The sequence below is a fragment of the Juglans microcarpa x Juglans regia genome, chromosome 3D (genome assembly GCF_004785595.1).
Source record: "Juglans microcarpa x Juglans regia isolate MS1-56 chromosome 3D, Jm3101_v1.0, whole genome shotgun sequence".
NCBI classification, from domain to species: Eukaryota; Viridiplantae; Streptophyta; class Magnoliopsida; order Fagales; family Juglandaceae; genus Juglans; species Juglans microcarpa x Juglans regia.
Genome location: NC_054598.1, coordinates 14,591,164 through 14,718,159, shown reverse-complemented (window position 1 = coordinate 14,718,159; position 126,996 = coordinate 14,591,164). Strand labels below are relative to the sequence as shown.

Sequence of the window (126,996 nt, the reverse complement as noted above, 5' to 3'; positions counted from 1 at the left end):
TATGGGTCGAAGCCCTTGTATCCACAAACCAGCCGGAGCTAGTGTCTTCAGAGAGATTGCAAGAGCTAGAGAAGGCTTCAGCGAGGTGAGTAGATGGCTCAGTTCGAGCGTAACGTTGCCGACATCGATCAGCATAGTGGCCGTCCATCCTACAGATTTGGCATCACGGAGGACGACGGCGTTGACCAAAGCTAGAGCATCCTTGTTTGCGGCTGGAGGAGCCGCTGCCATGACCATTTGGGCGACCTGGAGGATTGTGAGCAAGGCCACCACGAAGGGAGGAATTGTTGGTGGCTATAAAAGCCGCAGCCGAGGAGGAAGAGCTCTCAAGAGATTTCTGAAAAATCTCAAAACTTTCTGCCTTTGAGGTCAAATGGTTTGGGCCATTTGAGCGGTGGAGAAGCTCGAAAAATCAGGCCCTAGGCCGCGGAGGAACCAATGCACCCTATCAGTGCCATCAACAGGCCGACCAATGGCATGGAGCTAGTCATAAAGTGCCTTGAAGGCATGGGCATATGCGGCAACGGAACGAGTTTCGCATTTCATCAATTGCAGATCATCCTTAAGGCGGAGTTCTCGGGCTTTCGAGCGGTGGCTGAAGGTGTTTTCCATGGCAAGCCACACCTCACGAGCGGTGGAGAGGCCTACAGCTTCAGCCATAGCTTCTTCCGTGAGGGAGGAGAGAAGAAGGCTGAGCAAGCGCTGATCCATGGCCTTCCATGCCAGGTATTTGTTGTTTGGTGTCTGAGAGGTTGGTGGGTTGAATTTGGGTGGTGGCACAATGGTGCCATCAACATGATCGAGCAAATCTTGACTCTCAAGAAGAGGAAGAAGTTGACTCTTCCAGAGAAGGTAGTTGGATGCTGATAGTTTAATGATGACATGTGAATCATGGTGTTGAAGGGAATGAGGGTGGGTGTGGAATCGAAGGCCATTTGGATCGAAGGAGGTTAATCCAGGTATGCTCTTGATACCATGAGAATGTTTGAAATCCACCTTGCTTTATCATGGTGAATTGTATTGCTTTATATAATTGTTACAGAATGTATATAATTAATACAAATTAATGAATTTACAATAAAAAGGAAACAATGTACAAATAAATCTCTCATAATCACGGTAGTCAACTTTGGTATTTATGGGAAGACTTTGATTGATGAGTGATATCCTCAATAATTTTATATTAAAAAAAGTGAAGCAGTCAATCACATCAGTAAAGTACGCAAGAAGTATGTAAAAATAACTATATATACCACAACTCTTTTAGGAAAGGACCAAAGAAAAAAATTGAATAAAATTATTATAAAATTAAAAAAAAATCGGTGGAATATTATTTTTATTTTAAATTTGAAAAAGTTGTATTTTTTTTTTTGAAGTTTGAAAAAAGTTATATTGAATTTTGTGATTGGATAATGATTAGGTAAAAATTAGATAAAAAAAGTTAAAATTTTGAAATTGTAAAATATTTTATGTTTGAGTGATATTTAAGAAGAAAATTAAAAATTTTGATAATTCGTTGTTACCCAAGAAAAGGCCTAAAATGTCCGAACGAGCCCCTAATCTCGTACATGTTATATTAATTACTCGTATAAGTACCCTTTTTAATAGATTTTACTATGAATCCGTATTCTGGAATTATTTAATAATTACTCAAATAAATTTGTAAGTTACAAACTTACAATTCATTAAATGTAGTAAATAGTTGGTTGTGTAGTTCATAATGGCAGAAAGATAGAAGCCGCACAAGAGTAAATGAAGGAAAAAAATAAAATGGGAAATACAAGAATTTGTATATATAATCCGACAAGGCCTATAGAGATTTTGGTGGGAGCAATTCACCATTTAAAGTGTAAACTATAAAAACTCTCTAAATTCTTTCTCACAACTCAAAGAAGAGAAAATAAAGAAGAATACAAAAAAGAAGACTTTTTCTTGTGCATGTACCTAACTTTGTTAAAAAAGTCCATGGTTGATTGTGATATTTCCTTCTCTTTATTAGTGGTGGATTTTTCTAGGTTGTCAGGTCTCTCTTTCTATACAAAGTCAAAAATGGCACTGTCAAATGACACGTTTTTATTTGTAAATTATATATACTCGATAAAACTCGACTCGATTCGGTTAAGGCTCACTCATTTATGTTCAAATCGATCTAAGTCGACTCGTTAGCTCGACTCGATTAAAACCTATTTATATATTGATAAATATATATATATACACTATATATATATATGTATTAGCAGCTAATAATATAAGCATACTACTTTTTATAATTAAATATATAATATGTAATCTAATTAGTTATGTCTAGGTAGTGAATATATTTCATAGGTATATTTTATAATTTGTATAATAATTAGTCAATAAAATTTAATAATTTCATATACTAGTATGTGGGTCCATATAAGAACTAGATATATGTTATCATATTAAGTGTATATATTAATAATATATGTAGGCATATATTGTATTGTTATTTTGGATAAATATCAACTAGTTAGATATTAATTATTTATAATTTTTTTAAAATTTTATAATTCAATAGAAGTTCTATTTGTTAGTTATATAAATTCAATATTAGATTTTTTTATTTAATTTATTAATTATTAAATCTTATTAAAAAAATAAACAATTCAAGTTCGAGCTCGAGCTTGGCTCAACTCGAACTCGTTTGTGGGACGAGTTCGAACTCGAGTTAAGAGTTTAGTTTATCGAGTCGAACTCAAACAAAGAATAAAAAAAAAAAACTCGAATTCAGGCTCGAATTCAAGTATTTAGAGTCAAGTCAAGCTTGGCAAACCAAAGACCGGCTCGACTTGGCTCGATACAGTCCTATATATATATATATAACACATACATATTATAGGGAAAAAAAAAAGATATAGTGTGCGGTGTCATGTATGAGATGCTAACTAGAATTTTTCCTATATAAATTAGAAGTGTTAGATTTATAAACAAAAAAAAAATTACAAACCGATATTGTTTTTATAATATCTCATATCTATTGATTTTAGAAAAATTTGTTTATAAGTTTATCTCACAACATATAAAGTAAGATTGTGTTTGGGTGCTGAGTTAATTTTAGATAATTTCAGTTGATATGTAAATAGTAGCATTTTATAGGTCTTATTGGGACGTGTTTAAATATATAAAATAGGTTGAGATATGTTCAACTTTTTATGATAAATTAAAAAAAGAATACTGCTAGGGTACTGCTCAGTAGCGACCGCTGGCATTGCCCCTAAGCAAAATCCAATTTTTTTTTTCTTTTCTCATTTTCACATTTTTTTAACATCTTTAAACATTTTTTTAAATTATTAATACATTAATAGTCACTTCATTAATCAGTAAGAAAAAAAAATCAAATACATGAACTATCGAAATGAATGGGTAAAATGAGATGGTATACTAACATTATTCTTAACAAAAATAATAATTAATTAATTTGAGATAACTTGAAATAGATTTCGGAACCAATCAAAGCACCAATAATGGAATCAACAAAGTCTGGCCAAAATTTAATTAGAGAATTCACTTTTATAAATTTAACTTGTCATTTTTTAACATCAAATAATAGATACTCAACAAATCTGTCATTATTTTATTAAAATATTGATTTTGATATTTTTATTTATTTTAATTCTAACACTCTTGAACATTTGTTTTAATAGTTTCTAGTATTCTTCTGTAATATTTAATTTTGTTTTAGTTCTCATCCTTGTATGAAAGAAAAATTGAAGCTGACAAGCGTTCTCTGCAGTGATGCTAGGAGTTCACATGGTGCTTACAGAAACGCATCCTGATATGCTCATCTTAAAAAACTCGACAGAGAGGAAGTGAACTGGCTAGATGCATTTTTCGTTAAAAATAATTATTTTTTAGGACTTCATAAAGATGAATTTTTTATGAAAAAATAATATTTGGCTAGCCATAGGAACTGTTGGCAAGTGAAAATAATGAAAGTTAAAATTATTATTTATTTATAATGCCCATGATAAAAAATTATTGTGTAATCTAAATAGTAGGTATGTTTGGATCATCAATTCATCTTAATTTATTATTATAGTTTTTTTAAATTTTAATATAAAATATAATAAATAATTTAATTTTTTCAAATCTTAAAATAATAATAATATTAAAATTAAATATTTTAATAATATTTTATCATTTCAATTTAACATCTAAGCATAATTTAAATTGAGTCTACCGCTAGTACTATTATAATTTTAAGTGATTCCCAAGATAAATTGCTCTCTTTCGTATCGTTGTTTGTGGCCATATTTTTGCAGCGTGTTGCAACGAAAAGCGTTCGCAGTGGACCCACCTGAAGTCAACATCCGAATAAAAGTTAATTTCTAATGTGGGATATTTGTATCTCTTGTTTCTTGTTTTGAAACAGACATATATTTTAAAATACTAAAATATAAACAAACACAAATCTTAAAAAACAAAAGTGTGGTGACCTAAACATTTTCTTTTACTTAAAAAAGGAAAATAAACACAGGAAAAATGAGAGAGATCTTTTGGGCAGGATGAGTAGTCATGTTGTAACCCCCCAATCCCAACATCCCAAAATTACTGAATTAACGAGAGATGAAAAACAATACTTAAACAATAATTAAGTTTTCGAAATATTTGTGCCCATTTTTTTGCACTATTGACCTATGAGGGGCTGCTTTTAGTAGTTCGGTACATATTTGAACTAGGATAATAATAAGTTACTACTCTTTTTGAAGTCTAGAGCATTGATATCCTATATATTATGTCATTTTTTGATTAAAATTTAGCTAGAAAATGTAATTAGGGTAGCTTACATAATTTAGTTCCTATCCACATTGAGTTATACATAAATGTGGATTATTTATAAGATTAGTTTATGGGATACATAGGCTACAGTATCCAATAAATTTATTGGTATAGAGTGGCTCTAACTAGTTTAACTATGTTTTCACCTATTCTGAAGCAGAGATAATTTTACAACATCTTATATATATATATATATATATATATATATAATATTCTCACTAGATGTTTTAAAACATCCATTGCAGCCAGTGCTTTAAGAGATGTGTTGGGTTGCATGTGGAGCATGGTTTGTGAGTAGAAAAGACATAGATAGAAAGTTTGTTCGACTGTCGATTGACCTAGTACTCAAGCGAAACTCAACTCGTGAGTTCACTCAAGGTGCGCTCGACAGTTGGCTCGAGCGAAAATCAGATAGATTGTTAGCTTAAGGTTCGCGTGATGTTGGGCTCGAGCGAAGCACTAATCCTAATATTCACTCGAGCAGCACTCAACGGATTGCTTAAGCAAATGTTCAATTGGTTGTTTACTTAAGGCGTGCTCGACACCCGCTCAAGCGTAGAACCCAATTTTGGTGTTTAGGATTTTTAGTGTTGTTTTCTCTATATATATGTTATCTTTGTTCTCTTGCGTGTACAATTCAGCAGATCAGAGTAAAAAAAGAGAGGCAAAGGTGTGAGAGCATATTGAGAGAGAAAAAGCCCTAAAAAGTGAGAATTGAGATTGTATGAGTAGGGTGGTACTGTTATAACTCACTATGTGTGATTGTAATCTCATCTGGAGTAAAATTCCCTACAGCTTTATGAATGTAGGCACATTGTTGAACCATGTTAATTTGTGTCGTGTGATTGTATGCTAGTGTTTAGTTTTATTTGTTTGTCATCTCTAGTTTCACAACAAATGGCATGAAGAGTCAAGGTTCGAGTCTGGGGGGAGAATGATGGCTAGAGACGAAGGGAAAGCATCTGGGATCAAGAAGTTTGACGACATTGACTTCAAGTACTGGAGGATGCAGATAGAGGACTACCTCTATGGAAAAAGACTCTATCTTCCATTATTGGCAAAGAAGCCGAAGAGCATGGACGATACTAATTGGAACCTGTTAGATTGACATGCTCTAGGGTTTATTCAACTGACACTATCAAGATCGGTTACACACAATGTTATTAAGGAGAGGACCTCGACAAATCTCATGATTGCTCTATCTGGTATATATGAAAAGCCTTCAGCAAATAACAAGGTGCATATGATGAAGAAACTGTTCAATCTGAAGATGTCAGAAGGTATGTCTATGGCCCAACACTTGAATAACTTTAATATGATCACAAATCAATAGTTTTCTATAGAGATTGAGTTTGATGATGAGATCAAAGCGTTTGATTCTATTGGCATCATTTTCAAATAGTTAGGAGGTCATGAGGATGGCGGTGAGTAATTCAGCTGGCAAGATGAAACTTAATTACGATGGCGTACATGACATGATTCTTGCTAAGGAGGTATGCATGAAAGACTTTGGGGAGTTTTCTAGTACGAGTTTGGCCTTGAGTGTTGACGATTGGGGCCGGGGACCTGACAAGTCCAAGAACAGAGGCAAGAGCAGGACAACATCTGGGTAGCTGATCACTTGCTGGAGTTGTGGCAAGCTAGGCCACATTAAGAGAGACTGTCAGAATCAAGAATGTACTGATGATGACTTTGTGAATGCAGTGGCTAAAGAAATACAAGAAGCTATATTTCTTGTAGTGCACAATCTGATTGATAATTGAGTGTTAGATTCAAAAGTTTCGTTTCATAGCACCTAACATCGAGAGATCATGCAGAACTATGTTGCTGGTATTTTGGGAAGATGTACACGGTTGATGCAGAGGTATTGGATGTAGTAGTAGTGGGCGATGTACGCATCACAGTTCCAAATTAGAGCATGTGGACTTTGCAACAAGTCAAACACATTCCAGATCTGAAGAGAAGCCTGATCTCTGTGTGACAGTTCAACGACAAAGGTCATACAATAGCATTTTCTAAAGGAGCGTTGAAGGTCACAAAGGGTGCACTAGTCTTGACACGTGGTAAGAGAGCTAATACTTTGTATTTAACATCAAGGTCTAGTGATATGCAGGAAAATATAAAGGTGTGTCAAAGTAGGCTTGGTCGCCTGAATTAGATGGGGAAGCAAAATGGAGTTAATTTTGTTGTTCCTCATATAAGCTTGAGGAAATCTTCCTAGACCACGGTGCGGAGCAGAGGTGTGAGACATGGGAGTAGAGCTTCTAGTATTCCAGGGATGTCTACACCTACAGTTGATGCTCTCATAGTTGCCAAGAGAACTATACTTCCATGGTGGACACCTACCTTGAACTATATCCTATTGGCAGACGATGGTGAGCCACGAAAGAGCAAGAAAATCTTGCGAGACGGGAGATCTAGCAAGTGGAAGTTGGCTAAGGTTGATAGGGTCGATTTGAGATCAGATATTCCTAGTGCAGTAGAAGTTGTGAGTTGCCCAGTAAATGTGTTAACTAAGGATGATGCACTTGAGAGAGTGAAGTCGGGCTCGACTTCAGTGCATCTTTTAGCTTAAAGATTGGAGCTGTGAGTTGCAGAGGTACTAGGGCTTGTACTGGAAATAGTTGCTGGCATTTGGAAAACCAGTCTTCAAGTGGGAGATTGTTGGGTTGTATGTGGAGCCTGGTTTGTGAGTAGATAAGGCGCAGAAAGAAAGTTCTCTCAACTGTCGCTCGAGCAAAGCTCAACCCATGAGTTCGCTCGAGGTGCGCTCGACAGTGGGCTCGAGTGAAGGTTAGACATATTTTTTGCTCAAGGTTCGTGTGATGTTGGGCTCGAGCGAAGCACTAACCCTAGTATTCACTCGAGCAGCGCTTGACAGACTACTCGATCCAATGTTTGATTGGTTGTTCGCTCAAGGCACGCTCAACACCCACTCGAGCGAAGAGCCCAATTTTGATGTTTAGAATGTTCAGCATCGTTTTCTCTATATATATGTAATATTTGTTCTCTTGTGTGTACCGTTCAATAGATCACAGTAAAAAAAGAGAGACGAATATGTGAGAGTATATTAAGAGAGAGAAAGAGCCCTAGAAAGTGAGAGTTGAGATTGTGTGAGTAGAGTGGTACTCTTGTAACTCACTGTGTGTGATTGTAATTTCCTCTTGAATAAAATTCTTGCAATTTTGTGAATGTCGACACATTGTCAAACTACATTAATTTGTATCATGTGATTGTTTACTTGTTTTATTTCGTTTGTCATCGTTGATTTCACAACAAGATGTTCTACGCTTAAATTATCATAATAACACTTGCAGTTTCCAATTATAGAAAAACTAACAAATCAAACTTCAATTATAAAAAATAATACTTCTACCAAAATCAGTCATTGCAGACAAAAGCATACCTTTGACGGCAAGTGTTAGGGTGACCTCCTACATGCACGGTAAATGGAGAAAAAATCGTACTCTATATATCAAACTTAAGATGCCGCATTTAATTAAATATTACATTTACATAAGAAAGAAAGAAAGATGGGGTTGGAACATGCATTTCCCATGTCCAAACACTCGCAATTGAAAAGAGAAAATAATGGCCTTGGGAAATTGGGATCCACCTGTTGGGATGTCCATGGAACCCAATTGACACTCATGCCTTTACATTTTCCTCTCTCTCTCTCTCTGTCTCTCTCTCTCTTTCTCTCTCACGCAAAGACACAACACAATAACTTATTTATTGATATCTTTTATGTGTTTTCGATCATTGGGAGAGAGCAGATTGGAACTCAACACACTTGCTGTCAATCTTTGTGCTTGTTGCCTTTGGGCCCACTTTTAAGCCTCTCTATATTATTGATGTTGTTCTTGTATATGCCTGCAGAGATCAACCTCAACAAGTTGAGGAGTCACTACCATTTGGTCCACTTTAGCCTTCCTATTTAATTCATTATTAGAGCTGCTTGCTATGGATATTGGATAAGAGTGGTGACTACTTGGCCAACTCCTCCTCCTCCTCACTGTTTGCTAGAATTATTTGCGAGTTTGAATTTAAATATCTTCAGTCTACCTGTCAGTTTGTGGCTCAGAGCTGCCTTAGATCAAATAATATTTTAAGGGTTGGGTATTGAAATGGGGATGGATTGGGGTATAAATCATGCTATTGTTTGTCCATACATGATTCGATCAGAATATGGTTCTTGTGTGCAAGAACACTATCCCCATCTTGTCATTCTAATAAATACATGCATTTCAAAGTGGCTTAGGATCATAAGCAAATATTTAACAAGAATATGTAGGTTTAGGATGAATTTGGAACAAACGACAGATGTGAATATGATAATATATTGAAGCAAGATTTTAATCACTCCAAATTATTCTATTTATTAAGAAGAAATTTTAATAAATAGAATTTCAAATCTGTTCATTTATAAAATTTATCCAAACAAAGAATTTCAAAATGAAAGCATTTCAAATATCTTGATTTAAACATGTCAGCCTAAATACAAATTCGTCAATGCAAACACAACCTATTGGAATTTCAAATATCTTGATTTAAACGTGTTATGTTGTACATTCCTTTTTATTTATTCCTTGGGAATCCCTGCTGCATCTTTATCCCTCTTCTTTCTTAGGCTTGCCCCCATTTCAGAGCATGAGAATCAAAGTCACTTAATCTTATTCATTTATTGCCTAGTGTACATGTGGTTGTTTTAAGTTAATTTACTGTGATGATGATGCTTTTGCTGGGTGTTTGCTCCATCAATCAAGCTCTCCAACCAAAACCAAAAGCTAAAAAGAAAAGCTAGCCCTTCGTACCACTGATTGATTAGAACTCTGACAATGGTATTTTGCTTTGGTTGGTGGTAGGTTTCCTCCAAATTTGTCCGAGGGAAAACTTGGAGGCACATTTAGGGATTTTCCTTTTGTTTTTGCATACTGATATTCTGGAAGGCACTGCAGAGGGTGAGTCCTGAAGAATCTAATGCAAACGCTAATAAAACGAAAATAAGAAACTAAGATCTCAAGATCTGGAGAGAACCTTCGAGAGACTATGAAAAATGAGAGTAATATTGATATTGTATATTTTATGTACAGTAAAATCTATTTATACACTTGTATGCACTAGAAGCTTCCAAGTAACAAATTGAGCTAAGTTGGTTAACAAGTAAGCTATTTACATGTGTATCTAATTACATATCCTAATAAATAAACTCTAACACTCCCCCTCAAGGTGGAGCATGAATATTAAGAATGCCCATCTTACCAAATAATCTATGGAAAACATCACAACCAAGTGGTTTTGTGAAGAGGTCACTAAGCTGATGCTTTGAAGAAACATAAAAGGTCTTGACAATTCTGGCTTGTACTTTCTCTCTCACTAAATGACAATCCAACTCAATGTGCTTTGTTCTTTCATGAAATACAAGATTTGTAGCTATGTATAGATCCGCCTGATTGTCACAATATAGTAAAACAGGTCGTGAATGTGGTAATTTTAGCTCATGAAACAATGGCAACAACTAACTGATTTCACAACAAGTAACTACCATAGCTTGGTATTTAGATTCTGTTGAGCTTTGAGATATTGTGGTTTGTTTTTTGCTTTTCGAAGAAATAAGTGAATCTCCTATAAAAACAATAACCAGTAAGTGATCATTGTGTATCTGGGCATCTTACCCAATCTGAATCACAAAAACTTTTCAAATGAAGCTGTGAAGAGGATTAATAGAACAATCCTTGCCCTGGACTGCCTTTGATATATATCAAAACTCGATAAGCAGCAGCCAAATGGGATTCATGTGGTTTATCCATAAACTGACTCAACCCTTGAGCTGAATAAGACAAATCCGGTCTAGTGATGGTCAAGTACAGTCTCCCAAATAATCTTCTATAAACTATTGGGTCTATGAGTAAAGCTCCATTAGATTGATTAAGCTTTAAATTTTATTCCATGGGAAACTTTATTGGTCGTGCTCCAAGCATGCCAGCATCTTCAATAACATCTAAGGCATACTTCCTTTGGCATATAGAGATTCCTTGTGCAGAATGCGCAACCTCCAAGCCTAAAAAATATTTCAGATTCCCCAAGTCTTTAATCTTGAATTCATCATTAAGCTTTGCCTTCAATCCAGAGATGGTTTTTAAGTCATTTCCAGCCAAGATTGTATCATCAACATATGCTAACATTGCTATAAAATGATCTCCAGAAGACTTGATAAACAAGGTGTAATCTCACATACATTGCTTAAAACCAAGAGAAGTAACAAAGCTGGACAATTTAGCAAACCATTGTCTAGATGTTTGTTTTAAACCATACAAAGACTTGTGTAGCCTACAAACTTTAGACTCTCTCTCTCGAGCAAAACCAGGAGGAATTTGCATGTACTCCTTAGCTAAATCACCATGTAAAAAAGTATTGTTCACATCTAACTAAAACAAAAGCCATTGTTTAATTGCAGCCACAACAAGAAGAACACGAACAGTGGTAAGCTTAGCTATTGGAGAGAAAGTCTCTAGATAATCTAAGCCCTTTTGTTGTGTAAAACCTTTAGCAACAAGTCTTGCCTTATATCTCTCGATTGAACCATCAGCTTTATATTTCACTTTGTAAACTCATTTGTAGCCTATGGCTACTTTACTAGGAGGTAGAGTAGAAAGAGACCATGTGTGATTAGTTTCAAGGGCTTCAATCTCACTAGCCATGGCAGAACGCCAATGTGCATACTTAACAGCTTAAGAAAATGATTGAGGTTCATAATGTGAAGAAATAGAAGTAGTAAAAACTCCATCTAAAGGAGAAAGACGAGTATATGACAAAATAGGAGACAGAGGGTAAAGAGAAGAACCTAAAGTAAAAGAAACATTGTCCAGGGAAGAGACTATATGTGTAGAATAACGCAAGAGATTACAATGAAACTGTTGCAAGTAAGAAGGAGGATGACGAATCCTAGAAGATATTCTAGGTAGATCAGATTCAGGATTAATAGTTGATGGCACATATGTAAAATTAGGTTGAGGAGTAGTCTGAGAAGCAGTACCATTATTCTAGAATGAAAGAGTAATTGTAGGAATTATTCTCATTAAAATTTGTAATATAGGTACAAGACAGTATATATAGATTACATCTGAAGAGAAAAATGAAAGAATAAAGTAGGAAAGAATAAATTAAATGCAAACTTCTAAGGAAACTAAGGGCTTGTTTGTTTTTAGAGATGAGATGAGATGAGTTGAGATTAAAGTTAAAAAGTTGAATAAAATATTGTTAGAATATATTTTTTAATATTATTTTTGTTTTGGAATTTGAAAAAGTTGAATTGTTTATTTTATTTTGTGTGGGGATTTGGAAAAATTGTAATGATGAGGTGAGATGAGATGAGAAGTTTCCTGAAAACAAACGAGGCCTAAATCTCCTAGAATATTCACACAATTACACTCAATATCTTCTAGAATACAACAGAGTTGACTAGGCAGATTTTGGAAACTTTCCAACACTCCCTCTCAAGCTAGTTTGAAGATGTCTTCCATAGCCAGTTGTTGATGAGGTTTTCAAACTATTTCTTAGGTAGACTCTTTGTAAGTATGTCTGCTACTTGCTCAGCTGTAGAAATATAGGGCAAACAGATTACCCCACTATCTATTTTTTTTCCTTGATAAAATGCTTGTCCACCTCCACATGTTTTGTTCTGTCATGAAGAACTAGATTGTGAGCAATAGCTATTGCAGCTTTATTATCACAATACAATTTCATTGGTAATGAACTAGTAACTTTCAACTCTTCTAGTAATCCTTTAATCCACAGTGCTTCATAAATTCCATGAGCAACAACCCTAAACTCAACCTCTGCACTACTCCTTGCCACCACATTTTGTTTCTTGTTGTGCCATGTTACTAAATTTCCTCCAACAAATGTGCAATAGCCAGAAGTTGATCTTCTATCAGTGATACTTCCAACCCAATCTGCATTAGTGTATATTTCAACTTGTAAACTCCCATGACCTCCAAACAATAAGCCTTTACCTGGAGTCCCCTTTAGGTACCTTAGGATTTTGTATACAACATCAAAATGTTCAGGTCCTGGTGAGTGCATAAGCTGGCTTACCACAGTTGTTGCAAAGGCTATGTCAGGTTGTGTGTGAGAGAGATACAAGAGTTTCCCTACCAATCTTTGGTATTGTTCTCTAATAATTACTTCTTCCAGTTTAGCAGGTTGGAGTCATAGATTAGGCTCTATAGGTGTTTCTGCAGCTTTACAACCTAATAAACATGTTTCTCCAAGTAAATCAAGAATGTATTTTTGTTGGGAAACAAATATACCTTTCTTTGACCTTGCAAACTCCATGACAAGAAAATATTTCAACTTACCTAAGTCTTTGATTTCAAACTCCTTAGCAAGAATCTTCTTTAATCTACAAATTTCATTGCTATCATCCCTTGTCAGAATAATATCATCAACATAGACAATGAGTATAGCTGTTTTGCCTCCACCACTGTGTTTATAGAACATAGTGTGGTTAGCTTGACCTTTGCAGTAGCCGTGACTCTTTATTACCTTCCCAAAGCATTCAAACCAAGCTCTAGGAGATTGCTTGAGTCCATATAAAGACTTTCTCAATCTGCACACCTTTCCCTTGCCTTCTTTGCCTTCAAATCTTGGTGGTAGATCCATAAAACTTCCTCCACTAAGTCTCCATTTATGAAGACATTCTTCACATCTAATTGATACAAGGGCCAGTTTGACTGGACTGCTAGGGATAGTAACACACGGATTGAGTTCATCTTGGCTATAAGAGCAAAAGTTTCCTGGTAGTCAATTTCATATGTTTGAGTGAACCCCTTTGCCACAAGTCTTGCTTTGTAGCTCTCTACACTACCATCAACCTTGAATTTGACTGTAAATACCCATTTATAGCCCATAGTCTTCTTCCCCTTTGGTAGATCACCAATTTCCCAAGTGCCATTGGCAATTAGTGCATTCGTCTCTTCTTTAACAGCCAATCTTCCTTCTGGGTGATCCAAGGCTTCTTGAATGCTTCTTGGAATAACGAAGTGAGAAATATTCTATGTAAAGGCCTTATGAGTATTAGAAAGTCTATGATAGGATAGATGTTTGGCAATAGGATGTGTGGAGCAGGTTCTAACTCCTTTCCTATGGGCTATAGGTTAAATCAGCAGAAATGTCTTTAAAAGGAGCAGGAGTGGAAGAGTGACTTGGTTTATTGGAAGGACCAACTTGTAAAGGTGATGACGATTGGCTTTGCTCCGGATGAGAAGAAGGATTTCTATTATTTTGACAATCTCTTCTTCTAGTATAAACACGAAGTTCAGATGAGGTAATATCTGGTAGTATTTCTCCCCTGGTTGTGAATCACTTATGCCTTGTACGGTAGACTAGAAATTCCATTATTTTCACTAGATAAATTTTCTGTTTCCTGACCCTTTAAAGAAGGAGTATGGATGTTCATGTCAATGTCAATGAAAACATTAGAAAAAAGATTAGAAGTTTGCCAGAACTCATCTTCACTTTTCTCTTTCTCCTCCTGAAGATAGTTATGGCTAAAGCAAGACTGTTTTTCAAGGAAAAAAACATCCATACTGATGTGAGTTTTCTTTGTAATAGGGTTAAAGCATTTTTACCCTCTCTTATTAGGAGCATATTCGAGTAAAACACATTTTTCTGCCCTAGGGTCAAGTTTGGACCTAAGATGGGTTGGTATATGAATAAAAACAGTGCACCCAAAAACTTTTAGTTGTAAATATGATGTTACTCAACAAGTAGGGAAAAGCTCCTTTAGGCAGGCTAAAGGAGTGATGTATTTTAAAACACGAGTAAGCATCCTATTAATGAGATAACAGGCAGTCAAAATAGCATCTCCCAATAAATATTTAGGAACATGCATAGAAAACATTAGGGCATATGCAACCTCTAATAAATGATGATTTTTTCTCTCTGCAATACCATTTTGTGGTGGGGGTGTCACAACAAGTAGATTGATGTTGAACACTTTCTGCTAACAAAAAAGTTCCTACATTTGTGACGCCCCGACTCCCATGTACAAAAAATAAGAGAATCGTGACGTCAGGATGATGACAACGCGGTCACGCATTCCAACGATAGTGCCAAGTGTGTGTACATGTAACAGTGTACAATAAACAACGCAGTGGATAATATACATAAGTCTACTAAGTACCAGAATTTTAAATACAAATATTCAAAACAAATCATCTTTAAAAAAAATTATATAGTCATCTCAAATAAAAATATATACAAGTCTTAAACCAGAATACGAGTGACCCCAATCACTTCTCGGGCGGAGCCGACTCCTCAGGCTCACCCTCATCCTCCTCTGCATCAAAATCTGCGACTATAGACGGTACCGCAGGTAAGTATAAACCAAACAACCACGAGATAAAAACATATTAGTGCAACTAACATGTATGCATATGATGAAATATGCTTCAGACCCAAAAATATCATTTTTCCCGAAAATAGATATTTTTCAACACACGCCAAAATTCCATTTTGGCCCAAAAATAATGCTCCGTCATTTTCCTAGAAAATGACCCAAATCAATAACACCTCATTTTCCCAGAAAATGAATCACATAAAATCATTTTATTCAACACACGATATTTTCCCAGAAAACAGACCATTATTCCATTAACCAATGCACCATGATCTCCCATAGGGATCATCCGCACGTCCTGACTTCGTAACAATGCTCAGTTCCGCGCCCAGCGCGTTCGTGGCCGAGCACCCACTACCCAACGAGCGATGTCCAGTTCCGCGTCCAGCGCGTTCGTGGCTAAGCATCCTCTAGCCCCCGCCAGCAGAGAGGCCACAGAGTCGGCACGAGACCATCTCGTCCGATCCTGTTGTCGTCTAGCGACAACTCAGGGGACGTCATTCAGTATATTTCGCTCCCGAGTGACCAGAGGAGCTCCACCGAGATAATATCCCATCTCGGCTTGGGGTCGTAATACACACGCACCCAAAATCCTTTAACACATGAAAATCCAGTTTTCATGAAACACATGAACATGAATGCATGTACACGAAAACCCAGTTTCCTTTACAAACATGATCATGCGTGCAATATGCGATGTACATGAACAAAACCATACCAACAACCAACATTTCACAATACCAACCAAACACATAATCAATCCGACCCCCGAACTCCTCGGACTCAGTCCGGCATGTCCAACCAGGTCCCAATAACATGAGTTAGTGCAAAAATATATTTAAATCACGATAGTTCTTTGGAAAAATACTTACAGTACTATATTATAATTTTCGAAGGATCATAGAGGTGCAAAAGGTGGTGACATAGCAACGTAACAGTGCAAAATGCACTGTGGCCGTGGGTCTCAAATACCCATTTTTGAATGGAGACAAACTAAGATCCGAAATTGATAGGGTAGGGCTTAGTGTGGTCGGTGAAGTTAGTGGTAGTGGTGGTTTGCCGTGAGTGGCGGCGCAAATAATGGTTTTAGGCAAAAAATGTTGAAATCGGAGATGGAGATAAATAGGCTTCACCGGTGACGGATCGGAGCTGGGGTTGGGTCCATTGGGTTACTATGAGGTCGAGGATGAAATGGTGAAGAGTTGGTGGTCGGAGGTGGCGCGACGGCGGCGCTGGAATGAAGAGAAGACCGCGACTTTGGGTGGTTCGTGGAGGCTAACGACGGCGAGATAGGGGCTGGGATTTATGGGGAAGGGTCGCCTGCCTGTGGGGGAGAGGTTGGGCTGGGCGGTGTCGAGCACGGCTACGCGACAGCGGTGGGTTGGGTGAGGAAGACGCGGACGCACGAGGAAGGGAGAAGGAAAGGGACGTCGCGCGCGGGAGAGAGAGCTGGGGGGGAAAAGAAAAAGAAGAAAAAAGAAAGAGGAAAGAGGAAAGAAAAAGAAAAGAGGAAAAAGAAAAGTGGAGAAAAGAAATGAGGTATAATCCTCACATCTTGGGTCACAGAAAATGATCCAACGAAAATGATTTCAAAACAACAAGTTAAATAAAATAATTTAAATGTAATGATAAAATGAAAATAAAATACTTAAATCCAACAATTAATTAATTTAAAAAGAAGAACAATTTAATGCATAACAATAAATAATATTAAGAAAACATATCAAATTTAATTTCCACAATTTAAAGATCATAAAATAAACCATTTAAAATATCCGATAAATTTTAAAACAAGAGAATAAATTTTTGAATTAATAAAAATAATCCTTCAGTAAAAATACACTAAAATACGGGGTGTTACATTCTCTCCCCTTAAAAAAAATTTCGTACTCTAAATTTGTAAAGCCATACATCACGCTAAAACAAGATACGGGATACAACCAGAATACGCTTGAGACAACATACCGTCACCAATGCCCAAAAACGTAAGTAATACTCTCTCAAGTCTACTCCCATAGGGAATTCCATCATACTCGCATTAGACTCCCAATGGCATCTCACGTCCAGTATTCCTAGGGTGGCCATGTTATCAAAAATCTCATTTCCTCAAGAACCTTAATACACATCCAATAAATTCCAATGATTAATAGCTCCATACAATAATCCATGCTAACCTCAATTATCCTATTCCCCGAAGAGATCACCCAAACCATGCCGCTCCCTTCCAGTCTCGATATTAAAAACAAACCAATTGCCAAGAGTTCAGGCCTACTACACTAAATGTTCAAGCCTAACAATAACATTCTCGATCGCATCATCTTCCTGACATAGCGTAACCTTAACCTCACTTTCAACTCAAGCAAATTAAAATACAACTGTAGCAAAATAAATTAAAATACGACAATACAACAAAAATAAAATAGAATAAAACCAAGAATAAAATATCATAAGACAAAATGAAGAAAACAATGAAGCAGTACACAATAAAATAATAGAGACAAATAAAATAGCCTACCATAAAATAACATAGTTAAACAAAATAAAGTAACATAAAATAAAATAAATAAACAAACAAAGTAACACAATAAAATAAAATAAATAAAGCAATTAAAATAATATACTTTAAATTAAATAATTTAACTCACAACTTTAAAAATAAAAACTTCTGGTACTCTACCTAAGGGACATGTGGGTTTAACCAGAGCCGAACTGCTCTGATACCACCTGTGACACCCCGACTCCCATGTATAAAAAATAAGGGAATCGTGACGTTAGGATGATGACAACACGGTCACGCATCCCAACGATAGTGCCGAGTGTGTGTACATGTAACAATGTACAATAAACAACGCAGCGGATAATATACATAAGTCTACTAAGTACCAGAATTTTAAATACAAATATTCAAAACAAATCATTTTTAAAAAAAAGTTATACAGTCATCCCAAATAAAAATATATACAAGTCTCAAACCAGAATACGAGTGATCCCAACCACTCCTCGGGAGGAGCCGACTCCTCAGACTCACCCTCATCCTCCTCTGCATCAAAATCTGCGTTACCATAGAACGGTACCACAGGTAAGTATAAACCAAACAACCACGAGATAAAAACATATTAGTGCAACTAACATGTATGCATATGATGAAATATGCTTCAGATCCAAAAATATCATTTTTCCCGAAAATAGATATTTTTCAACACACGCCAAAATTCCATTTTGGCCCAAAAATAATGCTCCGTCATTTTCCCAAAAAATGACCCAAATCAATAACACCTCATTTTCCCAGAAAATGAATCACATAAAATCCTTTTATTCAACACACGCTATTTTCCCAGAAAACAGTCTATAATTCCATTAACCAATGCACCATGATCTCCCATAGGGATCATCCGCACGTCCTGGTTTCGTAGCAATGCTCAGTTCCACGCCCAGCGCGTTTGTGGCCAAGCACCCACTACCCAACGAGCGATTCCCAGTTCTGCGCCCAGCGCGTTTGTGGCCAAGCATCCTCTAGCCCCCGCCAGCAGAGAGGCCATGGAGTCGGCAAGAGACCATCTCGTCCGATCCCGTTGTCGCCCAGCGACAACCTAGGGGACGTCACTCAGTATATTCCGCTCCCGAGTGACCAGAGGAGCTCGACCGAGATAATACCCCATCTCAGCTTGGGATCGTGATACACACGTACCCAAAATCCTTTAACACATGAAAACCCAGTTTTCATGAAACACATGAACATGAATGCATGTACACGAAAACCCAGTTTCCATTACAAACATGATCATGCGTGCAATATGCCATGTACATGAACAAAACCATACCAACAACCAACATTTCACAATACCAACCAAACACACAACTCTATCCATAATCAATCTGACTCCTGAACCCCTCGGACTCAGTCCGGCATGTCTAACCAGATCACAATAATATGAATTAGTGTAAAAATATATTTAAATCATGATAGTTCTTTGAAAAAATACTTACAGTGCTATATTATAATTTTTGAAGGATCACGGAGGTGCAAAAGGTGGCGACACAGCAACGTAACAATGCAAAATGCACTGTGGCCGTGGGTCTCAAATACCCATTTTTGAATGGAGACAAACTAAGATCCGAAATTGATAGGGTAGGGCTTAGAGAGATCGGTGAAGCTAGTTGTGGTGGTGGTTTGCCGTGGGTGGTGGCGCAAAGGGTGGTTTTAGGCAAAAAATGTTGAAATCAGAGATGGAGATAAATAGGCTTCACCGGTGACGGATTGGAGCTGGGGTTGGGTCCATTGGGTTGCTATGAGGTCGAGGATGAAATGGTGAAGAGTTGGTAGCCGGAGGTGGCGTGACGGCGGCGCTGGAACGAAGAGAAGGCCACGACTTTGGGTGGTTCATGGAGGCTAACGACGGCGAGAAAGAGGTTGAGATTTACGGGGAAGGGTCGCCGGCCGGTGGGGGAGAGGTTGGGCTGGGTGGTGTCGTGCACAGCGGCGCGACGACGGTGGGTTGGGTGAGGAAGACACGGACGCATGGGGAAGGGAGAAGGAAAGGGACGTCGCGCGCTGGAGAGAGAGCTGGGGGGAAAAAGAAAAAGAAGAAAAAAGAAAGAGGAAAGAGGAAAGAAAAATAAAAGAGGAAAAAGAAAAGTGGGGAAAAGAAATGAGGTCTAATCTTTATATCTTGGGTCACAGAAAATGATCCAACGAAAATGATTTCAAAACAACAAGTTAAATAAAATAATTTAAACGTAATGATAAAATGAAAATAAAATAATTAAATCCAACAATCAATTAATTTGAAAAGAAGAACAATTTAATGCATAACAATAAATACTATTAAGAAAACATATCAAATTTAATTTCCAAAATTTAAAGATCATAACATAAACCATTTAAAATATCCGATAAATTTTAAAATAAGAGAATAAATTTTTGAATTAATAAAAATAATCCTTCAGTAAAAATACACTAAAATACGGGGTGTTACAACGTTTGTTAAAGTATTAAGTACCATTATCACTTCTAAGATTACTGATTTGTGTTTGGAACTGATTTTCAACCATATGATAAAAATCCTTGAATAATTTTTCAACTTCAGTTTTATCACTCATCAAATACACCCAACACAACCGTGTATGATCGTCAATAAATGTCACAAACTATTTTTTTTCCAGATGCATTAGTAATTTTTGAAGGACCCCAAACATCACTATTTATTAAATAAAACGGTTTTGAAGCCCAATAACCTTTTGATTAATAAGTGTTCCGATGACTTTTGGATAAATGACAAGTATCACAATGAAGAGAGTTGCAATCAACAATTTTTAAATAAGCTAGGAAACAAATGTTTTAGATAGAGAAAACTAGGATGTCCAAGTCTAAGATGCCAATGCATAATTTGTTCTCATACAGGCATTGAACTAGTATTACTACTACTCAAACCCTGAGCTTGTTTAATGTTGAATAGGGTTTCATCAAAATAATAGAGTCTATCAATCATCCTAGCACTGCCAATCATCCTCCCCAAGAATTGGTCCTGAAATTCACAATGGGAATCAAAGAATATGACACTGCAGTTAGAATCCCGTGAGAGTTTACTAACAGACAACAAATTACAAGCAAGTTTAGGAACATGAAGGATAGATTTTAGTTCAATTTTGTCAGAGATTTGGACAGAACATATTCTTGCAATGGATGAGAAACTTCCATCTGCAATTCTGACTTTTTTATTACCAGGACAAGGGTAATAAGATTGAAAAAATTGTGAAGTACTAATCATATGGTCGGATGCACCAGAATCAATAATCCATGGTGCAAGAGTTAAGCCACAAGAGTAGGTACTAGGGGTATCCGGATGTAGGAGTGGATTTCTATAATTGAAGAAGATGATTCACCTGCTCAGCACTTAGGAAATTAGCCTTTGCTTCATTGGCTCTAGGGGCTATATAATTGCTGCCAGAGGTTCCAGATTTGCTGCTCGTCTAGTTTGCAAGCTTTCCATGGAGTTTCCAGCAAGTCTTTCTAGTGTGGTGTGGTTTATTGCAATAATCACACCATACCCGAGGCTTATCTTCAAACCTCCTTTGGTTAGAATAGGACCGTTGTGCAGAAATATTGGCAGTGGATAGATCTGTGCTAGTAGCATAATAAGGAGTAGGGTTGGCAGCAATAAATGCAAAGTTCTCCACAGTTTCATCCTCCCTTTTTTTTTCATCATGACATTCCGATGACAATCTTCTCTTCGCACCTTAAAAAATTCCTCTCCAAGCGGAGGTAATGGTTATCTCCCTAGAATCCTTCCCCTAACTTCATCAAATTCATCATTAAATCTAGCCAAGAATTTAAAAATTCTGGCATTCTCCACCATCTTCTTATTATCATTGCAATCATCAGAATTTTTCCATTCATAATCATTGAATAAGTCTAAATCCTGCCAATGTCCTTTAAGAACATTGAAATACCTAGTCACACTGCGTTCTCCTTGGTGAGTATTGCTGATTTTCTGCTGTAATTTATATATCTGAGAGTAATTTCCAAGGTCAAAATACATCTGACTAACATTTTCCCAGAGCTCCTTTGTAGTCGAATAACACATGTAGTTGGCACTAATTTCTTCATCCATAGCATTCACAAGCCACGCCATCACCATAGAATTTTCTACATCCCATATAGCATAGGATGAGTCTGTTTTCTCGAGCTTCTTGGTTTCATCGGTTAAGTACCCTATCTTCCCTCTCCCTCGAATATACATCTTGATTGATTGTGACCAGTGTAGGAAGTTTGCCTCATTCAGTAGTATGTTTGTGATTTGGACAGAGTAGGGTTCAGAATGGGTAGGTTTTGGTTTTGGTTCTAGTTTGTTTTTTGATTTGGCGTTTGAAGTATCAGCCATGGTAAAAGGCTTGACAGCAACATAAGAGAAAGGCAAAGATGAAGAAAGAAGAAAACCCAAGATATTAGGGGTTGATTTGAGCCGCCAGAGGGAATAGGGTTTTTAGATGAATTAGAAAAGGAACCTTGCTCTTGATACCATCTAGAATGAGAGAGTAATTTGTAGGAATTATTCTCATTAAAATTCGTAATATAGGTACAAGGCAGTATATATAGATTACAACTGAAGAGAGAAAGGAAAGAATAAAGTAGGAAAGAATAAATTAAATGCTAACTTCTAAGGAAACTAAATCTCCTAGAATATTCACACATTTACACCCAATATCTCCTAGAATACATCAGAGTTGACTAGGCAGATTTTGGAAACTTTCCAACAACTATCATCACAAGAAAGAGGAATAGGGGGAGGAAAAATAGGAGAAGACAAAGGCGAAGAAGGAGAAGGAAGCAAAGCTAAAGAAGAAAAAGGAAAAATATTCTCATGAAAGATAACATCCCAAGAAAGGAAGATTGTATGAGAAGAAAAATCATAAAGCTTGTAAGCTTTGACACCAAAAGGATATCCAAGAAAAACACAAGGTTTAGCTCTTGGATCAAACTTGGAACGAGAATGAGAAATGGTAGTGGCATTGTACAAGCAACCAAAGACACACAAGTGAGTGTATGTAGGAGAAACAAAAAATAGGATTTCATGTGGACATTTGTTAGAGAGAATGGGAGTGAGAATTCGATTTATTAAGTATGTAGTATGTAAGACACAATCACCCCAAAATTGTAAGGGCAAATGAGCTTGAAACCGAAGAGCTCTAGCCACATTTAAAAGATGTTGGTGTTTCCTCTCTACAACACCATTTTGCTGTGGAGTGGTTACACAACTCTTTTAATGACTAATACCATGAGTAGAATAGACATCAGACATAGCAAATTCTGGTCCATTATTAGTTCGAATGATCCGGATTTTAGTATTGAATTGAGTCTCAACAAGATTAAGAAGAGCAAAGAGTAAGACAACAATTGAGTGAACGAATCAATTGACTAGATGATAAAAGATTGAAAGAAAAGCTAGGAACACACAAAACATTAGTAAGAACCAAAGAACTAGACAATTGCATGACACCTTTATGAGTACCAGAGACAAGATTACCATTTGGTAATTTGACGATAGACTTAACAGAGGATGTAATTGTAGTAATGAATGAAACAAAACAAACAAAATGATCAGTAGCTCCGGTGTCAATTATCCACAGAGTGACATGAAATTTGGAAAAGGAAATGAACTAATGTGTTGCAGAGAAAACAGAGTGAACATCAAGAGATGACAGAAACAAAAAATTACCTGAAAGATTCAGCAAGGATTCATGAGAATGAACATCATTATTACTTATAAAGGGATTAGATGATGAAATCTCAGGAAAAGAATGATGTTGTAAGAAGTACAAAAGCTGCTAACACTGCTTCTTCGAAATAGGCAACTGTGGCATATTTTGATATGATTGTGTAGAGACTTGATGAGCTGTAGACCTTGGTTTGTTTGATCTAAAACCAAGTGGATAGCTGTGTACCTTGAAACATTTCTCTATTGTGTGTCTTGCTATACCGCAATGAGTACATAAAGGCCTATCTTTTCTTAAAGATTTACCACCATTCTTAGGAACAAAATATTTTACTAGTAAAGCTGTTGATTCAATATTTGGAGACGAAATAGAAGAAATTTCTCTGTTTTTTTTCTTGAAGCACCGAAGAAAACACTTTATTTATCAGTGGCAATGGATCAATGAGAAGTATTTGACCCCTTACATGTGAAAAGGATTTATTTAGCCCCATTAGAAACTGCATTATATATTCTTGTTGTTGATAATCAACAAGAGTCTTCAAGGCACCACAAGTGCAATTTGGCAAGGGTCTGTAATTTTGGAGTTCATCCCAATAAGCCTTCAGCTTTGTGTAATAAGCACTCACTATAAGATCATCTTGAGAAAGAACTGAAATTCCCTTATGCAATTGGAAAACCCTACGGCCATTACTGTGAGAAAACCTTTCCTTCAAGTCATCCCACATCTCCTTAGCAGTATTCACGTAAATAACACTATTTTCAATCTCTTTGGATAAGGAATTCAGCAGCCAAGATAACAATATGCTATTCCATTATTTCCATGGTCCATAGAGTGGATATGTCGGTAAAACAGGCTAATAGATAGATCCATCTTTAAAACCTATTTTATTCTTAGCATAGAGAGCCATATGAACAGCTCTACTCCAAAAATGGTAATTGTCTCCAACTAAATGTTGATTATCGAGCCCAGATTATCACCATTATGCAAGAAAAATGGACTAGAGGAATCAGCTGATCCAAGAAAAGACAATGAAGAAGAATTCATACCGAATGAGTATAAATCAGAGATCAAGAACAGAAGCAGCAACAAAGTTACCGCTTTGATACATGAAGAATCTAATGCAGACTGCTAGCAAAATGAAAATAAGAAACTAAGATCTCAAGATCTGAAGAGAACCTTCGAGAGACTATGAAAAATAAAAGTAATATTGATATTGTGTATTTTCTATACAGTAAAATCTATTTATACACTTGTATGCACAAGAAGCTTCCAAGTAACAAATTGAGCTATCTAAGTTGGTTAACTACGTAAGCTATGTACATGTGTATCTAATTACACATCATAATAAATAAAGTCTGACAAGTCTAGTGATGTGTTGATGTTGATTTGGTGAGTATATCAACTTTCATATAACATTATTAAGTACATCATCTCACAGCTTCAACAAGTAGAATGTTGAAGAAAAGTAAAAATCCTCTACTTTTTTCATGATGTAGGCCTTGTCGTCCTATCTATTTCAGCATCAATTGGGTTGTCCTCGTGTAGATTGTCAATGACATTGGCCTAAAACTAGATGAGCAAAAGACCTTTAATTCCTTGACTCTGATGTTGTCTGCCTTGTTAGTGAAAAGTGAATAGACAACATAACTTGTGGTTGAAGAAAATGAGCAAGAAAAATGTGGGTACAAATTCAAATATTGGGTGGCAAATTTTAACAGAAAATCTGCACAATTACCCATCAAAATTGACAAGTTACACCCTATACGATTAAATCTATCAGAAAATCTTGTGCAATCAGAAAACAAAACCCTATTTCTAAAATGTCTAAGATACCTTGACTAAAATCTAAGAAGAATAACAAAAATAAATAATATTAACAAAAAAAAAAAAAAAATCTCCCCACACATTGTTGGTAATATTTTCAAAATTATTATATATACTATATCTATTACTAGTATTATTTTTGAAACTTATTTTGGAAGTTATCAAATATTTTAGAAAGATAGGGTTTATAAGGCCCATGCGGTTGGTGGAGGCGCATAGTAACCATCGGACCAAGTCCAACCTTCGTGGGATTTGGTAACAAATGCAATATATATCTATTCGGAACCAAATTCAGCGAAACCGTTCGCATTATTTAGTCATCTATAAATAGACCAGCAGGCGAATAGAAAAATCTTAGAACCCTATTTCAAAATTCTCTCTCTCAAAAAAACTGTTCATTTCTTAGACATTTTCTAACCATTTTCTATCTATGTCTGCCCCACTCTCACAAATTTTCTCAACCTCCGCAATTGCTCTCTCTCTCTCTCTTCTCTCTCTCTCTCTCTCTCTCTCTCTCCCTCTCCCTCTGTGATTTCTTCGCCCAAGCCCTACCCAGCCCCAACGTCTCTCTCTTTCTCGCTCTCTCTCTCTCTTTTTAGGTCAAGCTCTATTGCCCAATTTTACTATTGTGCCATCGCCAGCCAGCACTACAGCCGCCAATCTCCGGGCCTTCCAACCTGTTAAGGAAAGTGAAGTATCAAAAGAATCTGTTGCACCACAAGAGGAAGAAGGCAACGCTAGGACTCATCCACCAGAAGTAGACAGCACTAGGACTCGTAGCAGGACCACAACCATCTCGTAAAAGTCTACAAGAATACAGCAGAGCAATAAGGCATATTCTAATTACAAGGAAAACAAACTAGAGGGATAGGTGGCAAAAGATCCAAGAGCCATGAAATAATAGCTGCAATTTTTCCTATATATACGCACTGTACAGACTTGTTTATACATAACCTTTCAGTAATACAAACAGAGGAATTCTTTTACATCTTTTGTCGAACACCCCATGTGCATGATTACTCACGACTTAATATATAAGGACTTCTAGAGATCTCAACTTGAGACGTTTTGGAAAACTCTTCATGTTGGAGCATTGATAAAGACACAAACAAGCAAGCTTATCTAGGAATCCAATAGAATCATGAACTTCGACTAAATTTTCACTTACACTTAAACAATTTCATTCTCGTCAAGTTCTGTTGAAAAATAACAAATATGTATATTAACCCTGAGGAAGTTTACATCATGAGTTTAAAGAAGGAAATATTGAAAGTAAAAATTATACCTTAAATTGCCCGCTAATCTCCTAGATGCGGCCTCTATATAGTTTGAAATCAAAGAGCTTCTCTCCACTGAAATTGGATGGCAAAGATTGTAAAGGTCAGTTTGACCAATCAAGCACTCTTAATTCATTAGAAAGATAATCAAGTGATCTTCTAGAAAAGTATGCACCATGGCTTTTAAAAAATCTAAGTCTTTTCATCTTTGCAAATGATTTGGGACTCAAGTGTATCATGTCATGATCATTGCCCTCAGGCAGAATCACTTCTATCCCCTCAACATTGTTTGTTCCCTAACGAGACAATTCATAAATTTGCCAGTAATGTCAGATCGTTAAAATATTTGTTTATAAGCACTTATTAAAATTATAATATCAAAACTATAACATCCATTATTATCCAAAAGTATTTAATCACCTTCAAATTTCTCTTTTTTCAAATTTACTTGTCATTATTAACTATTCATTCATATAAGAGAAGGCAATATACTCATGATTAAAAAAACTCATTCTTGTCTTTGAAAAGGGATGATTATATATCTTTAAAGACATTGGATGAAGGACATTTAAGTATGATGATTTAATGATTGCCCTGATTAGTTAAATATATTACTTTAAGTTGGAAATGTAAAGAAGATCACATTATCTATCGATACATATATGATATTTTATTTAATATGTAGTTCTTTACCATTTGTTATGAAAATAAATTCGACACTTTTTATGTAAGTTTCACCAGTAAAATGTGTTCAATTGAAAGAGCTTTAATCTAAGAACTTACTGTATTTTCCTCTAGTATATGGCGAATATCTTTATGAAACCATAATCTACTATGTGCGCCTGGTTCTTTGGATTCCTTTTGGATAATTTCTCTGCCCATGTCTTGTAGCAAGTCGTGCATCCAAATCTCATTCAAACAATTATTAGTGATGAGACACTTGTCTATAAGCTTCGGAATACCATAACTAGGATGGAAATGACAACTCTCAAATATTTTCATGACATCAGCCAAAGGTTCTCCTTCGAAGAAATATGCAATATCAAGAAACATGTCCTTCTCATGTTCTTCTAGTCCATCATAACTTACTTGAAGTACACTCTGAATATTTTTATCGTGTATTTGTTTATATTCATCCAATGCACTTTCCCATTCACGAATGGATTTATCTTTTAGATTTGAACCCAACACTGTTAAAGCTAGTGGAAGACCTTGAGCATATTGCATGACTTGTTCAATGACTTTTGCATAATCATCAAGTCGTTCATCTCGAAAGCATGTAAGCGAAAGAGCTTATGAGCTTCATTGTTTGCCAAAATCTTCAACTCGTATTTTGAATCAACTTTAGAGATATTTAATAAATGTTGATCTCTTGTTGTTACGATGATTCTACTTCCTAGACCAAACCATTTACGATCTCCAGCTAATGTTTCTAGTTGTTTCAACTCATCCACATCATCTAGAATTAGGAGAACCCTTTTAGAGTGAAGTCTAGGGCTAATCACATTGATGTCTCTGTCAAAATCACGAACATCCAAATTTTCTCCCAAGATCTCATATAGAAGTGTATTTTGTAACTGAATCAAACATTTTTCTTGTTTTGAAGTTTCTCTAATGTTTTTCAAGAAACAACTTCCTTCAAATTTATGAGAAATCCTATTATAGATATCTTTTGAAATAGTTGTCTTAGCTACAATATTTTTTTTCCTTTTTTTCTCCATTACAAAATATCATTGGTAGATTACCATGTCAACCTGTCAAAGATATGCTTTATTCTTCCTTATGGTCGTTTCAGACTAGTACATTCTTCATTCATTATATGAATTATTAAATATTTTAACTTTTTTCTTGTTGAATTTGTCCCTCCCTTAATTCTGAAACTTAAAACTAAGAATATCTTTCAGTCTTTATATCTCTAAACAACTTGATGTTTAAAATCTTTGCTTATTCTTTATAGAACCCAAAAATAAACAATTCCCAACTTTTTTCTTAATTATACGTGGGCAAAAGAAAAAAAAAAACGGAGAGAAGATTCCGGTTCGTATTTTTTCATGTTCTTCAGTTCTCTTTTTCCTATAAACTTTATGTGAAATTAATGTGGTAATACCATATTAAATCCCTCAGTAAGAAAATATTTCTAATTTAAGTATAGTATGCATAAAATTCAATGCCGAAAAGACATAAATATAAAATAGTTTTGCATGGCACCGTATCTTCATCAATTTGCATACTCTCATATCCTAGATTTGTAAAACTTTTCCCCATAAACTTCTCTTGAACATCAGATATAAACATATATATATATATAAAAACAGCCCAATAAAAATAGGATAAGGATAGGATTATCACACTACAACAATGTAGTTCTTTTGCTGCGATTTTTTTCTCGGCGATGGTCATCAGTCGGTAAATTAATTGATTATACCTTTGATTTATATTCTACACGTCGACTTGCGGGATCGCAGTCAACCTGCGTTCTTTTGCGGCGAATAATGGTCGCAGCAAATAGGCCAGTAGCAAATACCGTCTAAAAATGTAACGGTTTTTAGAATCGTGGGTTTTTATTTTTTTTTTTTCTTTTTGCTACGAGTCAGTCTCAGCGCAATTGTCTCCAAGTTACAATCGTGTGATGTTGTCGATTATAACCGTGGCAAATAGTTTATTGCAGCGTAAACATTTGTCCACCCATCAGCTCGCCGCAACAAATCATCTGTTTTTCTCGACTTAACTAATCTTGCACGAGGTTTGGATTTTGTTGCAGTAGGTATTAGTCGCCGTTAAAACACCCTGGTAAAAATGATTTCGCGCAAAGAATTGTACCATCGACCTACAAATCGCCGTTATAACTTTTTCTATATATAATATACTGTTTTTGACAGACTTAATACGCGCGTTTTGGCACGGTTGCGCTTGGGTGCCCCGATTCTCTCTAGATCTCTTTCTTGAACAAATTGTTGCCGCCGCTACTGTGACTGTAATCCTGCTGCCATGCCGTCACGTCGTCCCCGGTAAGCTCCTCGTCTGTCTCTCATTTTTTCCACCGTCGCCTTTCCTCGTCTGTCCCAGCTCTCTCCCTCCCCTTATCTCACTAATTAGTGTTGTCGTTGGCTCTCTCTGCGCTAGCTTCCTCCGTGTCGCCGTACTAGCCCAGCATTTCAGAGCGCTGGCCACCTCTTGCGGTAAGCTCTCTTCTTCAACTACGCAAAATGTACTCTATATCGGGTAGAAAATAGCATATATATAGCAAGAAATAGGTATGGATCGAATACTGTGATGAAGTCAGATTAGACTACAATTGAACAATACTAATTGATATCTTTTTGATTCTCTACGAAATTAGAGTAAAGGTATAGACTGAATTTGCTAAATCTCAATTGCTGTCCAATATATTTGTACCTACATGTACTAGAGAAGAAATTCAATATATAAAAACTGACCCAAATTATAAAGTACCTGCTAATTTTGAATAAGAGGTTTTGTCGCCATGAAACAAGTTGGGATGCAAATATTGAGATTCTTTAGATGTTTACTGTCTATGTGTAGAAAATCTGAATGATAGTGCCATTAATTTCTGGTAAATTGATTGTCTTCAAACACTTGGGACATTCTTCCTTTTCAAGAAAATATCGACATGCATTGGAAAACATTGTTTCTGAGGCAAGGCCAAACACGCGACCTTTGGTTTTCTTAGAACAAAATTCTTAAAGTAATTTTTTATTTCTTATCAGAACAACCTTTCCTTAATTAAAGTCCTCAAAATAACTGTTCAAATCATTTTATACTAATTTTGTTTTTTTGCAAAGGAGGAATGATCTCAGTGTTTTACTCATTATTGTTATAATGAGTTTTCTCATTGGCCGAAAATATAATAAATATGCCAAAATCTAGAGCCCTTCTTGTAAATTTGATTTCCGTTTCCGTAAACAACTAAGTTGACAACGGAGTATTTTATATAGTATTTTCCAAAGAAAGATATTGTGTTTCTGTCGTTGTTTAATCTTCCATTTCATAGTTGTTGAATGGGTTAAAGTTAGCTGTATTGCTTAATCCTCTATTAGATATATATATATATATAGTTGTTATTTCATTTGAACTTAGGCCTGTACCTAAATTCAAAGCTATTGGACATAATAGGATGTCACTTTGAAAATCAATTTAAGGTGAATAGCATATTTGAATCTACTGCTTAATCCTCTATTAGATATATATAGTTATAAAGTATTAATCTACTCCAAGAACAGACTCTAACTTTCTTAAAGTCTACTGCCAGAAGTACAAAATTTTGGACCGGCCATAAGCAGAATTTTCTGCTTACCATTACTTATACCACCAAAACAATGAACTGAAAATATCCGAAACATAAAATATTCTCCATATTGCCAGAAATTTATGGTTCTTTGCGCAATGTCATGTTGTTCCTTGTACAAATAGTTTTCTGTATAATTAAGAGCTTTTTTCGGCCAATTATACTCTGTTTCCCTATTTAACAATAAATGCAGTTTTCATGTGTGCAAACTGCAGTAGTGCACAGTTCTATTACGACCAAACTCCATGCATAAATTAAAGTCCACAAGAACGTAAATTAATTTCTTGGCCAAATCATCGTACAACATTCGGCAATGGTATTGAGTAATAGCAATGTTTTTCATGTAGAATGCATATGATACCAACATTTTTTTAAAATGGATATGTAACTTTGTCTGTCAAAGACAGTTACCATTTATCTTACGCTTATGTAGTTTTCTGGACGGGTCCTTGATACCATTTTTTATTCTGACAACTTGGTGTCAAATAGCAGTAGTTTTCCCTCTGAATTTCTTAATTATTTCATTGTTTAAGGTTTCATTGATGACGTATTATAACATAAGGATCAAATGGACAAGAATTGGATGCATGTGCCAAACAGGTTTACATCACCTGAATATAGTGAAGGGATTAATAAACTCCTCACTATGGCAAAAGCCCATGCACCTGGAAGTAGTACCTTCAGATATCCATGTCGGAGATGCCGTAATAACATATTCCTACCGATCAATGAACTCGAAGATCATCTCTTCATGACTGGTATTGATCCAAGTTATACACGTTGGATATTTCATGTGGAGGGTGAAAGCCCGATATATAATTCGGCAAATAGTGGTGAAGATACACATAATGAAAGTGGTGATTTTGTTGATGATATGGATGAGATGATAGAGGACACGCAGGTTGCAACATTCATGGACCATGCATTTGGGGAACATGAACATGGTAGTACTTCCCCGCCAACCGTTAGTGAAGAGCAATCGAAAACTTTTGACCAATTATTTGAGGATGCAAGACGTCCACTTTATCCAAGTTGCGAGAAGTTCTCTAAGCTCTCATTTATAGTCAAGCTGCTTCACATAAAAACTATTGGTGGGTGGACTATCAAGTCATTTAATATGGTGTTACAATTGTTAAAGGCAGCGTTTCCAGATATTGAAATACCTAACTCATACCACGAGGCTCGAGGCTTAGAGCGTTGTTTGGGTTTTAGTTATGTGAAGATGCATGCCTGCCCAAATGACTGCATGCTATTTTGGAAACACGATGCATACAAAGAAGTTTGTTCTAAATGCAATGAGTCAAGGTGGGTGTCAACGAGTGGGAAAAAGGGGAAGATTCCCCAAAAGGTTTTGCGTCACTTTCCTCTAATCCCGAGGCTACAAAGGCTATTTATGTCGAAGAATATAGCAAAAGAGATGAAATGGCATAAAGAACAACGAGTTGATGACCATAGTACTTTAAGACATCCAACTAATTCAAAGATGTGGAGACAATTTGATAAAGACCACAGTTGGTTTGCACAGGATGCTCGCAATGTCAGACTGGGGCTAGCTAGTGATGGGTTCAACCCGTACAATAATATGGCTAAACCTTATAGCATATGGCCAGTGATACTCATGCCATACAACTTGCCCCCTTGGTTATGTATTAAAGATCCATACTTAATGCTATCATTGCTCATTCCTGGACCAAAGGCACCAGGAAATGACATCGATGTTTATTTACAACCTTTAGTCAATGAACTAAAAGAGTTATGGGAGGACGGTGTTGATACCTATGATGCATCAACGTCGGGACAGTTTCGATTACATGCTGCACTATTGTGGACTATTAACGATTTTCCTGCATATGCCAATCTTTCAAGGTGGAGCACAAAGGGAAAGTTGGCTTGCCCATTATGATGAGAATACAGATTCCATGTGGTTGAAACATGGGAAAAAATATTGTTACATGGGTCATTGCCGCTTCTTGCCATCTGGCCACACTTGGAGAAAGAAAAAAGCTGCATTCAATGGAAGTTTTGATCCTCGGTTGCCTCCTCCAGAACTCAATGGACATGATGTACTCCATCAACTACTGCAAGTTGGTAATGTTGAATTTGGCAAAGGTTTGAGAAAGAGAAAACGCAGACCAGATGAATTTAATTGGACTAAACAAAGTATATTCTTCCATTTACCATACTGGTCGACGTTGCCTTTACGATATAATCTCGATGTCATGCACATTGAAAAAAACATTTGCGAAAATGTTTTAGGGACATTGATGGATATTGAAGGAAAAACCAAAGACACTGTTAATGCACGTAAGGACTTGATGGAGCTTGGTTTAAGAAAAGAATTACATCTACAACCTTCAGCTAGTGGGTACTCCGTGTTGCTTGGGTCGTACAAATTAGACAAACACCAAAGGAGACGTTTCTGTGAATAGCTTGCAGCTGTTAAATTTCCAGATGGTTTTGCCTCGAACATTTCTAGATGTGTTTCAGTTGGTGATGGAAAGATATCAGGAATGAAAAGTCATGACTGTCACGTGTTCATGCAAAGCTTACTTCCAGTTGCGATTGGCGGGTTTTTGCGACCTGATATACGGCTTGCATTGACCGAGTTTAGTTCCTTCTTCAAGGTTTTGTGTGCACGAACGTTGACTTTGGAAGTATTGAAGCAACTACAAGCCAACATTGCAATCATCCTCTGTAAGCTTGAAATGATTTTCCCACCTGCCTTCTTTGATATAATGGTACATCTTACCATTCATTTACCCCGCGAGGCTTTCCTTGCTAGGCCAGTTCAATATAGGTGGATGTATCCCTTTGAACGTTATTTGGGAAAATTCAAGAGATATGTCAGAAACAAGGCTCGCCCGGAAGGCTCAATTGTTGAAGCTTATGTTCATGTTGAATGCTTGACCTTTTGTTCCTTGTATATCCATGATATTGAGACGATACATAATCGGGAGGAATGAAACAAGAATATAGATAAGGACACAGAATCTGGTCACTTCCCTATTTTCTCTCAAAAAATACGTCCGTGCAGCTCCCCTACCTCCATTCGATTGGAGTCGGATCTATTTGCAAATGCAAGGTAGTATGTGCTAAATAATTGTGCAGAGATCAGTCAGTACCTAGAGTAAGTCTTTCGTTTTTTCTATTACATACAAATTATAAATATTGTTGAACCTAAACATTTATTAACACCAGTTTACTTTTACTTTTTATGGATTTCTAGTGAGCACTATGTAAAGATGAAAGAAATTTCTCCAGAAACAGCAAACCGTAGCCATCAAAGGGAATTTCAATCTTGGTTTCGCACACGAGTAAGTTCCCTAGCTTTATCTCTATGCCCATGTAATTAGTTATCACAACTATGGTAACTATAGTAATTCTATACTTTTCCATACACGTGTTGAATAGATTCAAGAGTTACGTTCATCAAATCTTGATGATGTCTCTGATGACATCTATGCACTAGCTTGTGGACCAGACCCATGGGTTGGCTCATTTTCTACTTGCATCATGAATGGTACCAGATTTCACATATTGTCTCGTGGTCAACATCGTTGCACCCAAAATAGTAGGGTGGTTGTTCAAGGGGAATGCCAATCTAAGTCAGTCGATTTCTACGGAGTATTGATTGACATATTGCAATTACGATACATGGGTTGGCGTCATGTATATTTGTTTAGATGTGACTGGTTTGATGTCGGTGATGCAAAGAGAGGAATACATGTTGGGGACCACATAACTAGTGTCAACACTTGTCGAAAATGGTATAAGGATGAGCCATTTGCCCTAGCTTGTCAGGCAGCCCAAATGTTTTACCTTCAAGACAATAATAGTAAACGTGGTAATTGGTCCGTTGTGCAAAGGGTGACTAGTAGAAACATGACGAGCAGAATCTGAATTTTGCTGCTTTTCAAGAGAACGAACCATCATACGTGGTTCTAGAACCTGAAAATGATGATAATGGCATTAGTTCTCCATTGCATAGGACTGATGTAGAACCAATCGATGTTGCTGATGATACACTTTTCCAAGACGCGATATCCCTTCCCGATGATGAAGACTTCATTGATGATGAGTTAGATGAAAACGATGATTACCAAAGTGGTAGTAGTGAAGATCTTGTCACGGATAGTGGGACTTCATCGGACGATGGTACACATTGATCCTATAAGTTTACCCACCCTTTGTTTACTTTTTATTATATTCATTTAACATCCTACTTATGAGTTATATATGATGTAATTGCATTTCTTACTTAATCATATTTTCACCTGCATATTCACAGGCTGACTGAGGCTACCTGTGATGTTGGAATAGCTCAAACATGCAAAAGTGGTATCTCTCATAGCATTGCCATTTCTACAAGTTTTATTCTTTTTTTTCAAACTGGTTCTATTATTTATTTACCACATTATATAGTGGGGTGCATGCAGTCATTTTATCAAAACTTAACATGCGTGTGTATTTTAGTTTAGTTACTTAATGAGGACTCACATAGACAGTTAAGTAAAGAAATGATTTGTGCATTTTAGCAATAAATTCCTTCGAATTACACACGCTAGAACATCACCTACGGCTTCCAGTCCATGGCTACTGTAAATTCAAATGCTAACTTTCTTAAGGACCCTATATTACAGCAATAGGATTGGTCTCATTACCAAAACTGATTTCCTGTTTTATATTGCATTTGTTAATTGCCATTTAACATGGTCAGGCCATTCGAACTTTTATTTAATCTATTTTTAACTAACCCGAATAGTAAACTTGATATATTCTTGGCATATGTATTGCAGTGGAGATGATGGATATTTTGTTGAGCTAAGACTAAGATCCTTGAGCTCAAACATGCCTTGTAAATCAAAAGAAGCCTATGGATGAGCAGCATGATGTGTCAAGCGATATGGATGAGCAGCATGTGTTGTTTTTGGGTTTGGTATTGGTTTTGTAGAAAACACTAAGTTCAAACTGGTAGTAGTTGGAAAGACATGATGTTTTAAAACTTGTTTTCAACCCAAACACTTGATTGGTTGAAGATGAGAGAATGTATTCATTTAGAAGTTATTTCATTTTATTTGTAGCTTCTTAATTTGGGTTGAAGTATAAGTTAAGATGTTGAAGATGAGATTATGTATGATGATTTAGAAGTTTATATTGGCAGCTTTCATTTTATTTGTAATGGTTTAATGGGGTTGAAGTGTACTGCTGGAGAGGTTGATCAACCTTTTGTAGCTATGTATTATTAATTGAATTTATTCGCAGCTTTCATTTTATTTGGGGGCCCAACAAATTTGGATTTGGCTAGTAAGTTAAGATATTGAAGATGAGATTATGTATGATGATGTTAAAGTTTATTTTGGCAGCTATAGTAATTTGATTTGTTATGGTTTAATGGGATCTCATCACTTGCTTGAGATCAGGTTGAAGATGAGATATCGTATTATGAATTGAAGTTTTTCGCAGCAACGTAAAAATTAGAAATCTTCTTTATAAACAGAAGGCTTGCTAGGTGGGTTCAATATGTCTTGATATTATATATAATAATATATATAATGAGCAGATGTGCCATGGGGTCATCAGTCGGCTTTTTGATCCTGCCATATATATATATATATATAGCATGTATATATATATAACTTAAACATTTATATATATATATATATATATATACACCTTGTACTCTCGTGGGTTTAAATGTTGTTTGTCTTTTAAGTTGCTGTGTCTTTTTTTTTTTTTTTGGCCTTCTTCTTATAATGAAACCCAACATTAATTTTCTAGTAGGTTATAACCTACTAGTATTTGCAATATATTACTTTTCTAACCTACTAGTGTCCAGATTAGATGTTTGCATAAATTCGGCCCAGCCTGTGTTTTTTGTGTGCACATGATCTGCATAGTAAAGGCATGCATTTAGGAAATTAACTTGCTTAGAGTGGGAAAAAAAAGCAATATATATATATAATAATGACTGGATTTCATAATATTAACCTGAGTTATTGCCCATTTTTCTTACCAGTTTTCTTCCAATATTCTAAATGATTACTCAGGAATATTGAATTCAAATACAATACAATTGAATTTAATAGGCTTTTATTTAGATATCAGTAGAACTGCAGATGTAAATAGGAAGTCCTTTGATTAGAAGAAAAAGAAAAAGAAAAAAAAGGAAGTACTTTAGTGTATAGTCATTTAATATGATTATACAAGATTTGTTTGATGGGTATGTTAATTTAATACATGAATATATGCATGCTACACGTGTTTTAAAAAAGAAACAAGTCCATACAAATTAGCACCTTTGACAAATGATGCATGGTACCAGTACATGACTGCTTTTGTGCCTACATATCTTACAAAAGTTAGCTAATTGTAATGTCCACTACAAAAAGGCATGCATACACGTGTATTCCCCACCACTACCAAGTGTTCTGCCACAAGGCTCTAACAAGGGATTTCTAGACTTGTTACACCAATTAGTACAAATGCCCATGCTGCTGTCAAGTATTGGGGTCAGTATAGTGATCCACTAGATCCCACAGTAACGTACATCACGACCATGCTTTCCCAGATAGAACCAACTGCACCTACGCGGGAGAAGGTTCAAGCTAGGCGGGAATTTCATTGTATTTGACGTAGTGAAAGTCATTAGGAGAAAGAGGCCCTCTTACTTGTAATGCTGAATATTTCTGTTGCATACGGCCTCTTGCTGAACCAGTTCATGATTGCTGAATATTTCTGCTGCAAACCTCTTGCCACACCAGTTGACTGCTGAATAATATTTCTGGTTCATACCTCTTGCTCCTCCATCAGAAATTAGCTCTAAGAGTGTATATTTTCAAGGTTAACCATCCTGTCAAAAGCATCAACTTGGTAGGGTTTTTTATGGTTGAATGGTTTTCTACAACTTCAGATAATACATTTCCAGCAACGTTTATACTAGTAGGATGTTGTTATAGCTTGCTATGGTATACTGTTGTTTATTGTTGTTAAACTATAAACATTTATAGCATTTCCAGCAACGTTTATACTATAGTAAACATTTATTATTAAAGTCCAGGCTGTTGTTAAACTATGGTAAACATTTATTGTTGTTTATAATAGCAACATTTCTAGCAACGTTTATTGTTGTTAAATTATGGTATACTGTTGTTCAACCTCACAACTTAAGTATTAAGAGTTTATATGAGCTTATTGGAGGAATCAAATTATGTGTATGCAGTTATAATGATTCAATCAAAGAGAGGGAGAGGGCGAGGAATAGCTACTGGACCAGGGAGATCACGGGTTTTGCCTCCAACATTTATATACCCACAGCTTGAACCAGCAGCCTGGACTTTGAGGGATGAAACTGCCATGGACTCAGATGGCTCCACTCAACCTCCAGATGAAGTACCTTCATCTTTTCCACCCTGTACTCCTGCAGAGGTTAATACAATAGTTGAGGGTAAGTTTCCATCTTGAACACATCCTATTTCCTATTCATGATAAACACCTTATGATAGGGTTTATACATGGTGGTCTCATTATATGTTTTGCTGGATTAGTACAAAACACTAGTACACGTGGTAGAGGTGTAGTGAAGGGGACAGAGTTTGAGAGGATCAGAAAGTATGGGAAGATACCACTTGAGATAAAAGATGGCAAGATAGGCCCATCATGCAACAACAGAACAATCTACACAACAAGAGTGACGTGGTTCGTGAAGCACTATGCTGAAATGAGGCATGTTAGCTGGAGTGTCGTGGATGAAAAGGAGAAAGAGGAACTTATTGAACGTGTTCGAGTATGGTGATATCCAACTTACTGAACTTATTGATATACATTTTTTCGTACTAGTTGAATAAGTAGTTAAAAAGCTAAATATATATTACCTTGTCAAACAAAATATGCAGTTTTCATGTGCGAAAAATTTAATGGGGATTGAAATATAAACAATGTCTGAATTTTAAAACATAAACTATGAATGTTACAAGCTAATCTACATATATATTAGATTGTAAAACAAAATCTGCCTATGTTGTTAGTACTAATGGTACAATGTTAGCTTCTTGATAATTCTTGCAACTTGCATGAGTAAATTCAGTGTCTCATTAGAAAGACAGTTAACCCAAAATTCATGGGGACTGAACTTTTAACAATGCATTGAATTTTAAAACAGAATCTGAATGTTACAAGCTAATCTAAAAATGCACTGAAGCTTCTAAAACACATATGATGTCTTGCATAATCAATAAAACTAATTCAATGTGTTGCATCAAATCAGTTTGAGTACATGCATTGGGTTTCTAACACAACCAGATTTGATTTAGTTTTCTGTATATTTAATGGCCCATGGGTTTTTTAACACAATGACATTGATCATAGGCTGACTTTGTCTTGAATTGGACCAAGAAAAATCATCGTCGGACAGTCACAAGTCAGCTATCTCGTGCATATAACGCGTTTCATTACAAGCTACACAAAAAATACTTGAGTTATGCATCACATGAGGAGACAGTAGCTAATGGAGGTGCGTTGGTAGAGAAGCCAGTATGGAAGTGGTTATGTAATCGGTAGGCGAGTGATGACTTCAAGGTAAGCATGTGTGGCTGTTTTTCTTCTAGAATTCACATGTCAAAAGGTAATATCAATGGCTATTTAAATAAGAAAAGGATACTGTTATCTATAATATTCCCCATATCCTTAGCAATAAAATAAGTTCCATTAATTGTTGTTGATGGCAATTGACGTATGGTTGAGAAAAGCTGTTAAATTTTCTATTTTATTGCAGAAAATGTCCAACCAAAACAAAGTAAATAGGCGAAAGCAAAGGGTAAACCACACAAGCGAAAGGACTTCGTTTGTTGTACTAATGGAAAGAAAGGTATTGAGATTATATGATGTTCAGGTTGTTACTTTTTATGGAAATTAAATTTTATTTGCCAAACTATGCTAATGTGGTTGGTATGCCTATATGTTGATGTAGAAGGACAAGAATCTAATTGATTTCTAGAAAGATGTGCATTGGTCGAATAAAAAAGGGAGATTTATCACACCAACTACAGAAGATAATTATGTGAGTAGATCCTTGTTTATTCCTAAGTAGCTGGTTGATTCATTATATTTATTAACTGTTTAGTGTATGAAAAGTTCACTTTCTAGTGTTAGCACATAAGTATGGAACTTAGTGGACAAGCTTTATGGTTGTATTATGTTAATGGTTTAAGTTGTTTTGGCCACAGAATCAGATGGTTTAGTTGATGAATGCCAAAGACCCAGACGCTCGCACAGATGAAGCAGTAGCAACCATATTTAGGGAGGTATTGAGACATAGGTCAGGGTATAACAGAGGGCTGGGCCACTCTGTTATGCCCGAATCTACTAAAGTGGGTGGAGTATCAAATGAGGACTATGAACGGGTTGCTGAGGAGAATGAAGCAAATATGAAAAATGCTGAGTATTACCAAAATCGGGTTGAAGAGATTGAAGGTGGTTTCAGGATGATGAGGGAGCATATGCGGGATTATGAGGAACGTGTAAACATGAGAATGTGAAAAGTGGAGATAGAGATAGAGTCTAAGAGAAAGATTCAAACTGTAGTTCCTTAGCCGACATTTCTGCATGCCAGTAGTTACTAATTTTGTATTTTGACCTACATTTTTGCTGCAATTTTGATGAAGGGGTGATTACCATCTAAAGTGACTGTTGTTACATGGGGGTGTTGTCATGTTGATAGAATGCTAAAATGGTACTATTTAAAGTAGTTTGCATTGTTAAAACTGCCATAGATTACTCAATTTGCAGTTTTAACAATGCAAACGGATTTTATTAATGTGGTTGGTACAAAGGGACTTTGCTGGATATTAACAGGATATTGCCTGTTATTTAAAACATCTTGAAACAGAAAATTTGTTTGTAATGTTTTCCAGTTTAATCGTTACTTGGGGTAGTTTTCGGGAGGTTTAACTAGAACAAACCAATATTTACGTACTGCATGCTAAAAGCAATGACTCATATATTGACAGTAAATGGTACTTAATACTATGGGTGGTAGCTAAATTGGGCAGCAAATAAATTTCAGTTATACCCTACTGACTTGTGAAGAGGTTTTTAGGCATACACAAACCTGCTTTTATTTGAGGAATTGTATTATTGTAAGGCATAAAGGGTGACTAGTGCAATAGCAGGATATGGTGAAATATAGATGGAATAATTATGTATGAAAGGCATATATATATATGAACTTACTGTTGTTATATATACATAACAGGGTTCTTGTAAAGGCAAGTTGGAAATTGCAATGATGTTTCTGCATGGCAAGATGGTACTACTACCAAGAAGTACATGGCCATGTGAAGAGTAAGGTAAACAAAATAAATATCCATCAAATTCCATTAAAAAAGGCTTATGAAAAACGACATTCAATCATTGGGATCGAGTATTCTGACATGCATACAGTATATATACTGCATCAGAACAATTGAATTGCTTATCTGAACAATTGCTTATCATATATATACTGCTTATTATTTACTTATAAAAAAATATATATACTGCTTATCAGAGCAATTCATATATATACTGCATCAGTAAATATATGAATTGCTTATCAGAACAATTGATATTAAAACCACACTCATCTCCACGAGGCAATGCAGCTATAATTAATCCACTTTTCCTCAAGAATGGAGCAGTCATTTTGTAGAGTGTTTTAGGCTGCCCAACACACAATAAACAACAAAATTTGTTTCTGTTTGAAAATTGAAAGTACATGGAATATTGAAGAGGTGATTTTAGTAACTTAAAATCTGAACCATTGCTGCATTTTCTGAGATGAGTTTTATGCCATTGTTGTATATTGGAATAGGTGATCAATATTTTACATCCAAGGGCAGTGGTGATTTGGATGTGCATCCCAAGACCCCAAAGAACTTTAAGTTTAAATTTTCCTCTGTACGTGGGGTATGTACATGTACATGTAGAGATATATAGTAGGACTGCTGGCATGTTGAAATAGCAAGTATGGATCAAAATTATGAGATCACTGCTAAACAAAGTTATGGACAATGTTGAATGAAAGAGTAATCTCTAGCTGAGATATTTGACAATCTTGGTTTTTTGGAGAATGTAAACGATTAAAGTCTTCAATTGCAAGCATGTGGTAGAACCTATAATTGCATGGTTGATTAATTTAGTCCTATATATATATATATATGCAATCTCCTCTCTGTGTCTAATATACACACACTGAAATATATATATATATATATATATGTATATGTGGGTGCAAAACCAGATGAGCACCATTTTTGAAGTGGATTATATACATGTGCTTGTGTGTGAAAATTAACCATATATATATTGTGCAAACCCAATGTGAGAAAACAGACATGATTAGTTATAGAGTGTCAAAATTAATAGTTAAAGAAGTGATTGTTAGTAAAATTATATATATTTTTTTAATTTTTTCTAATGATTAAGGATGTTAAAAAAACACTTAAAAGAAAATGATAAAAAAATAAAAAAAATTCAAATAAACTATGAGTAGTAAGTGGATAATAACCCTATCACTACCCATAAAAATACCTTTCCCCTAATACGAATCCAGACAAATTGGCTACTTTTTCTAAAGTTGCCTTCCACTTTGTAAGCTTTACTTTATCAGCCTTGAACTTATATTCAACTCTAGTGAATGCTTCTCCAAAACTTTTTTTTGATGTCGTACATCTGATGGATCTACATCATAAAATAGGGGTAAAACAATTTGTTTCACATCTTCCTTATACTCAAAGATCTTCATTAGCTCATCTAAACACCATCTGGAATCAGAATAGTTCTTAGAGAGTACAATGATAGAAACAATTGATTCATCAATTTTTTTTGAGAAGTTCTGGCGAAATTTCCTCTCCTTTTCGAGATTGTTATCTATGTAAGTGTTGATTCCCCTTTAATGCAAAGCAGCGTATAGATGAGAAATAAAATTTTGGCAAACATCATCACCTCGAAAACTCAAGAATACGTCCTTAGTCCATGGATGGATGGAAGAAGAAGAAGAGGAACAGAGCGAGAAAGAAGATCCAGCTTGTAAGGCCTTAGAAGAACTCATCTTCTTTGTATGGGTATTAATGTTGACGAGAGAGGTGCAATTATATACAGATCAAGTGCCAATTATATAGGACACACCGATGCACATGGCTAGTTGGGCTTCACCAATTTTCCCGACGACGTCAGATACTCTTCGTCTCAATTTAATTCCCCCACACTTTTTTTTTTTTTTTTTTGATAAGAAAATGGAAGCCGCCCCATCAGAAGTCAAAACCCATAAAGAAGCAGCCATTGGTCCACTAGTACCGTTAATCTATTTAGCTAAAAAACACAAAAACAAAATTTTTATTTATTTATTTTTAAGTAAAATTACTATACAAAGAAATTGATCTAGTCGTTCATTCAAGAAGAGAGTTTGAATTTAAAAACATAATCTAATAATTCATTCAATGTAAGATTTGTAGTTTCTAAGTCTGCATAGGGGATTTCAATCAGTGATATTTTTAAATTAAAATAAATTTTTAATAATCAATCTTTAAATTCTTAAAGAAATCTAATTCATTTAATAAATAATAAATGAAAGTTTGGAGGGTGTGGTCCCAAAATTACGATTAATATGCATTATTTAGATCAATGCATTGGTTAATTATATATATATATATATATAACAAAAAATATATTCTAAACCTAGTTTGTTTTAATAGATAAGATGAGATGAAGTAGGTTGAGATAAAAATTGAATAAAATATTGTTAAAATATATATTTTTAATATTATTTTAATTTTAAGATTTGAAAAAGTTAAATTATTTATTTTATTTTGTGTAAGAATTTGAAAAAATTATAATAATTAAATGAGATGAAAATAATTATGAAAACAAACGAGACATAATCTATATGGGTTGCAACATATATGCAAGCTGTGTTTAGATGAAATTTTAATTTTAAATTCCAGCTGATCTGACTATAAATCACCATCCAAGAAACAAATTAATGCATGCTTGATACCAAGTCAAAGCTATTTAATGTGAAAAGGCCATAAATTATTTAATGTTCAAAATCCATGCTTGATACCAAGTCAGCTCAAGCTTCCAATCTACCTTTGGCTCCTCAGTCCTTGATCTCCACTTGTTCTGGAAGTTTCATTGGCATAGCCTAAATTAGGTCTTAAATATCAGATTTCATTGCAAAGTATAAATTTGTATAACCTATATGGCCCATCGTACACAAAGTTGGTGGGGGCCTAAAACAGGGTAATGTAAAAAAAAAAAAAAAATGCACAGAGATGCAAGCTAATTTTGAAAGATGGATACAAAACTTTATTTGTAGTGTCCGAAACCGTGACCAAAATCCCGAATCATATTTCTGATTCTGTGTCACTGTGTGAGGAGAGAGAGATCATTTTTTAATTTCATTTGAAGTAATACTTTCATATTAAACGTTAGATTGTAAAATTATTTTTATTATAAAATAGATCTAACGTATCATATGAAATTAAGTTAGTTTATGAGTTTATTTTTATAACTGCAGCACTTTTCAAATATTTAATGTTGGGCCCGATTGACATTGATGTTGACATTGAGTATTTGGATAGATTAATAATTTGTAAAAGTTCTAAATATACAAATTTTGCATGGAGCTTCTGACCTGTTGTTTGTTTGAGCTCCACTTGTGGATCCAAAATCAAATGTCTCAAAACCACCCTCATTCCAATATACTCATGATTAAAAGAACTCTTTCTTGTCTTTGAAAAGGGATGATTATATATCTTTAAAGACGTTGGATGAAGGACATTTAAGTATGATGATTTAATAATTCCCCTAATTAGTTAAATACATTATTTTAGGTTGGAAATATAAAGTAAGACCACATTATCCATGGACACATATATGATATTTTATTTAATATGCAATTCTTTTCCATTTGTTATGAAAATAAATTCAACACGTTTCATGTAAGTTTCACCAGTAAAAAGTGTTCAATTGAAAGAGCTTTTAATCTAAGAACTTACTGTATTTTCTTCTAGTACATGGTGAATATCTTCATAAGACCATAATCTATTACGTGTGTCTGGTTCTTTGGGTGATTCCTTTCGAACAATTTCTCTGCCCTTGTCTTGTAGCAAGTCGTGCATCCACAATATATTGTAAATAGTAATTGTAATGAGACATTTATCTATAAGCCTTTTGATACCATTCTCCAGAGAGAAACCACAACTGTCTAATATTTTAACGACATGATCCAAGCATTGTCCATTGACAAAAAAGGCAATATTGAGGAAAATCTCCTTCTCATTATCATCCAATCCATTGTAACTTATACAAAGTACTTTTTGAATATTTGCTAGGAATTCGTTTATACTTATCCAATGTACTTCTCCAATAATTTATATTCTGACCCCTTAAATCTGAGCCTAGCACTGTTAAAACTAGTGGAAGGCCCTCAGCATGTTGCATTACTTGCTTCGAAAGTTCCACATAATCTTCAATAGGTTTGTCTTCCTCAAAAGCATGCCAACTAAAGAGCTCAAGAGCTTCATTTTGGTCCAATCTCTTTACTTCATATTTTGAATTAACTTTAGATATATTTAATAAATGTTGATCTCTTGTTGTTATAATGATTCTACTTCCTGAACCAAACTAATCACGAGCTCCAACCAATTTTTCTAGTTGAACCAAGTCATCCATATCATCAAGAATTAGGAGAACTCTTTTAAAGCAAAGTCTATGCCTAATTACATTGATGCCTTTTTCAGTATCATGACATTCCAAACTTATTCCCAAAATCTCATAAAGAAGTGTCTTTTGTAGCTAGATCAGACCTCCTGCTTTTGAAGTTTCTCTAATGTTTTTCAAGAAATAACTTCCTTCAAATTGATAAGAAATCCTGATATAGACCTCTTTTGAAATAGTTGTCTTACCAATTCCACCAATTCCAAATATCCCTACCATGCATATAATATCATTCCTTCACATATTTAAATGTTGATAAATGTTCACATAAATACACACATAAAGATGATTTAGTAACAATATCGTTTTTTTCTTTTTCTCTCCATTACAAAATGACAGTGGTAGATTACTATGTCAAAGATAACCTTTCTTCTTCCTTGTGCTCTTGTCCGACTTACATTTTTCATTTTTCATTCTTTATATGACTTATTAAACATTTTAACTACTTTTTTGTTCCATTCTTGAATTTGTCCCTCCTTTAATTTTGAGAAGATTTCAATTTGTATTTTTTAACATTCTTCTATTCTACTTCTCTTATAAACTTCATGTGAAATTAATGTGGTAGTATGATATTAAATCCCTCAATAAGAAAAAGATTTCTAATTTAAGTATGGTATGCATAAAACTCAATGCCGAAAAAACTAATAAATATCAAATAGTTTTGCATGGCACCATATGATCTTCATAGATTTGCAAACTCTTAGATCTGAGACTTGTCTTGTCTAGGCTGTGTTTGGGTAGCAAGAAGTGTTGTGAATAGTTGTGAGTAGATATTGGTGTGAGTTTGTGGGTCCCATTGAGAGTATTTTCAGTTGTTTGGATGTATGAAATATGTTGAGTTGTTTACTTGAAAAATGTGTGGGTCCCATCAATGATTGATTTTTTTTTCTAATGATGATGATGATGAAATCATGATTTTATTTATATATAATAGTGATAAATATTTTAGTGATTTGATTTTTTTATATATAATAGTGATAAATATTATAGTGATTTTATTTTTTATTTATATATAATAGTGATAAATATTTTAGTATTTTTTTTATATATAATACTGATAAATTGATATGAACCCGTGAGAATGAAATCCCTTGAACCCACAATCAATTTCAAAACTCTCCAAGAAAGCCAAATTCAAGTCAATAGATGGAGAATCTAGACCCAATGAGAACTCGTTTCAAGAACCTATATTATATTAAAATCTAGACCCGTTGAAGAACCCATCTCAAGAACCCAGATTACAAGGAGGAACGTCACAAAGGTTGGTCTTTACCTTTGATAAGTTCAAAAGTTCAATCAAGAACAAGAGGAGATAAACTCAACTTACAATGAATAAATTCATCAAATTTCATAAAATTTCTTAAAATGAGGCAACAAAGTGTATTTAAACCAAAACCTAATTAAAACCCTAACCAAAATAAAACCCCAACTTCCAAAAATACTCCTGAGTGAATAGTGCCACGGCTACAGTACGACGCTACAGTAACTCGACTACAGTACTTTTGAAACCATAGTTCGCTACAATACTTCTTAAAACCCTAGTTTAACAAAATAATAAATTTCTCAACATGCCCTTGAATAGAGCCTCCTTAAATCCTTCTCATAATTAAACCCAATAATTCTAAACTAATAAAATAAGCCATTTAAATGAATTAAACAAGTTGAAACCCTTCAAGAGCCCAAAGCCTTTAAGTCTTGTCGTTGCCCTCTTCCATAGCTTATCAAATGAGTCAAAATTAGATCTTCACTCTTCAAGTCCGTCTTGAGTGTTGGAGTCTTGCTAGCTTTATCCCAAGTGGATTGTGCCAATCCTTGCATTGCCTCCTTGATCTTCTTGGCTCTCGTCCTTGTAATTGACCCACCTGGAACTTGTAAAGAATCTTTAAGACTAGGTCTATCTTGGTGCCCATCATTCCCCCTCTCCTCAAAAGGATTCGACATCGAATCTCCACCTGGATCAATGGGAAAAATGTTAGTAACATTAAAAATAACAGAAACATAATACTTACCAGAAAGATCCACTTTATATGCCTTTTCATTAATTTTCTCAAGAATTTGAAAATGTGTATCCAAGCTAGTCCTGTCATCAACTGGTAAAGGCATTAAATGTAAAGGAGTAAAGGGGTTAAGTCTATAAACAATTCCAAAAGGAGAAAATTGAGTAGTAGCATGAATACTCCAATTATTTGTAAACTCAATGAATGACAAACAATACTCCCACAAATGCTCATAAAACACAACTAAAGTCTTTCTCACACCAAAATGACCACTCTAATTATATGCAAACTCAATAAAAGGTATATGATACTCTCGCAAATGTTCATGCAATGAGTCAATGTATGGCAAATGATACTCCCACAAACATTCATGAAACACACCTAAAGTTTTTCTTGTAGCAAAATGGACACTCCAATTATATGCAAACTCAATGAATGGCAAGCAATACTCCCACAAACGTTCATGCAACACGTTAATCAATGAAAAATGATGCTTCCACAAATGTTCATGCAACACGTCAATGAATGGCAAATGATATTCCCACAAGCGTTCATACAACACATCAATGAATGATAAATAATACTTCCACAAACGTTCATGCAACACGTCATTGAATGGCAAATGATATTCCCACAAATGTTGATGCAACACAATAAAAGTCTTCCTGACACCAAGGTTACCCAACAAACCACCATATCTATCACACACAAGCAACTTACACATAAAACTAGTCGGCATACAAAATCTATTCTCTCTAAAGAAGTATCAATCTAGTTTATAGAACTTACCAAACGATGCTTTCTCACTTGTTCCATACACACTAGCAAAGTCATTATCATTAGCATGCAATTCCTTATCATATTAAAGTCTCAGCAATTTTGCATTTAAAATGAAGACAAGGACATACCTTCTTGCTAAAGCATCAACTACAAAATTTTCCTTACCTTGTGTGTAATTGATTTCATGAGAAAAAGTCTCAATACAGTCCTCCCACTTAGCTTGTATTACAGTCAACGACTTACCTTATCCCTTCAAGTGTGTCAAGGACTCATGTTCTTCAAAGAAAGGTCGGTTAGGAATTGTCACACCTAGCACAAAATCAATGTAGTGCTCTATCTCCCTAATAGGTGGCAATCCACTAAACACACCTCTAGGAAACACGACCTCATATCCCTGCAACAAAAGGACAACAACACTAGGCAAAGATACGTCAAGTTCGTTAGTATGAAGACTTGCCTTAGCATAAAAACTCACTTTTCTCTTTATTTTTCTCTCACTTTCTTCACTCTCTCTTTTCTCTCCACACTCTTTTTCCTTTTCACTCTCTTTTTTCCTTTCACTCTCTTTTTGCTTTTCACTATTTTTTTTTTAATGTCACTCTCTTTTCCTTCATCTCTTTTTGAACTTTCGACCTGACAATTATTTTTCAGCTCATTCTCTTTTTCTCTTGAGGTCTCAACCTCACCCTCATTTTTTTTCTCATTTTTCTCTCTCTCTCTCCTTTTCGACCTCACTGTTTCTTTTTTCTCAATCTCACATTCACTCTTACTTTTTAGCTCAATCTCACTTTCACTATTGCTTTTTAGCTCAATCTCCTTTTCACTTTTTCTTTTTTGATCACACTCATTTTCACTCTTTCTTCTTTGAGCAACCTCACTTTCCAGCTTCAATTGGTCCCAATGGATTTGTGTTGGAGTTAAAGGAGCAAGTTTGATTGTTTTTCTATCATTTTCAAAACTGTACATGTTCCTTAACCCATCATGGATCACCTTCCTATCATACTGCCAGGACTTCCCCAACAAAATATGACCAGCATGCATAGGCACTGTAATGCCCGGGTCTCGCAGGGATCGAAGAGTTACTCTCTGTAACTTAAAACTCACAATTCCTCAATACATTTACAGACTCCAAAAATATAAAGTCATCAGAATACTACAAAAATCTCTTAATAAAATCTGCCGATTCTCAGAAATCCTCTATGAGTAATCCACCATGCTTAAATAATCATCTTACCGATGCTCCATAATCCTGATCCTTAGTTGAACTATTCAAAATCATCTGAAAAATATATGGAGATAAGGGGTGAGCTATCAACAACTTAGTAAGCAGAGGATATATACTAGTGTGTAAATATGAGCATTTTCACAGAGTTCAGAATGCAGAAACAAAACATTTCAGTATCAATATGCAAATCTAAAAAATACATATTATCAGAAAATCAGAGCGACTTTTCAAACATTTTATATTCAGAAACCAACTTTTCATATTCAAAGACTCCTTTGGCACAACATGACTGAACATCTTTATCTTATCATATCATATCAGAGCATCATATCAGAATAGAGACCATGTTTAACCCCCGTGGTAAGGTTGTGCAACCTACGGAAAGCCAAACAGAACATAAATCACCATGTTGACAAAGCGATTGCACTAAGAACAGAAAACCACTATTATATCCCGTGGATGGACAGAGGTCACTATTATCTCCCGTAACAGGGCCAGAGATCACTATTGTATCCCGTGACAGGGCCAGAGGTCACTATTGTATCCCATGAAAGGGCTAGACATCAGAGCAAAACAGAATCAGAATCACCATATCAAAATCAGAATCAAAGTTAGAACAGAATCAGAAGGTCATGCCAAAGGTTTTTTAGAAATCACATTATATCAGAGTACAGAACATCTTTAGAACATAATAGAGTCAGATCACAAAACATAATTTATGCACAAAATTTCATATTCGCTCTCTTTTCCAAAGTTCAGAAACAGAATGTCAAAAATAAGCTCATGTCTACACCAGTCATGCCAGAAAATACCTTATTCTTATACAGAATTTTCATGCATATGTTGAACAAATATCCGAGGCTGTTTTCAGATTTCTTTTCATAACACAACAAGCACATTTTCCAAATAGAACCTCAGTTCATTTTATTTTATGCAAAGTCTAGCATACGAACCCCGCTTACCTGGACTTCTTAGCTTATTCAGAAATTCTCCACAACAATACTGAACAATTGTCACTCGTCACCTATAAAAATTCATGTAACTTAAATAAATCTCTAGTGAACAAATAAATATCATATTACACATGAAGTACCTATTTTAATTCCTCAATACTTAAAATTCTCTTAACTCTAAATATCATCACTTTCTAATTTCATCAATATCCACTTAAACGAATCCATACCGAAGAGAGTAATCGAATAAATATTATGATAAAAGAATAGCAGTGTTTTTAAAATACTAAAGTACCCATAATGTGTTATAGGTTAATAGAATACTATGGCTACTTAAAAATCCCATAAAATAAGGCCAACTTAAAAAAATGAGTACATTTGAAACTAAATAGTTCAAATTAACAATATTATCATTTTTCCTTTATGTATAATAAAAACCAAGCCCAATCATTAAATCACAACCAATTAAACCAAGCCCATAAAAACATAAACCCATTAAACTAAAACCACGAAACTATATATCAGAAAACATCATACTAAGGGGCAAAACTGTAATAAAATCTCAAAAATTTATTCTTCTTCCTACGTAAGGCTTTATGGGTGAAAACTATCCTAGTTTGAAAGCTTACTGTGTGGGAAGGGAGACGTACGGCGGATCCTAGCTCACCAGAGGAAGCTCGCGATAGCGGATTGGGGAGGTACTGGGTGGTCGGCGACGTGAAATAACACTGAGAGAGAGAGAGAGAGAGAGAGAGATGAGACGGAGAGGAGAGTTGAGTTCAGGGATAGCTTACCGAGAGGAGAGTGATGAACTTGGATGAAGTGCAGCGCCCAATGATACTCTCTGCGTGGTGGCGATGATGTGGAAGAGGTTGGCGGCATCGTCGCTTGGTTAGTTTGCGTCAAACAACGGAAAGCAGAAAAGAAATTTGCTCTGTTTTTGGGGACTAAAACAGAGGTTTTCTTCAGTGTTTGTTTGACCGTGGATGAGGCAGGGTGGCTGGGCAGTGGGAGTTGTACCACGATGGCTGAGAAGGGGTGCAACGGTGGTGGTGCAGGGACGGCGCTAAGTGGGGTCGAAATGCAGAGGCAGCGGCGGGGCTACGTGGGGTTCACAATTTGCCAACGGCTGGGCGGTGGGGCTATCACATGGTGACTTGACTTACGGTTTCTGCAAGGGTGCACCCTCCACGGCTGGGTTGTGGAAAGGAGGAGGTTGCATATGGTGGTTTTGAGCCTAGGTGATGGCCGCTTACGGTAGAAGGATGGGCATCGGTTTTTACGCGAAGAAGGAGGTTTGCGTCGAACTAGGAGGGCTGGGTGGTTCTTGCGGCTGGTTGCAGCGATATAGGGCAGTTTTCAATGGTATAAGATGAGAGTGTATCTTTATATGGGTGATAAGTAAACCCTAAAGATTGAAAAGGGAAAGACATGCATGGCAGTGACGTGTGTGGGAAAATAAAATTGGAAAAAAATAAAATAATACTAATTATAGTGCAACCATAGAATTATACATTAAAGGAAATAGTATTTTAAATGCAAATACTAATTAATATTAAGAAAACACATCAAAGTAAATTTCACAACTTAAGAATTATAAAATAAATCCAACGAGAAATCTGATAAATTTTAAAACAAGCAAAACAATATTTAAAATTAATTGAAATAATTTTTCACTAAAAATAAATACACTAAAATACAGGGTATTACAGGCATTACATCACAAAAGACCATATCATGGTATTTCCCAATTGTAAAAGAAACTAGCACTTGCTTATTTACCCTAACCTCTCCACAATCACTCAACCACTTCAACATGTATGGTCTAGGGTGTTTCAAGGTAGGTAAATTCAATTTCTCAACTAAAGTAGTGCTAGCCAAATTAATACAACTCCTCAGATCAATGATCATACTACATACCTTATTGTTGATGTGGCATCTAGTATGAAAAATGTTCTCGCTCTGCTGTTCTGTATCATCTATCTTAATTTGTGTATTGAGTGCACGCCTAGTAATAAGAGAATCACCATACTCTTCTTTCTTATACATATTTTTGACATTAGACTCACATCGCCTCCTATCTCTCATGCCCTGTAGATTTCTAATCACTGCTTCTTGATGATCCATACTATCCCCCACTTCACCCAACACCAAGTTCAACCACTCAAACTATTGTTGCATGGCTTGCAACACAAAGGATGAGTTATCTGCCATCCCCTTTGGTGAAGAGCCACTGGTGAGACATTGTAAAGTGCTGCACAAAAGAATGTTAATTGAAAACTTCACACACTCCCTTACGTGTTTACACTCAAATAATGGCATGTGTTTCACTCTTATTTGGCTTTTTCCCGATAATTGTCTCACACTCTCTTGTCTTTTACCTCAATAATTTTCCCGCTTAAGTTCTTTAAGAACTAGTTGAACTAAATCAAGACAATACAACCTTGTATTATTCCAACTAGTAATATAGATCCAAGAAACAAGAAACAATGAAGGAATAAAATGACACGAGATTCAGGGAATTTATACGAGGGAAATAGTAATTATAAAATAAGATACCAACTACAAAGATGTATTCAGCCTCTTTGATGATAAAACTCATTCAATAAATGTTTTTCTTTATCTTTGTTGTAACTATATAGCAACCTTTGAATATGCTACCATTTCTTTTCTTCTTCCTTTTTTTTTTTTTGAATTTTTTTTTTCTTTTTTTTTTCCTTTTCTTTTTTCCTTTCCTTTGCTTTCTTTTCTTTTCTTTTCCTTTTTCTTCTCCAATTCAATCACAAACAGCAATACTCAATTGTGAAAATCAAGTAATTGAATTCAAGCACACAAGAAAATCAATGGAACGACACTCCAAGCAATTGAAAAACTTAGAGATGCATTAAAACCTAGAATTTTGAAACCCTAGGTGATGCAAATTTCAGCCAAACACTAAACCCTAAGAATTTCGGCAGCCTACTTTTTGTTTCTGCAATTTCTTTTTTTGGCAACCTCAGAACAATGTAGCCCTATAATTAAATTTAAGGATGCAAGAAATTAAAAGATAGAATCAGACCTGGTTGGAAACCTTGCTCTGAATACCAAATGATATGAACCCGCGGGAATAGAATAACTTGAACCCACAATTAATTTGAAAACTCTCCAAGAAAGCCAAATTCAAGTCAATGGATGGAGAATCTAGACCCGATGAGAACTCGTTTCAAGAACCTAGATTATATTAAAATCTAGACCCGTTGAAGAACCCAGATTATAAGGAGGAAAGCCACAAAAGTTGTGATTTACCTTTGATAAGTTTAAAAGTTCAATCAAGAATAAGAAGAGATAAACTCAACTCGCAATGAATAAATTCATCAAATTTATAGAGCTTCATAAAATGAAGCAACAAAGTGTATTTAAACCAAAACCTAATTAAAATCCTAACCAAAATAAAACCCCAACTTCCAAAAATACCCCTGAGTGAATAGTGCAGCAGCTACAGTACGACACTACAGTAACTCAGCTATAGTACTTTGGAAGCCCTAGTTCGCTACAGTACTTCTTAAGACCCTAATTCAACAAAATAATAAATTTTCCAACATGCCCTTGAATAGAGCCCCCCTTAAGTTATTCTCATAATTAAACCCAATAATTCTAAACTAATAAAATAAGTCATTTAAATGAATTAAACAAGTTGAAACCCTTCAAGAGCCCACAGCCTTTAAGTCTTGTCGTTGCCCTCTTCCATAGCATATCAAATGAGTCAAAATTGGATCTTCACCCTTCAAGTCTATCTTGAGTGTTGGAGTCTTGCTAGCTTCATCCCATGTGGATTGTGCCAATCCTTGCATTGCCTCTTTGATCTTCTTGACTTTGGTCCTTGTAATTAACCTACCTGGAACTTGCAAAGAATCTTTAAGACTAGATCCATCTTGGTGCCCATCATTCCCCTTCTCCTCAAAAGGATTCGACCTCGAATCTCCACTTGGTTCAATGGGAAAATGGTTAGTAACATTGAAAATAGCAGAAACATAATACTTACCAAAAAGATCCACTTTATATGCATTTTCATTAATTTTCTCAAGAATTTGAAAATGTCTATCCAAGCTACTCCTGTTATCAACTGGTAAAGGCATTAAATCTAAAAGAGTAAATGGGTTAAGTCTATAAACAATTCCAAAAGGAGAAAATTGAGTAGTAGCATGAATACTCCAATTATTTGTAAACTCAATGAATGACAAACAATACTCCCACAAAAGCTTATGAAACACAACTAAAGTCTTCCTCACACCAAAATGACTACTCCAATTATATGCAAACTCAATAAAAGGCGTACGATACTCCTGCAAACGTTCATGCCCCACGCGCAAGCCAGCCACCATCGATCTCCCCCACGTGCAGCTCTCTCTCTCTCCCCTACGATAACCTAACCGAAATGGGTTTCACCCATTTCTCTCCACTTGCGCTGCCGTACACTGCCACCCAGCCTCACCACCACCACCGGTAACTCCCCCTCACGCTGGCGACCAAGCCAGCCACCACAGATCTCTCCCACACGCAGCTCTCTCTCTCCCCTATGGTAACCCAACCGAAATGGGTTTCACCCATTTCTCTCCACTTACGTTTCCGTATGTGGCCACCCAGGTCACTGCACCTCCACCACCTCACATTGGACTCTTCACTGCTTTGACTGTAATGGGAGAAGGTAACTGAGAGAAAAAGGGAAGGGACTGGGGGAAGTTGTCGGTAGGGTAGAAGAGAGGTATCGGGGAGGGTAGCCGAGAGGAAGGGAGAGAGAGAAAAGGTTGGTGGGTGAAATAATTCTTGTCCATTGTGAAACAGTATTGAGATGCCCATGGGTCTGGAACGAAGATGGTTTCATTGTGTTTGGCATGTGGAGTATTTTCATCCGTCCGAAAATACTTGGAAAGTGTTAAAATATCTTTGCTACCCAAATTGACCCTAAATTTTCCCCATAAACTTCTCCTTAACATCATATTTAAACATATATATATATATATATATATATATATATATAAGTATAGCTCATAGAAGTACTTGTCCCCTAATTTGAGTCTAGACAAATTGGCTACTTTTTCCAAAGCTGCCTCCCACTTTGTGACCTTTACTTCATCCTTGAACTTATATCTAAGTTTGGCTAATGCTTTTCCAAAACTCCATTTTTTATGTCGTACCTCTAATGAATCTACGTCGTATAAGATAGGTAGAATAATTTGTTTTACCGTTTCCTTACACTCAAGGATCTTCAATAGCTCATCTAAACACCATCGGGACTCTGCATACTTCTTAGAGAGTACATTGATAGAAATCATTGATCCTTCAATTTCTTTGAAAAGTTCTGACGAAATTTCCTCTCCTCTTCCGAGATTGTTGTCTATGTAAGTGTTGATTCCCCTTTGATGCAAAGCATGGTATAGATGAGAAATAAAGTTTTGGTGAACATCCTCAACTCTAAAACTCAAGAATACATCATGAGTCCATCTACGAATGGAAGAAGAAAAGAATGAGAGAGAGGAAGAAGCTCCTAATTGAAAGGCCATAGAAGAAGAAGTGTTCATCCTCTGATCTGTATGCGAGATTAGTATTCGCCAAGAGTGTAATAATGTGTCAATACATTTATCTGTTGCCTTTTAATTTTCTGTCTAACATGTTTCTCTTACATGAGTTAATGGATGAGAGACAAGTGGCAAAATCAGGACCCTTGAAGTTAATAAGGCTGAAGTTGCTTTCACGTGAGGTGCCCTTCCCCGAAGCTGCGTATTATGGATTTGATGCCACTAGATCATTACACGTGTTGCATTTGTTTTATCCTATATATTTGTAGCTACCGTGTTGTAAACCCTAGCTTATTCTCATTTGGGCATTCTGTTGTTTGAGAGGTTTCGATACAGAGAGGGAGAACAGAGTGGGGGATCTAGGGTTTGTTAGGGTTTTCACTTGAGTACTTCCTAGTTTCTCTCATGCACCTTAATTCTTTTGAGAAAGCTCTTTGTCGACACCCAAATCTGTTTTAATTATCTTCTTCCAAGTACAAATTTAAATGAAGTTGCATGGGAAGTTTCTTGCTATGCCAACTTGCAATACCATTTACGTGGTTTTGAATTGAATTAGTCCTTCCACGTAAATTAAACAAAGGTCAAAATCAAACACCCATTACGATTATTCTATTGAATCTCTTGTATGAACTTTAGACTTTTGGGATTTCTTGACGTGGGAGCATTGAAGATTTATCACATCAAAGGAAATTAAGGATGTTGGCCCAAAAAATTAAATACGATGCTATAGTAGTACTAGCTATGGCTGATGTCGAAAGAAGCCATTGCTTTTACATCTGATCAGAGGGAAGTTATCCACTAGTGTTACAATAAGTTTCTATATGATGCAATCTAGCGTTGTTAAAAAAGAAAATTCAGCACTCATCTGTGTGCTTAAAATCCTATCAGGCATGTGAATAAGGGAAATAGAAAGGAGGGGCTGCTTAATGCTAATCCTTTTTTTTTTTTTTTTTTGAAAAAAACCTCTCACTCATTCATAGAAATCATTATCTAATTATAAAATTATCTAATTTTAAAGCAAATTTCACTAGCTTATGAGCAATCTCATTGCCCTCTCTGCGAACAAAGTTGATCTTCCAGTGTAGCAGCTCCCTTAGGCTCCTCTTCACATCTTCCACTATCTGACCATACCAAGTCCAGCACTCTACTTCACCTTCAAAGACCACCCTTATGAATCCCATTTCTATGCAAATTTCAACTGTTCTTCTCATAGCAAGGGCTTCAACCACAACTGCTTTGGCATCCATTCTTAAAGGTTCACTATATGCAGCTATTACCTCCCATTCACTGTTTATGATGATAATTCCCAGCCCCGCAGTTCTGTTTTGCTCATCTATTGCCGCATCAAAGTTGGCTTTCAACCAACCTTCTTCAAGCTTCTTCCTCTTTTTTATGGTAGACACTGGACTCCCACCACTTGAACTAACTTTCTTCATCTGCACTACATCTCTGAAATTAACTAGGGATTGTAAAGCCCCTTTAATAACTTGTGAAGGACCGATGAACAGATTTCAAAGACATATTTATTACGTCTATGCCAAATGCCTCTGAAAATGACTGCCATCTCCTCCAATAAACCAAAATTTAGATTCAAACAGAGCATATCCCACAGACTCATAAAATCCTCTGCCATGACACTCCACTTCTGCCACACCACTTTCCTTCTCAGCTCATACATCATTCACAGCTATGCATTGCCATAGGGCATGTAAAATAATCTCACATTCTGACTTGCATATCGGGCAATTATCATTGTTTCCAACTTTCCTCTTATAAAGCAAAGCTTTTGTAGGAAAAGAGTTGGCACATGCATTCCACAAAAAATGTTTAGTGGCCCCTGATATATTCAAGTTCCAGATTTTTTTCCACTTGCCATCCTCTTGCACCCCTCTAGAACCCTCTCCTTCTTCCCTTCTTCTCCTATTTCTTGCCACATGACATGCACTTTTCACATTGAATTTTCCATCTTTGCTATGGTTCCATATCAATTTATCTTCCCCTCCTCTTCTGCTAATAGGCATACGACATATCATATCAGCCTCCTCAGCATTAAAGTGATCTCTAATTAAATTCTCATTCCAAACCTTCAACTCCAGTATAATTAGTTCTGAAACCTTTGTCTCAACCCTAAGTGAAGAAACCAGAGATTGGACACAATATGAAGATGGCTTAGGTAACCACCTTTGTTCCCAAATCTTAATCTTTCTCCCATCACCCACACGCCATATTAGCCCCTCTTTCAGAATCTCTTTTGTTGCAGACACACTCCTCCAAATTAATGATGGAGCATTACCTACCTTTGTTTCCAAAATACTATCACTCCTATAGTATTTGCTACTATACACTCTTGCCACTAGTGATGTGGGGTCATTTAAAAACCTCCAACTATTCTTGGCTAATAAAGCCATATATTAAAGTCTTCCAAATATCGAAAACCCAAACCACCACTGCTTTTAGCCCTTGCCAAACTGTCCCAGCTTTTCCAATGAATCCCCTTTCTATCCTTATTCTTGCTCCACCAACCTTTAGCCAACATATTTGAAATTTCTTGACACAATCTCCTTGGAAGTTTGAAGACATTCATAGTATATGTTGGCACTGCCTATAAAATTGCTTTAATCATAATCTCCTTCCCTACTTTGGACAAGAAACAGTTCTGCCAACTACTAATCTTTCTCCATATTCTATCATTTATATCTCTAAAAGTATTATACTTGGATTTACCCACTAATGGAGGCAAACCCAAATATTTCTCAAAACTGCCATATGCAACAGCTCCTACATCTCTACCAATCATTTCCCTACTCTCATAGCTTGTGTTAGAACTGAAAAAATAGATGTTTTATATCTGTTTAGTTTATGCCCTGATGCATGTTCATACTTCTCTAACAATGTTTTAACATTTTTCCAATCATATATAAGACCTCTGAAAAAAATCACAATCATTTGCAAAAAGCATATGATTGATTCTAGGTCACCCTCTAGCCACTTTAACACCTTTTATCAGTTTATCATTCTTAGCTTTATTAAGTAGTGAACTTAGACCCTCAGCACATAAAATAAATAGATAAGGGAAAGAGGATCCCCTTGTCTAAGTCCACGATTTGGTACACAAATATCTCTTGCTTTTCCATTCACTAAAACAGAATAGCTAACAGTTCTAACACATCTCATGATTCAATCAATCCACCTCAACTCAAACCCTAACTTTCTTAAAACAACTTCTAAATAGTTCCACTCCACCCATTCATAAGCCTTTGACATGTCTAGCTTCAAAGCCATACTCCCTTGTTTACCTTTCTGCTTGGTCTTCAAAGTGTGGAGCACCTCATATGCTACCATTACAGTGTCAGAAATTAATCTTCCTAGGACATTATATATGGTAGCACCTTATTTAGTCTATTAACTATGGCTTTTGATATCAATTTGTAAAAAACAGAACATAAGCTTATAGGTCTAAACTCCTAAACACACTCAAGATTTTTGACCTTAGGTATTAAAGCAATAAATGCATAATTTACTACTTAAGGACTATTTCCATTATTAAGAACATCGAGTGCAGCTTTACATACCTCCTCCTTGATTGTTTTCCAATGCTTTTAATAAAAACCAGCTCCATAACCATCGAGTCTAGGTGTTTTAAAAGGTGACATTTGAGCTAGAGCCTCTTCAATTTCCTCAACAGTGTAGTTCTGCCCCAATTCCTCCTTCATCTGTGAAGTGACTGTCCCTTTAACACAGTTCAAAATAGCCTTTATGTCTCCCACATATGGTGTTATAGTTGAGAATATTCCTTCAAAATATCCCTTAAAAATCTTCTCTATGCCTTCCACTTCTATTTGCAAAACATCATTAGTTTCTCTAATCTGAAGAATTCTAATCATTTTCTTCCTTTCACTTGCACATGCATAAAGTATCTAGTATTCCTATCCCTTTTTTGGTACTAATGAGTCTTAGCTCTTTGCCTCCATTTAAGATCCTCCTGATCTAAAATTCTTCCTATCTCTTCTTTTAAAACTTTTATTTCCCCCACATTCCCTACCCCTTCATTTGACTGCAACTGCCTTAACAATTCATTTTTCTCTTCATTTTCTTCTCCCTCTTATGAAAAGTATGATAGCTCCAATCACTTAGAACCCTGATGCAAAGCTAAAGTCTACTATGTACCCCATCCACCAAATCTGAACAAAGCACGCCCTTTTCCATCCATCTTCCACAACCTTCTCACAATCTGCTTCAAGGGATCAACTTAATTCAAACATAAAATTCCTTTTTTTTTTTTCTTAAAGAACCTACTCTACCCCTTACTTGAATGGAGCATAATAGGGTTAGGATCTGATGTACAAGATGCTAAAGTTTCTACTTTAAAATTTTCATAAATTGAGCCCACTTCACATTTGCTACCACTCGATCTAATCTCTCCTTTGTAAATGACTCATCACAGTGATTGTTACTCCAAGTGAACATACTATCTGATCACCCCATATCAAATAGGTTACACCTATCCAACGCATTTCTAAAACCCTTCATTTGACATTCACTCTTAGCCTTTCCCCCGTACTTCTCCTTTTGAACTAGAATTTCGTTAAAATCCCCTAAAACACACCATAACTTTTTAGGTGGTTTAAAAGATTCTAACAACTCCAACTCTCATGTCTCCTACTAAGTTGGCCATAAAATCCCGTTATAATCCATTTACAGTTGTCTTGTTGGTCTGTTACCCATCCACTAATGTGGTGTTTTTAGTATTTTTTTTATTTTTTATTTTGATAAGTAAACAAATTTTATTAATCAAAGAATTGGCAAAGCCTTATACATTGGTCTAAAACAGAAAAAAATGCCTTAAGCTACGTAGGCACAATATAGACAAGAAAATCATGTAGGTCCATGCCATTGAAATCAACAGCAATAGCCCAAGTACATAGTGTTCTAAAGAAAAAAAACTTTCAGCTCCTCCTGCGATCTCTCATTGTCTTCAAATGTCCTGTCATTCCGTTCCTGCCATATACACCACATAATGCATATAGGGATCAACTTCCATACAGCTTTAATTTGTTGCCTGCCTCTTAGATTGGTCGAGCTGGCCAGCAATGCCACCACTGTCTCCAGCATAACCCACGACAAGTCTAATCTATTGAACACCTCATTCCATAATACCCAACCCTTCGTTTCCTCAAGTTATCGATTGAGAGAATCCTCCCCAACGAAGTTGTCCATACAAAAAATGCTGCTTTGGGAGGTGCCTTATGTCTCCAAAGCCTTCTCCATGGAAACTGAGTTTGGGGTTCTTGTGTGAGAGCCTTGTAAAAAGAGCGAACCAAGAATACCCCTTTACCATCTGGTATCCACCACACTAAATCTTCTTGCTGAGTGCTTGGTAATATAGAGTATAGTAAACTGTCAAAATCTACAAAGCTGCTCATTTCCCAGTCTTGTGCCACTCTACTAAAGCTGATGTTCCAACGGATTTGTTTCCCGGATATCTCCATAACTTCTGCCACTGATACATCTTTAACACTAGCGATATTGAACAGTGAGGGAAATATCCCTTGTAGAGTACTACTACCACACCATATATCTCTCCAAAATTTGATCCTAGAGCCCTTTCCCAGAAGAAATCTAGTATGTCTACTCAAGGCCTCCCAACCTCTTCTAATGTGTTTCTGCAAACTCACTCCATACGCCCACTTACTTCGTTAGTGCACCAACCCCCCCATAAATCTCCATATTTGCTCTCAATCACCAATTTCCACAGGGCTTTTGGTTCCTTATGATATCAACACAACCACTTGCCAAGTAAAGCCCGATTAAAGGTCCTCATACTTCTAATGCCCAAACCACCATTAGAAATAGGGCAGCATATCGTATCCCACTTGACTAGGTGAAACTTGAACTCCTCCCCCATTCCACTCCACAAGAAATCACATTGGATTTTCTCAATTCGAAACACCACACTTGCAGGTAAAGGAAACAAGGATAAAAAATATGTTGGTAAGTTAGATAGAGTACTTTTTATTAACGTCATCCTACCACCTTTTGACAAATACATCCTTTTCCATCCCGCCAGCCTCCGTTCTACTTTCTCAACCATTGTGTCCCATATAGAGGACGCTCTCGAAGGAGCCCCAATGGAAGGCCCAGATAAGTCATGGGGAATGAGGCTATCTTGCACCCCAACGTGTTGGCCAGCTGTCGTAGGTTAAGAATACCTCCAATGGGCACCATCTCTGATTTGTCGAAGTTCACCTTCAAACTGAATACTACTTCCAAACATAGAAGCAAAGCCTTCAGTGCTCGAATTTGATTTTGATCTGCCTCACAAAAGATAAGAGTATCATTTGCAAACAACAAATGAGATATGTTAACGGTTCCCCTCTCATGTGATCCGACTGAAAAACCATCCACAAAACCATTATTAGCCAATGCCGAAATCATCCTACTAAGTGCGTCCATCACAATAACAATCAGCATAGGCGACAACGGATCTCCTTGTCTTAGGCCTCGTGTGCTAGGAAAAAAACCAGTTGGACTGCCATTTATCAACACTGAGAATTTCGCCGTTGATATGCACCAACAGATCCAAGTCCATCACCTCTCCTCAAAGCCGCACCTCCCAAGAAGGTAGACAAGGAACTCCCAGTTAACTTGATCATATGCCTTCCCCATATCTAGCTTGCAGATGATCCCTGTTTTGCCAGCCTTTAACCTACTATCCAAACATTCATTGGCAATAAGAACTGCATCAAGAATCTGTCTCCCTTTTACAAAAGCATTTTGGGGTTTTACAATGATATTCCCCAACACCTCACTTAGACAGTTCGCCAACACTTTGGAAATTATTTTATAAACACCATTCACTAAGCTTATGGGCCGAAACTCCTCAACCTTCATGGCCCCCACCTTTTTTGGTATCAATGCAAGAAAATTGGTGTTAAGGCTTTTCTCGAATTTTCCCACCAAGAAAAGCTCCTCGAACACCCGCATGAGATCTTCTCTTTTCACTTCCCAACAAGTTTGAAAGAAACCCATAGAGAAACCATCAGGCTCCGGTGCCTTGTCTTTAACCATTTTCCTCAATACATCATAAACCTCTGCCTCCTCTAAGGCCCTTTCCATCCGAGATACATCATTCACCTCAATGACGTCAAAAACAAGGCCATCAAGTGGGTCGCCTTCCCTCTTGCTCAGTTAGGAGCTGCTCAAAGAAGCCAACTACATGTTCTTCAATAACCTGCTCTTCCTTGCTTTCAACACCATCAATTTTCAGTAACTCAATGTTGTTGTTTCTCCGATGGGAATTTGCAATTCTATGGAAATATTTGGTACTTCGATCTCCTCCCCTCAACCACAAGGCTCTCGATTTTTGACGCCATGATGTCTTTTCTAGTAAGATAATCCTTTCAAGTTCCGCAGTCAACATTGTCATTTGTGCTAGCTCGTCCTATGTAAGAGACCGCATCTCTCTCAAGCTCCTGGATTTCCATCGCCTTGCTTTTCTTGTGTTCCCTATATCTCCACAAGTCTGTATATTCCAAAGCTTCAGACCTTTTTTTAGCGCCTTCAATTTTCCCACTAGGATGAAGCTAGGGGTACCCTGAAACTGATATGAAGACCACTATTGTCTCACACCCTCTACAAAGCCTTCTGACTTTAGCCACATGTTTTCAAATTTGAAATACCTTCGCTTTCATCAGATACCACACAATCAAGCATGATAGGCCAATGACCCGAGCAAAGACGAGGCATTCGTTTTTGCCATACATTGGGAAAATGGCTTTCCCATTCTAGTGATATTAAGAAACGATCCAAACGAGACCAAGACTGATTGTTTGACCACGTGGCTAAACCCCCTACAAGAGGCAAATCTACCAAATTCAAATCAAATATGCATTCCGAGAACTCATCATTGCTGGCCTTACCCTTCAATTCCCCGAACACTCACTTGGAAATCTTATAACGTTAAAGTCTCCCCCAATACACCAATGGAGTTCCCACCAACTGCATACTCCAACTATTTCTTCCCACAATGTTCTTCTATTGTTATCCAAGTTTGGACCATAGACAACTGCAAAAGCCCACAAAAAATCATCTGATACACTCTTGAAGGAACATGCCACCAAGTAGGACCCTACAAAATCCTCTATTTTCTCCACCACCCGTCTATCCCACACCAACAACATACCCCCCTGAGGCCCCAATGGAAGCCATATACACCCAATCCACGTGAACACAACTCCATAAACTTCGCACAATTTTCCTATCCATCATTTTCATCTTCGTCTCTTGTAAACAAACAATGTCTACCTTCCACTCACGAAGCCGATTTCTTACTAAAAAACATTTATTAGCCTCATTGAGTCCACGGACATTCCACGATACTCTCTTGGGTTTCATTTAGAGAAAGCCAACCCCTTCCCTTTTGACGTACCCCTACTACAGCTACCCTCGTAATTCACAGACCAAGTCAATCTGTTTAGCTCACACTGTTTTTTTGATCCAGCTTTTCTATGACTTTGATGCCCCGCTTCAATGGCTGTAAGTAATTGATCTTCATATCCCTCACACTTCAGTCCCCCAACTTTTTGTAGTTCTTTTACCGTTTGAAATACCCAATCTGAGACATTATAATGCATTGGCATCATGAAGCTCAGAGGGACTAGATCCCCTCCACCAAAAGTCTCTTCCACCATTGAAATATGTCCAAAAATACTCCCAGAAAGTTCAACGTCAGAAAAGTAAGCTTGCTCTTCATTCGAGCCCACCCCCCATCCTCTTCAACCATTTCATCCATCTCAGATTCATCATAAAAGTGTGCAGGTGGGTTTACGAACGTGGGACTTTCACCCACTAAGCTTATCGAAAAACTCTGCCCCTCCGTAAGTGTCGCGGATGCAGATTTGAGCTCGTCGATCATGCTGTGTCCATTCGACATCTTCTGGCCTTCATCGGAGGCCACCACCATCATCTCTGGCATATTCTGGGTTGCCACCGTCACCTTCAGATGACCACCACCATCTCCGGATTGTTTCTGGGAAACCAAAATAGGTTCGTCGGGCTTTTTCTGCAAAACCAGCCGCTGTTGGCTGTCATCGGAGACCCCTACTAACATCACTGGCACCTTTTGAGTTGCCAGCACATTCTCTGTCATCGGCAGCTGCACCCCCACTGACGGCGTGGTGGTTGGAGCGTGGGTTGCACTCCTGCCGCTGGGAAGGTTTCTCGGGCTAGCCTCCCGTGATAAGTTTTGGGCTGGGGCCCATAGTGAGGCCCAACCATTGATCCTGAAGGCCTGGAAGCCTCTAAAGGCCCTGTCCAGCCCAAAGGCTTAAACCTCCTTCCGTGGGGGCCCAACCCATAGTGAGGCTCAGTTCTTTCCACAAACACCGGCCTCTTTCCCTTATCCTCTCCCGCTTCTTTTTCCTTTTTAGTCCCAACATTCATCAACACTTCATCCATTTTTTGCTGTAGGTGCCTCAATTGCCTCTGCGTGTCCATCAGAGCACGCCACACATCTCCTGCTCTTTTGCCATCAGCCTCCCTGCCATAGCCCATGTTACGTACAAACGGAGGGGCTCGATGTAGCTTTCGATCCGTAGGCCTCACATCACCATCTCTACCTCCTTGTACTAGGGGCGGTGCCACCTGCACCAGAGCATCCTTGTATGACCGCGAGCCACCATGGAAACCACCCCTGTTTCTCCTTTCGAGTTCATAGTCCACCAGAGCCTCCCTCAATCTCTTCCATCCCCTCCCTCCTTCACCCTCAGGAATCAACAAGAAACTCATCCTTCCTCCCTCACTATATTCTGCCACCATCATATATCGCCCTCTACTATTCGAGCACGTCTGAGCTACTAAACTTCGGTAGCCTTCCCTAACTGTGGAATAAAACTCCTGCTTTTCCCCATTCAAGCATTCCTCCAGTGCACCTCCAAGCCATTGCACTATCCTTGGTTCCAGCAATAAAGAACTCTCCTATTTCCATGCTTTCTCTGTGATACATAACAAAGTAGCCTCTTGCACAAGACTGAAGAATTTTGACTCTATCACAATCTCTCTTTTGAATCCCATCACAAAAATTAGTGTATCATCATGAAGCACAAGATTTTTTTATTTTTTTTATGAAAGTGTACGGAGAGAAAAAGCTTAGAGAGAGAAAGTGCACTAAAATGGAAAATTATCCAAATAATTTTATTGTTGATAGCTGAATACTTTCTTTTTTTTTTTTATTGAGAGATTGTCTCAAATTGTATCTCCTCTTTCCAAAGCATCAAAAGCCCCCGCTCCCCCCCCCCCCCCACCTTTACCAGTTGCATTAACCACAAAACAACCCCCTAACTTCTTCCTCACAGATTATGTGCTCTACTATTGTTCAGTTTAGTTTCCATTAAGAAAACTAATGTGGGCTTCTTAAACCTTACCATATTGTTAAGGTCTTGAACTGTCTAGGGGTTCCTAAGCCCTCGACAGTTCCAGCTTAAGGTTTTCATTGTTATTGGAAGGGTTGCCTAGCAACCTTTGCCAATACCATATTATGTCTCTTAACAGCATCCTCCTCCCTTCCCATACTTTTATATTTTGGGTCATTTTTCCAATCCCACACTCATCTAACTCACTGCGATTCCTCTTCTCACCCACCCTAACTTGCATCTTAGGAGACTTACTATGGCGCCCTCAACCCCCACGTGTCATTTAGTGGAAGTCGTGACACCGGGATGATGACCACATAGATTACGCACCCCAACGACAAGTGCTCAAAGTGTGTACAACATGCAATATGTGTACAAATATAATAATTGTAGCGAAAAAAGAAAGAGACATTCTTACTAAGTACCAGAAAGTTTTAAACCTTACAACCTAAAAGTTATATCCTCCAAGAGGATTATAAAGTCATCCGACAGGTAATTAAAATAAAGGAAGACAATATAACACGAGGGGAAAACAAATTCCATATCGCAAAAAGTAACCATATCAGAAAGTCATGCCTCCACTGGAGCCAGTCCCTCAGGCTCATACTCAGTCTCTGCATCAAAGTCTACGGTTCCATAAGACGGAACCGTAGGGTGATACATCACAATGAGATAATGAAATCTCAACAAGTAAGCAACCAAACAACATCCATGAGATTAAAACATATTAATACAATCAACACCCACAACCATATGATAAAACATATAGTAACAAGTCCACCCTTTTTCCCAGAAAGACATTTTTTAAACACATACGCCAAAAATTCCATTGGTCCAACTATAACCATTTATTGTAGTGTACACCATGGTCTCCCCTAGGGACCATTCGTACATCTTGGCATCCTTCATCATACCACAGGTAACGACTGTGCGTATGACTACATTACGAGCGATGTCTAGCTCCACGCTCGGTGTGTACCATGACCAAGCATCCACTAGCCCCAGCTAGCAAGGGGCCACAGAGTCGGCACGAGAGCATTACCATATCCTCCGAGCCCATTGTTGCTGAGCGAGAACCCAAGGGACGTCACATAAGTTTATTTCGCTCCCGAGTGATGAAATGAGCTCCACTGAGATAATGCCCTATCTCGGCTTAGGGTCGTGATGCACATGTACCCACAAACATTTTGCAAGACATTAAAACCCAATTTTCAAGTCACACCACTTGGTGAAACACAACACAGTTATATAAATAGCTCATATAGCAATAACATAAGATGCACATATGCATGATAAGCAGTATATTGGATGACATGGCAGATCATTTAACAAACACATACGACCACAACTATCTCAAACATCCACTTTCACAATTCACAAATTCACAATCACAACTACAAGCATTTTTCCCATCCTCCGTTTTTGGCCCAAGGCTTAATTTCATCCCAACTACAATTTAATTCCCAACACTTCACTGGGCCCAAGGCACAGTTCAACCAATCAGACTGCAGAAACACGTTACTGTAATAATATTATTTAAATCTCAAAGTGGTCACATTGGAAGATTACTTACAATGCGTTCAGGATATCTGGATGATTGAGTGTGTGTCGGTCTACGAGTCCCGCGATTTGACAAGTACTCACGTTGCTACGCAGACGACACCAAAACTTTAGCAAATAAATAAATGCAGAGATAAATTAAATTAAACGACACGAGTAGATTGACTCTCCAAGATGACGCCTAACGTGGCAGCATAGCAGCGGTACAAGGTGGTAGTGAATGAAGGGTGGTGCTTGGGGGTGGTTGCGTAGCCTTTAGAAGGAAGCTGGAGACTGAGGCTCCCGACGGTCCTTTGGTGGCGATGTTGGACGGAGCACAATGGCATCTTGCCATGCAGAGTGGATCTGAGAGATAGGGAGAGAGCGTGAGAGGCAAGGGGAAGGATCAGTTGGCCAAGGAGAAGCTAGAAAGGCTAGGGGTGGTCGAGCAAGGTCATGCTGGTGCCCGGGCTACAGGCGGTGGAGGTGTGAGGAGCTGGAGAGGGAGAACCCATGCATGCGAGACCCTTTTCAAGAAAGAGAGAAGAAGGGAGAAAAGGGATGTCGGGGGGCTTCAACAGTGGCTGAAGGGCGGCGCTAGGTTGTGTGAATGAGAGAGAGACATGGTTGAAGACGAAGAGAGAAAACTAGAGAGAGGTTGGGGGGCTATGCGGCTCAAATGAGAAGGGAAGAGAAAGAGATGAAACCCTTAGGGTTTCTTCCCTTCATGTGCCAAAACGGTGTAGTTTAAGGGTGGGGATGGGCTGGACCTCAGTACACGGGCTAGGCTCTACACACTTACACACACATGGCCCAAAACAAATAAACCACCCAAAAACACTACACACAATCCACTACACAACAAAGGCTCAACCAAAATAAAAATTCAAGGTAAAATAAAATAAAATAGAATACACATCAACCATGACAATAATAAAATAAAATAACACAACCATTAATAATAATAATAATAAATAAGAACACATAACACTAGTGATCTCACACTTACCACAGGCTCAAGCCCTTCTCTTCCAATTCCCCACCTTCTGCAACATAGCATCAATCTTACCCACCAATTTATTTTGTTTTCCCTCTTGATAATCACAATTATGTGAACTGCTACTAATCAGTTTGTAAGAAAGGGGCACCCATAGTGGGCACCCCTTCACCTCCTCTTGGGGGTTATGAAGTGGCTCTTAAGCCACTTCATGAGGCTTGATGGATGGCCCTTAATGGCCAGCCAGGGAGTTACACTAGAGAGACTATTTACATAGTCTCTCCTCCTCTTTGGAATAGACACTTGCATCAAGAACGATCTCTCTCAAAATGGTTCTCTCTAGTCACGGCATTTAGGCTGTGGAACGTGTGAGTGTTGCTCTGGTATTACCACGTAGCACACTCCACCATCGATGCAAAGATCGTGGACGAACAACGATGCTGGATAATCCGTGGAACAACCGCACTAGATCCGAGATATTTCCTGTAAGATAATATCGCTTCCGTGACGTATTATGATCTAATATTTCTAACATTGGTATCAGAGCCCATTGGTTGTTCTCGATCTATTTTTGTCGTGCTCGTAGTGATTTCTTTTATAGAATTTTTTTTTTTGTTATGCAAATTTTTTTTCTATGCATGATGATTTGTAACCTTTGTTGCCGATGAGTTGATCGTTACGATGGAAGTGTCGCTGCATAGGCACTGATTGCCACCCACGCAAAGCTAAGCGCAGAGCCTTGCGCGCCCAAAGTGGTGTTGCGCAATCAGCAGTGTTGCGCGACAAGCAGCACCGTAGCAGGTGCTGCGTCACAAGCAGCACAGTGGGTACAACCTACTTGTGGCATTCACCGCGTTGGTGCAATGCTGTCACAGTACAGCGCTTGTAAAACGACTGAAAGTCAGTTTCAGCCATGGAGGATCACAGCCCATCGGCACAGTGTGACAAGCAGCGCAGGTGCAATGGTGCACCCTCTGTTGCGCTGAGCTGCGACACCAGGAAGATGAAAATCCCTGGCCGTGCGCAGAGCTAGGTTCCACTGCATGCAATGCCGCAAACGAGGTCGAAACTGCTTACTGCGTCGAGCACTAGGCGGTGCTTCTGGCCTGTGCAATTCCGCTGCTACCTGTAGAGCATTTTGTTTTGCACCAGGCTAGTACTGAAGAGCTGCCGTGAAGCAGCTTACTCGGTGCAGCGCCGTGGTGCATGTCGGAGCAGAAAGATCTGTTGTGCGATCGGTACGCCAGGGCAGGTGCAGCGGCTCTGCTGTGCGCAGAGTCAAGCACCAGGCTAGTGCAGCACGATTTGCTAGCCAGAGGTGCACGGCGCATCTCGGTGGTGCGGCACAGTGCTGCCCACTTGCACTGTGTACAGCGCGCACCAGGTGCTGCACGCACCAGTGAACTGAGTGACACTGGCAGGGTGGGGCGGCGCTGCCAGGAGGTTCGAAGTAGCCATTAATGGGTGCACGATGAGGATGGCGTCGGTTACAATTTTTTTCCGTTGCATGCACTGTAGGCTGTAACCGTTGAGGAAGATGATGAATAGTAACCGTAGGTTACATTTGAGGAACCAGATGAATTGTTCTATACGGACTTGGGCTATGGGCTTGTTTCATATTTTGTTTTGGGTTGTAGGCAGTAAAACAAATGGGTGTTTATTATTAAATCAAGTTTTTCGGCCCGGCGCATGTATCTTTTTCCAACAAAACAAAAACTTTTTTAGTTTGGGCCATTTCTTAAATACTCCGGCCCGTATCACATCCTATTAAGGGTGCTTGTAGATTTGGGCTGTGAGCCCAGCAGGCACAAGCCTGCTTTGCAGTTGGGCGCCCAAGAAGGTGCGGCCCATTGGCTGTCTAAGAACAATTTTTTTTGACAAAATGCTTGGGTGGTGTTTTGAACCCAAGACCTCACACACAATGGCTATAAGCTCAACCATTGGGCTAGAGCTTATTGTTAGTGTGTATGTTAATTTTAGTTATTTATTCAGCATGTTATTGTGGCATAAAATATTTTTTTTTGAAATATTTTTGCATGTCATTATGGTTATTAAATACATACTTGCCATGATATTATTTTTGTCACATTTGTTTGGCATTTTATTTTACGTTATAAATTGCCTAGATTATTATTTTTGTGAATAATAATTATTTGAATGAAATGTGATGATTATTTTTCATACATGTATTGTGATTGCATGTGATTGTGAGCTTAATTTATCACTTATATTGTTAGACTATTTTTTAGAATTGTCTTCAGTTTTTTAGAATGTGATAAATTAGAGAATTAAGTAGCCCGAGTTTGATTAGTCCATGCTTCTGATTGGCTCAAATGAATTTCTTCGATCAGAGAAGAAATTTTTTTTTTATGTGACTAACTAGGTAGATTGCTTATCCTAGTGGGAGTATGGTTGAGATTAATTTGGAATTAATCTCCTATACGATATAAATTTGCGCAAAAATTAAATTAAAAGTTAATAATTAGACATTGAGGCGCAAGAGATGATTAGGAAGCTTAGCGAATTTTCGATCTTGCGACATGTATTAATTATTTTTGTTCTGACTTAGATTAACGCGGCAAATTTCTTAAATGTGTGTGCAATTAGATGTGCATAGTTTAGTAACTTTGAGATAACCATGAAGAAAGCCTAGAGATTATTTATACGACTTAATCGTCGCATTAATCTCCTCCATGAGCAGTAATTGGAAACGAATAAAGATTATTATGATTGTCAGATAGTCTTAGACCGTCATTATTGTGAAACCTCTAAAAAGTCTAGAATAAAATTGGAAGTGCGCGTGGGACGCATGCACTACAATTTTTTATAGACGTTGATGGGATCAACTGTCCAATAGAGTTAAACCACTATTTTGCCTTTGAATCTTGTGGGTAATAACAAAAGTTGCGCGTTGTTTTTGTAATGCAAAGATTAAATTGCTCCTATATTTGAAGTTGAGTATTCTAATTTTTAAGCAACTTAGATTAACTCACAGATAAGCACATACACTCTCTACTTGCTAGTATGTCTGGCAAGTAAGAATATTAAAATTTGAGTGTGCAAGATTGTTAAGGACATTCTTGATTGACACATTCATTTTTTAAAAGTTTTATCAGTGCACCTTTCTGTGGTATTAGTACTGATAATCTTACTCAAGTTTTTTTCTCTCTAGCGAGAACAAATAGGTTCTTGCAGAAATATGAACTTAGGAGCACCCATTGAGAGTAATACCAAGCACCTTGGAGATTTTCTTGGTAACTGTGGCAAAAGTTTGAACGATTAGGTATGACTTAAATTAAGCCTAAAAATCTTGCTCGTGGTTGCACTGATGCAAGATAGGTTTTAGGTTAAAATAATTTCTCGTAAATTTTTTCTTTTCTCTCCTATAGTGGATTGAAGACTATGAAAATATTGAGTGAGCGAGAAATGAAGATATATTGCTAGTTAGCGACTAAAACGTCACACACTGCATTTTTTGCACAAAGTGATATTTATAGTGCTTTTAATGCGATAATAAAGAAGTCTATACCTAATTTGATTTAAGACTCATTAAGTGGTGTTAGTGAGAATTTTTAAAGGTTTAGAAGTTGGATGGTCACTCATTGACTCAGTGATATTATTTCTCGGGTGGGGAAATGATATATTAAAATATGCCATGTAGGCATAGGATGATGGGTGTGAAGCTTGAGAAATTGAAGATTTTCTCACCAATGAGATCCCTCTCCTTAGTTTAGAAGAGTCAAAGAGAAAAGGCAATATGAGCATTTTCTATGTGAAAGTTCCTATACATGCACGCTAAGGACTTAGATAATAAAAATATTGTTTCATCATATAAATGCGATCCAAAAAATTTTTTTTAAGAAAATATATTTTTCATTAAACTATTTTCAAAATCGCAATCGTATGAGTTATATGATGAGAACAATTATCTCGCAGTTTACTGACTTGCTGAGAATGGTGTTATGGCACAAAGCAGTTGTTACATCACACTTGGGTTGATGTAATATAGGGTTGCGGCCGTAATTCTTATTTGTCGTCCTTAAATCGAGTTCATTCGCTTTTGAGAAAGGCTGAGTGATTATTTTGTGCAAACATGAATTCTATTAAAAATCGAGAGGATCTAAGTTTGATCATTTTTTGGTTGAGTAAAAAAAAATTACTCACATTTTCGGCGAGGGTGGGGAATTGTGGATTTTTTGTAACACTTATTTTTGGAAAGAACGTTTTCATCACGTTTCATTCCACATTACCTTAATCTTAATATTTTCAAAATTCTTTTTTATAAGATCACCGAAAATAGTGTGAGTAAATCAACAGCTAGTGGGAGTATACCTTTGAGTTAAGGTGTACCATTAGTGATAGTGACTCCCAAAGTTATAGAATATAAGGATCCTCTTAAATAGCGTGGTAGCTTTATATCAATATTCTCTCGTCGTTTAGAGACTAGAAGAGAATATTTGTAATATGGCTCCGCTAAAGGTATTGAATTCACATAGTAGGAATCCCAACATAGAATCTTAGATTCGCTTCACTTATATGATCCAACTTGGGGTTGTTGATCTAATTGATAAAGGAAAAGTGGAGTTGATAGAGGTATAGATCCATCTCTTGGCACTAATTGAGTTGCATTTAGATAGCCATTGATCGCATATTTATTGAAACTTTTCTTGAGGGTGTTAAATAGCTGATTCTCATAGGAGAATTAGATGGTTAGCTTTTGTGATGTTTAGGCATGAAGTACTTTGAGCGCATGATTATTGCTAGTACTATTTTGGTACAGAAAGCGAATAAATGCTGCTAGTACTGTTTAATGCGACCTAAACAAACCATCTATTCAAAGATACTCAATGTACCTAGTCGTTTTTTTATTAAACGACCTATTGAATAAAATGAGGTTCTTTGAACGCTAGTGACAATATTAGAAAAGTGTCATCATAAGAGATATTGCGAACTGGTTATCTTAGATAATTAATTGTCGCCTAAAAATAGGTTTTCCATACTACGAGATGATGGACATGGGTTTGTGAAAAGTAGCTCAGGCTTCATGTCTTGTGAGACTGTTTATAAGAAAAACAGTTTCTATAAGCTCTTGTTCAAAATCCATAGACAATTAATGAGACGGAAAATACTAAAAAATCTAGTTTTGCCTATACTGTTTGGTGTTTCCATTATGGTTTGCTCATGGGAGTTAGAGGTTAAGATTTTATTAGAGGGTAAATATGGCTTACTTTGTTAAGTGAGTTTGTGATGCGATTGTCATTAAAAGTAATGACTAGACTATTATGATTGTTTTTGGGGGCAAAGACACTAATCGCTTTACCCTTAATGAAAAATAAATTATGATTATCTCACATGCTTTTGTTGAGTGCAAGAGATTTATATGAAATCTTGAAGTCACAAATTAAGTTTGCTGAATAACATTTGTGGTCACCTTGTAGATTCTTAAAAATCACAGTTAGACTTACTGACTAGAATCTATGGCTTATATTGTGAGTCTGACCTAAATGAGATTCGCGATGAGTCATCGTTGACTTCATGGTTATGCAAAGGACTTTTACATGTAAAAGCTGAGTCTTTTGGCAGGAGCATGTTTTGGAAAGTTACTATACATTAGAATGCGCATGGAGAGAAATGGTCATTAATTACCACTTGAGAGTTGTGGTTTAATAATTTGTTGTTAACCATGTGATTTCTCTATACCTCATGATATTGCTCGTCATGCATATGATACTGATGTGTTCTATGATCATGTGGCGTGATTGGAAGCATTCTTTGGTAAGCACACACATTCACCATAAATTTAAGAGTTATGGTGAAAAATGTATATTGACAGGCTTAGATCGGCTCACTCACACGAGCGATCGCCTTTGGCGCTATAAAGAGATAGCGAGCAAAGATGAGACAATGTGTCACTCAGTACTTGTCCAGAGAGGGATAAGTTGTAAGACACAAAAGATATGTCACCTTAGTGGGAGCTAAGATGAGGTCTAACGACCGTGCATGGTTTCCGACAATCCATGTAGCCTGTGGTTTAGCCAGATGCGAGATCCTCTTTGGCGCTTTGGATAGCGAGCAAATGGAAGGACTCGGGTTAGGCGCTGAGATAGCGACTAGACTAAGATCTGTACGGTGTATTGAGATTAGATATATGCTTTTTCTTCGGAAAGAGAAATCTACCGTAACATGTATTTTATACTACATGTGCTTTTGCGACAAACAGTAAAGGTGAGTGAATGGTTCCCTGCTTCCTCACCGTGTGAGTCCTGTAGGTCATAATTGATGACCTTAATTTATTTATACCCTTAGGAGACCTTTGACTATGTTACGAGGTTGATGTTTTAGTGTCTGCTACTTTGGCATGTTATCTATGGCCATGTATGATGCGGTCTAAAGATGCATTGCTGGGAAAGCGACTAGACTGAAACTAAATGACATGAGCGCGAAGGGAAGACTATTTGGTAACACATCGATAATAGTGTGTACTCATTGCCGGCAAGTTATGCTGCTTCTTGGGAGTTGCGATATAGCTGTGAGTACATCATGTTTTATGGAGATTAAGCGTTGCTTTGAGTCATTTGGACTCGAGAGGGATTATGGATGCTTAGTCTGATGTGACCAAATGAGTCGGGGCATAACGAGACACTTTTAGGGATGTTGCTATGCTGGTCTTCTGTTGGAGAGATTTGGTATAGTGCTCCCATTTTTCTTTTACAGCTGTGCTCGATGCTCGCACTGCCTATTTGCCAGTATGAACAAGATTGAGAACATATTGAGAGATGCAGACCTGGGGTCTTGCCCACTATGTGTGAGTGGGAGATGTAAGAAAGGGGCACCCATAGTGGGCACCCCTTCACCTCCTCTTGGGGGTTATGAAGTGGCTCTTAAGCCACTTCATGAGGCTTGATGGATGGCCCTTAATGGTCAGCCAGGGAGTTACACTAGAGAGGCTATTTACATAGTCTCTCCTCCTGTTTGGAATAGACACTTGCATCAAGAACGATCTCTCTCAAAATGGTTTCCTCTAGTCACGGCATCTAGGCTGTGGAACGTGTGAGTGTTGCTCTGGTATTACCACGTAGCACACTCCACCATCGATGCAAAGATCGTGGACGAACAACGACGCTGGATAATCCGTCGAACAACTGCACTAGATCCAAGATATTTCCTGTAAGATAATATCGCTTCCGCGACGTATTCTGATCTAATATTTCTAACACAGTTTCCCAAGGCCCAATCTGGACAACCCACCAGACTTTGTAGTAACATTGAGCCCTTCAACACAGATTATCTTAAACAGTTCCTGAATAGCCCAACCTATTTCTTTCTGTTTCACACACTTATCTTCCCCCCTCCCCTCAATCTCCAGAATCCCGAAACCCTCTCCCTCAAACTCAATCCTCACAATGTTTTGAAACCCTTTCTCCTCATCCCCATCCCTCAATTTAAAAATTGAAAACTCATAATTTGAATTTCCAACAGAAGATTTCATCTCCTCATTCCCTTTTTTCCTCCCTCAACCACTTTTTTAAAATTTCCTACTACCCTATCTTCCCCAATTTGCCCTTCTTTCCTTCCACCACCCATCGCCGCCATAATAGCCACCTTTTTGGGCCATCGCCCAAGTTCCTCCCTCCCTTCTCTACTTTCCCCCACCCTTCCATTACTACTGACAACGCGTGATCTACTCCCAACATCTACCCTAAGCCATGCTCCATATTGACTCCCCTACTCTTCCCCTTTTTCTTTCTTGATTTTGCACAATTGATAACCATGCAACAACCTACCACATGTGAAGCAAACCCCAGGCAACTTCTCGTATCAAATTGGGATCCAAAGTTTCTAAAGCCTTCATAAGATCAATCTCAACTTTAACACTGAGATATCTTCCCCAACCTATCCCCCTTCATCTACATCAACTTCCTTTGCCTTCCCAATCGTATTCCCAATCCTCAACCCAGTATCTTGGTTCATTTTTGCAAGTGGTGAATTGTGTAATTGCGCCCACATAGACTCATGCTTAAAACACAATTTACCTAGTTGGAACTTGCCCATGAACTTCTGAATGATGAACAAGCCATTGTCAAACAGCCACGGTTTCCCATCTTCAACCTTTTGTTTATCAACATGCATGTTGAACATGATCACAAACAATTTCGTCCCCACCTCCTGAAACACTGCTAGTTTACTCAGCTTCCATATTCTGGACATGGTCGCCGATATGACATTCCTGCTAATGACCCGCTCTGCGCAAATTTTCCCAATTAAGCAAAGCTTGCCCTTCTTCAAAACAGCCTCAGACTCCTGATCGTTCAATTCAATAGTCTCCAATTCTTCCTCAGATAGTTTTATCTACCTCCATAAATCCTCCAATTCATCCATCGTTGAAAGGAAAGCGTACTCCCCCAGACCTAACCCTAATTATGTTTCTCACGCTGTTTTACTCTCAAACATACAAAAAAAGGAACCCGAATTTGACTATAGAACACCACCTTTGTTTGCACCCATGAAGACTCCTAGGAGAGACTAGAAAGGAGACTCCTCAAGGTGATTAATGCTAATCCTTCAGTGAAGGGAACTTGAGTTTACAACAGGATGGAATTTATATAAATATAACTATTCTGCCTGAGTCTTGTTTCTATTTTAGCTTTGCCATTCATGGGGGCTATGATTTGTTTTTTGTTTTTGTTTTTTTTAAATGCTATTTATATTTAAAATTTTATGTGCATAATGTTGGGGTGTATGTGGAGACTAGTTTTGGAGCTAAAAATTGAGAAAAAGAGTGTTTGCTCAACGTGCGCTAGAGTGAAGCCCAACCTGTAAGTTCGCTTGACATGTGCTTGATAGTGGGCTCGAGCGAAACTCAACCCGTGAGTTTGCTCGAGTCCCGTGAGACAGTGAGCTCGAGCCAGACACAAATCCTAGTATTCACTCGAGCCCCACTGAACACCCTACTTGAGCCAATGTTATTTTGGTCATTCGCTCGATGCGCGCTTGACACGTCGCTCGAGCGAAGAACGCAAATTTTGCCAAATCTATATATATGTCATATTTGACTTGTTTTTGTATGACTTTCAGCATGTTTTGATAGAGAACAATTGTCAAGTGAGTGGATATTGTGTGAAAGAGCAAAAAGCCCTAAAGAGTGTGAAAGTGATTGTAATCTCCTCTAGTTAATAAGATTTCTGCAGCTCTGTGAACGTAGACAATTTGCCAAACCAAGTATATTGTGCGTTGTGTGCTTGATTGTGCTTGTTTTTACTTTATTTGTCATCGTTAGTGTGTGTGTTTTGCACAATATTACACAACAGATAATCATATATGTCATCATCTTAGCTATAGAAGTTATGAAGATTTTGAAATTCAAATTAAGATTTTTTTTTTATAAAATAAATGTAGATATTCTGTACGTATAATATTGTATATAAAGTTGTACGTATATATAGCACTATTTTTTTTCTCAGTGCACGTTTGAGATTGTGGTAGAAAATATAGCTTATAACTTTAAGCACTTTTTAAGACTAATACCAGAACTCATTCCACAATGTTTTAATTTAGCTTAGTACGACCATACTTCCCAACTTTAGCTGTGGCCCAGCTGGTTTACCGGCTTGAAGCAGAATTCAGTTGGTTTACCAGCCACATTTGCGTAATTATTCTTAGTGTGTTTATTAGGATTTTTTTTTTTTTTGTAAAAATATGATACTTTTGAATTACAGCTATTACAGCCCGACTCGTAGGTTGATTTTGACATTCTTGAGTTTTGATAATTTTTAATTGAACATTAGAGTCATTTTCTTTGTGTTTTTGAGCAAATGTCTTGTCTTCTTTTTGTTGATTATCTGTTGGAAGTACCCACTAGGATTATTCTAAATTCTATCCGGCGTCAGCATATGTACATCTCTCACATACAAGCTAGCTTGTCACTTTTAAATGTGTGCATGACTTAAATTAAATTCATGGTGATGATATTCGTATAACCGGGACTTAACTTAAATATTTGTGGCTCTCAAATAACTAGTAACAGCTCAATTCATGTATGCCACATTCGGAAAGGGTAATAGAAGACTTCATATATAGCATCTCTGCCCCTAGTTGAATAAATAATAAACTCCCCAGATTCATGATTGGGATCAATGATATTTGAGGCACTTTGGGAATTGGGACGTATTTTTCTTGGCTTCATCTCATCTGAGATCAACATTAACATCACTCCACATTAAGGGTAGCACTGTTCTCATGGATTGATATGCATGATGCACAACTTGTGAACTTTTGGTAACCAAACATTACCTTAACTTTTGAAACCTGTAGAAAAATAATTTTTTTGAGGATTTTTATAAAGAAAATTTTGTATAAATTTACTTTTGCCCCCAAGCCTCCAATTAGTTACCATCTAATTATGCCTTTTAAGAAAGATAATTGTGAATACCATCTGTTTTGAGAAATGCTTTAACCATAAAGAGATTCTACATCTTTTTTTACTTGTAATTATAATTTTCTTTCAACCAATTATTACATCATGCACACATATCAAAACATTTAATTTTTACTCTTTCCTGTTTTTAAATTATATCTGAACTTTTAAAATATGATGCACACGTGTCAAATAGTTATTAGTTCTTATCTGATACTTTTAACAGTTGACTAACATATCAACGAATAAATCATTAATTTGATCAAAGTTGAAAAGATAATTAGGAGTAAGAAGTTCAAAATTAAAATCTAGGGACGAATTTGTCTTAAAGGCAAACCACAACTACTAGTTTACTTTTTAATCCAAATTATGGAACTAAAAAGGAACCAAACTTTTTATTCCTAGACAAGACTTGCACAACTACAAAATCCAAACAAACAACCATTTAACTAATTTTTTGCCTCCCATTTTATTTTCTATAATAATTGTTTTATAATAACCTTGTCAATATCTAAATATGTTTAATTTAATTATATTTTTCAAGTGCAAATTTAATTATTTCTTTTAAAACAAACCTCCAGATCCAACGCCCATTAGGATTATTCTAATTAATTACCTGTACAAATTTTAGACTTTTTGCATTTCCTAGTAGAGGCAAAAATACTACCTGTCTGCAGTTTTTCCCCTTTTTGGCCTTGTGCCTTCCATTCAGAAGCTATGGAAGGTTCTCTGAATGATTTGTACCAGCGCTTGTGGTTGATGGAAGAGGAGAATGCAGAGGTGGTTGTGGAACTAGATAAGTTGGAAAATGTTCTACTGTGTGGGGGAAAGTGTTTGATCCTAAAGCTGTTCGCTGAAAAACATTTCAATAGGGAAATGTTTAAGGCTACGATGAGGAAGGCTTGGAGAGCTACGCACAGGGTCCGATTCAAGGACCTGAATGCCGAGTTATTTTTTGTCGAGTTTGATGACATCTGGGATAAAGAAAGGGTTCTCAGAGAGGGCCCTTGGTCTTTCGATAAGCATCTCATTCTGGTGAAGGAAGTTGAAGGAGGTCAGCAAGCCCATCAGATTTCTTTCTCAAAAGCTCTGTTTTGGATTAGACTACATGACCTTCCATTCATGGCAAGAAATGAGTACGTGGGTCGTCTGATTGGCAACAAAGTTGGTCGGGTAGAGGAGGTTGACCTGGCTAGAGGGCAAATAGCATGGGGTGAGTTTATGAGAGTTTGTGTAGCTATTTACATACTCAAACCTTTACTGCGAGGTACCAAAATAGATATTGGCACTGGTAAATCCTTTTGGGTACGTTTCTCCTATGAGAAGATGCCCAACTTTTGTTATAGATGCGGGCGTCTAGGTCATGTGGATAAGGACTGTCCCCAGGGGGGTAAAACTCCCAATTCTGAAGCTGTAGAACTCCCATATGGTGTTTGGATGAGGGCATTGGGGTCTGGAGATCGGAGTAAGGCCTCTTAAGTTAAATCGGGTCTAGTGAAAAATCACCCAAACCCTGTAATGGAAGGTGAGGATTTGTCGAAACACCAGTCGAACGTCTGGTAGGCGATACTGGTGGAGTAAATAATGGAATGGAAGTGGAGATAGCAACCGCTACGAGTAAAGGAAAGCAGGTGCTGGATATCCAGGTCATAGATTCTGATCCCCATGAGGCTGAATCGATGAAGATTTCCCATAGTCCTACTACTGAGGGGCTCATGGAAGGGCCTTTGAAGTCCCAAAGCCCAATAGGGCCCTCAATAGGTGCAGTAATGGATAGGCGCCAAGAATATGAACCTGGGTCTACAGTAGAACAAGTGCAGCCAGAAGCAGCCCATGCAGTTAATGGGCCTAATGGAATGTCCAGCAGAAAATGGACAAGGATGTCTTCTCTTCTTCAAACAGCTGAGAATCAAAAGGAGGAAAAGGTGTCTCTGGGCATGCGTAAGAGGAAGGTTACTGAAACAGAGAGGGACTGAGAGGCTTCGTCGATAGAGAGCGAGGATAGTGGTGGTTCAACTAATCTATCGGTGGTGGATGGGATCTAGCGCTTCCGTGATCAATGAGAATTATGAGCTGGAATGCCCATGGTCTTGGGAACCCACGGGGCATTCGTACCCTCCGAGATTTGATCAGGAGGGAAGAGCCCGATGTGCTATCTTGCAGGAAACAAGGTTGTCAGTTTGTGAATTTGATCAATGTAAGTTCAAACTAGGTTTCGTAAACTGTTTACCGATTGGTTCTTGTGGTAGAAAGGGGGTTTAGCCTTGTTATGGGGAAAAGACGTGGATTTGTCTATTGTTAATTATTCCAATTTCCATATACATGTTGTTGTTAAAGGTGATTCGTTCTCTTGGTTTTTATCTGGTATTTATGGAAATCCTTAAGTTAGTCTAAGGTTTCATACTTGGGAGTTAATGAGGACTCTGTGTAGTGTGAATGGGGAACCCTGGCTGGTCCTAGGGGACTTCAATGAGGTGTTGTGTCATTATGAAAAAACAGGTGGGAGGCCTCGCCCAGAGAGACAAATTGAGTCTTTTAGGTTAGTGGTTGATGATTGTGGTCTAAGAGATTTGGGCTTCAGATGGGGCCCTTTAACCTAGTGCAATCGTAGGGAAGGGAACCAATGCATTAGTGAAAGACTAGATCGGTGTTTAGCTAACTCTTATTGGTGGGATTTGTTTCCAAATGCCATTGTTACTCATGGCTTGGTAGCATATTCGGATCATGTACCGATTTGGGTAGATTTGGAAGGTGCTATTGAAATCTCTAGAGTCAAAAAACACTTCAAGTTTGAGGCTATGTGGGTGGGTGAGGAAGTGTGTAAAATATTATTAAAGAAAATTGGAAAAGATGTGCTCCACAGTCCAACATGGGTGAGGTGATGAAGGCCATTAAATGTTGTGGAAACCAGTCGACTTCCTGGAATAGACAGTCTTTTGGACATGTGCAGCAGAAGCTTCTAAGAGCAAAACATAATTTTTCTTTGGTTCATGATAGAGGCCATTTAGGGATGGGTAGAGAGGACTATGACACAGCTAGAGATGAGGTGCAAAAATGGCTCGCAAGGGATGAAATAATGTGGCGTCAAAGGTCAAAAGCAGTGTGGTTGAAGGAGGGCGACCAAAACTCTTAAGTATTTCCTTATGAAAGCTCCTCAAAGGAGGAGGAAAAGCAAGCTCATTAAAATTCAGGCTGACTATGGGAATTGGCACGAAGCTCAAGGTCGGGATAGGATAATTCTGGACTACTTCCAGAATTTGTTTTCTTGCTCTAACCCGAGTGGTTCTTTGAATTTTCTGAAGTCTTTATCAGGAAGAGTGAATCCTTTAATGAATGAGGAGCTGGCAAGGGTATACTCTGTGGATGAAGTTAAAAGGGCACTTGACCAGATGAACCCCTCTTCAGCTCCAGGCCTAGATGGCATGTCCCCAATTTTCTTTCATAAGTACTGACATATGGTGGGTGAGTCAGTTACTTCAGCAATTTTGGAGGTGTTAAACTCAAGTTCTTTCTCTGCCTCTCTAAATCACACTTTTATTACTCTTATTCTGAAAACAAAATCCCCTTTAAAAGTCAGTGACTATAGGCCCATTAGCCTCTGCAATGTGATTTATAAATTGATTGCAAAGGTGATTTCTAATAGGTTGAAATCTGTTTTGAATGAGGTTATTGGGGATAGCCAGAGTGCTTTTGTTTCTGGCCGTTTGATAATGTACTAATTGCGTAGTAGTTAGTACATTACCTTAAAAAGAAGAAAAAAATGTAAGAAGGGGTTCATGTCGTTGAAATTAGACATGAGTAAGGTGTATGACAGGGTTGAATGGAGCTTTCTTAAGTCAATAATGGAGACTATGGGATTTCACTAGAACTTCATTAACTTGATTATGTATTGTGTCAACTCTGTCTCTTACTCGATGCTTATTAATGGTGATCCCAAAGGTCCTGTAATCCCTTCCAGAGGTTTGAGGCAAGGGGATCTGCTTTCCCCCTATTTGTTCCTTCTTTGTACCTAAGGAAGTATGATTAAAAGGAGAAATATCTAGTCTGAGAATATGTAGAGGTGCCCTAAACATAAATCATCTGCTCTTTACAGATGATAGTATTATTTTTGGTAAGGCCGAGGTGGGGGAGAACAGAAGAGTGCAGACTATTCTAGACAGATATGAGTCAGTTTCTGGCCAGAAAATCAACAAGGAAAAGATAGTTATGGTCTTCAGTGGTAATGTTTCTTCTGCTGTTAGATCTGAAATGTAGTAGCTTTGGGGAAATAGTGAGATTCAACAATATGAATGTTACCTGGGTCTCCCTCTTATTGTGGGTAGATCGAGGCATAAAGCTTTTCTCTCTATAAAAAAGAAAGTTTGGGGAAAGCTCCAATGTTGGAAAGAAAAGTTACTTTCTCAAGAGGAAAGGAAGTGCTTTTAAAAGCAGTGGCTCTCTCTATACCTTCCTATTCCATGAGCTGTTTTTTGTTACCGTTTTCTTTGTGTGCTGATTTGGAGGGTTTAATGGCAAAGTTTTGGTGGGGACAAAAAGGAGAAGAAAGGAATATCCATTGGGTGAGCTGGTCTCGGATGTGTGAGTCAAAGTCGTGTGGGGGGATGGGGTTTAAAGAACTCAGATTATTTAATTTATACCTTTTGGCTAAACAAGGGTGGAGATTGCTACAAAATGAAAACTCCCTCCTGCTCAGGTTATTTAATTCTAAATATTTTCCTAATTCCTTCTTTTCACAAGCTGGACTAGGAAAGAACCCTTCTTACATTTGGAGGGGAATATGGGAAGCTAAGAAATGGATGCTTAAAGGCTATAGATAGAGGATTGGTGATGGAAGACTAGCAAGAATATGGTCAGATCAGTGGATTCCAGGCATGGGACTCTACTTTCAAAAACCTTAGTTGGTCCAGATACTAATACCATAGATGTTGTTAGTACTCTCTTTGAAGCTTATTCAAGAAGCTAGGATATGCACAAGCTGAGATCTCTCTTCAATAATATGAATTTTGAGCGATGCTCCAAACTCTGAATTTTTTCAAGAAGGCTCAAGTTGAGATCTTTATAGAGCTTAATCTTAGGAATTGCTCAAGCCTCCGTGATCTTCCTAAAATCGAGTGTAAAATGGAATCTTTAAGGACATTGGTTCTAGTTGGCACTATAGCAAAAGAACTACCTTTATCCATCAAGAACCTCGTTGGACTTGAAGAATTTAATCTATGGTACTACAAAAACCATAAGTATCTCCCAATTGCTTCGATCCAGTTGCCAACTAGAAAGGGAGATATCAAATTCAAGTAATTCCTTGATCTGCCTAATGATTCTACAACAATGGAAGACGTGATATCAAATTCAAGCAAAGGGAGAACTGCATTACAAGTATCGAATCTTCAAATTAGTTGTTCCCATTCAAAATCAAATTTCTTTCCACTATATAGTTTATTTACCATGTTTAATTCCTCAGCTAGTTTGCTTCATTTAGATCTATTGTAGACTTAAATTGTTAGCCTTCCCACGAGCATCAAAGGATTCATTAAACTAACTAACCTTGACTTGAGCTTTTGTCGTAAACTTGAAGAAATACTAGAGCTTTCACCAAATATAAGAGATGTGAATGTTATTAGATGCAAGTCACTAGCAAGATTTGGAGAAGTATGAAAAATATTGGAATTCAATGAAAGCCACATCAGAACGCTTGGAATAATTGAATTGAACAACTACGAAAAAATACATGTGAATATATGGAATTATAAAGTGCAAAATCCTTTATTGTGGAAGGTATGTATGTGTGATCTCATGTTTAATAGCATGCATGAATCAAATTGAATTGATGATGATGATGGTACTGATTTAATAGGGAGTCTATGAATATGATGCTACTTTTTTTTTGGAAAATCATATTCCAAACTGGTTATGTTTACGAGTTTTTAAAAGATAATGAAATGGTGAAGGGGCCTGATGATGATGTCGGATGGAGGAAAAAAGAAGAGTGGGTACTAGATATGGAGGGGCAGCACTATTTGGAGGAGATAAGTAGAATTGTATTATATAATGTAATACTTTTTAAGGATTCTTGGATAACCATTTTAGGTTGGGAGAGTGATATTGGTGATGTTAAGATAACTAGTAACAACTCAAATCATGTATGTTGTATTCAAGAAGGGGTACAATTGGTTAATATGTAATGGTACAAAGGGGAAAATTGGACTGGATATCTTGTGTGGGTGAGGCACTCCAATTTACAATCTTTTGACCTCAAGGTTATGGACAATTTGTGAGTTCAATTTTATCCCAATCATCATTATGGGATCGTGCCATTTTATTGAAGTTAAAGATTGAAAGTGGTATACGAGAATGAAATGAGAGAAAAAACTCCTGATCAACATAAATTCAGTTAATGATAACCCCAAGTATATAAGTCGCCCTATTCGTACTGTGTTTTGGTTGGGATATCTTTCATGTGTCTTTTTCGGAAGAATAATTTTATTTGAAAGTCTTTATAAAATCAAATTTTATTTTTGTTCCTCCTCTTTGCATATTATTTTTTTCTGTTATTTTCTAATACCAAAAAAAAAACTTATTATATTGTCAAGACAGTCTTTAAAGCATACCATTCATATCACTTAAATGGTAAAATTTAATTTGTAATGTTCAAATTTTAATTGCACAGTACGAACAAGACGACTTACTTACTTGGGGTTATCATTAATTGAATTTCTGTTGATCAGGAGTTTTTGCTCTCCTTTCATTCTTGTATACCACTTTCGCTCTATAATTTTCATAAAACGACACCATCCCATAATGATGATTAGGATAAAATTGAATTCCCAAATTGTCCAAAACCTTGAGGTCAAAAGATTGTAAATTGGAGTACCCCACCCACACAAGATATCTAGTCCAATTGTCCCCTTTGTATCAATCCATATTAACCAATTGTACCCCTTCTCCCTTCTTGAATACAACATACATGATTTGAGCTGTTATTGGTTATCTTAACATCACCAATATCACTCTCCCAGCCTGAAGTGGTTATCCAAGAATCTTTAAAAAATATTACGACATATAATACAATTTCGCTTATCTCCTCCAAATAGTGTGGCCCCTCCATATCTATTACCCAGTCTTCTTTTTTCCTTGGTCCGACATCATCATCAAGCCCCTTCACCATTTCATTATCTTTTAAAAACTCATAAACATAACTTAACCAGTATGGAATATGATTTTCCAAAAACATAGTAGCATCATATTCATAGACTCCCTATTAAATAAGTACCATCATCATCGTCATCAATTCAATTTGAGTCATGCATGCTATTAAAAATGAGATCACACATACATACTTTCCACAATAAGGGATTTTGCACTTTATCATTCCATATATTCACATGCATTTTGTCACAGCCATTCAATTCAATTATTCCAAGCAATCTGATGTGGCTTCCATTGCATTCCAATATTTTTCATACTTCTCCAAATCTTTATACTGACTTGCATCCCATAACATTCACATCTCTTATATTTGGTGGAAGCTCTGGTACTTCTTGAAGTTTACATCAAAAGCTGAAGTCAAGATCAGTTAGTTTAATGAATCCTTTGATGTTCGTGGGAAGGCTAACAATTTTAACCTGCGATATAGCTAAACGAAGTAAACTAGCCGAGGAATTAAACATGGTAATAAACTATATAGTGGATAGAAATTTGATTCTGAATGGGAATAACTAATTTGAAGATTCGATACTTGTAATGCAGTGCTCCCTTTACTTGACTTTGATATCTCGTCTTCCGTTGTTGTAGAATCATTAGGAAGATCAAGGGATTGCCTATCATCCCTCATCTTCTTTACAATATTTGTACAACCCCCAATACAAAGCCAATGTAAATGTTGCAACTGAATCAAAGCAATTGGAAGACGCATAAGGCTTTGCTGTATCATAGATTTAATTCCTCAAGTCCAACGAGCTTCCCAATGGATAAAGGTAGTTCTTCTACTATAGTGCCAACTAGAACCAATGTCCCTAAAGATTCCATTCTACACTCGATTTCAGGAAGATCACGGAGGCTTAACCAATTCCCAAGATTAAGCTCGCGTAAAGATCTCAACTTGAGACTTCTTGAAAAAAATTGGAGTTTAGATCATCCCTCAAAACTCATATTAGAAAGGTTTTCTAGGGATCTAATGGAATCATGCACCTTAACTAGTCTATGACAAGATTTGACAGTCAATTTCTTCAAATTAGAAGTTCTTGAAAGATCCAAAATTTCTGTTAAGTAACTACAAAACTCAAAAGCCATGGTTGTCAAATTCTCTAAAAGAAAACAAACAAAGTTGAATGGAGTTTACTAAATAATTTAAAGAAAAAAAAAATCTTGTATGATTATAATTGTACGTACCTTGGGCTTGTATCCGTCCCCTAATTCCTTGATGATGCTATCATGCATTCTAAAAAGAATGACATTCTTCCCTTGAAAATTACATGGCAATGACTGTGAAGAATATTTAGACCAATCCAATACCCTTAATTTGTCGGAGAGATGATTAATTGGGTGTAAAAGAAAAACGTGCATTACTATTTATAAAGATTCTAAGGTTGCGTTTGGATATTGAAGTGAGTTGAGTTGAGATAATAAAATATTGTTAGAATATTATTTTTTAATATTATTATTATTTTGGGATTTGAAAATTTTGAATTGTTTATTATATTTTGTGTTGGAATTTGAAAAAATTGTAATAATGAGTTGAGAGGAGTTGAGATGAGTTAATTATCCAAATGAAGCATAAGTCTTTTCATATGTCGAAATGCTTCCAAATGCAAGCTTATCTCCTCATCGTCTTTACGTAAATCTAATAATAAGCCTTCAATTTTGTTTGGGCGCCCCTAATATAAGTGCATGAAGTTACTTAAGATATTTTTATGAAAAATAGTACTCTATACTTATCAATAAATATTATACACTATTTTAAAGCCTGAGAACTTCTTTTGTGACTCTTACCATATCTTCTTCTAACACTTGACAAACATCCTCATGAAACAACAATCTGCTACGTTTGCTAGGTTCTTTGGATGATTTTTCTAGAACAATTTCTCGGCCCATATCTTGTAGCAAGTCATGCATCTAAATGCAATTCAGACATTTGTCTATAAGCCTCTGGATACCTTGAATTGGAAGAAAACCGCAACTACCAAATATTTTCATGACCTTAGCCAAAGGTACTTCTTGGAAGAAAAATGCAATATCAAGGAACCGATCTTTCTCACTATCTTCAAATTATCATAACTTATTAGAAGTACTCTCTGAATATTTCAGTTGGGAATGTTTTTATACTTATCCAATGCGCTTTTTCATTGATTTATACTTTGACCTTTTAGATCCGAACCTAGTACTGTTAAAGCTAGTGGAAGGCCTTGAGCATATTTTGTTACTTGTTTTGAGAGGTCCACATAATTCTTCAATGGTTCTTTTTCCTCAAAAACATACAAGCTAAACATCTGAAGAGCTTCATTATCATCCAAAGTTCTCACCTCATATTTTGAATCAACTTTAGAGTTATCTAGTATATGTTGATCTCTTGTTGTTATGATGACTCTACTTCCTAAACCAAACCAAGCACGATTTCCAGCTAATTTTTCTAGTTGGACTATGTCATCCACATCATCTAGAATTAATAGAATCCTTTTATATTGAAGTCTATGCCAAATTACTCCGACTCCTCTATCAACATCATTAATATCCAATTTTGTTCCTAAGATCTCAGAAAGAAGTGTATTTTGTAGTAGAATCATACCTTCCGCTTGTTTTAAAGTTTCTCTAATATTTTTCAAGACAAAACTTCCTTCAAATTGAGAAGAACTCTAGTTATAAATATTGTTTGAAATAGAAGAACTCTGGTTATAAATATTGTTTGAAATAGTTGTCTTACCAATTCCACCTGTTCCGAATATCCCTACCATGCGTATAATATCATTCCTTTCGATACTTAAATGCTGATAAATGTCTCGTATACGAGATTCTACCCCAATTGGATGTTTGGCAATGCTTAAAGATTTCCGTTTACTATTTTGGGTTCACCCATAAAATGATTGTTTTGATGAATTCTTACTCATCATCCTTATCAATAAAAAACAGAAAAAAATTTAAAGAGTCAGACATTTCACAGATAAATGACATATGAATATGATTTGAGTTAAAGTCTATATTATTTTTCCTTCCTTATATTTGAATATTTTAATATTAGATTGTGCATTTGTTGTGTGACCTTGTGCCATTGTCAACTTACATTTTCATTCTTTTGGATGTATTTAATTATAACAAACTTTTTAATTAATTGTTTTTCCCATTGTCGATTTGTCCCTCCCTTAAATCTGAAATGTATAACTTAAGAGTATTTGTGAGTCTTTATATCGAGAAACAAATTGAAACTAAAAACCACTACTTATTTAAAGCTGGTTTTTTTTTCCTTGTCATCAGTCCAAATCTTATTCTTTATATGACGCAAATAATAAACAATTCCCACCCTTTTTTTAATTATTTTTTTCCAACTCTCATTGAACAGTTAATTGATGGACAAAAATAATAATAAACATAAAATATTTATCATTTTGTATGGTATTTCATCTTTACTAATTTTCCCGATGCCAAATTCTGGATTTGTGTCAAATTAATTGCCCCATGATAAATATCTCAATAGCATCATATATATGCGCACACAGACATATATATTGGCAAAGCTTACCCGATGGCTAAATATTCCAACCCAGACAAATTGGCTACTTCTTCTAAAGCTTCCTTCCAGGATTCCAGCAGCTTTATGTCATCCTTGATTTTCTTTCCAAGTTTAGTGAATGCTTCTCCAAATTTTCCTTTTCGATCTCATACTTCCAATGGTTTTACCTTATAAAAAATCAGTAGAACAATTCTTTTCATTATTTTCTTACGTTCAAGAATCTTCAATAGCTCATCTAAGTACCATTTAGATTCCGTATAGTTTTAGAGAATGCAATAATCGAAATCTGTGACCCTACGGAAGTTCACATGATCACATGGGTTTAAAGAAAGGAAATATTGAAAGTAATAATTGTACCTTAAATTGCCCGCTAATCTCCTTTGATGTGGCCTCTGTACAGTTTAAAATCAATGAGCTTCTCTCCATGAAAATTGGATGGCAAAGAGTGTAAAGGACGGTTTGACCAATCAAGTACTCTTAACTCATTAGAAAGATAATTAAGTATTCTTCGAGAAAAGCATGCACCACGGCTTATAAAAAATCTAGTCTTTTCATCTTTGCAAACGCTTTGGGACTCAAGTGTATCATGTCATAATCATGACCGTCAGGCAAATCCACTTTTATCCCCTCAACATTGTTTGTTCCTTGATGAGACAATTTGTAAGTGTGCCAGCAAAATCAAATCAGTAAAGTCTTTGTTTAGAAGCAGTTATTAAAATTATAATATCAAAACTATAATATCGATTATTATCCAAAAGTATTTAATCACCTTAAAAATGTGACTTTTTTCAAATTTACTTGCATTATTAACTATTCATTCATATAAGGCAAGGCAATATACTCATTAAAAAAACTCATTATTTTCTTTGAAAAGGGATCATTATGTATATTTAAAGACATTGGGCGAAGGGCATTTAAATATGATGATTTAAATACATTACTTTAAGTTGGAAATATAAAAATGATCACATTATCTATCGATACATATATGATATAAATGTTTTTAATATGCAGTTTGATCTTTGTCATTTGTTATTAAAATGAATTCAATACTTTTCACGGAACTTACTCTGCTAGGGTTTCTGCTCTTTCCTATGGTTTCTGCCTTTAGTCTACAGCATGCATGGCGGCCGTAGAGCATGTTGCGACAAGCCACCATTCCTTTACTGAGTTAGTATTTGCAGTGCCTCAATCATTGCCTGAAGTGGATATTGATTTCAAGCCACCGAAAGTCATTGACGGTGAATTATGTTCTCTCTTTTTTGCATCTTTTCTGCAGAGGAAATGGAACACATCACACGTCCTTTTCACTTCTCCATTGTTCTAAAGTTCCTCCACTAAAGACCCTCACTTGATGCTATTAGATCATTCATTCGCTACCGATGGGGGTTATCCTATTGTCTTATGGTTTCGGCAATGCTGCGTCCACGTAATGCCTTCATCAGGATCTCAAACGAAGAAGATTTTAATAAAGCTCTCTCTTGAGAGTCTTGTGAGATTAATGGTGTCCTTTATAGGCCTTTTGCATGGTCACCGGACTACATTGAGGATTATGAGTTACCATGTGTGCCTCTGTGGGTATTCTTACTAGGGCTTCCTCCACATTTTTACCATGCCTCGGTTTTGAAGATGATTATGACACCAATTGGGAAATTCATTCGGCGAGACAATTTGACTACATGTGCTACAAGAACTGATGGAGCAAGGGTCTGTCTAGAGGTCGATGCTTCTCGCAATCTGATCACCCCCTTTTGGCTTGGATGCCCTAGTTTGCCTAGTAGTAGGACACAAGAGGTGGTTTATGAGACTTTACCTACTTATTGCCGAAAGTGTAGACAAGATGGTCATAACTTGAGAACGTGTGAAACCGTCCACTCTAATCAAAAGAAAACTATTAAGGGGAGCAAGTCAGTGTGAAAAAGGGTGAGAAAGTGGTTCTGGGCATAAAGAACGAAGGGGCTTCGAAACCTTTGGAGGTTGTTGAGTTGTCGGTAGAACATCAAGGCAACACAGGAGTTCCATCACTTACTGCCATGGAAACTGGTGGGCATGGCACGCTAGGTCGGTCCAGGTCGGCACCTCTTTGGTGGCCTTTTTTTATGAGAATCTGGTAGCCATTAAGCATGATGGGAATTATGTCCCACCGCCTCTTGTTGGTTCTACATTGGTAGATTGTGGTGAAATGCAGACTAATGCATGGTTAGTTTTCAAGCAACCTATTTCACATATTGAGCAACATGTCGGTGCCGATGCAACAAGGGGTGTTGGTTTGTCTAATGGGGTCATCACGCAACCTGTGGAGAATTGCAATAACTCAAAGATCATTGTTGAAGTCACAGTTGAGTCGTGTAGCATGCAGGAAGGTTTTGTGCGATTGGCGCTAATGGGGGAAGGGGTGGAGGAAGTGATGAGTTCATATGGGTAAGTGGAAAAGGTTGGTGATGTGGGCTTTCCTTTTGAATCTGGTTAAAGATGTTGTTCGTGCGCAAGAAATTCCAACTATGTCAGATTCTCAATCTGATTGCAAAATCGAAAGAGATAAGTTGAGGTCAGACTTGTAGAAGGATTATAGAATTGATTCTGAAGACCCAAGAATTACAAAAGGTACTTTTCAGAAAAGGATTTGCACTAGGGCGATAACCTGTCCTTCTAAACTAAATTTATGATAAGCCCAATCATTTTTTGGAATTTATGGGGTGTGGGTATATACGTCTCAATCTTTTTTTAGGAAGATCATTAAGAAGTATATATGACCCTAATATCTTAGCTCTTGCTGATAAATACTTGTCCTTCTCAATCTTGCTCAAATGCTAATAAATTTATCGTTCACGAGATTCTATTCCAATTGGATACTTTGCAACATTAAGAACTGTACGATTTATCATTATTGAGTCCACCCATTTAATTATGTCCTGAACAAACTCTGATTCATTCCTATCAATGCAAAAGACAAGAGAAATGTAAAGCGTTACAACTTTTCACTTCAATTGATTACCATGTCAAAGGTAATACACACATAAAGATGATTTAATTACAATAATTTTTTTCCTCTCTTTTTTCTCTATTACAAAATGACAATAGTAGTTTACCATGTCAAAGGTAGCCTTTCTTCTTCAAGACTCTTCCTCGTGCTCTTTTCAGATTGACACTTTTCATTCTTTATATGAATTATTAAACATTTTAACTACTTTTTTGTTCCATTCTCAAACTTTTCCCTCTCTTAATTCTGAAACTAATTATAACTAAGCGTGTTTTTCAGTCTTTATCTTTAAACAAATTGATGCTTAAAAGCCTTTGCTTATTCTTCATGGAACCAAAAAATAAACAATTTCCATTTTTTTTTTCTTAATTATACATAGACAAGAGAGGAATGTTCATTTCTTATAAACATGCTCAAAGCGTTGTCCACAGGTAATACAAGATTCATTCCTCAACACCCTATCTCATGTGCAGGCCAATATTTTTTTTCCGGTCCTTGTTGCAGGGTAAGTAGTGTGGGCTCCTATTCGTCCTGTGGCAGACTCTGATACCATAAAGAAATTCATGAACTTAACTCATCTCATAAAACTGGTTCTATAAGAGATGATTATTCATTCCTTATAAACATGCACAAGACTTTGTCCATAGAAAATATAAAATTTATTCCTCAACAAGTACGAGATTAAATCCCTCAGTAAGAAAAGATTTCTAATTTAAGTATGGTATACATAAAACTCAACGCCGAAAAGATTGATAAATATCAAGTAGTTTTGCATGGCACCATATGGTCCTCATCAATTTGCAGTCTCAAATCATGGATTTCTCTAAGTTTTCCCCATAAATTTCTCTTTAACATTATATATAAGCACAGCTCATTAAAATACATGTCGCCTAACTCGAGTCCGGACAAATTGGCTACCTTTTCCAAAGCTGCCTCCCACTTTGTAACCTTTACTTCATCCTTGAACTTATATCTAAGTTTAACGAATCCTTAATCTCCAAAACTCCCTTTTTTATGCCGTACCTCCTACGGATCTACGTCATAGAACGGGGGTAGAATAATTTGTTTTACCATTTCCTTACACTCAAGGATCTTCAGTGGCTCATCTAAACACCATCAAGACTCTACATAGTTTTTAGAGAATACGATGATTGAGATCCCTGATCCATCAATATCTTTGAAAACTTTTGACAAAATTTCTTCTCCTTTGTCAAGATTCTTGTCTATGTAAGTGTCGATTCCCCATTGATGCAAAGCATGTCATAGATGAGAATTAAACTTTTGACGAACATATTCACCTCGAAAACTCAATAATACATCATGAGTCCACGGACGGATGGAAGAAGAGGACGAGAGCGAGGAAGAAGCTCCTTGTAAGGCCATGGAAGAAGTTATCTTCTCTATTTGCGTGATTAATGTTCACGAAAGGTGAAATTACAGAGGAGTGGGTCAAAGAAAGGTGAGAACCAGGGATGTAATTCCTTTTGAGTTTTCAGTTGTCAGTAAATTTACAGGTAACTTCCTCGTGTAGGACCTTAAACTTGAGCAATTTGGTCTAAAAGACTGAGAAAGTATGGAACATGTGTTCCCTAATGATAATACTTTTATGACTCTCAATGCCACTTAACGTGATTGGTTCGATATGAAAGCACTAAATTAGCATTAGCTACTGCTAAAAATTTGAAAAAAAATGAATTTGCAATCGTAGAGTGCACAAGCACCGTGAAATTCTTTGAAATTCATAATAATGGTTGTTAAGAACGTGTTAAGAGGAAAGATAGAATGAAACATCATGGCAACTTCCTTAGGGTCAAGGTTGATGTTTAGACGGTCAATTTATGAAACAGCACTAGCTAGGTAACATTGGATAAGATGTGAGATTGAGTTCCTTTGAGTTGGAATTCATGCCAATAAAATTACAGGGGATAAGAAGTTGTATGGGTCCTATGTTCTTGAAATAACATTATTGGCTTGCCCAAAAAGTTGTTTGAGTTGGTGCTAATTAACTTGATCAATTTGGTCTGAATTAAGGACTGAGAAAATTAATATGGAACACAATTGAAGTACTAATCAAAATGCCCATGACTGCGTGGATTTGTCTCAATTTAGGCCCGGTCTGATGTTGAGTTGGTGTCAACCTATCTCATCACATCTCAACATCCAAACACTTATAAAAAACTAATACTTTTTAATTCAAATATTTAAATTTTCAACGTTTTTATATAATTATTATCTAATCATTACAACTTTCTCAAACTTCCAAACAACATACAAAAAATAGAAAATTCAATTTTTTCAAATTTTGAAATAAAAATTATATTTTAACAATATTTTTTTATAATTTTTTGTTTTATTTTTTCTCTCTATTTTTTTAAAATCTAATAAAATATCTTAACTCAAATAATTTCACTATTATTTACAAATTATTTAATTATTATTCACAAATTTCTTATCTCGTTTCACCATTGGCCTTAATTTTCCCATAAATATCTCAGAAGTGGGTCAAAGAAAGAAGAGAAACTTCTCGATCGGCAACTTCTTGGCGACATGCGGCGTTGGCCATGCTAATTAACCTAGCTAGGTCAACAACCTGCATGCTAGAAATTACGGGAATTAATGCTATGATCATTTCCTTATGAACGTGTGTTTTACGCAAGCACGTTCTTGAAAGCTCAAAAACCTGTAATAATATGCTGTCACATTAAATGCCAAATTGTGGCAGCTCTATTTTTAGGATTATATTTATATACCTAAGCCGTCTATCATCTCATATAAACACATTTGTACATATATAAATTGATTTTTTAAAATCATAAAGTGAATTTAATTTCAGCCTATCGTCTATACGTTGTTTGGATATAAATTATATAATGGTTGATCCGATCGTTGTTAAGAAAAATATAAATGATTAAATCTACATCTTCTTATTAGTTTAATATTTTAGAATGAACGGTGACTCTGCATAGTATTAGAATAAAAATCTTGAATCTAAATCTTAACTCTATATTTTACTCATTTAATTACATGTTCTACCTGTTAGATCCAATTATTTAGAGGGAGTTTGGCCAGCGTGAGAATGAATGATAAGATAACTGTAAATGATAAATTTACTTGTTAAACTTTTAGAAAGAAAGGTGAAGTTGCAGTCGTGACTAAGATTATAAGTTATGGTTTGGTTATAGTTAAAATGAACTCATAGAATCGGTAAAAGGATTCAACCTAAACAAGAAGTTTTTTAAGCCCAAAACCAATGGCCCAAGCCATCTATCCCGTCTAACGATATAAATTAGATGAAATAAATCAAAGATCTAACTGCCTCTAATATCATGGATCCAAATCATAATTCTTATATATTTATTTGGATGGAAGAAGTTGAAGACGACGAGCGTGGAAGAAGCTCTTTGTAAGGCCATGGAAGAAGTGCTCATCTCCCTTGTTGATATTTGTAACTATTATTTAAAGTCGCTATATATGCCAAAATATAAATTAATTGGTATGTATCAACATGGTCTGAGACGTACATCTCAAATAATGAGTCAATAAATAATGCTTTAACCAAAGGTAATACAATTCAATATGTGGAGAAACAAGGCGCTGATATGTTTATGGTGCCCCTTTTCTTGGAATTTAGAAAAAAAAATAAAATTGAAGACAAATAGAATAAGAAAAACTCAAAGGAAAATGTAGCAATAGGGGAGACTTGGGTTATCTATCATTAATTCTGGAGGGGCTTCAAGGCTATCGAAAGGTCCCAACGGCATCTACTGTAAAAGTCTCATCACACAATGCATAATGAAACTTCGCAAGATAACTGGAAGGTCCTTAATACCACCATAAGGGCTCACGGGGTGCTACCATGGGCCTAGGTCATGGTGGCCTGACGAATCACTCCACTCAAGGCACAAATCCCACTGGCCCGATATGGCTCATGCTAGTTTGTTAAGGATATAAACGCTACCCGCTTATTCTGTGACAATTGAGATATTCTCCCATTCAAATTGAGTAAATAGCTTGAATGTTCCAAGGTTCAAATTTCAAATAGTGGGGGAGACAATTGGTCCAGGTGATCCTAAGAAGTCAGAAGCTCTATTTAAAGAATTCAGGTACACTAATAAAGCTCTAGAATAATTTGGCTCTAAGAAGATTTCTATCATTACTGAATTAGGCATCGGAGGCACCCCATCAAACTCCCAAGCCACCTTACTCTTTGGTTGCAGGAGATCGGGGGTGCGTAGCAGTGAAACACATCCTAAATAAATTCAATTGTTGTTGGGGACTTTTTAATTGGAGGATCGTTTCATCCATTTTTCTCTTTTCATTTGCTTTTCTTTCGTTCTTATATATCACTTTGGCCCCTATTTCTACAACTTCATCGTTCAAATGATAAATTAAACACGATCAAACAATTTCATGCCGTGCAATATTCTCCAAGCCCAATCTTTAATTAAACTATAGTGCTTCATGCAGTCTCTTAGTAGAGACATGAGCATACAAGCACATGTACTGCAGTAGTGGGAGGAAACAACTCTGGGGGCCATCATATTTGACAAAACCCGTCAACTCCATTCAATACATCCAAATCAGAGTGAAGAATTACCAACTCTCCTAGCAATCACAGAAGTAGTCAATAGAAAATTGGATAAGGTGTGCTCTATTGATGTCATGTTTCGTCACCTAGGCAACACAGCAATTCCTCTTGGTGTCTGAAAAACTCAAAGAGGTGAGGGCTCGGGGTGGTGAGGGATACATTCGATACCTAAGTTTGAACTACCTTTTGGTGTAAAGAATGTAAGGAGAAAAGTGTTCAGAAAGATCTACCTAAGCCCGGAACGTGTTTATATACCAAGATGTGGTGGTCCCCGTCTATTGCTAGCAAATCATGATTGGGCGCACTACCTTTTAGTAAGTGGACGTTAGGCTCTGTCGTTGAGTGCTAGTTTCTCATACATTTAATGTGGCGTGTTGGTTGTCTGGCGGTGTGGGTTGCAGTCTGAACAGATAATGTAGCTAGTCACTCAACTCGGTGGGCCTCCTTAGGCTTAGTATGACCCTCCTTACTTTATGGCTTTCAAGTTGGGCCATCCTTCGGCCGACTTAGGCCCTGAGGGAAATAACCCTTCTCACCCAGGCAATAAACTTCCACGGTATTGCAAGTTGGCTTACCAAGAAACTTCCCACGCAACTTCACTACACTTCCTTGGCACATGCATGGTGTTTGGATCCAAAGTTTCCCCTACCTTCCTAGGCAGATGTTGAATAAGTTTAACGTCTTTTGATAGAAATGATATAAACCAATCGACATCAAAGATCTCTGAAAAAGTTATTGCAAAACAAAGTATGAGATTTGTTATCCTGCAATGTAAGAACTGAATGCAAATAACTTTACAATGTAAGAACTAAATAAGCAACCTAACCTGCTTCGCAAACTCTACACCTGGATTTTCAACTCCTAGCTACGAAATTGAGCTTGGCCCCATTCAAGATTTTCATGAAACAATTCTCGAGATTACTATGGATCATTATTTGCTACAACCAAAGTATCGATATAAAATCAAGTAAAAGATTTTAGGATTGCACTTGGTTTTCATCTAGTAGCTCTGTTTTTTGTTTACCAAATCAAGTTCAAGATGTTTATCAAATCCAATCATAGACTCAAGAGAAAACATAAAGGGTGAACTTGGGGACAGTTGAAAAGAGTTTTAAAGCAAGACAATAAAGATTTCAATTTGAACCAAAAGACTGACAAAAACGGGAAGCAAACAACTTGTCTTGAAGTTGATACAAAGATTTCACAGAAAAATCCAAGTAAATTACCAAAAGAAGAAATCCAAAACACTTACTTATACGTCCTCATCATATACCAATGGCTCATGAAAGTCATGCCTCGTCCAATTCGGTCCATATGAGTTAAGAAAATTTTTTTCCTCTTTTCTTTTTTTGGCAGATAAATTAATACAAAGAAATAATTAAATTAATAAAATTAAATTAAGTGTGCTCTTTAATGTGGATTGTGTAAGTAATTCATTAAAAAAATAAATAATTATATTTATGATGTTAATAGTTACTAGCTTAGTACTTTAGTATTTATAATGGTCTATATTAAAATTCTAACATTTTATATAAGGTTAATAAAGATCAAATAATTTAATTGTCTATAGATTATTCATGAGATATCTTAAAAAATAATTACCTAACTAATTTAATTAGGTGTAAGTAGTACACTATGTATCTACATATAATAATATATATTATCATATAATTTATCATTTGATATATTAATTAATTGATAGCATATATTATTTTACATTTTATATAGTCAATAGTAATAGATTGGATGAAAATTACATAATTAACTTATACAACTACTATATAATATATATAAAGATATTTAAAAAATTTATATGCAACTGATTCGGTTGGTCTTGGTTCAATCCGGCCAAATAAAACCACACTCTGGGACCAGACCAATTACTAATTTTTCCAAGAGGTAAGGACCGAAACCTACCAAACCCCTTACGGGTGCGGTCCGGACCGAACCATTCGATGCAGTCGGTTTTTCCCACTTACACCCCTACTTAGAAGAAAAGAGAGAAGTTTGTGAAGAGAGGAAAATGGTGTCACATAAGCCATGGGGTGGAGCATGGTGTCGTTTTCCGTAAAGAAGGGGATTGGGTAGCAGCAAGTTGGAATGCCGCATATTAGTCCAATAAATTGTAGTCTATAGTCATACGCTGCGTTTAGTTGGTTATCATTTGGGTCTGTTGAGTCTATTATTTAATTTACAAATTGTAATCCTCCATGTGGGGAGTCAATGGGTTATTGTCAGGAGATAAGGGAAAAGCTGTAGAAGGAAATGTATTCTGGAATATTGCTTTAGCTTGAATCTCTAGAGGAATTGGGGTGCCTCAAATAGTCCCAAGCTGTGACTATTTTCCGAGATTTATATCCACCACAGTTTTTCTCTCAAATCCTTTCCATATTTCTCTTTTCCATCCATTTCATTATTCTGCTTCAAGTTAGATCCTAACAATTTGGTATCAAGAGCCACCGATCTTGATAGCAAAAGGAACTTAATTAAAAATACAAGAAGAGAATTGGTAGCGGCAAGTTGAGCAACATGAGGTAAATATCCAAGAAATTAAGGAAAGAATGGAACACTTAGCTGATATCATGATAACAATTGTAATAAGTCAAAACAACGTGGATCATAGAGAATTACAAGTAGACATTGAATTGGAAACTCATAAATAACAGAGGGGGTCTACAAGGGAGTGAGGTTAGATTTCTCTCACTTTGATGGTGATAACCCAGCTGCTTGGTGCTTCAAGGCCAATCAGTACTTTGAGTACCACCAAACTCAGCCTATGCATCGCTTGTTAATGGCCTCCTACCACCTGGAGGGGGAAGCAATGGTTTGGTGCCAGGACGTTGTGCAAAGCGGGATCTTTAACAACTGGGAGAGTTTTTGCAGAGCATTGCAAGTGCGGTTTGGCCCCACTGGGTATAATGATCCAATGGAAGCCCTTACCCGCCTCAAACAAACCTCAACTGTAGCAAGTTACAAAGCCCAATTTGAGGCCCTATCGAATCAGCTAAGAGGCCTCTTGGAAAACCACAAGCTCAGCTAATTCTTGAGTGACTTAAGAGACGATATTCGCTTGTACATAATGATGCTAAACCCCCATCAACTTGAATGCTACATTTGGGTTGGCAAAAGTTCAGGAAGAGTATCTCAATAACACTAATAAATCTGTAGAAATGGGAGGTGATAGATGGAGCTCACCTGGGCGTGGCAATCTGAGTGGCAATCAACCTATGCTGCCAAGACTTCTAACAACAAGTGGCAGAAATCTTTCCCTCCAACTAGGAGAATCTCCTGAGCACAAATGAATGAAAAAATAAAAAATGGATTATGTTATCATTGCAATGAAAAATGGAACCCTGCTCACTTATATAAGAGCCTTAAAGTGTATTTGCTACAAGGGGTTGAGGATGGAGGAGAAGAAAAGCATGAGGAAGTCTATTTTGATTCTACAAAAACTGAGGAAGGTGGAATCCATACAGTGTTTGAAGGGGAATCATAAATATCCATCCATGCCGTGGCTGAAACACCCACTCCGAATACTATGAGGCTTTTAGGCAGAATCAAGGGTTAATTGGTGGTGATAATGGTTGATTCTGAAAGTACTCACAATTTCCTTGATCCATCAATAGCTAAGAAGGTGAACCCTGCCTAGAAGAATGCCACACAATCTTCTTTTATCTTCTTCTTCATCGTCAGATTCTTCAAATTCCTCTTCTTCCTCATTGTCTTCTCCCTCTTCCCCTTCTTCTTACAAAGTTGTTGTCTCCATGATCTCGGCTTCTCTTATAAAGTTGGATACCATTCAATGAATCTATTGAACACTCGCCAGTTGTTAAATTCTCATTCTCTTCATGCTTATAGATTATGCGAACTCCGCAATTTTTAAAGATCGCCGATTTATCCTCACTATAAAAACTAAACCTCAGATTGTCTCCGTTTGGGTACCGCAACCATTGCTCGATACATTCTGGAAATGAGTAATTTAGATATACATGATCCGAGTCTCTTAATAAGTAAAAATCTGCTTCAACAAGCATGTTACCATTTATATAAACACCAATACCTGAACGGATCAAATGATCCGGGTCGGCTCCAAGAACAGCACAAAAACTAATTCCTATGATTTCATCCAAATACAAAGGACCACTAATATCCAATTCACAAGAATCATCACCATTTGAAGTTTCCTTAGTATGGCTAAACCAATCTGGAATCTTATTCCCTGGAAATATAATACCACATGAATGGTCTTGAATATGTTCCTGTTAAACATGTACCACATATTTTCATAAGCACAAGGGAATCCACAAACACAAACATCTACAAAAAAAAACACAGAGAGAAATAGAGACATACCTCAACAAATGAAGGATTTGGCACCTGACTCCCTATATTTGCAAGCAATTTATGGCAACCGGACAAATCAATCCATCTTAGCTCTCGCAAGCCACACCTATAGAATTGAAATTTTCTTGATACTTCTGGGAATCTTTCCAAGGAGAAACACTCACTAGCATATAGCTTTTGTATATTTGGTGGAAGATGTAGAATTTCTTGAAGTTTCTCGCAATGCCACAAACTGAGAATCCTCAATTCAACAAATCTTTTGATGCTCGGAGGAAGGCTGACAATTGCACTTTTAGATAGATCTAACTCTTGCAAAGTCAATGAGCAATAAAATGAAAAGCTGTCAAGATAACAATTATAAACCGGCGACGGGAGTAATTCAGCACTTGATTCTGGTTCAGACCTCTTAAACAATCTAGATGTTGTTAGGTGCAACTTTTTAAGCCCAGTGAGGTGCCCAATGGATGAACATATTTCTTCTCTTGCAAGATTTGGATAATTATCGAGAGAAAGACTCTTTAGATGTTGCAAGTGAGAAACACTGATTGGGAGACGCATCAGGTTCATGCAGCCTTCTATAGATAACTCTTCAATCCCAGTGAAGCATCCATTAACGGATGAAGCCACTTCTCCTATTTCAAGATTTATACAGTTAATGAGACAAAGCTCTTCTAGATTTTCCAACAGATGAATGCTATTGGGGAAACGCATAAGTTTTGAGCATTGTCTCACATATAATGATTTAAGCATAGGCTGAGTGAAATACCCAATGGATGAAGGTATTTCATTTCTTGCAATGCTCAATAAGAAGATGCAACATAAACGTTCCATTTTACCCTCGATTTCTGAAAAGTTTTGACATTTTGAGCAATTGATCTGAAGGTTCAAGACTTCTAGAGATCTCAACTTGAGACACCTTGGAAAACTCTTCAGGTTGGAGCATTGATAAAGATTCAAACAAGCAAGCTTATCCAGAAATCCAACAGAATCATGAACTTCGACTAAATTTTCACAATCCATAATATTCAATTTCTTTAAGTTTGAGCAACTTGAAAGATCTGGGATTTTGGTTAAGAATTTACACTCAGAGAATTCCATTACCATCAAATTCTGTTGAAAAACAAAAAATATGTATATGAACTCTAAGGAAGTTTACAACACATGAGTTTAAAGAAGGAAATATTGAAAGTAATAATTGTACCTTAAATTGCCCGCTAATCTCCTTGATGCGGCCTCTATACAGTTTAAAATCAATGAGCTTTCCTCCATGAAAATTGGATGGCAAAGATTGTAAAGGACAATTTGACCAATCAAGTACTCTTAACTCATTAGAAAGATAATTAAGTACTCTTCCAGAAAAGCGTGCATCACGGCTTATAAAAAATCTGAGTCTTTTCATCTTTGCAAACGCTTTGGGATTCAAGCGTATCATGTCATGATCATGACCCTGAGGTAGATCCACTTTTATCCCTTCAACATTGTTTGTTCCCTGATGAGACAATTCGTAAGTGTGCCAGCAAAATCATATCATTAAAGTCTTTGTTTATAAGCAGCTATTAAAATTATAATATCAAAACTATAATATCCATTGTTATCCAAAAGTATTTAATCACCTTCAAAATGTGTCTTTCTTCAAATTTACTTGCATTATTAACTATTCATTCATATAAGACATGAAGGCAATATACTCATTAAAAAAATGCAATTTTTTCTTTTAAAAGGGACCATTATGTATATTTAAAGATGTTGGATGAAGGACATTTAAGTATGATGATTTAATGATTCTCCTAATTAGCTAAATACATTACTTTAAGTTGGAAATATAAAAAATGATCACATTATCTATCCATACATATATGATAATTTTTTTAATATGCGGTTCTTTGCCATTTGTTATGAAAAGAAGTTCAATACTTTTCATGTAAGTTTCACTAGTAAGAAGTATTCAATTAAAAGAGCTTTGAATCTAAGAACTTACTGCATTTTCCTCGAGTACATAGCGAACATCTTCAAAAAACCATAATCTACTACGTGTTCCCAGTTGTTTGCGTGATTCCTTTCGGACAATTTCTCTGCCCATGTCTTGTAGCAAGTCGTGCATCCACAATGTATTGTAAGTAGTAATTGTAATGAGACATTTATCTATAAGCCTTTTGATAGCATTGTCTGGAGAGAAACCACAACTGTCTAATATTTTAACGACATGACCCAAGCATTGTCCATTGAAAAAAAAGGCAATATCGAGAAAAATCTCCTTCTCGTTATCATCCAGTCCATCATAACTTATACAGAGTACTTCTTGAATATTTTTGCTAGGAATTTGTTTATATTTATCCAATGTACTTCTCCATTGACTTATACTCTGACCCCGTAAATCTGAGCCTAGCATTGTTAAAGCTAGTGGAAGGCCCTCAGCATATTGTATTACTTGCTTAGAGAGTTCCACATAATCTTCAATAGGTTTGTCTTCCTCAAAAGCATGCCAACTAAAGAGCTCAAGAGCTTCATTATGGTCCAATCTCTTTACTTCATATTTTGAATCTACTTTAAAGATATTTAATAAATGTTGATCTCTTGTTGTTATGATGATTTTACTTCCTGAACCAAACCAATCACGAGCTCCAGCTAATGTTTCTAGTTGGACCAATTCATCCACATCATCAAGAATTAGGAGAACCCTTTTAGAGCAAATCCTATGCCTAATTACATTGATGCCTTTGTCAGTATCATGACATTCCAAACTTATTCCCGAAATCTCATAAAGAAGTGTCTTTTGAAGCTGGATCAGACCTCCTGCTTTTGAAGTTTCTCTAATATTTTTCAAGAAACAACTTCCTTCAAATTGATAAGAAATTATGTTATAGATCTCTTTTGAAATAGTTGTCTTACCAATTCCACCGGTTCCAAATATCCCTACCATGCATATAATATCATTCCTTCCCATGCTTAAATGCTGATAAATGTCTCGTACACGCGACTCCATTCCAACCGGATACTTAGCAACATTAAGAACTGTACGATTTACCATTATTGAGTCCACCCATTTAATGATGTCCTGAACAAACTCTGATTCATTCCTATCAATACAAAAGACAAAAGAAATGCAAAGAGTTACGACTTTTCACTATCTTATTTTTTCTTTTTTTCTTCTCCATTACAAAATGATAGTAGTAGATTACCATGTCAAAGGTAGCCTTTCTTCTTCCAGAATCTTCCTCGTGCTCTTTTCAGACTGGCATTTTTCATTCTTTATATGAATTATTAAACATTTTAACTACATTTTTGTTCCATTCTCAAATTTGCCCCTCCCTTAATTCTGAAACTAATTATAACTAGGAGTTTTTTTCAGTCTTTATCTCTAAACAAATTGATGCTTAAAAGCCTTTGCTTATTCTTTATAGAACCCAAAAATAAACAATTCCCATCTTTTTTTCTTAATTATACATGAACAAAATGAAAACAAAGAACACATGCAGAGAAGATTTGGAATTGCATTTTTCATATTCTTCTATTCTATTTCTCCTATAAACTTCATGTGAAATTAATGTGGCAGTATGATATTAAATCCCTCAGTAAGAAAAGATTTCTAATTGAAGTATGGTATGCATAAAACTCAACGCCGAAAAGACTGATAAATATCAAATAGTTTTACATGGCACCATATGATCTTCATCAATTTGCACTCTCAAATCCTAGATTTGTCTAAATCTTCCGCATAAATTTCTCTTTAACATCATATATAAACACACACACACACATAATAGCACAGCTCATTAGAAGTACCTGTCCCCTAATTCGAGTCCAGACAAATTGGCTACTTTTTCCAAAGCTGCCTCCCACTTTGTAACCTTTACTTCATCCTTGAACTTATATCTAAGTTTGGTGAATGCTTCTCCAAAACTCCCTTTTTGATGCCGTACTTCTGACGGATCTACATCGTAGAACAATGGCAGAATAATTTGTTTTTTTGTTTCCTTACACTCAAGAATCTTCAATAGCTCATCTAAACACCATCGGGACTCTGCATAGTTTTTAGAAAATATGATGATTGAGATCCTTGATCCTTCAATAGCTTTGAAAATTTTTGACAAAATTTCTTCTCCTTTTTCAAGATTCTTGTCTATGTAAGTGTTGATTCCCCTTTGATGCAAAGCATGGCATAGATGAGAATTAAACTTTTGACGAACATCTTCACCTCGAAAACTCAAGAATACATCGTGTGTCCATGGACGGACGGAAGAAGAAGAGGAAGAGAGCGAGGAAGAAGCTCCTCGTAAGGACATGGAAGAAGGCATCTTCTCTATATGCGTGATTAATGTTCAGGAAAGAGGTGCAATTATAGAGAAGTGGGTCAAAGAAAGGTGAGAACGGGGGATGTTATCCCTTTCGAGCTTTTAGTTGTCAGTAACATTACGGGGAAGTTCCTCATGTTGGACCTTAAACTTGAGCAAGTTGGTCTAAAGGACGAAGAAAATATGGAACATGTGTTCCCGCCTAATGATAATACTTTTGTGACTCTCAATGCCCCTTAACGTGATTGGTTCTATCTGAAAGCACTAAATTAGCATACAATAGCTACTGCTAAAAAATTTAAAAAAAAAATGATATTTGTAATAGTTGAGTGCGCAAACGGCACACATTTTTTTGAAATTGATAGGGTTGTTAAGAACGTGTTAAGAGGAAAGATAGAATGAAACTTCATGGCAACTTCCTTAGGGTCAAGGATGATGTTTAGACGGTTAATTTATGAAACAGCACTAGCTAGGTAACATTGGATAAGATGTGAGATTGAGTTCCTTTGAGTTGGAATTCATTTCAATAAAATTACAGGGGATAAGAAGTTGTATGGGTCCTATGTTGTTGAAACAACATCATAAAGATGTTTGAGTAGGTCCTAATTAACTTGATCAATTTGGTTTGAATTAATATGGAACGTACACAATTGAATTAGTAAACCAAATATAGGACACACCAATACACATGGCCAGTTGGGCTTCACCAATTTTCCCGACGATGCCAGATATTCGTCGTCTCAATTTAATTACCCCATACATAACTATCTCAAAAGTGGGTCAAAGATAAGAGAGAAACTTCTCGGCAACAAGCATGCTAGCTAGCCTGCAGGTCAATATTTAAAAGAAAATGGAAGCCACCCTATCAAAACCCATAAAGAAGCTGTTATTGGTCCACTAGTACAATAAGACAAGGGAAACACTCGAACAACTCCAATCAAATTTAACATAAGCCCTTGACTACAGAAAAGATAGACTTGGTCCACTAGCTTTGGACCGTTGTAAATGAGATGGAAGTTTGGTGCATGGTATATGTATATGCTACCTACCCAGACTACATTAACCAACATTGAGTTTGTTTATAAATAAGTTTTCATGAGTCTTTACATATTGATATTCGTATGACCAAATTCTGCTTTGAGAAGGAAAAGGTTCTCTCCTTTCACAGCCCTCAAATTGGATATTGATGGCACAATTTTCCAATGTATATTGGAGTTAATGATTTTCCGTATTCAAGTTAATTGGACAGTTGAATGCATTAAGTTCAACTACTTTCCCAAGTCTCTCTTTTCTCTAGTCAAGGGCTCATGTTAGATGAGATTAGAGATCTAGTTGTTCAAGTATTTCCCTTGCCCTGTTTTACTGAGCCATGTATGGTCCTCTAATTCAACTTTGTGACCATATAGTGGGATCTCTTGTTATGCGGCTTCTTTTCTGCAATTCGGTTTATATTTTTCAGTTTTAGTGTATGCAATTTCTAATAATGGTATGTGATTTTACTCCATTTTTAGGGGCTCTGTTGAAGAAATTCAAAACCATATACGAATAATGATAACTGGGAGTTTGAAGTGTTTGCTAGATCATGGTTGATAAAAGGCTACATCAAGCTGTGTACCCCAGTGAACTTTACATGATGTGCACCTGCCGTATGGTACTAATCGTAGAACAACAAAACAATTGAAAGGACATCAAGCAAGTCAAACTCTCTCGACTCCTTTCTAAATTTCATCAGATTTTTGATAAAAAAATAACATGCTACAATCAATTGGTAAGAGAAGCATGTGGATCTAATGAAGATAAGGATAAAGGAAAAGAGAGGCAGCAAAAAAACTATCTGCAACCCAAGTCCAAGTTCAATCTTCCTGGCTTCAGTTATTCTTTGAGTGGACATAAATCTTTGTGCGGATGTGAAGCATACGAATAAAGATTTTATAGTCATGATAGGTGAAATTTTTCCTTCAAATGCCTCTGTCACGGCCTCTCTTTGTGTTTTGCTGCTATCACCGTAGTGCTTTCTGTTAAAACCACATTTCTCCTTATGTTGAGCAATTTCTAAAGCCATTTTGAGCAATTCTACACAGAAATTCATCATAAACGTATTAAGTTCTCGAGGCAGATTTATGTTGGATCACTTTAATATTCCTATCATATCATTATCGTTCACTTTAATTATTTCTTTTCCTACATTTACTTTCTCAATATTGGAGTTGAAGTCACTCATTTCGAGGTTTATATTATGACTTTATCCCACATGGACAGTTATTTGGGAAAGTCCTCAGCGTCGTTGATGTTGGAGGTGGAAGTTCTGCTCTCATTGCAACTGGTTCTTTCCACTGAAAATAGGAAGAGTTCAAGTATACTCAGTTGTGAACTTAGCTGTGGCCAATGGCTAAAAAAACAAGTCAATGTAACTACTTCCAATGCTTTTTATCACCAACCTAGAGCACATTAAAGTTTTAAAAAAAAAAACATATAATACATTGCATTACAAATTTCAAGTTGAGTCTTTGCATGCCACTGAGAACTTGCCCATTATCCCACAGATAGTGCACAAGTCAGTTTTGGAACTAAAGTAATTTTTGTACTTGTCAAGCTTTTAAAAATCTAGAGCACAGATCATATGTCCTGGCCTGATGATGGAATGAATTCGCAAATCCTTTGAGATGTGCGGCATTTTGGATTGTTGTGATTGGCACTAGAGAATCTCCTTCAACGATCACCTTGTCCAGTTTTCTGTTGAAGCATCTGTGATTTCCAAGAGAGCTGCAGATACTAAACCTAGAATTGGCTATGTATGTTGATTGGAGCTTCCCACTACTGCACAAGTGCTAATTCCATGTTCACTAACCGCTACACCATATGAAACTTCAATGTCTATTCATTCCAATCTGGTTGGAATATGAAACCAAGTAAAAACTCAGACAAAAGGAATAGACAATAAAGTTTTTTTTTTGTCAAAAAAATTCTGTATAATGACAACCATGAGTCTACCCAAAGCAATGCAAATAATCATCCTAGAAAGGCAGATTATTAAAATCTAAGGAAAGACCTAGTGAGACGGGAATTCTGGAGTATGGGCAGCACTGTAGTCAGCAGCCATAAAAAATGACCATCTCAGTAGTTGCTTCAGATTTCAGGAGTCACGCAGAAGGGAGGGAAGAGAATATTGGCATCAACTTACATAAGAATCTGTTTCAGTACTTCTGAAGGTGATGGGGAGTTTATTATTTATGAAATTACATGATCTGTGCTTGTTGGTCCGTTCTAAATTAGGTGTAACACCCCATATTTTAGTGTATTTTTAATTGAAAGATTATTATTATTAATTTAAAAATTTATTCTCTTGTTTTAAAATTGGTTGGATTTTTAGTGGGTTTATTTTTAAGATTTTTAATTTTGTAAAAATTATTCTGAAATGATTTCTTATAGTTAATTATTGTAATACATTTAAATTGTTTTTCCTATTAAATTAGCTTATTATTGGGTTTAATTATTTATTTTTCATTTTAATCACTGTGTTTAAATTATTTTATTTCACTTGCTGTTTTAAAATCGTTTCCGTTGGATAATTTTTGTGACCCAAGATGTGAGAATTGGACCTCATTTCTTTCCCTACATTTTCTCTTTCATCTTTTCTTTTTCTTCCTTTTTCTTCTTTTTTTTCCTTCCTTTCTTTCTTTTCTTTTCTTTTTCCTGGCCTCTTCCCGCGCGGCACGTCTCTCCCTCTCCTCTCTCCATCCGTTCCTTCATCCTCCCAGCCCGCCGCCGTGAGCCGGCGGTGATCGACACCAGCCGGCCCTCCATCCTCCCCAGCCACCGGCGACCACCACCCTATAATCTCAGCCCCAACCGCGCCGCTGTTAGCTCCCACGAGCATCACCAAGCCGCGGCACTCCTTGCGCCGCTGCGCCGCCTTCGCGCCACCGCCGGCCACCATCTTCTCACCACATCATCCTCGACCTCCTAGCAACCCAATGGACCCAACCCCACCTCCAATCTGTCACCGGTGAAGCCCCACCATCAATATTTCCGTTTTGGGTATTTTTTTCACTCTAACCACCCTTCTCGCCGCCACCCACGGCCAACCACCACCACCACTAGCTTCACCGACATCCCTAGGCCCTACCCTATCAATCTCGGGTCTTCGTTTGCACCCGTTCAAAAGTGGATCTTTGAGACCCTCGGCCACAGTGCATTTGGCACTGTTTTGTTGCTGCGTTGTCGCTTCGTACAACTCCGTGATCTTTCAAAAATTATATTATAGCATTGTAAGTAAGCTAAGTTGTTCAGGTAAGCGGGGTTCCTATGCTAGGCCTTACACGAATTATTTGAGACTGAGGTTGATTTTCTGAAAACTTTGCATATTTTTGTGGTGAAATGAGAACTTGGGGAAAAAAAACAAAAACCAACCTCGGTCGTTTATTTGCGTACTCATGAAATCTGTACGAAAAAGGGAAAAATATGTTCTGACATGCATTGTGTAGACATGAGCTAAATTCTGTCATGTGATTTCTGAAATCTGAAAAATGAGCGATATTGAGAATATGAAAAGTTGTGCATTTATTTGGAAAGATATTCTGGCTTTTGTGTTCAGTGTGTGTAAACTGTCTGATTCTGTTTTGATACTCTGTATTATTTTGATATAACATCTGAAAACCTTTGGCATGGTGTACTGGTTTTCGTATCTGACTCTATCTCTGTTTTGCTCTGCTCTACTCTGTTATGCTCTGCTCTGTTTGGGTTGGTACCAACTTCTCTGTCTCTAAGTGCACCCACTTTGGTAAGAAAGTGGTTTTATTGTGGTCTTTCCTGTGTGCACACTCGGGGCTCCGAGAAGAATAAGGTAAAGATTTCACCTCTGTCTCTGCCTGGTTTGGCCACCGGGGTTAGCACAACCCTACCACGGGGGTGAAACATGGTCTCCGCTCTGTTTGATACTCTGTTTTGATCTGATGATGATACTCAGTTTATGTTATGCCAAAGTATTATGGGTTTTACGTGTCTTAAAACCATCGCTCTATTACTTTTGAAAATATGTTCTGCTCTGCAGGATAACTCTGGAAAATGTTTTGTTCTGCATGCTATACTTTGTAAATGCTCATGTTTGCACGCTAGCATATGTCCTCTACTTACTGAGTTGTTGATAACTCACCCCCTATCTTCATAATATATTTCAGATTATGTGAAGAGTCCAACTGAGGACTTGGATTAGATTGGTGTGAATGATTAAGCTGGGAGAAGATGTTAGAAGAATGAATTCTGATGTCCTTTAGTTTTAATGTCTTTTCGATTTATTTATATTTTGGGCTTGGGTTTTAGTAAGACTTATGAAAGTATTAGTTTGGTTTGTTACGACTATCGAGAGATTTTGGACGCCTTAATTTATTTTGCTGCAATAATGACTTTGTAGAGTTTTCAATGTGGTTTTTTTTTACTACATGAGATTGAGTTTTGCTAATAAGGTTTTGGAGTTTTATTTTAGTTGTGTTGGGAAACATGTTCTTAAGTGACAGGTAGTAATTCTCCGGGCCAACCGGGTTTGGGGCTTTACATTAGGTCTTACGTACGTTCTCCAAATGCCTGGGATGATCTTTAAATTATGTAAATGCTCTTGATATGAATACTCAGCTAGAACCCTTCAGAATAAATTATAGCTAAAACAACTCCAACTGAGATTTCAAGAGTTTTTGTCGGTGGAAATTCCAGCAATTGGCAAATGACAGTAATTGGTATCAACATATATGGTCTATGAGAAACGATGTTTATGGGGGACCTTTTGAAATGCTGTGGTTAGCACTAGAAATTCTCCTTCAATGATCATCTTATCCTGTTTTCTGTTGACTGCTTCAGTGATTACTGGAAGAGTTGGTGATTCCTCACTTTGATTTGGATGTATTAAATAGAGTTGACAGGTTTTGGCAAAGATGAACTAAAGGAATGGACCAGAAACTGATTTCTGTTGTATAATGACATCATTAAGTCTCACCTTGGCATTTCTTTAATGACATCATTAAAATCTTTAATAAGTCTAAATTAGAAAGAGCTGATTTAGCATATTTGAGATGTAAATAAGTCTGCATCAGTATTTCGTTCTAGTATATGTTGCTCTCCAGCTTAATGGGAGGTTTTGAATGAGATAAGTGGCGTTTTCTGATTTTTCAGCAAGTGTGTGTTTAGCTGAAACTTGCTGTAATAAGGGTATAGAAGAAATATTTCAAGGCAGCACAACAATTGAATTCATCATGCAAGAAACAAACTAATGGCCATAAGTAAACGACCAAAGTGAAAAGCTTACAAGCTAAGCATGAATATCTCCCCACTTTTGGCAAGATTGACAGTTACCTCCAAATTGTTCAATCTTATAAATAGAGAGAGAGATAGAGAGAGAGAGAGATGGATGACAGTAGCTATAGTGTAGTGGTCTTAAGATTCAGCTCTTTTAAACGTACATATCATTCATCCATCTCAAACAAGTTGAAGCTCTAACTCCAAATCAACCTTTGGATCGTCATAGTCCTTCACCACCTTATCTGGAACAGGTCCTTTGAAAATTAAGACATGTTACATCCGTGCACATGTTGTACAAGTCCCTAAACCCAAAAGTTGATATCAATAGAGTTGAGTTCCCATAATCCCAACCAACCAATATGAGCAATACTGCCAGTACATATGCTACCCCACGAGTAGATTCATTTCAATTTTTTAACATCATATATGAAACAAATGACAACACCTCATTTCAATGGCAAATACCAAATCAAGTCTTAGAGACCAAAGAGAAAAAACAAAAATGAAAGGAAAAACTCACCCGAAATTTCAAAGAAATAGCAGCAACAAGGGCAGGCGATTTACCAAAGATATCCCAAGTAAAAGAAATAAAAGCAACAGTGCAGGTGCTAAACCTAGAAATGGTTGTATATGTTGAGTGGAGCTGACAGGTTTTGAAAAATATGATGAAACTGGAGATATTTCTTCCCACTAAACACTACACCTTATAAAAACTTCACTGTCTATTCCAATATGGTTGGAAAATGAAACCAAGTAAAAACTCGAACTAATTTATAGGAATGGACAAGAAAGTGATTTTTCAAATCATGGTATTCTTTGTGGATCACCAAACAATGCAAACAATCTTCCTAGAAAGGCAAGATTATTAAAATCTATGAAATAATACTCTTCACAATCAATGTGGTTGTCCTCTTTCTCAACACACATGCAACCCGAGTAGATTAATGGAATTTTAACATCAAATAGTAACCAAATGACCATCTTTATTTCAGTTGGCGAAGACTAAACATATATGGTCATTATTGTAACTTCCCAATCCTGGAGGTCCAGGGAGTTAACTCTTGTCACTTAATAATCAACCTCCACAATTCTAATAAATTTTCCAAATCCAATATGTATATACTTCCAAGGCTTCAAATAAAACATAAACACTTCAAATTCATTTAGGCTACATTTGGATTTGGAAAGTGTTTTGTTTCATTTCATTCCATCTTATCTCATCATTACAACTTTCTCAAATTTTCACACAAAATATAATAAACAATTCAACTTTTTCAAATCTCAATTCAACTTTTTCAAACCTCAATCCATGCGCTTTAATGTGATTGATTATATCTGATATTGTATCAATATTTCGTTCTAGTATATCTCATCTCATCTCATCTTTAAATCCATGCACTTTAATGTGATTGATTCTATCTGATATTTTTTACAAACTATTTCATTACTATTCACATATATTATGAGATATTCTAATATCCAAACAGTCCTTTTTTTGATATGGATATAGACTAGACCAGTCATTATTTAATTTTTTGGTTCTCTTCGGTCATTTTTTATGGGCTTAGTTAACTTGTCGAAAAGAGAGTTAGGGTAGATTGAGTGCTGCTCAAAAGATGTTGGCAATCGTGCAGAATGCATTGGCTTGGTTTTGTTTGTTTTGGGTTTTCTCTAAATAGTTGAAAAAATGGAACCCATACTCAGAAAGCAGCAAAGTATTTTGTTTCTAAACCAGATAACTGAAAAAATAGATATCTGGTTAATGAGTTGGAATCATGGTTTAGAAATCATACCTAGACATCTAAGAAAGAGTTGGAATCGTGGTTAAAAACTGACATCCAGGAAAAAAAAAAAAAAAAGAAGAAAGTATGAACTACCCCAGGGGAAAAATATATAGTAGGTGGAATGACCTTTACAATGATCACAAGGAACTCCAATTGTAATCTTGATAGTCATTTTAGAGTATAATGAATAAGTATGATAAAAGTCTATTTATTAGTGATTTTGAAGTATAGACCATATGATTTAGACCTTCCTAGGGTCGCTACAACCAAAGTATACATATAAATTCCAGATTGGTTTAGCTCTATGTTTGCTTTCAAGCAAATACAAAGGATGAACTTGGAGACAGTTTTAAAGAGTTTTAAAGCAAGAGAATAAAGATTTCATATTGAACCAAAAGATTAACAAAAAAAGGAAACAAAAAGAGAAGAATAAGCCAGCTAAAATGGGAGAATGGCTTTGTGTGACCACATAAATATCAAAAGAAACTCTCCTGCACAAGGCAATGCAATATACAATCTTATAATTAGCTTGGATAAAATCCATCATTAGTTGAAGCAATAGAAAGAGGAACTGGTATGGATAATTACTTGTCTTGAAGTTCATACAAAGATTAGCAAAAATTCCAAGTAAATTACCGAAAGAAGAAATCAACAACACTTGCTTATACGTCCTCATCATACACCAATGGCTCGTGAAAGTCATGCCTCGGTCCTAAAACCAACCCCACCTCCTCCCAGACCTTTAAAAAAAATAGAGAGAGAGAGAGAGAGAACCAAAATGCCCCCAACTCAACCATTCAATCCCAAATTAACTTGCAATGCAGTTAAACCCCCTGGAGACCCACAACCATATCACGAACAACATTGAGCACACAAACAAGTCCAGCAACAACACCATCCACACATGTTTCCTCCAAATTTTCCTTGACTTTTGCCGATCATTTGAGAAACCCTTATGCACCGGTAGCGTAAAATCCTTGTACACGGTATTAATATCATGAAACGAATCCAACAAAATTAATCCAAAAAAACCAAACTTGGGAATTTTATCAATGCAAAGACACTGACTTGGTGCTTAGTAAACCTTCTCCGAATTGCCCTGGCTTTCTTGGGATGTAGATCGAGAGGTAGGTACTTCTTCTTTTAAACTTCCCTCAAAATCTCCTTCTGCTTCTGCAAAATCACCGTCAACACTTGCGCAATCGACAACCACATTAGAATTGCCCAAGTTTTGAGAGTGCCTCTTGTGTTGTGGATACCCATTGAATTCCAAGTTGTTATCTTCATTATCTTGGCGTCTCTTAGAAAGTTGGATACCATTCGATGAATCTACTGAGCACTCCCCAACTGATAAGCTCTCATTCTCTTCATGCTTATAGATTATGTGACCTCCGCAACTTTTAAAGACCGGTTCTTGAAATTTGTTCTCAAATATAAACCTTAGATTGTCTCCTGTTGACTACCGTAGCCCGATAGATTCTAGAAATGAGTAGTCTAGAAATACATGATCCCAGTCTCTAGCATCCCATTCATCATCCCAGTCTCCAGCATCCCAGTATATACATGATTTTGTTTCTACAAGCCTGTTACCGTTTGTAGAAACACAAATATCGATCCACGCTCCTGAGCATTTTCCAAGAACAGCACAGAAAACAATTCCTACGATTTTATCCAAATACAAGGGCCCACTAATATCCAATTCACAAGAATCGTCACCATTTGAAATCTCCCTAGTATGGCTAAACCAATTTGGAGTCTTATTCCCTGGAAACATAATAACACATGAATGGTCCTGAATATGTTCCAGTTAAACATATATCACATATTTTCATATATAAGCACAAGGCAATCCACAAACACAAACACCTACAAAAAAACAGAGTGAGAAATGCAGACATACCTTAACAAATGAAGGATTTGGCTCTTGACTCCCTATATTTGCATCCAATTTATTGTTGTTAGATGGAAGGGCGCCCACGTGGGGCTGACCCCCTCCTTAACTACATTGTAACGCATGGCTTTAAGCCATGCGTTATTTGCTTGTAACGCGTTACTTCCATTCAATTTGGCAATTTAAGGCTGACCTTTAAGGCTAGCCATGCGTAGGAGGATTATATATATAGTCCTCCTCAATTGGTTTTTTGGAACGATCTGAAATACAAAAAAACTTTCTCTTTTTGTTCTCTTTTGGTAAGGTATTTAAGTTGTGGATTTATTAAGTGTTACTCTAGTTTTATACTACGTAGTACACTTCGTCACTAAGAGGAGATGCTTGGAATTTGTCAATCTGAAGAAACTTGTGGAGCAATTTTATAAGCTGAGCTTGAGGTATTTTTTCCGTTGTGCTTTCTAACGTTGGTATCAGAGCTTTTATAGTTGCTTCCAATTTATATTTTTTCTTGCGTATGCTTGAAATCTGGGTGCCATTTTTTTATCCTCGTTTTTTTTAAACCTTTTTTTTTAAGCCAGTGAGCACCAAGAAGGTGTTGCGAGCACCAACGCGGTGGTGCTCGTGAGGTGCTACGCGCACCAACCCAATGGTGCAGCGCGCACCAGGATGGCTCTGCAAGCACCACAAAGGTGTTGCGCGCAACACCAGGTGATGCGCCGTTCACCAGGGTGGTGCAGCGCACACCATGGAGGTGTTGTGCGCACTAGCGAGGTGTTGAGTGCACCACCATGGTGCAGCACCACCCTGCCACTTGGAGTTGTCATTCCGGCAGTGGAAGCAGCTGAGGCTACTTGTGGTGGACCCTAGCGGCGGCTGCGGTGCTGCTGTATAAGGGCTACTGTTCACACAAACTTTGTATACGATGGGCCATATATGTTATACAAATTTATACTTTGCAATGAAATCTGATGTTTAAGACCTAAAACAGGGCAATGTAAAAAAAAAAAAAAAAAAAGACACAGAGATGCAAGCTAATTTTGAAAGATAGATACAAAGGTTTATTTGCAATGTCCAAAACTGTGACCAAAATCTCGAATCGTGTTTCAGATTCTATGTCAATGTGTGTGGAGAGAGAGATCATTTTTTAATTTCATTTGAAGTAATACTTTCACGTTAGATTTTAAAATTATTTTTATTGTAAAATAGATTTAAGGTATCATATGAAATAACGTCAGTTTATGAGTTTATTTTTGTAACTACTGCACTTCTCAAATATTTAATGTTGAGCCCGAGTGACATTGATGTTGACATTGAGTATTTGGATAGATTAATAATTTGCACAAGTTCCAAATATACAAATTTTGCATGAGCACTTTATTAAAAAAATGGACCACATTATGAAAAAAGTGTAAAAAAACACATTTTTTGGGGGAAACTTGGTTGGTTTTATAATGTCTTTTAGGTTTTCTTTTATAACTAATTCTATGTAAAATTATAAATATCTTAATTTTAGTACATTACATGCTACCATATAAATATCATTAGATGTATTTATGGAGGATTTGTCATATGATTCCTTCTAATTCACATGCAATTTGTGGAACAAATATAATTTATAAATCTTAAGCTGTGGTACCCTTTTTGAAAAAAATATCAAATTTGATACCCATATGAAAAAACCTTTTTTTTTTAATAGTGGACCCTACTTTTTTTAAGATGAATATACAAAACTTGCACATTCTAAAACTGCATCAAACATACGAAAAGAGTTCACAAATACAATAAAGATATAAAAAGCAAAGAAGTCATTTTTGTTCAGAAACAAACTGCATCAAACACGAAGGAAAAAAAATAGATTAAATTCCAAATTCTAACCTCAAATTCAGCTCCTTCAACCGAATGAGAAGTAGAAATCACCTGCAAAGCATTGACAGAACAACCGCAAAACTCATCATTTCATAACAAGTCTACTAAAACAGAAGAGAGGCCCAAACAGCCATACCTGCAAGCTAATCGTTCTTGGAGCACTGATGCGAAGAAAAGGCAATAGGAATTCCAAACGAGACTCGAGAAACCACCCATTGAAACTATGAATTATAGTACCTAGTAATCAAAAGATGCATCTAAAATATCTGGAAATTCTATCGGCATTTCACTGTCATGTTCCCAAATAGCCTCCACAAATGAACTCACAGATGATGAAGTTTCTGACCTGTTGGTTGTTTGAGCTCCACTTGTGGACCCAAAATCAAATGTCTCAAAACCTCCCTCATGTCCAATTGGATATAGGCCATTATAATTCCCAGTATCATAGTTTAACTGGGGTGTTTGCTCAAGAGTTGAAGGGTAATTGGTTGGCGACAAGACTCCCTTGAAGTAGACATCTTGCTATTGCTGAAAGCCTGGACAGGGAAGAGGTTCGCTCATGAGGAACTCACTCCAATTGAAGGAAGAAGATGGTGTGATTTGTGCGTGAGATGGCTAGCAAGAATACGACTGTGGCAAGCCTAACTGTGTTGCATTTGAATTGCCCAAGTTTTGAGAGCGCCTCTTGTGTTGTGGGTACCCGTTCAATTCCAAGTTGTTGTCGCCATCATCTCTACGTCTCTTAGAAAGTTGATACCATTCGATGAATCTACTGAGCATTCCCCAACTATTAAACTCTCATTCTCTTCATGCTTACAGATTATGTGAACTCTGCAACTTTTAAACATCACTTTATCATAATCACAATAAAATCTAAACCTTAGATTGTCCCCTGTTGGGTACAGTAGCAATTGCTCGATACATTATGGAAACAAGTAATTTAGATATACATGGACCGAGCCTCCATATAAGTAAAACCTTGCTTCTACAAGCATCTTACCAATTATAGAAACACAAATATTGGAGCAGGGCCCAAAGGGGTTATCCGGGTCTTTTTCAAGAATAGCACAGAAAACAATTCCTATGATTTTATCCAAATACAAGGGCCCACTAATATCCAATTCACAAGAATGACTATTTGAAGTCTCCTTAGTATGGCTAAACTAATATGGAATCTTATTCCCTGGAAATATAATACCACATGAATGGTCCTAAATATGTTCATGTTAAACATATATCACATATTTTCATGTATAAGCACAAGGCAATCCACAAAGACAAACACCTACAAAAAGAAAAAAAAAAAAAAAAAAAAAAGAGAAATACAGACATACCTCAACAAATGAAGGATTTGGCGCCTGACTCCCTATATTTTCATCCAATTTATGGCAATAGGACAAATCAATCCATCTTAGCTCTCGCAAGCCACATGTATAGAATTGATATTTTGTTGATACTTCTGGGCATCTTTCCAAGGAGCAACAATCATAAGCATATAACTCTTGTATATTTGGTGGAAGATGTAGAATTTCTTGAAGGTTCTAGCATTCCCGCAATTTGAGAATCCTCAATTTAACAAAGTTTTCGATGCTCGGAGGAAGGTTGACAATAACACTAAAAGATAGATCTAAGTCTTGCAAAGTGGATGAACAATAAAATGAAAAGCGGTCAAGATACCGATTATTAAAATCCGGCGATGGGCATAATGGGTAACTTTTTAGGCGCAGCGTAATTTTAAGCAGACCGAGGTACCCAATGGATGAATGTATTGCATGTATTGCATCTATTGCATAATTTGAAGTACGCAACAGGTCCATGCTGCCTTCTATATACAAATGTTCAATCCCAGTGAAGCATCCATTAACGGATGAATCCCATTCATCTTCATCTTCTTCAAGTGTTATAGCGTAGTCACTGAGACAAAGCTCCTTTTGATTTTGCAATGGACGAACGTGTTGTCTTAGAGATAACGAATTAAGCACAGGAGTGATGTACCTAATATTGGATGAAGGCCATTCTTATATTGGAGTGCCTCCAAATCAATGGAACTTAAAAGTTCCATTTTACACTCGATTTGTGGTGGAAAGTTTTGATGTTTTGAGCAACTAAGAAGTGTAAGGTATCTTAGAGATCTCAACTTTACATGCCTTGGAAAACTCTTCAGGCTAGGGCATCCATTAAGATACAAATCATCAAGCTTATCCAGGAATCCAACTGAAGCATGAACTTCAACTAAATTTTCACACGCCACAATATCCAATTTCTCTAAATTTGAGCAACTCGAAAGATCTGGGATTTTGGTTAAGAACTTACACACAAAAAATTGCATTACCGTCAAGCTCTGTTGAAAAAGAACAAATATGTATATTAACCCTGAGGAAATTCACATGATCACATGGGTTTAAAGAAAGGAAATATTAAACGTAATAATTGTACCTTAAATTTTCTGCTAATGATCTCCTTGATGCAGCCTTGATACATTCTAAAAACAACAAGCTTCTCTCCATGAAAATTGGATGGCAAAGATTGTAAATGACAGTTTGACCAATCAAGTACTCTTAACTCATTAGAAAGATAACTAAGTACACCTCCAGAAAAGCATGCACCCCGGCTTATAAAAAATCCGAGTCTTTTCATCTCTGCAAACGCTTTGGGACTCAAGCGTATCATGTCATGATAATGACCCTCAGGCAAATCCACTTTTATCCCCTCAACATTGTCTATTCCCTAATGAGACAATTCATAAGAGTGCCATTAAAATCATATCATTAAAGTTTTCGTTTATAAGCACTTATTAAAATTATAATATCAAAACTATAATATCCATTATTCTCCAAAAGTATTTAATCACCTTCAAAATTTGTCTTTTTTTCAAATTTACTTTTCATTATTAACTATTCATTCAAAAGGGTCGATTATATGTCTTTAAAGGACATTTAAGTATGACAATTTAATGATTCCCTTAATTAGTTAAATACATTACTTTAAGTTAGAAACATAAAGAGAGACCACATTATCTATCGATACATATATATGATATTTTATTTAAAATGCAGTTCTTTACCATTTGTTATGAGAATAAATTCAACACTTTTCAAGTAACTTTCACCAGTAAAAAGTGTTCAATTGAAAGAACTTTTAATCTAAGAACTTACTGTATTTTCCTCTAGTACTTGGCGAATATCTTCATAAGACCATAATCTAGTAGGTGCACCTGGTTTTTTGACTGATTCCTTTCGGACAACTTTGCTTCCCATGTCTTCTAGCAAGTCGTGCATCCAAATACGAGACTCAACAGTGATAAGACACTTGTCTATAAGCTTCAAGATACCATAATTAGGATGGAAATGACAACCCTCAAATATTTTCATGACATCAGCCAAGGGTTCTCCTTTGAAGAAACATGCAATATTAAGAAACATGTCCTTCTCATATTCTTCTAGTCCATCATAACTTACTTGAAGTACACTCTGAATTTTTTTGTCAGGTATTTGTTTATATTTATTCAATGCACTTTCCCATTGACGAACGTCGGTTTTACCTTTTATATTTGAACCTAGTACTGTTAAAGCTAGTGGAAGACCTTGAGCATATTGAATGACTTGTTCAAAGACTTTCGCATAACCATCAAGTGGTTCTTCTTTTTCGAAAGAATGCAAGCTAAAGAGCTTATGCGCTTCATTGCCTACCAAAATCTTCAACTCGTATTTTGAATCAACTTTAGAGATAGTTAATAAATGTTGATCTCCTGTCATTACTATGATTCTACTTCCTGGACCAAACCATTTACGTTCTCCAGCGGTACCAGTACCCCATGCAACCTCACTATCTCCACACATACAGGTCAACTAGTTTCTCCAGTATATAAGAAACTTTAATGGGCACAAAATGAGCAGTTTTCATTAAGTGACCCACGATCACCCATATAGCATCTTGTCTGCTCAATGTCCTTGGTAAGCCTATCATAAAGTCCGCGGAGATATGCTCTCACTTCCACTCTGGAATCTAGAGTGGTTGTAATAATCCTGCTGGTCTCTAATGCTCCGCCTTCACCTGTTGGCAAGTTAGGCATTGTTCCACAAATTTAGCAATTTCTCTTTTCATACCATTCCACCAAAAAGACTCTCTCAAGTCCTTATACATCTTAGTACTCCCTGGGTGAACTATGTATAAGGAACGGTGTACTTCTTCAAGAATTTCCCTTTTTAGTTCTTCATTACCTGGCACGCACAATCTACCTCTAAACCTTAAAACTCCATCCTCGGAAACGCTAAATTCTAATTTGCCCCCATTCCCGACTTCTTCCACTAGCTTCACTAACCCTGAATCCACTTTCTGAGCAGCTTTGATTTATCTATCAAGGCTGGTTGAACTATTAAACTGGTCATGAAAGTACTTGTGTCACTAGTGATGACCTCAATACCGGCTCTTTCTAGGTCCATTAACAACCTATGTTGAATGGTAAGGGCTGCAACTGTCGGTCCCATTAACTTCCTACTTAAGGCATCGGCTATAACATTAGCTTTTCCTGGGTGATAATTGATGGTGCAATCATAATCATTGATCAACTCAAGCCATTTCCTCTATCTCATATTTAATTCCTTTTGGGTGAAGAAATATTTCAAACTCTTGTGATCCGTATAAATTTCACATTTTTCCCCATACAGATAGTGTCTCCAAATCTTAAGTGCAAAAATAATTGCCGCAAGTTCCAAATCATGCGTGGAAAAATTCTGCTCGTACACTTTCAATTGGCGTGAGGTGTATGCTATAACCTTCCCATGTTGCATCAGTACGCACCCCAATCCAAGCCTTGATGCATCGCTATAAACTACAAATCCACCTCTAGCAATGGGGACTGTTAACACTAGAGCTATCACTAATCTTCGTTTCAACTCCTGGAAGCTTTCTTCATACTTTGCTGTCTATTCAAACTTATTATTTTTTCTGGTGAGTGATATGGGAGGGACTGCTATCCTGGAGAAACCATCAATGAATCGATGGTAAAACTCGCCAATCCCAAGAAACTTCTAACCTCATGAATATTCTTCGGTGTCGAACAATTAATTACTGCTTCCACTTTTCTCGGGTCTACTGAAATGCCATCTTTCGAAACTACACGTCCCATAAATGCGATTGAATCAAGCCAAAATTCACACTTCTTCAATTTAGCAAACAACTTTTTATCTCTGAGTGTCCCAAGTACCAGCTTCAAATGTTATTCATGCTCAGACTTGCTTTTGGAGTATATCAATATATCATCAATAAAAACAACCACAAACTTATCCAAAAATTCATCGAACACCCTGTTCATCAAATCCATGAATACTACTAGGGCGTTAGTCAGGCCAAAAGGTATGACCAAAAACTCATAATGGCCATATCGGGTCCTAAAAGCCTTCTTAGCTATGTCTTCTACCCTGATCTTCAATTGATGGTAACCCGATCGAAGATCAATCTTTGAGAATACTTGAGCACCCTGGAGCTGATCAAACAAATCTTCTATACGGGGTAGCAGGTACTTATTCTTTATGGTCACCCGATTAAGTTCCCTGTAATCAATACACATTCTCATCGATCCATTCTTTTTCTTCACAAAGAGAACTGGAGCTCCCCAAAGTGATACACTGGGCCTGATAAAACCCTTGTCCAACAAATCTTGCAACTGCTCCTGGAGTTCCACTAATTCAGACGGTGCCATCCGATAAGGTGCTTTCGAAACGGGTGTCGTGCCTAGGACTAGTTCAATAGCAAACTCTACCTCCTACTCGAGTGGGAGTCCAGGTAAATCTTCTGGGAAAACCTCTAGATATTCCCTCACAACAGGTATCTGCTCTAACTTCAATTCCTCTTTTGGTATTTCTACCATGCAGGCTAAGAATCCCTGACAACCACCACGCAACAATTGTCCAACTTGAATGGCAGATATGTGGGTGGATGTAACCTCACTTTTGAACCTGTGAACCGAAATTCACTTTCTTTTAGGGGTCTAAAAACTACTTCATTTTTAAAACAATCTATACTAGCGTGGTAGCAAGCCAGCCAATCCATACCCAAAATCAACTCAAACCGGATCATATTAAACACTATTAAATCTGCTAGTATTAATCTTCCCTCAATAGATAAAAGACCCCCTGGTAGAATCTCATCACAGACTACCGAATTTCCTGTTGGGGTCGCGACCACTAACTTGGACGTTAGCTTTTCAGTTTCTAAGGTGAAAAATCGAGAATAAGTTATGGAAACAAAAGAATGTGTCGCTCTCAAATCAAATAACACAGTGGCATTATTAGAAAACAAAGAAAGAGTACATGTGGTCACAATCAACATCATTCATGAACTAAAATTCCCAAGTCTTAACCTCAACCCACAAATTAATGTCTTAAAACATAATAAAGAAGTCATAGTCGTGATCACATCAATCCTATCCTCAGCCTTTCCAGGTGTTAGAGCAAAAACCCATGCAGGCGCAATAGTACGCTGGATGTTGCCTCGCACTGTCCTTTCTGTCCTAGGTGGTGGTGGCCTATTGCTATCCAATTGCAAAGGACAGTCCCTGAGATAGTGACTCGAATTGCCACAACGGTGGTATAGTCCCGCTTCCTTCTTGCATACTCTAGCATTTACTCAGTTGCAAGTTCTACATTGATATGCTTGTTGGGTGCCCTGAACCAGCCTCTTACCTAAGCTACTACCTTCATTCCTCTTTTTCCACGATCCTTGGTCAATGCCAGAATGATGCACCGATGAAACAGTCCTCTTCCTCTAATCGTGCAATGCAGCGCTCCTTTGAGGGTTTCGTTCAAAAACTGTGGCCTTATCTACGAACTCTGAGAAGTTCCGAATCTAGAAGCCCACTACTCGTTCATAAAGTTTTTCGTTAAGCCCTCGTTCAAATTTACGCGCCTTCTTTTCTTCATCAAGAATCAGATATGCAGCAAAACGGGATCATTCAATGAATCTAGCTGCATACTGGTGCACCGTCATGGTTCCCTGCACCAAAGTGGCAAATTCCATTGCTTTATCCTCTCAGGCCGAGCTTGGGAAAAAATGCTTAAGAAAAACCTGCTTAAAATGCAGCCAATTGGCTATTTCTGTCCCCCTGTTTCTCGGATAGTTCTTTCTAAAATCCACCATCTTTTTGCCTCCCCGGTCAGTTTGAATGTAGCATATGCCACCTTTTGTTCATCTGTACAGATTAGCACCTGCAATATCCCCTCAATATCTTGAACCCAATCTTCTGCTAGGGTTGGTTCGCCTTTCCCATAAAATGAAGGGGGTGCATCCGATTGAACTGTTCTATGGTATAGCCTCATTCATTATAGTTGCGTTGGCGACCCAATGGATTCTACGTGAGATCATCTATTAACTGATGAGCTGCTACTTGTAGTACTTCAGAAGCACTCGGTTTTGCTCCTATTTCATTCTCGTTCGCGTTCAGGTCCAACATACTTCATTCTCGACAACGAGGTGGCATCCTGACAAAATAACTTGGATTATTAATATTCATTTAAAAAATTATAGAGTTCATATAAACATAAATAATTAGTGGTAACCATAAAAACAAAACATATATATAATACTACAAAGTTTAAAAAGGTACCTGTAATAAAGAGAAAAGAAGTATGCGCAACAATACTAATGATTAATCTCCAAAGTCTAAAACTTTAACTGCATCAAATCTATTTAAAAAAGTCTCCAAAATCAAACCAAACCACAAACAACATGAATTCAGCTCATAGACCCATAAAATCCTACACATCAAAATCATTCCTAAAGTCTCTAAATTTTAAGACCTCGAATACCTACGATATGCTTCCTTATAGTCCGCTCCACTATCACATCAAATCTAAAAATGATTTTTTAAAGTCTATCTATACTCCAAAATCTCACACTCTATAGTCTGCAGAATCTCAAACCTAACTCTAATACCAACTGTAATGCCCCATGTCCGGGAGGGGTCGGAGAATTACTACCTGTCACTTACAAACCTGTCTCCCAAAGCATCTATAAACTCCAAAGATTTCATAAATAGTACACGATCTTATATTTTCCAAATAACCATAGTACTAAATCCATAAGTCATCATTACAAAAAGACATAAACCAAGGGGGTTCACGATTCTCCCGATAATCTCAACATAATAAAACGATACATCTTTAAGTCTCAATAGGTCCAAATCACATAGAAAATTTCAAATACTGAAGTTAAACCCTACTACTGACAACGGTACTCTTAGGTACTCGACCTTCTATCCATATCTAGTCAAGCTCAAATTTTCTATTCCAGATCTCCAACTGGGTCATCAATATCTATCATCTGAAAAAAAAAAAAGTATTGAAGATAATGGATGAGTTATCAACAACTCAGTAAGCAGAAAACATATACTAGTATATAAACATGAGCTTTTTCAGAAAGTTCAGTATGCATAAACAAAACCTTTAATTCTCATATGCAGATCTCAAAAACGTGTTATCAAATAATCAGAGCGACTTTTTAAGCTTTTCATATTCAAAAATCAACTGCTCAATATTTTGAGATTCGTTTCATATTCAAAAACGTTTTGGCATAACATAATTGAATATCTTCATCTTATCATATCATATCTTATCGTATTATATCATATACCATGTTTAACCCACGTGGTATTGTGAAATTTCTCATTTTTCAATCTTGGAGCCCCGAGTGTGCACAAAAGAAAGAACACATAAAAATACCACTTTGTTTCCAAAGTGGGTGCACTCATATCATATCATATCATATCATGTTGATACCAACCATATCATATGAACCAATA

General features: G+C 36.7%; 2 protein-coding genes and 3 long non-coding RNA genes across 12 annotated transcripts; 1 reads left to right on the top strand and 4 right to left on the bottom strand.

The window, feature by feature from the left end:
- Positions 1-10,558: 10,558 nt before the first annotated feature.
- Positions 10,559-22,455, bottom strand: LOC121255905. The gene is made up of 3 exons (XR_005938875.1): positions 22,225-22,455; positions 11,711-11,717; positions 10,559-10,570 (listed from the first exon to the last, which is right to left on the bottom strand). It is a non-coding gene; the product is annotated as an uncharacterized LOC121255905 (long non-coding RNA).
- Positions 22,456-26,415: 3,960 nt separating this feature from the next.
- LOC121256280 lies at positions 26,416-115,161 on the bottom strand. 2 transcript variants are annotated; one of them, XR_005938957.1, is made up of 3 exons: positions 115,079-115,161; positions 26,529-26,816; positions 26,416-26,439 (listed from the first exon to the last, which is right to left on the bottom strand). It is a non-coding gene; the product is annotated as an uncharacterized LOC121256280 (long non-coding RNA). The 2 variants fall into 2 exon arrangements; XR_005938956.1 differs by lacking the exon at positions 115,079-115,161 and adding an exon at positions 27,304-27,739.
- LOC121256279 lies at positions 39,636-40,393 on the top strand. Its single transcript, XR_005938955.1, has 3 exons — positions 39,636-39,689; positions 39,792-39,881; positions 40,048-40,393. It is a non-coding gene; the product is annotated as an uncharacterized LOC121256279 (long non-coding RNA).
- LOC121256278 (disease resistance protein RPV1-like) lies at positions 100,287-106,615 on the bottom strand. Of its 7 annotated transcripts, none has more exons than XR_005938952.1 (7): positions 105,862-106,615; positions 104,057-105,155; positions 103,280-103,567; positions 102,088-103,188; positions 101,209-101,993; positions 100,930-101,022; positions 100,287-100,842 (listed from the first exon to the last, which is right to left on the bottom strand). XR_005938952.1 is itself a non-coding variant. In XM_041157019.1 (6 exons), exons 1-6 carry the CDS (start codon positions 106,371-106,373, stop codon positions 101,451-101,453), a joined length of 3,369 nt encoding a protein of 1,122 aa, XP_041012953.1. In that variant the 5' UTR covers positions 106,374-106,615; the 3' UTR covers positions 100,287-101,450. The 7 variants fall into 7 exon arrangements, 2 of the variants coding, with proteins under 2 accessions (XP_041012953.1, XP_041012951.1); XR_005938954.1 differs by having other exon boundaries at positions 101,339-101,993; XR_005938950.1 differs by having other exon boundaries at positions 100,930-101,993.
- Positions 115,162-120,026: 4,865 nt separating the features above from the next.
- LOC121255930 (TMV resistance protein N-like) lies at positions 120,027-121,473 on the bottom strand. The gene is made up of 3 exons (XM_041156492.1): positions 121,355-121,473; positions 120,636-120,926; positions 120,027-120,540 (listed from the first exon to the last, which is right to left on the bottom strand). The coding sequence occupies exons 1-3, from the start codon at positions 121,454-121,456 to the stop codon at positions 120,160-120,162; spliced, it is 774 nt and encodes a 257-aa protein (XP_041012426.1). The 5' UTR covers positions 121,457-121,473; the 3' UTR covers positions 120,027-120,159.
- Between the last annotated feature and the right edge of the window lie 5,523 nt (positions 121,474-126,996).

Bases quoted from the DNA above. Each gene is read 5' to 3' on its own strand.
- LOC121256278 (XM_041157017.1), bottom strand. From the start codon at position 106,373: ATGCCTTCTTCCATGTCCTTACGAGGAGCTTCTTCCTCGCTCTCTTCC. The intron at 105,156-105,861 runs GTACTTCTAATG...TTGTATTGATAG, and splicing joins GGACTCGAATTAGGGGACAG to GAATGAATCAGAGTTTGTTC. The intron at 103,568-104,056 runs GTAAGTTCTTAG...TTGTCTCATCAG, and splicing joins ATGTACTCGAGGAAAATGCA to GGAACAAACAATGTTGAAGG.
- LOC121255930 (XM_041156492.1), bottom strand. From the start codon at position 121,456: ATGGGAAGCAAAGTTGTCCGAAAGGAATCAGTCAAAAAACCAGGTGCA. The intron at 120,927-121,354 runs GTAAGTTCTTAG...TTGTCTCATTAG, and splicing joins AAGTACTAGAGGAAAATACA to GGAATAGACAATGTTGAGGG. The intron at 120,541-120,635 runs GTACAATTATTA...CTTTTTCAACAG, and splicing joins TCATTAGCAGAAAATTTAAG to AGCTTGACGGTAATGCAATT.